We start from the raw sequence: 123,498 nt of genomic DNA, 5'->3' as shown, positions 1-123,498 counted from the left end.
GGATGTTTTTCATCTTTAAGACAATGCAGGCCCCCTCCACATGTCTTGTTGGTGGTCTGTATAATTCTGAGGCTTTCAAAAAAAACACCCTAATAAATATTTCTGCTTAAAGTTATACTTCATTTATGTATGATGTATCAAAATGCACTCTACTGTCATGTATAACTAATTAGGGCAAATAAAAAATATATTTAAAAAATAAATAAAGATCGCTGCTTAAAATGTTTCATGTTTCTTCAGAGCTAAGGAGAAAAATGGGCTGAGTGTTCCACAGTGATCATAGCTTCTAAAGCACCCTGGGATGGTCCCAATTCTATCACTGTGGCCACCACAGAGGATGTGTCCTTTAATGACCGTCCTAAATTCTAAAAGCTCCATGCATTCAGTAGTCACGGCTGGAATGACCATCATGCGCTAACCATTGTGTGACATGCTAAGGAAATGGGGAGCCAAAAAAAAATCCTCCAATGAGCAGCTCCATGGTCTGAAAGGACGGGGAAACAGCCCAATGAGCATCACCGCAGAGGAGCCAATCAGTTGGCAGCTAGAAGTTGCTGGGGCTGCTGTAAGCCAATCATCAGCTGGCAGCTGGAAGTTTGCTGGCAGCTGGAAGTTTTGCTGGGGCCCCTTTGGCTGTGGCTCTCAACACCTAGGCTCACAGGAGGCAGAGCCTAGGGAGCTGGATTTTAAGCATGGAACCACTGCAAGTAGAGGGATGATACGATGAGCTTTGCATTTTAGCTCATCAGTTTGTAGACTAGTAGAGCAGTGTCTGAGGGGGCAATGTTGTAGAGGCATGGGTGGCCCGACTTCTCTTTCTGTTCCCTGAAGGCCTCAGATCCCCCCCCATCACCCACCCTCCCATTCACACCCCACTGGCAGACAGCCCCACGACGGAGCTCTCATTATTGTACCAATTTAAAAATTAATTTTCTGCCTCCTTCCAGGGAAGCAGGACTGGGGTAGAGAAATGTGATCACTGCTTTATAAAGCTGTCACCCTATTAAGTGCCTCATCATTCACTTTCTTTGAGGTTCATGGAAGGAGATGAATAGCGGTTGGGGCTGGGCCACTGGAAAATTGTGCAGTTGGCAGAGTTGGCCTCTGGTACACCATTGTTGCCACTTATTGGGCCCCTGTCCCCCACAAGCTCCTGGTTCCATACCATGCTCTTCCCCCTCCCTTTGATCATCTCTGCTCATGGGAAAGGCTTTGCTAGCTTTCATTTAAGCCCTAACATTCTTGGTGGAGAGAAATTTAACCTCAAGTATCATCTGTAAATGTAATCAAGGAGATTCCCATGAGCACTGCCCTCAGAGCTCAGAAACACACAGCAGCCCTTCCTCTGACCACATCCTCACACATTTCCAGTGCAACCTCCTGGATAATCATTCCCCCTGGAATATAGTTCTGATTTTATAATAGAAATGGTAGAAATAAGATTCATCATTTAGACAATTTCTTGCCATCCAATTATGCCAATACTTGTATATGAACAATGACAAGATTGGTGTATTCTGCCTAAGAATCCTGAAACGAAATCATTCTCCACAAATTTAGTCACTGGTATGACAGCCTAGCCTTGCAATGTTGTGGGTATGCTCAGACCATCATTACCTGTAGGCCAAGTAGGATGCAGAGAACACTAAAGTCAGCAAACTTCTTGAAAAGGCTGGATGGTAAATGTCCTAGGCTTTGTGGGCCTTATGGTTTGAGCTGCAACTACCCCACCCTGCTGTGGTAGTGTGGAAGCAAAGTAAGGCAGAAATGAGTGGGCATGGCCAGAGTTGGCCACAGGCCATGTTGCTGATTCCTGGTCTATACCATGTGACATGCTGAGCCCAGTGTACATGTTTTCACCCCACCTGTGACCTTTCTCCTGCCTATCCCCAACTCCCCCCCACCACACACACACACACACACACACACACACACACACACACACACACACACACACAGGTGTGCTGGAACCTGTGTCTTTAACCACCATGCTTATTGTAAAAATTAAGAAGCCAGACAACTGGTCAACCAGCTTACAAGAGTGAAAGCTAATTCTATTTGTTGTATGAATATTTTAATGTTTGTCTGCAGGGGTTGTGACAAGCCAGAAGGAAGTCTCTGGCAGTATCCCACAGCTTTAGTAAAAGGCGAAAGATTTATACTTTGGGGCTGGGGATGTGGCTCAAGCGGTAGCGCGGTCGCCTGGCATGCGTGCGGCCCAGGTTCGATCCTCAGCACCACATACAAACAAAGATGTTGTGTCCGCCGATAACTAAAAAAATTTTAAAATTTTAAAAAAGTATCCCACAGCTTTAGAGATGCTGGAGGACGGGGGATTAGCTCAGAGGGGGAGTCAGGAGAAGACAATGTCCCTGTCACAGCTTTGTGAGAGAAGACACTCGCCCTCTTACCCTCTAGCTTTCTCACATGTAAACTGGAAATATCTCCACCTCAAAGTGGGAGTTTGAGAGGATCAAATGTGAACCTATCAGCACCTTGTAAAGCCTGGAAACCATACAATTCCAACACAAACCACAAGCTTTCTATGGCCTTAGAGGAAGAAATTTCACAAATGTTGAAACTCCTCAAATGTGTCAAGTTGGTCAGGTGTCCTCAGTGGTCTTTCTTCTCCCACCAACACTTGACCACTCCCATTGCCAAGACTAGGCTGGCCTGACTCTCCAGTGTCCCCACTGAAGCCCAGACCAAGGTGCCTCTCTGCCCACCAAACTTTCCTGCCTTGAGTCTCACTGTCTCATTTCCTGATTCAGGTCTGAAGCTGTTTTAGTGTTTTGTCTCTGTGACCAAATTGACAAGAACAACTTAGAGGAGGAGAAGTTTATTTGGGGCTCCTGGTCAGCCGACTCCATTGCTCTGGGCCTAAGTTGAGGCAGAACATCATGGCAGACGGATATGTTGGAGGAAAGCTGCTCAGCTCATGGCAACTAAGAAGGAGACAGAGGGAGAGAAAGTGGTGGGGGAGGGAAGGAGATGGAGGGCGAGAAGCCAGGAATGAAATATAGTCCCCGAAGGCACAGGACCAGGCCCAGGGACTCATCTCCTCTAGCCATGCCCCACTTACCAGTAGTCCATTCAAATTATCACTCCATCAAGTGGATTAATCCCTCAAGGAGGTTACAGCTCATAATTTAATTTTTTCACTTCTGAACATGCCTGCACCTACCTAACAATGAGTTTTTTGGAGAATATTCCAGATCCAAACTAAACAGAAACGAACCCAAAAAAGTATGACACAGTGGAGAGGGCACAGGATCCAGAGTCAGAAACCTGAACTTGAAGTCTGGCTCTGCCACTGTCTGAAACAAAGTTTGACCAACCTATCTAGCCTATAACATAAGAGAGCAATAGTTTTCAGAACTTTCTCCAATGGCAAAATCCTGGCTCCAAAGCAAAAGGGTCCCCTGTGTCCTTTCTCCTCCCCTCACCCTTTAGCCAAACTGGCAGCCCCTAGGTGCCATCGCAACTGCAATGCTTTGCTGGAGCAGAACTTGAAACCACTTGGCCCAATGGTCCCGAGTTCCTGTTGTGCTGAAAGTGCCCTAATTGTCAGGTAAGTGGAATGAGGACCTATGATCAGTGGTGGGTTCCACGTTAGGAGCTGGGCAGCCATGAGGAAGGATCGGCAATTCGCAGAATTTTAGTTCTGAAATCTGTATACTGACCCAGACTCTTGGGAATTCCAGCTGGATATCTTCAGATTTTTATTTTTATTTATTTTTTTTTTAGAGAGAGTGAGAGAGGAGAGAGAGAGAGATAGAGAGAATTTTTAATATTTATTTTTTTAGTTCTCCGCGGACACAACGTCTTTGTTGGTATGTGGTGCTGAGGATAGAACCCGGGCTGCACGCATGCCAGGCGAGCACGCTACCGCTTGAGCCACATCCCCAGCCCCATATCTTCAGATTTTTAAACATAACTTTTAATGCTCTTTGAGAAAAGCAATTAAGAGCTACGTGAATATGAACTTTAAAAAAAAATACATAGGACTTAATAACTATATGCTACAAAGTTCCTCTTTCTTTTAACCTTTTTAAAAAGTATAACATATGTTCAGAAATGTGCATAAATCACAGTGAACAGCTAGCTCTTCATGAATCATCACAAAGGGAAAGAAACAGCCAACAGCCAGACTCCAGAATCCACTGCCTTGCCCATCTCGGGTGCCGATCTTGAATCCCTTCCTCTCCTCTACTTTTCTTCCCAGCCCTGTCTTAGCAAGGCCTTCTCTGTAGCGCACCATCCCCACCCACCGCCGTCCCCGCCCAGGTCCCCAGGTAGGGCGTGCCTTTCTGAGGCCACAGTGACTGGTACAGTGGAAAGAGGATGCACTTTGGAGCCAGAGTCTCCCCAATCAAGCTCTTAGCTTGGTTGCTCACCAGCTTTGTGAATCTAGGCAGGACATCAACCCGCTCAACCTGCCCAGAGCAGTGTCTGAGGGCCACATATTGTGTGCTTCCCATGGGACCTGGGGCATGATAGGTGTTCCACACCTGTGACTCATGGGCTGCCACTGCAGCTTCACATGTGCACCTCCCAGTGGGGCTTCCTTTTTCAAGCCCTTCAAGGAAGCACCTGCTATTTGCATTTATGGATTGCCACTGTGATGCCCACGGGGATGAAATGACTTGCCCAGTGTCACACAATGGGTCACATCAGAGCAAATGCTGTCCTGGGGCTCTGAGGTTGGCCAGTGTGTGACCTGGAGTTGTAGCCCTCTAAGCCCACAAGGGCGGAGAGCTGAAAGGGAATTCAGATTTGCCCACAATCTGTGATCATCTAGAGGCTGGTTTGGGCCAGGGTGCCTGGCTCTTTAATAGGTTCTCTGTCCTCATGAATACTTCTCTCAGGCTCCCCAGGATATTTCCTAAACAGACACACAAATGCCAATCTTATGACACCTGCTAATAAAAACAAGGATTGGATTCTACTGGTGCCTAATAATAGCCACAGGCACCAATGAATAAATAGCTGACCTGACTGTGGGGAATATGGAGCAGCCAGGGCAGGCAGCAGGGCTTGGGGCTGGCTAACAGGGCCCTGGCAGAAGTGGGAGGGCACTACACCAAAGCCAGGCCCCATTCCTGCCACGTTCACAAGCCTGAACAGTCTATGCTGTCACCTAAAAATATTACTGGACAATTTAGGCCCCGGGTGACATACAGGCATGTGTAGTTTGGGGTTCAGAGGAAAACTCCCAGCCTCTTCCCAAGATGTCCAGGCACTGACTTAGAATAGCTGGTATTCATGCATATGGGGTCTTTCCTGCTAGGAGGAACAGACGGACAATCAAATAACCCTAGGAGAGCAAGCCTAGGGCTGTGTCCAGAGCGAGTATAGAGAATGGGGGGGTGTCAGCACCTCCTGAGGGGCTCTGACCCTCTGACCCCCAGTCCTGGGCCTCCCCACCCGCCCCCCTCACAGCTCCCTGTCTTCTCCGTGCAGACCCTGCTAAGGGCTGTCAGCATGTGAGGACTGTTCCAGGCACTTCCCTCCATTTAGTCTTCATGAACAGGGGAGGTAGGATTATTATTTATTTTTTTTAAAGAGAGAGAGAGAGAGAGAGAGAGAGAGAGAGATGAGAGAGAGGGGGAGAGAGAGAGAGAGAGAGAGAGAGAGAGAGAGAGAGTATTTTAATATATATATATATATATATATATATATATATTTTTTTTTTAGTTTTCGGTAGACAACATCTTTGTTTGTATGTGGTGCTGAGGATCCAACCCAGGCCACACGCATGTCAGGCGAGTGCGCTACCGCTTGAGCCACATTCCCAGCCCATAGATTCTTTTTTTGGCGATGCTGGGAACTGAATTCAGGACTTTGCATGTGTAAAGCAATCACTCTATCACTGAGTTGTGTCCCCAACCCCCGAGGTAGGATTATTATGGTGCCCAGATACACGGGGAAACTGGGGCACAGAAGATCTCGGCACTTGTCCAAGGGGACAGAGCTGGGGAGAGGCGGAGACGGGATCTGACCCAGAATTCACCCTACCTTCGATTCAGGCCCCCTGCAGGGGCCGCTCCCTGTACTCCTGGGCAGTGCTCCAGGCCCGCAGGGTCCCAGGGCAGACAGAGTCTGAGGGATCCCGAGCAGACAAATCATCCTTTCACTGACCTTCGAGGTTCTGTCACCCAGCCAAGCCATGCCCTCCTGGCCAGGCCCGCATAGTCACGTCTGTGCTGGAGACACCTACCTGTCCTCCTCCTGGCCAGGCATTGATTTGGAATAGCTGGTATTCATTCTTATGGGGTCTTTCCTGATAGGAGGTGGAGATGGGATCTGACCCTGAATGTCCACCCGGAGGATGCAGCTGGTGGCCAGTCTCACAGGCCTCCGTCTCCTGAACTTGCTAGTGGCACTCAGTCCCCCAGCGTCCCCAAGGGTTGTCAGGCAAGGAAGTGGGCGTGGCAAAGGGCGTGGGCTCTGGAGTCACACTGAGGGACGGTTTCTAATGCCAACCTGGCGGGTTACCAGTTTTGTCCCTCAGGTAGGCTTCTTGGCATGAACCTTAGATCCTTTATTTGGGAATGAGAACAATGAAAGAGTTGGGCTAGGGGTGAGATTAGGCATGTCAGTTACCTCAAAGGGAGCCAGGTGGTGGAGGTGTTAGGGAGGGATAGTGCTTACCATGACCTCATCTCTTCCAGCCAATCTGGAATCTTTAACTCAGGAATCCCACTCTCTAATGACAACTTCCAGTTTTCTGCTTTTAAAGACCTTCTACTCTCTCTGGCCTACTCTGCTGTATTGGTCCCCCCCACCTCCAGGGCTAAAGTCCATTCTGCCCTCCAGGCTTCTCATCCTTCCCTCCTTTGTGAAGGTCTCCTGGCAGTCTTTAGTGACATCCTCATAATTATTCACAGTTCCTTCATGCTTGGTCTGGTCCTGTTGGAATTACGCTCAGCACATGTAACAGAAAACCCCAAATAACAATTCTTAAAATCATGAGAATTTATCTCCCTCTCAAATAAAAGAAATGCAGAAATAGCCCAGGGACAAGGTGGTAGCCACACATGCAATCAGCGATCCATGCTTCTCCTCCCTTGCTGTTCATCCCTTTAACTTAGCACACTGACTTGTAGTACAAAATGGCTGCTTGGGCTCCAGCCATGAGGTCTACATTCCAGACAGCACAACAGAGACAGGAAGAGGAGAAAAGAGCAAATGGAGAGCCTCATGGAGTCTTCCCACTCAATGCCTGCCTCCCTTATATATCTCACCAGCCAGAACTTAACCACAGAGCCACACCTAGCCCTGCTTGTTTACTGATCCAAATAAAAGGGGGGAAAAACAAAACAAAACAAAACAAAAGAACAAAGGTTGGGCCTACTTCTGTCCCTGCCTGGCCAATCCACAGGCAGTGATGACTTCACCATCCACTTCGGCTTCCAGGCGGTCCCTACTGCTGGAGAAAATCACATAATCACATTGACAGGCAGCTCTGCAGACTTCAAGCCCAACAGAGCCCCCATGTTCCCCTTGGCAACTATTCCATGTGTCCCCTCACTTCTCACTCCTTGCTCTTGACAGACATCCCGCCCCTGTCCTCTTCTCGGGCCTTACACTTCCCTTTCATTTCTCTGCAGCTCCGGTTCCGCCGCCCTCGGTCGAGCCTCCCTGGGAGAGCAGGTCTCCCTCTTCCCTGAAGGATCCTTAGCCCAGAGCCGAGCATAGGAATACACCAGCGGGAGCCAAGAGGCGCAGAACTAAGAGCTTAATCTGCACACTCTGCCCTGGCGAGCCGTTCTAGAACCACAGCCTGCAGTACTTCACCCCCAGGAAAGCACCTGGAGGGAAACCAGAGGCCCCCAGCAGGTTGCCTTGGGTTACTTCAGGGACAGTGCCCCCCACTTGTGCAGCCTTCTAATCCTCTCCCCAGCAGCAAATGGGCCCCAGGACAGACAATGGTACCCCCTGGAGGAAGCTCAGTGCTGGGTGGCTCCATTAGGCCACCCCTCCCCGCTCCCCTGTCAGCTCCAGTCCCTGCAGGCACACGGGCACAGGGCAACCGGGCAGGTGCACTGTCCATCTCACAAAGGGGGAAATGGCTTTGTGAGATGAGAATGTGGGTACTTCCTGAGTGAAGAGGAAAGCGCCATGTTCCCAGGGAGCCTCCCCTTTGCATTCCTGACTGCTGTGCGGTGCCTGGGGCAGAGGCCCCTGGGTTTGGGGACCAATTGAAGCAGGCCACCCCATTCCTCAATACATGGAGGGCTTCCAAGCCCTCCTGGCCCTCCCCCACACAGCCTCTGCTTCCTACTGTGCCTGGAGGCCTCTGGGAGGGAGGCTGGGGGCTGCCCTTCCAGCCCACAGGGTTCTCAAGGCCTGGCACCCCAGCCTCTTCCACTCCCACCTGGGCTAAGGAGGGCTTGGGTCGGAACGGGCAGAGGGGCTAAGGGGTTCCTGCCTAGTGTGAAAAGTCAGGCCTGGAGGGTGCTATAGAAAGGCGTGAAAGTAACAGATGGGTCTTTTTGTCTGTCTTTGTGCTCCCTGTTTCACTTCTCTCTCTCTCTCTCTCTGTCACACACACACACACACGCACGCACGCACGCACGCACGCACGCACGCACGCACGCACGCACACACACACGTCTTGCAAGAGCTACTTATTTTCACATTTTCTTCAGTCACTTCCTCCCTCCAATGTGAATTACTTAAAATAACAACACCTCTCGGGCAGCCTCACAGCCATGGGTGGCAGGCAGCTGCCCCAGGAACAGGACTGAGCCCAAAGGAGGCCTCCCTCAACTCTCAAACCTGCCACCAGCAGCCTGAGGTGCTGCTGATTGAGGAGGCCCGGGGACTCTGCTTGGATGACACTGGACACTCCTGAGGACAAGCTTGGCTAGGAGAGCGAGAGAGAAGAACACGGGCCATCTGGCATGGAGAAAGGACCTGGATATTGTTCAGTATATGCTATTAATGGGCTAGGTGACCATGGGCAAGTTGCTTTCCCTCTCTGGGCCTCAGATTCCTCAACTATAAAATTAAGGTGTGCCAGGGCCCTTCCAGAGCTGCATCCATGCCTAAGCCTCTCCCACATTCATTGCTGCCTCTTAAATCTCTGTCCTCTCCACTCCTCAGCACTTAGGCATGGCAATACTTATGTAATGCCTCATCCAGGAATCTCTGGTCTGATCCTCCAGCCTCGGGGATCATCCCTGAAGTCTGTTCTCCCCTCTGTCCCCAGACCGCTCCTCAATGCTCATCTCCTGAACTGTTGAAATCCCTCGGTCTCTTTCCACTGCATCCCCCTTCTTAGCAGGCATGAAAGAATTATCACCATCTTGCTCCACCTCCCTTTCTATAGCTTCTGACTTCATTCAAGGTTATTGACTAAGCCCCTTCTTTGTGCCAAGCACTATTCTAGGAGCTCTGGACCCGGCAGTGAACTTTGAGGGCTGTTCTATTGTCCCCTCCCCTAAAAACTTCCCCTCATTGCCCTCCCTCATTGCCAGCTGCAGGGCAAGCTCATTGCCTCTTCCTTGCACACAAGCTGCCGTAGCTGCCTGACTGTGAGGGACCTGAGACAGGACCCTCCCCTGCTTCGCTGCCCTACCACCATCTGACACACACCAGAGAAGTCAGGATCTGTTGGTGCCTGCTGAGTGCAATTGTTAATTTTATGTGTCAACTTGGCTGGGCCAGGGCACTTCCAAGTTTGGCCAAACGCTTTTCTAGATCTTTCAGTAAAGGTACTGATTTAGATGAGATGAATATTTGTATCAGTAGACTTTGAATAAAGCAGATTACCTTTCCTAATGTGGGCGGACATCATCTAATCAGTTGAAGGCCTGCAGAGAAAAAAGATTGACATCCCCCAAGGAAGAGAAAACCCTGTCTCCAGACTGTCTTCAGACTTTAGACACCTACCCTGCAGATTTTTGGTGTCCACACACACAAGCAGGAGCATACACTCTTACAACCTATTGGTTCCGTTTCTCAGGAGAGCCTTGATACACTGCATGATTCAATCAGCTTTCTTCACTTTTCTGATTTGGCTAAACAAGGTGTAAGAGAAAGAAGAAAAGAAATGGTTGTATTTGGAATATGCTTATCAGTTATTTTATATCTTCTTTTACGAAGTCCTTGTCCCTTTCGTGATAACATTGTCTTTTATTGTCAATTTGAGTTGTGTGTGTAGGTGGATAGATGATAGATAAATAGATAGACAGACTGACAGACGGATTGGTTCTAGATCCATGTCCTTTACCAGCTCTTATTATTTTTATTCTGAGATAGTGTCTCTCTAAATTGTTGAGGTTGGCCTTGAACTTGCAATCCTGCCTTAGCCTCCCAAGTCACTGGGATTTCAGGCATGTGCCATCACACCTGACTCCTGTGTCCCTTTGACATATCCAATCTACTTGTTCTCTGATTTTAGCACTCATTGTCTAACTCTAAGAGACGTTCCAGGCTCCTGTATTTCCTGCCACCCACCCCACCAAGTCCTAGACTCTCCCATATTTCCAAGGAACCCTGGTTTTTTTGTTTTATTTTGTTGGTTCTGGGGACTGAACTCAGGGCATTCAACCACTGAGTCAAATCCCCAGCCTTATTTTCTATTTTATTTAGAGACAAGGTCTCACTGAGTTGCTTGGCGCCTCACTTCTTGCTGGCTTTGAACTTGTTATCCTCCTGACACAGCCTCCTGAGCCACTGGGATAACAGATGTGTACCAGTGGAACCCTGGTTTTACTGGAGAATGATTTTAGAAACAAAAATCCAGCCACTAAGGTATGATGCTGGTATTGAGAAGTTGCTGTCTAAAATGGCAACCTTTAAACTTTATTTTTTCAATTGTCACTAGCATATAGAAATAGTTTTTTACCATTTATTTTGAATTCTATGGTGTGATTCACTTATTAGTTCTAATAGTTTCTTTATAGAATTCTTTAGGTGTTCTACATAAATGATCCATTATCTATAATATAAAGGCAGTTTCTCCTTTGTAACTCTACAAACTTATTTCTTTTTCTTATACTTGTGGGCTTGCAGAACAGTGAATGGAAATGAGATTATTCAAAAATAGTGGCTATTAGTGCCTTGTTATTAACATTTTAGAGGAAAATGTTCACTATCTTGCCATTGATTATATTACCTGTAGGCTTTTTGCAGGTATGCTTTATCAAGTTGAGGAAATTCCCATCTAGTTCTAGTTTGCTGAGAGTATCAGAAATGGGTGATGATATGGTTTTTGAATGAGTTTTTCAAATGCATTTTCTGACTCTATTTAAATGATTACATGATTTTTGTCCTTTATTCTGTTAATATGAACTTTTCATTTAAGAGGGTCAGGCTTATTGGTATGTAATTAACATACCACAAAATCCATCCTTTTATGTATGTAAATACATATATATAGTTCATGTGCACATATACAATGTAGAGTATATATTTTCTTGAATACAGATGTATATTTTTCAAATAATTTCTTCCAATCTATAACTCATCTTTTCATTTTTTTCAACAAGTTTATTTTAAAAAGAACTTTGTTTCAAAATTTAATGTGTTTGCTAAGCAAAGTAAGCCAATCCCAAAAAACCAAAGGCTGAATGTTTTCCCTGATAAAAGGATGCTAATTCATAATGGGGGGGCCATGGGATGAGTGGAGGAACTTTGAATTGGACAAAGGGGAGAGAAGAGAGGGGAGGGGATATGGGGGTTGGAAAAATAGTGGAATGTGACAGACATCATTATCCTAGGTACATGTATGAGTGTGGGAATGGTGTAACCCTACTTTTTTTTTCACAGAGAAGTGAAAGATTGTGTTCCATTTGTACAATAAATCGAAGAGCATTCTGCTGTCATGTATAACTGATTAGAACAAATAAAAAAATAATTTAACCTGTCTTTTTTTTTTTTTTGGCACCAGGTACTAAACCTAGAGGCATTTAATCACTGAGCCATATTCCCAGCCTTTTTAAATATTGTATTTAGAGACAGGGGCTAGGTGTGGCTCGGTGGTCTCATTGGGTTGCTTAGTACCTTGCTAAGTTGCTGAGGCTGGTTTTGAACTTTCAATCCTCCTGCCTCAGCCTCTAGAGCCACTGAGATTACAGGTGCGCCACAGTGCCTGATCAATGTGTCTTTTTTAAAATGGATGCTTATAGTGCTGATCTAAGAAATCTTTGCAGGACACAAAAGAGTCTAAAGATGTTCTCATCTGTTTTCTTCTACAAGTTTCCCAGTTTTAGGTAACATTTAGTTTAAAATCCATTTTGCTTAACTAGTATTTCCTTAGACTCACATGACTATCGAGAGCTGACATTTTAGTGCAGTTTTCAAGGTGATAAAGTTTAAATTGTTTGCTTGGATACTCTGCCTTTTCTTTGTTTTTTTTTTTAAAATTAATTAATTTATTTATTCTAATTAGGCATATAAAACATCAGAATGCATTTTGATTCATTGTACACAAATGCAGCTCAATTTTTCATTTCTCTGGTTGTACATGATGTAGCATTGCACCACATGTGCGGTCATACATGTACCTAGTGTAATGGTGTCCACCTCACTCCACCATCTTTCCTGCCTCCATGCCCCACCTTTCTTTGTTTAGAGTAGTTTTAGGTTCACAGTAAAATTGAGGAAAAAGTACAGAGTTCCCATATACCTTCTGAGCCCAACACAGGCAAATTCCATTCCTGTCATTGCCCTGCTCCAGAGTGGTACATAGGTTACATTTACTTTGACATATCATATCACCCAAGGTATGGAGTTTACATTAGGGTCCTCTTCATATTATACATTGTAGGGGCTCGGACAACTGTAATGGGCTGTGTCCACCATTATAGTATTGAACAGAATAGCTTCATTTTCCTAAAAATCCTGTGCATTGTCTATTCATTCCTTCCTCCCCACTACCCCCTGGCTATCATTGACCTTTTTACTGTCTCCATAGTTTTGGCTTTTCGAAAATGTCATACAGTTGGAATCACATAATATACAACCTCTTCAGAGTGGCTTCTTTCACTTAGTAATATGCACTTTAGCTTTCTCTATGTCTTTCCATGGCTTGATGGATCATTTCTTTTTTTTTTTTTATCGTCAACGGATCTTCTATTTATTTATATGTGGTGCTGAGGATCAAACCCAGGTCCTCACATATGCCAGGCAAGTGCTTACCACTGAGCCACAACCCCAGCCCCTCATTTCTTTTTAATGTTGAATAATATTCCATTGTCTGGATGTACCACTATTTATTCTCTCATCTACTGAAGAGCATCTTAGTGGCTTTCAAGTTTGGACATGAAAAAAGCTGCTAAGAATATCCATGCACAGGTTTTAATGGGATAATTTTCAGTTCATGAGCAGATAAACAGCAAGGAGCATGATTGCTGGATCATATGGTAAGAGTATGTTCAGTTTTGAAAGAAATTGCCCAACTGTCTTCCGGAGTGGAGGTGCCATTTTGCATTTCCACCAGCAGCAAATGAGAGTTCCCATTGCTCCCCATCCTCTCCAGCATCTTCTCCATATCCACTCCAGCATCCAAGTTCTGGATTTGGGCCATTCTAGTGTGTGTGTGTGTGTGTGTGAGAGAGAGAGAGAGAGAGAGAGAGAGAGAGAGAGAGAGAGAGAGAGAGAGAGAGAGAGATAAAGAGAAAGAAGCAGAAGACATCAGGTAAGAGAATACTACTAAAAGTCAATAGACTGGAGTCTTTACACAGTAAGAAGAAAGATATGTAATGAGTAGTCAGTATGAAAATAGTATTAATTGCAGTTATGAAGAACTGCTTGACATTTCTAGCAAATTATCGTGCAGCATAATAGTAAGTACCCAAGTCAGTAATTTTCAGACCTTTCTTTCAAATTGCAGGTCTCTATGGCAACGCTTTGAGAGACAGGCTCTAGGACCTTTTCTCCTAAGCCACTCCTCCTATTTGTTTCTATTATATGATTTTGTTTGAAAGAAAAAGCATCATCAGAGTTGAAGAAACGAGAACAGGGAATGGGGACAAGGAGGGAAAGAATTGACAGGCCACTGACATGAATGACTAAATCTAAATCAGAGTAAATTTGCTGTGATTTTATTTGATTAAACCTTTGTTTCCAACTCTGAAAAGGGATTGCAGTTAGAGGGAAATAGCTGGACCAAATATTAAAACACATAAATCCAAAATAACTAGCATGGTGCTACTGATACTTAAGTGGGTAGGCTACTAATGGAATAGAAAAGAAGAACCATGCAAACAGATCCAAATACACACAGGAACTTGAGTTAAATAAACAGAGGCTGATGAACACCCACGCTCTCCAAACCCACCACTGAGGCCTCCCAGCTGAAGAATTGTTTTGTGCTCACTCTTAAATTTAATTTGAAGTTTTTCTTTGAACAGTTCTAATCTTTTTTTTTTTTTGACAAAATAAATGGCTTTTCTGGAAAATACAAATTATCAAATTTTATTCGTGGGGGTGGGGAATATAATAAGTCTAAATCGACAAAAATTGTGAAAGAATCTGAAAATGTAACCTCTTGTCTCTGGGCATAACTTCCAGTCAAAGGTTCACTTAAAACAAATGTAAAGAAAAAGAAAGAAGACAAACTGTTGTTCTAAATTATGAAATGATTGTTTACAGGGAGACAAATGAGAAATCTCCCAAAATCTTGGAAGACGGAGGATCTGAATGGGGTCTTTACTTTCTCTCCTTCTACCTATGGTTTTGGTTTTCCCTGAGATGGAATAAGATGTACTTGTATTCAGGTAATTTGGGGCGGCTGGAGAGCAGTCAGAGTTCCTGCTTCTTTTGGCCTCTGTTCCCCACAAAGCTCCAGGACATGCCCTTAGCCTGGTTCTCAGGCCTCAGGCTCTGCATCCCTTTCCCTGTGGCCAGCTGTTCCTGGGCAGAAAGGCAGAACCTTCCCCCAGGTCAAGACTCAGCTGCATATTAAAGCAGAAGCAATGGCAGGAAGTATCCCTGCAGCCCAGCCTGAGCCTGAGGGTTCCTCCACAGTCTCCTCCTCCCCCCAGCAAAGTCAGGGAGGTGCTGTTTTTGAACAGCCATCCACTCCATTCCTGTCTCTTTATGTTAAAAATGCCATTTAGCTGTTCACATTGCCTTGTAAATCATCTGTTATAATTATTTTTTGTAGCCAACTTTGTGATATATCATATTTTTCTACTCATTGTATATAGCTTTTTAAATACTAAACATGATTTATTTAAAATTATAAGAACTTTACACTTATTTTTCTTCATAAGGTCACTTTTTTTTTTAGTTAGCCTTAACATAATAGTTGTCTTAAGTACCCATAATTTGTTTCACTACCCATTATAAAAATAGAATAGACCTCCACTGTTCAATTACATACTTTATAAATCTCAATCTTGCTTAGTAAATAATTTTTGTTAAAAAGTATCACATATGGAGAAGTAGGAATTTATATTTGAATTTCACAAAATTCAGTCTACTAATAGTAAGGTTCCTGATTTGTTCATTCTTCAGTTATCTGCCAATGTACCCTCTGTTTTAGTTGGCTTTTTCGTCATTGTGACCAAAAGACCTTATAAGAACAACGTAGAGAAGGAAAAGTTTATTTTGTCTCACGGTTTCAGAGGCTCAGTCCACGTCAGCCAGCTCCATATCTCTGGGCCCAAAGTGAGACAGAACATCATGGCAGAGGGGTGTAGTAAGAAAGCTGTTCAGAACATGGCAACCAGGAAGCAGAGGGAGAGAGAGAGGCTCCGCTCACCAGGGACAAAATATAACCCCCCCAAATCCCACTCCAGTGACCCACCTCCTCCAGTCATGCCTTACCTGCCCACAATTACCACCCAGTTAATCCATATTTGTGGACTAATCCATTGATCAGGTCACAAATTTTATAATCTAATCGCTTCACTCCTGAATAATCTTGCATTATCTCAGCTTTGGGGTGATTCCTCATTTCTAAACCAGAACACCCTCTGATTCTAAGTGACCCTTAAAGGGTAATAGCTAAATCTGAAGAGTTAGTCTCGGGTTAATGGGAAAGGCTTACAGATCTTCTAAATTCTCCCAGAGCCTGGAAGTCCATTTTAAGATTGTGCCTAAGTGCCAAATTTGTGTAGCTTTATGTTTTCTTTCTCTCTGATGGGATAATGTATGCTTAGGGGCTCCCACGAAAACTTAGACCAGTAAGGGTACAAAAGATTAAGCCAGTAAGTCTTGACTCAGGAGCCATTACCAGAAGTTGAATATATTTAAGTTCCTGGGCCCCTGCAGAAGTCCTAGGAGGACTCCAGGAATGTGTTCTCATGGGCATATGTATACAAACATTTGTGGACAACGAAGTATATTCAATTTTAAATGCACCAGTATCTTTTTTTAAAAAAAGAATGGGAATTGTGAAAAAACAGAATTTATCAGAATTCCTATTTTTAGCGACGAATCTTAGCAATACTACAAATTACATGTTAATGAAGTTGCATAATTTTTGCATCTCTACTACTAGCAATAAACAAATTCATTCACTTTTCTAGAACACTGACTTATCTTTCTGTTCTTTCTGTAGAAAACACAATCAACAATAAAAAAGCAATCAGGTCATAAGCAGTTACGTAGGGAAATGTTTAATAGAGGTTTGCCAAGCAGTCCATTGACAAATTTTTCTCTGTGCCTTGTGGAGTATTTGTCGGGGTGCTTTGAAGGGTTAACTGAACAGGCTCAGGCTGTTCAAGCCCAGCACATTTCAAAGGGAGAAGTGGCCCTTGTCAACTCCTGGGAGATGGCTTCTGAGCCTTAGATCTCCTAGCATGTTTTTGCAGGCCTGAGCCCCTGTATCAGTTTGATCCCTGGCAGGACTGAGACTGGTGGCCAAGGTCAGTCACTGAGATGCCACTTACCTTGATAACTGGTTCTCAACTGTGTGAAATCCTGGACACCGAGGCTCAGGTGAGCTTCCCAGATGGGCTACACTCCACGTGTTGCCACACATCAGAGCTGAGAGAATTCAGTGTTGTCCACGCAATCTGCTGGGAGTCCAGGGAGCCTCACTCACCCTTCCCCCTCGCTGATCTTTGCTTTTGATGCACTCAAACATAATCACAAGCATAACAGCATTTCTGAGCCTGAGGGTGGTCTTGGAGACCCCGGAAATAGCTTTAAAGTTTGTGAATTGCCATGATCTATCCTTCTTTCTTTTCTTTTCCCTCCCTCCCTTCCTTCCTTCCTTCCTTTCTTCTTTCTTTTCTTAGGGGGGTGCCACATCCCCAGCCCTTTATTTTCTCTCCTCCTCCTCCTCCCCCTCCTTCCCCCCTCCTCCCCTCCTCTCCTCCTTCCCCCCCCTTCCTCCTCCTCGGCCTCCCCCCCTCCTCCCAGTTTTGACCTTATGATCCTCCCGCCTCGGCCTCCTGAGCTGCTGGGATTACAGGCACACACCACCACACCTAGCATCTTTCTCATATTTAATACATTTACTAACATACCTAATCTTGTATTCTTGATATTGGATTTCTTAAAAAGAGGCCCCAAAATTACACAACTTCCAAGTTCCTCCCTGTCTTGCACATGTTCTCATGTCTTGAGCCTTCACACATGGTAACACACCTCCACCTGGAATGAGTCTGCAGAGCTAACCCAGAGGCAGTTCTTTTCTTCCCTTGATTCTCTGCCAGGACTCTGCCCTCTCTCCTCCAAGGCAGAGCAGCTCTGTGTTCCCCGCTGCCCATAACACTTGACACAGAACCGTTTTGGCAATTATCTCAGTATAATGCAGTTATCTTACACTACAGATGCATGGCTCTGTCATCAGAATTCCCTCAGGAAGGGAGGGAGGTAGATGAAGGCAACATGGAAGATTAGGAAGAATTTGCTTAGCTGGGTGCAGTGGCACACGCCCATAATCCCAGCAGCTTGGGAGGCTGAGGTAGGAGGATCAAGAGTTCAAAGCCAGCCTCAGCAACTTAGTGAGACCCTAAGCAATTCAATGACACTCTGTCTCCCAATACAATACAAAAAAGGGGATGTGGCTCGGTGGTTAAGCACCCATTGGGTTTAATCCCTGGCACACACAAAAGGAAGAATTTGCTTATCAGAAGATAGAACTGATGAGTCCACCATTCACTAGCTGAGATGTTGGGGCAAGGGTGTGCAGTTTTTTTTGCTGCGAAGTGGTTAACCGCTTGCCTTACAGGATGAGAAAATGTCAGTGGAAAGATCTAGTCACCAGTTTGGGCAGAAGCTGAGAGGCACCCTGAATTTGAATCTCATTTTCCTCAGCTGCTCTTATGTGACCACGGGAAAGTTATTTCAGCTATCTTCTTTAATTTCTCTACTGTGTAATGGAGATGACAGCACCTGACTTCACAGGGCCGTTGTCAGGATTAAATGAACCAACCAGTGCTTGGCCCGCAGTCAATAAATACTAGCTGGCATTAGACATTCAGTGGAGGTTAATTGCTTTGCGGCACATGTAGCCAGCAAGAATCTGTTCATAGACTCAGCCTTCTGTGTTTATTTCCTGGTAAATATCTTTAAATAAATATCTTCCTGCCTGTACCTTTACCCTAGACCCAAAGCCAAAGCAAGCAGAATATTCAGTCTGGCATGGGGGGAGTATCCTTCCCCAACCACCGCACCGAGGAGGAACTGGGGCAGGTCCCAGGTATTGGTCAACAGCTTCAGTGGTCACTCGGGGGTGGAAGTGGGGTTCTGGGAGGCTGTTTAAAATCTACTGCCCTCCTAGGCTTGGAAGACTGTCTTGGTCTGGGTGGGGACAACCATCCCTCTCTCTCAGACTGTACAGGAGCTCCAGCAATAGTCCCTCAAAGGGAATAAAGGTAGGCCTGGGGCAACTGGGAGTGCCAGGGACCTTTCTAACAGTAAGAATTCCTGGGCCTGGCACCCACTCCATGCATGGAGCCAGACTGGGGTGGGAGAGGATGATAAAGGAGGGGGGAGGATAGGAAAAGGGAAGGGAGCGTCAACGTATATTTCTCCTGCTACCCCTATTTTTAACTCAAAGGCTTTCCACTGTGGCTGGGATTCTCTCCCATAGAAGGGAGCCTCTGGAATCAGCGATCCTTTTGGGGCAGCGGTAACTAAGCTGAGACTTCCTCCTGTCCTACAGATTCATTCCTCTACCTGTTCATTCCAGATTATTTATCAAAAGCAAGCATATGGTTCTTAGCCCTGACTGGACCTTGGAACCCCTAGAGGAGCTTTTTAAAAGTGCCCAGGCCTGCGACCTCCTCCTGCAGAAGTAGATTCATTAGCCTGAAGTGTGGCCCAGCCACATATTAATTTCAAAAGCTCCTTGGATGACTGGTATGCAGTCTGCGATGGAAACCACAGGTTACTTAAATGGGTATGGATGACATGGGTGAATGATAGAGGGATCTCCCACTGTCCTGGGAGCCCACCAACTGCCTGTGGGGTCAGCTCTGCAGACTCATTCCAGGTGGAAGTGTGTTACCATGTATGAAGGCTCAAGACGTGAGAACATGTGCAAGATAGGGTGGAACTTGGAAATTATGTAATTTGGGGGTCTCTCTTTAAGAAATCCAATATCAAGAATACAGGATTAGGTATGAAAGTAAATGTGTATTAAATATGAGAAAGATGCTAAGTGTGGTGGTGTGTGCCTCTAATCCCAGCAGCTCAGGAGGCTGAGGCAGGAGAATCATAAAGTCAAAGCCAGCCTCAGCAATACAGCAAGGCCACCTCCCAAGCCTTACATGGTTTGGTTACTGCTCCTCCTGGACACGGCAAGGCCTGATGAGAGACATCTTGGATGGGAAGTTAGTTGGCAACTGTCTGACTTGGTGAACAGTATGTGACTTGTTTTCTCTTTAGAAGGGGGAAGGATCTCTGTCCTATGTTCCTCATGGGCTAATGGGAAATAGCTTTGGGGAAGGAAAAAGTTAGCTAAAAGATTTCTTTCTTTCTTTTTTTGGAGGGGGATATGAGGGATTGAACTCAGAGGCAAAGGTTTTTTCTTAATATCTCTAGTATTCAGCACCCTATTACAAGCAATTTTTGTGTGTGTGTGTGTGTGTGTGGTTCTGGGATCAAACCCAGGGCCTCGTGTGTTGGGTAAGCTCTCTACCACTGAGCCATGTCCCTGGCAGCAACGTGCTCTAACATCTTTAACTCTTTCAGAGCTTATAGCACTTTCCCTCTAAGGTCTGAAGGGTAGAAATTCAAGAAAAAGAAACAGGTGGGGGCATTGTCAAATTATTAAGATCAATTAAAATATGACCTGGTACTAGTTACAAAATTAGTAAAATATAATAAGTTTATTAAATGCAAAATATATCCAATTAGAAAGTATACTAGGGGCTGGGGATGTGGCTCAAGCGGTAGCGCGCTCGCCTGCCATGCGTGCGGCCGGGGTTCGATCCTCAGCACCACATACCAACAAAGATGTTGTGTCCACCGAGAACTAAAAAATAAATATTAAAAATTCTCTCTCTCTCTCTCCCCTCTATCACTCTCTCTTTAAAAAAAAAAAAGAAAGTATACTAATGAGCAGTTTAAAATCAGATTGATTTGAGTCAAACTGAGTGAAATCTGTGAACTCATACCAGTAAACACCTTGACGCCCTTGGTCGAATCATCTTAACATCACCTTTCAATGTTTCGCTACTTAATTTTTTGGGTCTGTGGCATTCACAGTCCTTGTGTAAGGGGGAAAACCGTATTTGGGTTTAATTGGTGGCTTAGCAAATGTGAGCCATGAGACTTAACCATCAGTTAACTTCTGACCATTTCCATAAATTGAAAGGGAGGGGAATAATAGCACTTAATAAATGCTAGTTACTGTTCTGATAGCTTTACATGTATTTTAATCCTAAAAAAAAAAAAAAGAAAGAAAAAGAAAAACCTCAAAGGAAAGTAATCTTATTAACCTCATTTTACACAAGAAGAAACTGGATCATGGCATAATTAAGTAACTTTGCCAAGATCACAGGTGGTGGAGGAGGCAGAATTTTAATCCAGACAGTGTGGCCACCAAATCCACACCTTGACCATGGCCATTCTCTCCTGCCACTCTCTTGCTCAGGGCAACTTAATCTCAACCCAAGTGAAGGGAACATCTGATTCAGCTTTTATTCTGATTCTTCTTTCAGAAACCTTGTCCCTCCCCGCAGAGCACCACTGTCAGCGGCATAGGAGAATACCTGTCTCTAGCTGGTAACAACGTTAACTGATCCTGTTTAACCCTGCTGCAATAACTGGAAGCACCTCACATATAAATCATTCAACAAATAGATTGACATGTGAGTGGAGGCATCAAGGTGCTTATGAGAGGTTCCGACTAGGTGCATAGACAGCTGTCTGTTCTGGGCAGCAGGATATTTGCTGCAGAGGAGAGAAGCACAGGGTGTTAGGAGAGACCCTGGGGGACGGCGACGGATAGATGAGACAGTGTTCCTGGTAGGTGCTCTTACCCCTGACTACATATTAGAAACACTTGGAGAGATTTTTTTTTTGGGGGGGTACCCGGGATTGAACTCAAGGGGACTTGACCACTGAGCCACATCCCCAGCCCTATTTTGTATTTTATTTAGAGACAGGGCCTCACTGAGTTGCTTAATGCCTGGTTTTGGCTGACGCTGGCTTTGAACTTGGGATCCTCCTGCCTCAGCCCCCTGAGCTGCTGGGATTACAGGCATGCGCCATCACACCTGGCAACTTGGAGAGATTTTAAAAGAACACCAAGCCCAGGCCACACATCAGACTAATTAAATTAGAATCTCTTGGACATTTCCTTCAAGCCCCTACAGCAGTGGTCACTACTAGAGCAGTGGGCCCTGAGAAACTTGTGAGAAGGCCCTCCCAGGTATACTAAGTCAGCCACCTAAGAGATTCTGATCAAACTCAAGTTTGCACAATGACTCTCAAATAGGCATCAGAATACTGTGAGGGCTGCAGAAAATACAGCCAGACTGGAATCTGAACGGCAGGAGTTTGCAAGCAGAAGGGTGTGAGGAATGGGTACAAGCCCTTACACAGTAGATGACACTTGAGTGCCAGCTATGTGCCAGGTGCCATTTCAAGTACTAGGGATTCGGGAGGAAGCACAGTGAAGTCCCTCTCGTGGGGGCTGGCCTTCTGTGTGAGGCAGGACGGCACCTCAAGACAGTAAACAAGCAGGCACTGTCTGAGAGTGACATAGACAATGAAGAAAAATAAAGCTATGTGAGACGGAGAGGGGTGTGTGGGGGAGGCCCTTTCAGACAGGGTACTAGCCAGGGAAGGGCTCTCTGAGAAGACAGCCATGGGCAAGATGGATGCTTGTCCCACAGTATCCCTTCTTCCCATCTTACAAGCAGAATGTTAGCAGGGTATATACACAATTCAGAATAAAGACTACATTTCCCAGCCTCACTTGCAGCTATTGAAGTCATTCAGAACAACACCAGGACAAAGGGACATGCCCTGGGAATGGCAGAGCTACAACCAAAAGGAACTTGGGTCCCATGAAACCTTGGTGCAAAGATCGTGTACCAGTCCTGGGTAGCAAAGGTCTGGAGAAATACATGTCTGTGTTATTTAAGTCACTGGTATCTTGGAAAATCTTGATATTTGTAGCTGAATCTAATACTAATTCAATGAGGCTTTTTAGGGGGGGAGGGAGGGGGCATTGTTTGGTACTGAGGATTGAATACCGGGTGTTTTACCACTGAGTTAATCCCCAGCCCTTTTTGAGACAGGGTCTAAAAGTTGCTGCTGAGGCTGACTTTGAACTTGCAAACCTCCTGTATCAGCCTCCAGAATTGCTAGGATTACAGGTATGGGCCACCATGCTTAACTAATTCAGTGACTTTTAATTAAAGCTTTAAAAGGAGGAAGCAAATCACGTAGGAATCTGGAGGCAAAAGCACCCCAACAGGAAAAAATAGCAACGGTGAATGCCCCAGAAGTGGGGTCATGCTCAGAGCATCCGAGGAACAGCAAGGAAGCTGGGGTGACTGGAATGGGAGGAGAATTTGAAGAAAAGGGTGGTACTGTTGGGGAGGGGGCATATTCAGAACATAAAAGTTTTCATTTGAAATTTACTTGTGGTAAAAATAATTTGTATGTACAGAAATGTGTATAAACACATCCATTTTAAAGAATAAGGAAACATCTGTGTACCCGCAGTATCCCTTCTTCCCATTTTACAAGCTCCCTGGGCCTTTGGGCATCCTTTCCCGCCCCACAGGTACTGTTGATTTTTTGATAACCTCTCCCTAGTGTTGTTTTAGGGATGTATCATGTACATATGCTTCCCTGAGTAAGACTGGCTTCTGATTAATTCTCCTATAGTCAAAGTTCCCTTTGGTCCACATTCTCAGCACTTTGAATGGATTGTGTCCTTCAAAATGGTTAAGGTAGTAAATTCTGTGTATTTTATAATCTATACAAAAAGGCAAGTAATGGCATCCAATTATTCCTTTATTCTGTATTGCCCTGAACACCGAGAATAAATACCTTTCCTTTATGGGTCTTTTAGATACCTCTTTTGTGAGTTACCATTCAGTCTTTCACCCATTTAATATTTTGGTTCTTTTGTTGTTGTTCTGGGGATTGAACCCAGGGGTACTATGCCACACAGAGTTACATTCCCAGTCCTTTTAAAGATTGTCTTATTAAGTTGACAAGGTTGGCCTTGAACTTGCGATCTTCTTGCGTTAGCCGCCCCAGTAACTGGTATTACAGACATGTGTCACCACACCTGGATGGTCCGTTTCTTAACTTAAAGGAAAGATTTATATTTTCTTATGTAGTCCTTTGAGTTGCATGAAGTATCTCCTCGGTGTCTTTTCACTCTTTGGGATCATCTGTGGATGGACACTTTTAACTTCAATGTAGACAATTTATATCTTTATTGGGCCAGAGACCCAATAAAGTCCATTTCTAGTTAAACAGATGGTGAGTTTTAAATTTTATCATCTATTGAGATAATGGTAGTGTTACCCTCCTTCACCCTGACAATGGAATGTGAATTCACTCTTTTTCTACTATTAAAACTTTCACTGAATTCCAGGGATTACAGCAAGTCTGCAGGATATAGTTGATAAGAAAATAATGGGTTTTATTTATCAGCATGAACAACTGGGATCTGAAATAAATAGGTAAAAAAAATAATACTTAGGCATAAGTGTAACAAAGTGTGCGACAAGACCTATATAAGAAAAATCACAAGACTCCAATGAAAACAATCAAAGAGGGCTGGGGAAGTGGCTCAAGTGGTAGCATGCTCGCCTGGCATGCGTGTGGCCCAGGTTCGATCCTCAGCACCACATACAAACAAAGATGTTGCATCCGCCGAAAACTAAAAAATATTAAAATTCTCTCTTTGTCTTAAAAAAAGAAAACAATCAAAGAAGAACATGAACGAAGAGATACTCGATGTTCATGGACTGCAAAAGTCCATTTTTGCCAACTTGATCTATAAAATCAACACAACTCTAACCAAAATTCAGGAAGTTATTTTGTGACTATCAACAAACTAACTTTGTGTAAAGGCAGAGACTCAGAATAGTCAATACAAAAATGAAGAAAAAAAAAGTCTAAATTCAACATTTACTATAAAATGACAGTAATCAAAAGAGTATGGTATTGGTAAAAGAACAGACCAAGAGGTCAATCAAATAGAATAGTGGGTCCAGAAATAGTCCAATATAAATGCAATCAACTGATCTTTGACTATGGAACAAAGGCAATATAGCAGAAAATAGACCTTTCAACAAATAGTACTATTACAAGTGGACAGGCCACATGCCAAAAGAAAGAAAAAAGAATCTAGGTATAGATCTTACAACTTTCATAAAAGTTAACTAGAAGTGGATTATATATCAAAATGTAAAATGCTATAAAACTCCTAGAAGACAGGTGAAAATTCAAAGGACTTTCAGTATAGCAATGAATGTTTAGGCCACTGAGGATACAACCCATGAAAGAAATAACTGATGAATTGGACATCATTAAAATTAAAAACTTCTGATAAAAATAATAATAATTAAAAACAATTAAAAACTTCTGCTCTGCAAAGGAGACCATCATGAGTATAAGATGAGCCACAGACCGGGAAAAAAGTATTTGCTAAACACATACCTGATAAAGGACTATGAACAAACATTACCAAGAACTACCGAAACTCAATAAGAAAACAAACTGAAAACAGCAAAAAGATATGAATAGACACCCCAGAGAAGATATACAATTGGAAAATAAGCATATGAACAAATGTTCAACATCATGTCATCACAGAATTGTGAATCAAAACAATAATACCATATGATTCAGGACAGCCAAAACCCAAAACATGAACACCATAAAATAGTGGAGAGGATGTAGAATAGAGAGAGCTCTTTACCATAGGTAGAAATGCTAAATGATATATCCTCTTTGGAAGATGGTTTAGCACTATTACCATATGATAAAGGAAACTTAAATACATACTACTAATTGGAAGAAGCCAATCTGAAAATGCTACATACTGAATGAATCAATACCCTGACATTCTGGAAAAGGCAGAACTATGAAGATAACCAAAAGAACAGAGGTTTCCAGGGGTTCAGGAAGGGAAAGGATGAAAAAGTAGAACACAGGAGTCTTAGGGCAGTGACTCATCTTTGTTGTAATACGGTAATGGGTATATAAGTCTGTGAAATCCACAGAATGTACACCACAAGAGTGAACCCCAATGTTAAACTACAGACTTTAGTAGATAATGTGTCAATGTTGACTCATCAATTATAACAAATATGCTATATTGATACAGTATACTGTCGGTGGGAGAGGATGGCAGGGTTAAATGGGAACATGTGAAAACTCTCTGTGTTCTGTTTAATGTTGCCATGAATTTAAAAGTACTCTAAAAAAATAAAGTCTGCTACTCTTTTTTTTTAAAAAAATCAATTGTATTTTTACAAATCCAAAATGAAAGATACAATTCCATTTACAACAGCATCAAAAATAATAAAATATAAATATATTTCAACAAAAGAAGCATAAACTTACACGGTAAAAACTACAAAATGTCATTAAAAGAAATTAAAGATGTAAATAACTGGGAAAACATCCTATGTTCATAAGAAGAACAACATTGCCAAAGCGAAAGTAGTTCCCAAACTGATCTACACATGCAAAGCAATCTTCATCAGAATACCTACCAGCTTCCTCCTAGACATTTATGATTCTAAAACTCATGTGAAATTATCAGGATCTCTGAATAGCCAAAACAACCTTGAAAAGGAATAAACTTGATTTACACCTTCCAATTTCAAAACATATTACAAAGCAATGGTAATCAAGGCAGTGTGGTGCTGGCATAGGATAAATGCACAAATCAATAGAACAGAATGGAAAGTTATGTGTTTACAGACAACTGATTTTTAACTGGGGTACAGCCAAGGCCATTTGATAGGGATAGAACAGACTTTTCAACAATTAATACTGAGACAACTGGATAGCCACATAGAAAAGATTGAAAATGAATCATTATGCCATTTAAAAAATTTGGATCCAACTCCTAAATATGAACTAAAACTATTAATATTATTGGAAGAAGAAATATGGGTAAATCTTCATGATCTTAGACTTGACAATGGATTCTTAGGTAAAAACAAAATCATAAGCAACACAGGAAAGAAATGAGGCTGCAACAAAATTTAAAATGTTTGTGCTTTAAGGGACATATCAAGAAAGTGAAAAGATAATCCAGAGAAAATATTTGCCAATCATATATCTTCAAAAGGACTTGTATCTTCAAATATAAAAATATTTACAACTCAATAATAAAAAGACAAATAACCTCAATTAAAACATAAGGAAAGAATATAAATAACTGTTATTTCTTCAAAGAAAATATGCAAGTAACCAATAAGCACATAAAAAAGATGGTTAGGATCTATTAATCATCAGATATGCAAATCAAAACCTTTATCAGTTCACATTTCCAACCTATTAAAATGGTTATAGTAAATAACAGTAACAAATATTGATGAGGATTTGAAGAAATTGGAACCCTGACACATTGATGGTACAGCAACCTTGGAAAAGTCTGGAAGTTCCTCAAAATGTTAAATATGGAGTTAGCATATGACCCAGCAGTTCCCATCCTAGGTATATACCTAAAAGAAACCAAAAAATCATGTCCACACAAACACACGCACATGAATGACCACAGTAGCATCATTCAAAACAACCAAAAGACGGGAACCACCCAAATATTTGTGCACTGCTGAATGGATGAACAAAGAATTGTCATATATCCATACCATATCATTATTTGGCCATAAAAAGGAATAAAGGAGGCTCAGCATGGATGAACTTTGAAGCCCCAGGTCAAATGAAAGTAAATGGTGACAAAAACCATATAGGACATGATTCAATGTAATGAAATGCTCGGAAAGGCACAAGTGTAAAGTATATCATGGTTACCTAGAGCTGGGAGGTGCAGATGGGGGAATGGGAAGTGATTGCTAATGGGAGGGGGGTTCTTTTTATGGCGTTATAGTACTTGCTTGTAGTTCATACAATAGCATGTGGGAATGGATTCCAGTGACATCAGGTTAACCAATTCTTGTTTCAGTTACAATGCATCAAATCCAATATTTGGGTCAGGTTACTAGCATCAAGAGATTGAGATAAATACAATTTTTTTGGCGGGGGGGGGGGGGAGGCAGGCACTGGGGATTAAACAGAGGTGCTTGACGACTGAATGACATCCCTACTTCTTTTTTTACTCAAGATAGGGTCTTCCTAAGATGCTGAGACAAGTCTTCAATTTGCAATCCTCCTGCCTCAGCCTTTGGAGTCACTAGGATTATAAGCATGTGCCACCACATTCTGCTTCTGGCTTCAACAATTATACTCTGTAACTGAGCATGGTGTACCTGATGCAGATGAGGTGGTTCTCAATACATAATCTAGACTACATGCAGAATTTTTCCAGCCTTATATACATAGTAGGTTGGGTCCACAAGAGGTCGCCTAAGACTCTCAGGTTTACTAAAACATCTACTTGTACATGAACTGCACTGTGTACCCTGCACTTACTAACTGTTCTTTGCCCCTGTAAGCTGCAACAGCCTAGAAAAGTGAAGGTGCTGCTTCCTTTGACTCTTCAGCACCTCTACTACCTACCCCAAATATGCACCTTCTCTCAAGCTTTCTTGTCTTGGTGAATATCTGCTGCTTGGGTATTCTGTTTTCAACAGATATCAAATTTCCACAGGGAGCATAAGTCAAATGCAAATGGGTATCCATCATTTCTTCATTCACAAATATTTATTGAGCCTCTACTACGCACTATTTACCACATTAGAATCTGGGGTGCAATGAAATATCACCTCTGCCCTCATGGAGCTTACAATCTAATAGAGACAATACATGGTGAACCAATACATAAAATCACAGGTGTGATAAATCCCATACAGTATATAAACAGGGTGATATGATAGAAAATATCTAAGAAACACCTACTTTTAAAATTAATTAAAAGCTGGGGGTATGGCCCAGTGGTAGATTACATGCTTAGCATGTGCAATGCACCAGGTTCAATCCCCATCACTAAAACAACCAACAATAAAATAAAAATAAAATCATTAGGAAGGGCCTGGGAAGGTGGTTAAAACTGGGTCTGAAACCTGACTCCCCACTTAGCAGTTGGCCTTAGACAAATCCTTTACCCTCTTAGAATCTGTTTCCACATTTGTAAACTGGAAATAATTCCAACAAATTCTCATTACTGTTAGCTGTCAGGCAAATTCCAATGCCTTCTGTTGCACAAGATTCTTCACAGGCAGACTACTGACAAAGGCATTTCCACAAGGACAAAGGGCAGCAAACACTAAATGCAGATGTAGCCCACACTGTGAGAGCCACAGGGAAATGAGAGCAAATCTGTCATGGCAAGGCAGTAAAGAGAACGAAAGGAAAGGCTGAGACAGAGCTAAGCAGGGAGGAAGGAGCCAACAGGCAACCGAAAGGGACAAGAGCATGCACAGCCCAGAGGAGAGCGAAGGTGAGATGGAGGACAAGGAAGGGCTGAACTTCTGGAAAGTCTGTACAAAACCCAGGGATGAGCTCCACAGGTGATCTAAGAAACTCATCACTGTCTCCTCTAAAGGACTAACCACAACTGCCTCCCAGCTGGTAAACAGCACTATTATCCTTCAACCTGTAACAGGATAAAAGCATAACAGCCCCATTATCTCCAGGGACTCAGCACTTATTCCTGCAGGTATTCAGTAAATTCTGTAACTTGAGTCCACTTGTTCCTAACTACTTTGGCCAGGATCTGAAAACCAGTTTCGTCTAGATTTCCATGAGTTTCCTAAAAACCATAGCTAATTAATGTCACTTCAGCTTAGTCAAAGGGCTTCTGAGGTAGGTTTGGGCCAGAATCCCAAGCCCACTACTCACTCACTATGATGTTGGTGAACTTACTAAATCTGTTTGTCCATTTGTAAAGTGAAAAGCTATTATAAGGAATGAGACACCCTGTAGTAAAGTTAGCACACAAAACCTAATACTAGGTAAGAATTCTTGTTTTTTAAAAACTAGATAAGCCCTTTGAAGGCTTCAATTAGATCTTTTATAATTACTTTATCCCAGACATAAGAAAAACATTAAACATCTGTTGAATAGTTTGATGAAGGCCAAAATAAGAAACATATTCCATGCTCCTTAATTTAGGATAGTTAAGCTTCTAGAATACAGAATAAAGGAAGCTTTATAAATCATTCAGAAATGAAAAGCAGTTTGGGAAATAATGAATGTACTATGCCAGTTGAGAAAATGCTACTTACACCTCTAACATGAACATAGCAATCTATTTTCTTTCTCCATAGCCACCCTTGAACACCAAGAATAAGATCTGATTGGCAACATAAAAGAATGCAAAGTGAAACGGGCAGAGCTTGGCCCTGTTTAGTTTTAGCCTTACCACTTTTCCAGTTTGGGTTGGACTGCCTTTGTCTCAGCAGATCCTACTGGCTTTAGGGAGATCAGAAAGGCCACAATGGAGCCTACAAGAGGAAAAAGAAAGCTGCTACTAAGGGCTGGCCCTAGGCATAAAATGTTTAAAAAAACAAAGTGTAGTCTAACCAATATTTTTGCTACTGCACAGTGCAAGAAAAACTATGTGAAAAATCAGTTGGATATACATATGGAGATGTTTCTAGAACATGTCAGATAAATTCAGTTAACCTTCCATACCCATAGGACCTGCATCAGTGGATTCAACTACACATTTGGGGGAAGCAGGACTGCATCTGTACTGAGCACATACAGGCTTTTTCTTATTATTATTTAAAAAGAAAGCATAGCTATTTATACAGCTTTTATATTACATTAGATATTATAAATAATCTAGAGATGATTTAAAGTGTATGGGTGGATGTACACAGATTATATTAGTACAATGTCCTCTTATATAAGAGGTAACATCTGTGCTTGTTAGTACTGGGTGGGGCAGCTCTGGAAGCAGTCTTCCCAGATAATTGGGACAACTGTATATTTAAAACTGAGAAATCCTGTGAAAGTATCTTCCAATTATCCTTAGCCCAGTTCACCAGGCTCAGAAGAGCTGAGGATCTGAGTGCAGATGGCTGCATAAAGATAAATGTGTTCTTGGAAAATACACTATGCAGCCCTTCTCACACCTCCTAGTGGAATATAAATGACAACTGTCGGGAAAGGTGGCATGAATCAAGAACCACAAAAATGTTCATATCCTTGACCCAGAAATCACACCTCTAGGAATTTATCCTAAGAAATAATTTATGCACAAATCTAAAATGTCCCATGGGGAAAGAGCCACACAATGGAATATCATGGACTTAATAATGGTTGACAGAGTTTTTAATGACAAGGAAGAATGCCTATAGATTGAGGGAAAAAACAAGGTACAAATTTTATATAAAAATGCAGAAGCAGCAAAGAGTCTGGCAAGAAATATGCAAAAATATTTAATGTGAATCTCTTCTCTCTGGTGATGGACTTAGGGGCAATTTTTGTTGTTCTTTTCTGTACTGTCTACATTTCTACACTGAACATATACCACTGACATAAACAAGAATAAAAAATCAGTAAACCAGACAATCATTGAAGAAGAATGGGCAAATATTTTAATAAAACTTTATTTGTTTTTTCTAGAAATTGCAGTGTGGTTCCTAACCAAAAAAAAAGGGGGGGGGAGTGGGAGTCATACAAACCAGTCATTTATTTGATAGGAGGCATGAGACTCTTAAAAAGCAGAATTCTTAAATTCTTTTCTATAAGTTTCATTGTACCCATTTAGAACTGTAGCAGAACAGATGGGAATTAGGTGGAACCATCAATCACCCATCAAAATGACACTACCAAGCTCTCACATCACATGAACCCAGTGCCACTAAGTCCAATGTCACCCTTAAGTTATAATGGGGTACTACTTTACATTTTCTAAGGTGAAAACAACTAGGAAAAAAATTCATTATTATATTCCAAAGAACTAGAAATAATTGGAAACAATTACTTTTTACCCAATGAAGGCTGGGGAGAAAAGAATACCTGACAACTAAACCAATGCTCTGTAAAAACCTTAATAGTTAAAAGCACAAATGTAACTTTTCTGGCAAAAGAAGAAAGGAGGTTATTAGATGGTGAGTATCTAGGATTGGTTTGAAGGTATATCAAAGTCAAAATAGTTTCTGTTCAACTTTATTTAAAATTCAAAATCTTACCTTTCTTATTTCTTAATACTATCCTAAAGAACCTTGTTTTAAACCAAGAGTTATGGATCAACTGAATTACACTTGCTATCTGCTATCTCTTACCTACATATTGTATTTTTATCCTGGAACATGTTATCAGATAGATGCCACATAACCTGAATTCATCACAACTGTTTTATTTGGCCTTTACATTTATTGTAGAACAGACGCCAAGTATTTATAACTTCAGGGCAGAAATGGAATAAGATCCTAAAATGGATCCCCTAGGGGTGAGAAAGTGGGTGAGTGTAAGTGGCTCTAGGCGAGCAGCTACAGTCAGCACCAGATATTCTGCAGGACGTACCAAAGCAAGAGAAGCCTTTCCTATTTCTAAGTGAAGAAAGGTAAAAATACAAGTTGGTTAAAAGACTATAAAAGTAGTAACTACAACTCCTTTCCTTAAACAAGATACTCCAAATAATGACTGACTGGCTGACATTCTAAGTAACAGCTTTTCATTCCATTATACTTTGTTAAGCAGAATCTGGGTTAGCAAAATACACTGCTATCAGGATCTTTGTAAAAATAATTAAAGTGACCATATTAAATCAAGGGTAATAGCTTAGAAACCATGTTGTTGTCATAGTGCCAAAAGCACACCGAAAAGTATCTTCAAAGACATCTACAAAAGGTAAGCCCAACATTAAAAACTTAAAAAGTATATTTTTAAAAGTGTTAGTTGCCTGAGGTAAAATAAAAATTTATACATAAGTTCAGTGTAAAGCACCAAAAATGAACACTAAAACTGTTCACATAAAACAGTAACAAGGAAACATCACAACTACAAAAGGAGAGGTTATCAGTTACAAGAACCAAGTAAAGTAACTAATTTCTATTAATATTTTCATTACTTTATAAAACTTTGCTGATTCAAATGGGAGAAAAGGAGTCTCCGAGAATCTAAAGGGTCACAAAATGATAACAAATATCCATTATTTCTTTGTTAACAAATTATACCACACAAATCAAAGTTACTTTTTCTGATTACAGAGTTAACAGAAATTGCATCTGTACTTACACAGCAGCAACACGAAATCCTACCAAGAAGTAGTTCTCTGTATCTGGACCACAAATAAGACTGTAGTCTGGACTGAAATCTAACAGTTAAAAGATGAAACTGGCAACTATGGTGCAACTAGTGCTAAGAGTCAGGGCTGACTTTGCTTTTCCATGTCTTTAACATGTAGCCCACACAAAGGGATACTACATTAAATAAGTGGATGATAGAGCCAAAGAAGGTATAATGTGGAAAATCACACACTACAGAACACGAAAAGGGGCAACAAATGCCATGAAAACTTGAGAGAGCATCAAAACCCAAGCAGGGAGCTCCCTGGAGTTAAACCAATTCTGAAGCAAGGTGTCCTCGTTAAACTGCAAGTGGACAGCCCACCTCTGGGCACCTCTGCTTGAGAAGGAGACTCGTCAGACTAGCTATGAAAAGTGAACACAGCCTAGGAGAGAAAGCTCAACATAAGAAAATGCTAGCTTCTGGATAATTTAAGAAGCCAAATGAAATAAAGTATAAAACTTGGATAAAAATGTTTCTCTACAAGGAAAACCCAGTTTATGAGTGGTTTAAAATTAAACAAACGATAGGGGAGTGGTTTGCAAAGTGGACCCAGTAAAGCTAGAGGGGTGGAGTGTTTCTGGGTACCATGGAGTGAGACATGAAGTGGGCTTCATGTCCCTCTCCCAAACCCTTCCTCACTGTTCAGTTTAAACATTTCTCATTTTGTTTCATCTTTTGTGGTTTAAAGAAAGACTGAAAAAAAGGAAAAAGAAATTAATAATGTCCCCTTTCCTTGCTATTGTCTTTTCCTTTTGAAAATCATTCTATGAGATAGAAATTACACTGGCAAAAAATATGACCGAAGACCTAAAACAACTTCTATGTCACTGCCCCTAAAATGTGAACAGTTTCAACAGTGATTTGTGTATTTTTCTATAAAATCAATGAGCAAATTAAATTCTTAGGGAGAGACTAAATTTTGTTCGTTCCACCTTCCCTAAATCTGTCCTTCCACTCCTATCAACATTTCTAGACATTGAAAAGAAAATTCGAACAAACATTCTAGCCACACCTTACCTCAAAAATATTTCATTCAAAGGCTGCATAGAATTTTTTAAGAAGGCAAGCCTTAAATTTATAGAAAACTCTAGAATGAGAATGTACAGTTACCAAAAATAACACATCATGTCAGGGCAGAATCTGCATAGTGTTCTTAGATATAATCACTAATAAAGAGCAGCCAAATCCTAGAACTTCCTCTGCATTCATGAGCAAACAGTATCAAAATGTAAATGACAACCAGGGAAAAAAGAACACCACAAAGGCCATTTTTCTTTGATGGAATCATGAAGAGTGAAAGAATAGTGAAACTCAACTTTGGCCACTTATCAAAATTTCATTACTGCAACAAAAAAATAAATCTCCATGGAAAAGACTTTTAGCAAACATGACTTCTTTCCATATATTTTTTCTTTCACATTGGATTAAACAGAAGTTGCTGTCATTTTAGAATCAGTGATTACATCTTTTTTAATTAGAAAGGTTTAAATATTTACAGAATTTTATTGCTGTTTATTATACCCCCCCCCAAAAAAAACACCTTTAAATTGCCTTGTAGAATCCATCCAGTAATGTATGAAATTGAAATCCACTGCTCAAGAAGACACTGTTATGGCTGAAATGTATCTGATGCTCAACATGAATACGAAAAGTCCTTGTGTGTCATTTGGTTCTTGCTTCAGTCATCTGGGTTCATCTCTCAGAAAGCAAAAGAATCCATTTGACGTTTCAATAAATATCAAATTGCCAAAAAAATAGCATCCATGGACCAGAGATCCAAGAAAGAGCAGTTTTGATGAATGATTCCCAGAATCAAATGAGTCCGCCTTTAGTCCAATGAGATGATGTCAGGAATGTTACTTCCACTGCTGGTTATGACCCCTGTCTCACTTCTGCTGCTGGATGAACTAACATGAGTACTGCTTTCATGGGGGCTGGTGGTGGTGACGGACGTACTGCTTGCTGTTAAGGGTGAGGTGAGACTATCCAAAAACATAGGAGGACAGTACTGCTTGAAACAAACAATGATGTCGATGAGGAAGAGGCTACATTGGTTTTAAATAAAGAGACTAGAAACTGTTAGATATGCACAAGTGATAATCACATATTTAAATTGCCCTTGAATTTAAAGATACCTTTAAACTTCACATCTTTGGGTGGAAGATGGCCTGAATTTAGCTAGTTTACATTCTTCAGTGAATGCATCATATTCTTGATTCTCTCAAATCAAGAACATGTGAAACTTGTTTGTTGACCGAATACAGAGGTAAAAGAACAAGTAATGTCAATAATAACTGAAATCACTTAGTATTAAATATTGGCCCCACAATTATGATTCATTCTTAATTGGTCACTAAGTATATTTAGACAAGGTTTAAACCACAATATAAAAGGCTGATAAGCACTTATTCTTCAAGCAAAAATGCTAATGAAAAGCTTAACCATTTTCCAAAATTCAGTATCAAACAGACCTTTTATGAGTAAGAGTGAATATTAAGAGTGAGCAGCAGAATGATGGGGCTAGACTCCTCTGTACATACACATAGAACACTACTTGTGTAATAAAAATGCCAACATTCATTCTAAAATGGAGACTTCAAGGAATGCTCATGCAGGAAATCATATAATCACAAAACTTTGGAATGCATCTTAATGAAGATCTAATCTAATCTTAAAATGCTTGCTTGACATTCCTCACCAGTGTTCATATTTCAAGTCACCTTACCATACAGGCTGCTAATTACCCCCAAAGACAAATCTAAAGTGTGAAAGTCTATAATACTGACCAAGAGGAATGGAGAGAAACAAGGGATAAATATTTAAATGATCATAGTAGAATATGTTATAAGAGAAACAACCATACTGACTTTAACAAAATAATTAGCAACTCACTGTCCTAAGTGGGTCTGGATACAGACTGAAAAGTTAGTAAGGATATCTGATTGGTATTATATAATCTATATATCATTCAATTCATTCTTAGAACCACTAACTTATGAAATGGTCATTTAAAACTGAAATTGTTTAGACTCCATGATCTTCAAAGCCCATAAATAAAATGGGAATAACAGCACCAAGTTTAGGCTGTCTTTCAACAGAGAAAGTTATTTAATGTTTTGGATGGAAAATTCTTGATATAAAGTGAATGCCACACACAAAGAGATTCAAGGGATGTTATAAGGGGGAGAAAGTAATTTTTAAAAGCTTCTAAGTAGCTCTGAAGATAGTTGAATCATTGGATACTACAAATTCTTCTCTAAAATCAAATCAATTTCTAACTTCTCTAAAAAGTTGTTACTAAAAAGTCAGGGAAAAATCTGGGGGAAAATTCCAGAAACTTATGATTTTATTCTTACTACTTTTCAGGTTGGTTTTTACTACCTGACAATAAAAATACACCCCTCTTCATTTATACAATGAGTGGATGCTATAGTCCCATCCTCCATGTACTCCCTCGCCTTGAATTGTTATATTCCAGTTGTAACCATTTTACTTCTAACCCTTATCTATATATCTACATAAAGACAATAGATATTAAGGGGCAATATGGAACTAAAGCAGGAAAACCTAAGGATTCTATAGTAAATGGAAGGCACAATCTCATTCATCTACCAACTTATGTAATCAGCCTGACACTCACCGAGGCAAACAGAACTATGAAATAATAATCTCAGGCTCTAATATAATTTTTTCTAAAGGACTTCACAAAAATTGGTAACCTTTAAGTCTGAAAAATCCATATCCTAGAAAAATAGATATCCTTGCTATAGAATCTACTAAATCAACTAAAGATGACAAGAAATTCCTCAGTCTGTTCATTATTTGAGGTCCAAGTTCCCAGTGCTGTTTGTGTTCAGATTAATAAATGACAGGAGGCTCGTAACAGACCTGCAGTTAGTTGATGCTGAGCAATCCATGAAGTAGGGGTCTATGGTTCATCCTTTGCCCCACTACTCATTATACCTGCTCTCAAAGTCTCTTTCTGGCTGTTTTCTTTCCCTATTTTTCCTCTGCTAGAGCGCTAAGCATGTGAATGGAGTCCATGCTCACTGCAAAGTCTGAAGGGCTGGAACTCGGAGCTAACAGAAATGCTTATCTTTAAGAGAAAACAGGCACATCACACCTTTTCACTGAGGTATTCCTAATGTCTGATGGTTTTCCTTCAAACAATGGAGAATTAAGTTGGCAAGTCAAGTCTATTTAACGAGCTTTAGCTATTATTTATGTATATAGTAAGTTTCTGTTTTGGGGAACTGGAGACTGAACCCTGGGGCACTTTTACCATTTAGCCACATCCTAGCCTATTTTCTTATTTAAGTTCAGGGTCTAAGTTGCTGAGGCAGACTTTGAACTTGTGATCCTCCTGCCTCAGCCTCCCAAGCCGCTGGGATTACAGGTGTGTGCCACCGCACCAAGATTAAGTTTTTATTGATAAAATTTTACCTTTAAAACCTTAATCCCCAGCCACCTGGCACTGCTTCCACTCAATCTAATCAAATACTGATTAATCTCAATAAAGTATGATTAAAAGCTTAGGTATTAAAGACAAAAAATTATAAATTGAAAAATTGTAACTTTATTTCTCCAAATAAAACTGTGAAATATTTATACAGTACTTTCTTCCCTTCAATGTAAATAACTGATAGTTGACTGTCCTGATTTTATGCAACTGGTCATTTTTAGTTAGTATGGCATAACAATCAAATACAAATTAGTTGCTTAAATTCAGGATACATACCTGGGGATCAACTGGAATAAGGGAAAGAAAATCCAAACCTAAAACAAAAATGCTTTGTTAATAGTTGACTCACATTTTGGAGACTAGAATTATTTTCCAAAATGATTTTGTATTTATCATAAATCACAAAACTACTGGGTTAAATGCTTACCACTTTGCCATAGGAAGTTCTGTACCATATCACTTATCAGTGACACATCAGTGATATTTGATGCATATAAAAACCTGACAAAGTAACTGGAAAAACCACCTCCCAGCGTCTCAAAGGAAGTAGTCCAAAAATTTTCAGAGAAGTAGGACTAATCATACATTTTTCCTTTGTCATTTAACAGAATGAGAGGCAATCAAAACGATGAGATAATGATCTTCAGATTAAAAAGAAAAACATACTTAGGTTCTTAAAGATAATTCACATTTATTTTTCAGAAATACACATTGAGGTTCATCTAAAATATTACTTCTTAAACAGATGTCTCTTTCATTGATACCTCTCTGGCCCTTGCTGCCAATGAAGAGTAGTACACAGTCCCACACTCCGCACAAAGCAAGCAGTTGGTAACTATTGCTCACTAACAAGCAAAAGTTAATACAAGTTTACTAAGCTCTAAACCAATGACCTGGGATTCTCCACTTACGTTTTAGAAATAGGAATGTAGAAAAGGTTGCCCAGGAATATCATTTAAGAGGGTTAAAGTAACAGAATAATAAAACTTCAGATCTGAAAAACCAAGCAATGAACTTCGAAGTCAGTTCCCCTAGACCTCCTTGGGTAACTGAATTCTTTTCAATTATTTCAAAACAAAAAAGGAATCATAGTAGGCCTAGCCATTAAGACAGGTCAGAGTCTATCAATAACATGGCTTTTTATATGCAGGCATTCAATGTCACCCCAAATGCAACTACAGAGTCACCAAAGTATGATGTTATATACACTATTACTCGAAACAGAGACTATCAGTGAGGATTGTTTTTAAAATATTTAATATCCCCTATGAATAATTTTGACTCAAAAATTTTAAAGTGTATTTACTCCCTTATAATCTCATAATCTGCTGTAAGCATATCAAGTGATATAAACTATAGCACCAGTTATCTAAAATGAAACAATTCCTAAAGCATTTTTAAAATGTTGCTATAGTTTTTCATTTCATACACTGGTTACCAGCTATATAATACAGCAGTTTGAGACTATGATGGACAAAGGAAATTACAATGAATCTTTCCAATGACTTCCTCCATTAAACTGAAATCATATTTCTAAGCAGAGAGTTTCTTTTCACATTAATGATATTGTTCAGTAAATTCTGCTTCTGTACAGTAATTCAAATTTAGCCTAAAGTTACATACCTTCTCAGAGCTTTATATAGTAAAATTTCTACTGCTGTCACAAAAAGTTTATTGGAATATAATTGGCCTCATTTTATTAAATTTTTGTTTTGCTTCAAATGGTATAACATTTTTCAAATTTTTTTAAAGTTTCTACGTTTTAATAGTTTTTTAGTTTACATGTTCTATCACTTAATGTTTATTACTCAATCCATTTTAACTTTTTTAAAAATAAAGCTAAAGAAAGTATTGACATCTCTGATGGAATACTGTGTACTGAAACCAAATCACTCAGAAATGTTCATTTTCTAAATGTTCATCTTCTTCCATTTCATAATTTCAACTTACATAAATTCACAGTCTTGATATAATATTCCGCTTTTGCAGCTCTGTTGCCACTAAAGGATGCAGAGATCCAAAGATTCTACCTATTTTCATTATTTCAATATCCAGCTTATCTCTTCGGGGATTTTTTGTGTGCCAATAAATATCAAGTCAATTAGAAAATAGTTAAAAAGATTTACTTGATCTGTATCTTTTGATACTCCATCCAAACATAACTGAAAAATGGTGACATACAATGCCATATTAAAATATCTAGACTTTTTTAAAAAAAAAATTGGGGTGAAACCCTAGATTGTCTTCTAAGCATTACATAGGTGCTGTTAATACAAAATACAATAGGGTTTTAAAGTAAATATTTCTTAATGAAACTGTCTTAAGCACTTAACAGTGAAATGGATAAAATGTGATGTTTTATGTTACTCCTTCTAATAAGAAGTTAAACATCCATCAAAATCTTGCATTTTTTCCAGGTATAGCTGCACACACCTGTAATCCCAGCAACTTAGGAGGTTGAGGCAGAAAGCTCCCAAGTTCGAGGGAAGCTTGGGCAACACAAAGACATAATCTCCAAAAAGAAAAAGAAAAAAGACTGGGGAATGTAGGTCTGAGGTAGAGCACTTAGCACACGCCTAGCATGCATAAAGCCCTGGGTTCAATCCACCACATACCAAGAGTCTTGTATTTTTACATTTTAAGTAGAGTAAAACTCATGAACTAATAGTTTTATCAACAGTGATGAAAATTTTACTACCTTGTTCTATAAATTTAGCAAAATGTTATTCCTTATTTCATCATGTCAATTGTAACATATGATACTGATATATTTTTTGCCCTTCTAAGTATTTCATGGTTGAAAATGATCTATTATTTTAATTAAAAAGTATTATGAAAAATTCTGATACATTCTAAATGTTTCTGCTTTATTAACACTGATAAAATTCTCATTTTTGAACTTTAAATGCTTCACTAAGTGAAACTGACTCATTAGTTTTTTTACCCTCATTGATGACAACACACTTTTCCTTAACTTGCGCCATAAACTTTCACAAAACATGATTGCTACAAGATTAAAAATGTAAAGGTTTAGCACTTTCAAATTTTAATGATACAACTGTTGAGCACCATTCGCACCTGACAATATGGCACTAGCAATAATAAGGCAGTCATTATTTTTTTCTTGTAATAATCAAGCTGTTTTCCATTCCATAAATACAAATTATGTTTAATTTTGTATTCACTGTTGCACAGTATCAGAAGATGTTCCAAGCTGCAGTTCATTATTAATATCATTTCTTCTTTGTATTCCTGCAGATTCAGAAGATTCATATTTATGATGTTTAAAAAGAATGTTAAGAAATGTATTAAAACTTTCTTATCCTTTCATTCTTGGTGTTCTATTTAATATTTTATTATAAAATTATTAAATTTATCAATACCCAAATTCTACATTATGACTAATGACATAAAAATCATACATAAGAATAAAACAAAAGTGACTACTAGTTATAAAGAGCAAGTTAACATAAAAACAAAATTTAAACTATTTGGACATAATAACTACTTCATAACTCACACTCAACAATAAACTAGTCATTCTTCTAAAGGATAATTGAAACTATTCTATTTAGTTTATCAACTGCTAAGAAAGTTTCTCAACCTTTTAGCAACCAGATATTGGTTTTTATTGGTTAAACATCAGTCCCATATATTAGTGTTGTATCCTCAATACCAGCTTGGAATGCATTTTCCCAAATACACAGATTAGACTAATTTTACACTACATTTTTCTCAAAACCACACATTTTTTTAAAGATGTAAAATATCACTTTATAAGATCACATTCTGAAATAATGTAAATTCTCCCAACTTTAAAAAATTCATCCAGACCCACATCATTTGAAAATGACCAGGGCAAGTGATTTATTTGTAAATTGTGTCTATGCTATTGCTAAATAACCTGAGCCACTTCAATAAACTGAAAAGTTCACTATCTTTTCAGGATTAGTTTTTAATTCAAGATCTTAAAGAAACAAATTCTTCAGGGATGATTATTTATAACATCTACTAAGACAATACATGGAAGACTCTTCAACACCGCCAAGGTAAAGCAACATAGACCATTAGGAATTAGAAATATTTGCATTTCCATCTTTGTCATGGTCCATAAACCCTCACCATATCTCAGCATCAGCCTTTATATACAACAAATACTTTTTACCTGGTACAAATATATACCTGCTACAAATTAAATATCCGGTAAACATATTTTAGAAGCAAAAAGTAGTTTTTTTCTTTAAAGCTCCTTTTGATGGGTACTATTTTAATTTATTCTTTACCACTAAATTTTATTCAAATAATCTAATTTCAAGTGGCAAGATTATATTGGGCTAGATAACACAGCTATCAACTGTTTCAATAGCACAAATTTTGACCAACAAAATAAGCATTGTGTCTAAAACAAAGGGCAAAAAGAAAAATAAACCACATCAAAATCAATTTTACAATTCCATAAAAGAAAATTGATAACAGAAGAAGGAAGTATATAGGGCCTTCAGAGAAAAGTGAAGCCATGAATAGAAGAGGCACTGATTCTATCTTGCTTTTAAGTGACAAAAATTTAAGCAAAAACAATGGCTATAAAGAGAAGGAAGAAGAGTAAAGGGAGAAGCCTTTAAATTTTATAATATGCCCTTGATTGCATATTCTAATACTATGGTATAATCTCCAAATATTAAGATCTAGAGAAACACATGATAGATCCTATCCTTTTGGGAGGAAATCCACTGGGTACAGCTAGCAGGCAAAACTGGCCCCCCAACACATCAGTATATTGGAGAGTTCTGATAGGCTACTGAGAAAGAACAGACTACCAAGAAGAATATGAGAAAATACTCTCCCTAAACTGTGAAGCTTCTATGATAAATAAACCAAGAAGTCTAAGCACAAATTCTCTATAAGGGAGATATAGTCTATAAAATTTTCCTTCTATTATCCTATATTCCCTATCATCAGAAATCTATAGATTTCTTAGTAGTTACAATGACAACAACTGAATATGATGCAAAATAGATATTACTTTTACATGAGGACTTCAAATTTCTTTACCACTTTTATTTAAAATTTTAAAATTTATTTGCTCCACTGATTAAGATTTTTTAAAAAATGATAAAATTTGATTAAAAAAAAAAAAAAAGAAAAACAACAAAAACTCTCCACATACCTGGCAAGTCTGATGACATGCTTGATATTGGCGTGTGGTGGAATGGTACTGAGTAGTCTGTTAATGAAGGCGGAATAGCAGCAGGATCAACCGAAGTCACACTGGGCACCCTTACAGAAGATGGCTGATACATGAGAACCCTGTTTTAAATAGCATGGGAAATTACAAACAATCTGGCTGTTAGTTCACAGGAGAGAAGAGCTGAACCACTGGGCATTCTCAGATGTACGTTCACTAAGTCTTAGCACAATTATATGGCTACTACTCACTACACAGTACTCCACACTCTTACTCTCCTCTTTCATAACAGTCTTCATTTTAGAATGAATGTATCCTGGCTCTTAACAGCAGCTATGATGTAAGAGCAAGCTGGCATTAAAAACATGATGCACTGCTGGGGTAAGATATATAACACTTTCATTCCACAAAAAGAAATGTGTTTGACATATGCTTTTATTAATGTAAATGTAACATGCATGTGGCTATTAGTAATTTATCTCTAAAAAATTTAAAAATAAAACAGAGAACTCATAAGATTTGACTTTAATCAGGACACTTTTATGAGCAAAGCAACCCACAGTAGCCCAACCAGAATTTCTTCAATTCTAACTTGTATTAATTTATTCAAATATTATCTGGGAATGCTCCGAGCAAAGCCGATCAACCAGATAGCAGTCAGGATAAGAGGAGCAGTATTCAGGATATAGGATACAATATTCAGAAATAAAAAAGCCGACTATCATGATGTTACCTATTTTTCTATAAGAATTTTTGACTTTTAAAGTAGCTGTTCATGCTACTAAAAATACAACTAAAACACATAAAAATATTTTATAACTTAGTATTATAAATATACACTATATAATTAAAGCTTTGTAATTTCAAGAAACAATATAATTAAAAATTAAACATATTTTTGAAAAAGTTCAGACTTGAAGAAAGATGACTGTACTTTTCTATTTAACCTGCATTTTCTCTTTCTCTTAACCCAGGGTAAACAACTAGAACTGCCTAAGAAAAACATTTTGAATGTTTATGAGAAGCTAAGCAACATTACTGACCCTGTTGGCCATCTCGCCAACAAATAATGAGATACAAGAACGGTGCAAAATATTTAAGGTGAGCATTCCAAAGCACTGCTGGTTAACTTCATGAGTGAGGCTGAAAGAAACCATTAATAAAGATGAATAAAGCACAATCTTCTTAGAAACTAAAAGTAGGACCATGGTGACAAAGCTGGCAGGGATAAAAACTTGGGACCTGTAGATGTCCATTCTCTAGATTAAAATATTTTCTGTTATCATTCAGATTATTAAGTGCTGGTAATGAGAACCACCTATTTGCATGATATTTTTCATACTCTGGTAAATAAATCATGTTAGGAAATAGTTTAACCACTTAAATAATCAGAATCTACTTAGAGTCCTTCTAAGACTGGTTTGTGTTAAACCATAAGGACCTTGTCTAGCTGTTATTCCATATTACTCGTTGAAAACAAAAACTGAAAATGTGGAAAACAAAGTCATTTTGAGAGTACATATATATAGTTGTGTTGGCAACTACATTATTCTCAGAAAAATCAACAAACAAAAGTCGTAGTTCAGAAACTTTAGATTATAAATTGATCGATTCAAGGGGCATATGGAATATAATATGCTTGACATGAAAACATAAGCCTGGTACTTCAAAACACATTTTCTAGAGTTAGAGGGAAGACATTCCAAAGATAATCTGCCTTAGGAAAGAATCAAGAAGTTCCTTAGTCTCCAACAGAACCTGAAGATCTACAGCCACAAACAGGATATGAATGATATTATAAAAGAATCTAGAGGAATAAATGAAAAACTTGGTAATAAATAAGAGAAGAGAAAATAATCAAAAGTGTTTTCATACACAAGCCTACCCACTCCACCACCAGGAGTGCAAATCAGAAGGAAGAACAGAGAAGGTTAAGAAAGAGGAAGAGACCAGATATGCCTTAATGCTGGGGAGGAATCTTTAAAAAACAAACAAACAAAAAAGGTTCTGATTATTATGGTTGCCTCTCAGTATTAATATCTCGATCCTACTTTTTCTCAAAATATAAGAGAGAATACTTTCAATGACCAAAAAAAAAAAAAAAAAAAAAAAAACCAAAAAACTTCCCACATATATAAAAACGTTTCATTTAGTTTAAAAATTCCTACTTAAAGGAACATTGAACCTATTATCTTTTCTCTGCCCCTGAAGGAAACTAAAAGGAGAATTTCAAGGGCTACTACAGTTCTATGGTAAAGCTCCAGCTTAGAATATGCAAGGTTCCGGGTTAAATCCCCAGTAGCACCAAAAAAAAAAAAAAAAAAAAAAAAGAATTTTAGGTTGATAAGAAAAAGATAATGCCTTTCTTCCTACCACTTACCCTTTTCTTCCTTTGAGATGTCACTGGAGATTTTCTTTTGTCTTGATCCTATATTACAGAAATCAGCAACCTAACTCTTTCCTTCCCCAACCACTGATTTTATATCTAAAGAGCAGACAAGTAAGCATCCCTGTGCTCTATCATCACAGGAATACTAATTATTATATCCCGTTTACATAACAAGAAACCTTAAATAATTAAATAACTATTCATGCTTCTGCCATAGCAAAATATTGACTGTCAAACATGAAAATGCAAAATCTAATGGAAGTAAAAACTATTAAATCAACTTCTAAAACCACATGAAAAGTTAAAACATTTTAGTGTTGACTAATTCCTATTACCTGAACTTTGTAAGCATTAACACAAATTCAACTTTATATAAAATGGGTATAAATAGACATTAGGGTATCAAATTAGAGACTGGTAGTACATCTTGCTTTCATCAAATCTTCACCATGACTATAATCAGAAACATAAAATGATTCTAAAACCTATGTGAAAAATACATGTATTTATAGATATTTATAACAGGTTCCATAGAGATATGTAAATGGCTGTTTTTATGAAATTATGGGTATACAAATGTGACACCATGAAGTAAACAGTCTTTAAAATTTGCTATGGTCTAGTATGGGGATTCTTTGGAAAACTTGACCCAGCTATCCCACTCCTCAGTTTATACCCAAAGGACTTAAAACAGCATACTACAGGGACACAGCCATATCAATGTTTATACAGCAGCACAATTCATAATAGCTAAATTGTGGAACCAACCCAGATGCCCTTCAGTAGATGAAGGAAGAGGGAAACTTTAAAATATATACACAATGGAACATTACTCAGCATTAAGAGAGAATAAAACATGGCATTTGCAGGTAAATGGATGGAACTAGAGAATATAATGCAAAGTGAAGTAAGCCAATACCCCAAAACCAAAGGCAGAATGATTTCTTTGATATGAGGATGCTGACTCATAATAGCAATGGGGGGGGGGAGCATGGGAAGAATGGAGGAACTCAGAATAGGGCAAAGGGTAGGGAGGGGAAGGGAGGGAACAAGGGAGTAGGAATGATGGTGAATTTTGAGTTACACATCATTACCCTAAGTACATGTAATGTAGTTATTTGTGTATAATCAGTGACTTGAGAAATTGTGCTCTATGTGTAAAATGAAATAAATTGCATTCTGCCATTGTGTGTGATAAATTAGAATAAATAAGTTTTAAAAAATTTGCTATGGACACTTCTTGGGTAGGCAATGACACATTACGCACAGTATGTATTATGCAAGTGTACATATTCATTTAAAATTTTTAAAACTTTTTCCACAATATCACAACACAAAAGTAAACTGCTAGGCTGCTGTTAGATAGTAAATCCTAGCATTCTGGATCATGTATTACATACATGGAATTCATACCTGTCTCAGACACAGATATCTGAAAATGAGTTTTCTTTTTTTTTTTTTTTTTTTTTGTGTGTGTGTGGGGGTGGTGGTGGTGGTACAGGGTTGAACCCAGGAGTGCTTACCTCTGAGCAACATCCCCAGCCCTTTTTACTTATTTTCAGACAGGGTCTCGCTAAGTTGCAAAGCTTGGCATCAAACTTGGGATACTCCTGCCTATCCTCCCAAGGGCTGGAATTACAGGTATGTACCACCATGCCTGGCTGAGTTGATTTTTATTCATATACCTGAAGCTCACCATGCACTCCCACTTTATGATCATAAAGGAATAAAGATTTAAATTTGCTACCAATTCTTAATACTTCTTAATACACATTTTATTCCTATTATTACATACACATTTGATTCCTATTATTTCCTGTCTCCTTATTAAAACCAAGCCAACTATTCAATTTTGGAGGGACAGGAGCATCAAATGCAAAATATCTCAATATAGAAGAACTTAAGTTTTCTAAATGTTTTATATGGTACCAGTTTCTTCCAACAAGAAATATAAAACTACATTTAAAACTCTGTGGTGGGGTATGCCTGTAATCCCAGCAGCTCGGGAGGCTGAAGCAGGAGAATTGCAAGTTCAAAGCCAGCCTCAGCAACTTAGCAAGGCCCTAAGCAATAAGGTCCTGTCTCAAAAACAAAACAAAACAGGCTGTGGATGAACTTGGTGATTAAATGTCCCTGGGTTCAATCCCTGATAAAAATCAATCAATCAATCAATCTCCATTAGGTAAGCAAAGAAAAGGGCTAGGATGTCAACAAAATGATAACAGAGGTTCTTTTTACATGTCAGACCTTTTACTTTCTTCTCAGTGCTCTATAAAATTGTTTATAAGAATTAATTTTAGGGCTGGGGATGTGGCTCAAGCAGTAGCGCGCTCATCTGGCATGTGTGCGGCCGGGGTTCTATCCTCAGGACCACATACAAACAACGATGTTGTGTCCGGCAATAACTAAAAAATAAATATTAAAAAAAATTCTCTCTCTCTCCCTCTCCTCCTCTATCACTCTCTCTTTAAAAAAAAAAAGAATTAATTTTACTAAAACAATATGCTTTTTAAAAAACAGTTCATATAATTTCTGGACTATAAATCAAAATTAAGTTTTCTGCATCTCTCATCTACTCTTTGATTTGCTTACTGTCATTGGTTATTAGGTTCATTCATTCAAGGATAAACTTTTACAACTGAGGAAAATCACCAAAATTCTCAATGGAGACATAAGAAAAGAATGATGAGAAACAAAACCCCCAAAGCCCAAGAGTAGGAAAGGATTACAGAGAGGATATAACCATAGTATTAAGCCTACACTCTGATATTTTGATAGATGGTGTGCACTCTGTCTTAACACAGAAAAATGTGATGGCACAAAACATCAACTATTTGTGTTCAGAAAGTTCCAATACAAAGTTTTTCCATGCATCTCTCATTTGACCTAAATCCACTGAATGTTATAACAAAGAGTAAAAATTAAGTTAGTGAATAGTTCCCTTTTAAGAACTAGGAGGTGGCTGTAACATAGACTCTTCTCCTGGCTTAACACCTTCATCTACTGTGTTCCAGGTTCCATCACCCACACCTTCCTATTCATCCTGCCTGGCTGCCTTCATTTCTTAATACACTTCTTGATGATCATCTCTAAAATTGTCTTAAACACAGCTGCATAACCTAAAATGGAACAAAACTGCTATAGTACATATTCTGGACACTATTTTTATTAGTGCCATCTAAGAACAAAGAACAAATCAGCTTAAGCAGTAAGTTCTTTAAACCATTAAGTGAATTCTGACATTTAAAAAAAAATAGCATTTACTGAATGCCTTTCAGACATTTTAAGACTATATAGCTGTCCTAATGACAAAATTCACTTTATTATTTCCTAATATTAAAGCACTCCTAGAATAAGCTCTACTTGGTCATAATGGATGTCATTTTAATACATAATTATAAGACTTCCTAAAATTAAGTTCAGAATTTTCACTTATCTTTCCATGTGAACCTATTCTTCTATATGGTGATAACCTAATTTGGGTATTGAGGGTTATGCTGATTTCATGGAAGGAGCTGGGTAGCTGAAATTCACACAAAATTCTTAAAACTAAATTGCCATATGTTGATTTAATCATATACTTTCACCTTACACTAACCAGAGTTAGTTATGACCTTCTTTTCAACTTAGATGAGGGGTCTTAATATTTATCTCTATAGTAGCTGACCACAGGTATAAACTACCTTTATTCCTTTGCATTTTGTGGTCACTTCAGATTTTGCTACCCAATGTATATGTCATTCCTCCAGTGTCATGTCCCTATCAAGTACTGATAAAATGTGGTACAGAATACTCAAAGGATTAAACCCTTGTGGCATGCCACCAGCAACTCTCTACAATCACATTAACTCATGAGCCAGCATCAATGCATATCTTTTAAAATATGCATTTATGCATTCATTCAAGGAATAAATCCAACTTAAACAGTATTTGCAACTCATCTTTCCAGCATATTCTAAATGATATCATGAGAAAGTAATATGTAGAAATACCATATGTAAGCATTCATTTTTTCTGATTCTACACCTCAGTAAACACTTCAAAATTATATTTTCACTTTTTGTCATTCAAATTATAGAAATGCCAAACAAAATCCCTCAAGGGAGCAATAAGTGATCAGCATGGCAGAAGAAATCCAGACCAATTACTTTCATCTTTTTCTATTCCACTAAAAAAAAACATTCTAAAAATACAAGTCCTTAGATATATAAATCATATCTGAAAATTTAAGTATTTTACAAGGAAGAACAAAAGTTTAGTTCTTAAAAGTAACTTTAAAAAGTAGTCAGAATGTAAGTTTTTAAAAAGTTACAAAAAAGAATGCTGTTAAAGTGTATTGAGTGTAATTCCATTTATAAAAAAATATGTCTAAAACAGGTAAATTAGGAGATAAAAATGGTTACCTAATTCTGGAGTGTGTATAGGAATAACCTCCAAAGGAATATGATGTTTTTTGAGTGTTGGAAATATTCTGCAACTGACTTGTGATGATGGTTATAGAACTGTATGAATTTAATAAAAAGGAATGAATTGTGCTATTCTATACTTAGGATGAGTGGACTTTATGGCATGTAAAAAAAAAAAACTAAGAAAAAAATAAACAGACTGAGAAGCCAGCAATGATGAGATTAGCACTTCCAAGTTTGAAAACAATGTGTGATGGAATGGTGAAGATCCATTACACCTTCCAAAATCTCTGAGAAGCATCTATCATTAAACACTCAGACCAAATTGGAATGGTTTCTGCCAGATGAGTCACAGAAAGTGTATGAAAAATGCATTATTTGCCCTCATTTTACCCTGGAGTGGGAGAAAAGGTAAGGGAATCAATTCTCATTGAGTAACTATTATGTGCCTGACAACAAAAGCTAAGTTCTTTCATTATCTCATTGTAACCTGATATCAATCCCATAAAGTAGGCATTATTTCATCCCATTTTACAGAACAGAAAAAGGTGGCTCAACTTAAGGATTTCAACCAAAACCATAGAGCAAAGAAGCAAGTGCCAGAATTGATATTTGTTTTTAGAAGATTTCCAATTCCACACTCTATTACACCAGGCTTCCTCACAATGGCCTGAGACATGAAAAAATGGTTCCTCACAAAAAAGATTTAAGAAATGACTTTCTCAATAGAACCCCTAAAGCTCAGGAAGTAATGTCATGAGTTAACAAGTGGAATGGCATCAAGTTAAAAAACTTATGCACAGTTAAAGAAATAATTAGGAATGTGAAGACAGAACCAACAGAAAGGCAGATAATCTTGCTATTCTTCTGACAGAGCATTATTATCTAGAATATATAAAAAACTCAAAAAAATTTATACACACACACACAAAAAATCAAACAACCCAATTAATAAATAGGCAAATGAACTAAACAGACACTTCTCAAAAAAAAAAAAAAAGAAGAAGAAAGAAACACAAATGGCCAACAAATATAGGAGGAAATGTTCAACATCATTAGCAATTGGGAAAATGCAAATCAAAACTACAGTAGAGATTTCATTTCACACCAGTCAGAATGACAGGTCATCAAGAATACAAATGAATAATCAATAATGAATACCGGAGAGGATGTGGACAAAAGGGAACACTTATCTATGGAGTACCAATATGGAGGTTCCTCAAAAGGCAAAAAATGGAACCATCACAGGATCCAGCTACACCACTCCTCAGCCCTTATCCTAGAGAATTAAAGTCATCATACTATGGTAATACATGCTTACCCATGTTTATAGCTGCACAAGTCACAACAGCCAAACTATGGTATCAATCTAGGTGCCCATTAACGAATGGCCAGATTTAAAAAAAAAAAATGTGGTATATACACATAATGGAGTTTTATTTCTTATTTCATAAAGAAAAACGAAATAAGTTTTTGTAGAAAAATGGATGGAACCCACAACCATTATGTTAAGTGAAAAAAGCCAAAGTGGGAAGGGCATGGGTTGTACGTTTTATCATATGTGGAAGGTCAAGAGGAAAAAGAAAAAGATGAGCATGGGGTGGGGGGCAGTGAACTTATGGAAATCAAAGAGAGATAAGTAGAAGAAAGGGGAAAAAAGGGACCACTGGGTAGGAGGGAGAGAAAGGTGGAGGAAGTGCTGGGGAGTGATACTGTATAAATTATATTGTTATACCAAGTGTGCATGTACGAATATGTAACAATAAAAGCCACCATTACATATAACTATAATGCACCAATTAAAAAAAATGAGAGAAAAAAATTTGTAGTAAAAAAAAATTCAATAAAATAACAAAGGGTATCATATATGAAATAAATACCTCAGTCTCACTTCTCAGATATGTGAATATTTTCTTCAACAAAATTTGCTTTCCTATAAACAATATGTTTTCTTGAAAATAATTCAACCAAACAAAAGCAAATTAAAATTGCCTTCTATGGTTATGCAACTTCCCAAAGAGATATTTACAAATCTATCCTAAGAACAATTAGTGGCAAGGGTAATGAACAATAGTGAACTATAAATTAACAAACCCTTTGGTTGGGCTGCTTTGTGTTTCTGACATAAAGATGCATTTCCTTTTGGCAGGAGGTTCTTCATCTTCATCAGAAGAGCTTTCTATTGTTAGGTCAATAACATCCACTTTCTTCTTGCTTGCCTCACTGGCTACAGTCACTGAACAAGGCTTACTGAGTACACTTGAAGCTGGATGCAGAAAAAGAGAAGGAAAACAAAAACATCAATGGTATAACACAAACTCTATCCGTCACAGTCTTAACTATATAGTAAAGGATGATAACACACAGCCAGGGAAGCTACATACTCTATCCAACTGACGGAGTTCAGTTCCCTAACTCCGGATATCTGTGAAATAACTGCTAACGTGGAGAGGCAACATGAGCATTACTCTTTGACAGAGGTCAAAGAGGTAACTGGACTCTTGCTACTGCTCATGTGGTATTCCCAGGTAAGCAGTCATAGTACAGAGAGACTCAGAGGTTAGGAAACTGTTCAAAGGATAAGAGTATATGTTTCACCAGTTGCATATTCACAGATTCGTGGTCCAGTTAAGTCAGAATCGGGTATTTCCATTCAAGCAATCACGTTCATACTAAACAATTTATAGACTCATCATGAGCCAAAAACTTGATAAAAATTGTCAACTTGATAAACAGAAAAAAATCCCAAACTTGTACGAGTGATTTAGACATTTAAAATTTTCTTATGAATCCTCTATTAATCATCAAGGTTGTTTTGGTCCATTAGGATAGTCTAATACATTATATATCAACTCATTTTAATATAAAAGTATTATTCTTAAACTCTGTTTAGTAAAAAATGAATGTTAGTTTATAAAGGAAAAAGCAGCAGTAACTATCAATTAAATCACTCCCATTCTTCTCAAAGATAAGGGAAACCTTGGCCATTGCAATCTTCCAACTGCAGGGAAATAACTAATATTAGTAAAACTTCTTTAGTTTTTCTTCTCTTTTCACTCTGATGCAATCCCTGAATTCCACCTGAGGTTTTACCTACAGAAACTCTCAAAAGAATTCTAAAAAACTGTATGTCATTTTCTAAGTTTTCATTTTATAGCTAACATTTTATAATTTATTAAAATTATTAGTGACTTTATTTATTTTGCATATGAAAACTACACAATGAAAAGATGGTATTAAACCTTCTGCATATTTCATAAGAAATTACATGTGATAGATGATCAAAAGATAAAACTTAGGGCTGGGTTGTAGCTCAGTAGTAGAACGCTTGCCTGGTATGTATGAGGCACTGGGTTCAATTCTCAGCACTGCATATAAATAAATTAACAAAATAAAGGTATTGTGTCCATCTACAACTAAAATAAATAAATAAATAAATAATAAAAGATAAAACTTAGTGAACTGAAATCCAAAAATAGGTCTAGCAGTCAAGGTTCATTAAAAAGATAATGTTGTACAAATCTCCTGGCTTTGCTCTCTGATGGCATTGTGCACATACTTTCTATTTTTGTACATGGCTGGCTGGAAACTTTCATGGCTTCTTTCTTCGGTCTCATTGGACACCAAGAACCATCTTCTTGGAATTTTATTTCATCCACATCAGAACAGTCATTGAGAATTTCCATAAAAAGCCTGAAAACCAATTAAGAAGTACATACATGTCAATGGCTCTGTTCAAATATTAAGTAAATAGTGTACAAAAGAAGCTCTGCCTATTAAAGATTTTGGATTTATAGTTAAAAATCTTATCAGTAAAACTCACAAACTTCTATCAGATTTATTTAAATTCACTCAACAAGAAAAAGTAATGTTTTCTGACTTTTTATTTTTTTTAATATTTCAATACTTAACACTTCATAGCAACTATATGCCCTCTTCCTCCAAGGACTGATTATTTACTTATTTTTTAAGTATTTGTTTATTAATTCATTTATTTTTATGTTACTGGGGATTCAACCTAGAACCTCATCCTTGCTAGGCAAGTGTTCTACCACTGAGCTAATCATGAGCCAAGTTTTAGGTGTGTAATAGGCAATGAGTATTGCCTAATGATCTAAAATATCAATGATCTAAAATATCAGTGACTAAAACAGAAATAGACATCTCGAGTCTCCTAGCTATAAGTGGCCTTAAAGAACAACCTCAAATATAGATTATAAAACAAACATGAGTAGACAAAGGCTATTATACAATAAAATAATTTATAAGCTTTAATATCAAGAAAAAAGGAAAACAGGTGAGAAGAGGAAGAAAGGCAATAAAGTCTTAATAAATTTCAAATAATTCAAAGCATACATTATTTTCTGTGACTAAAATGGAAATAAAATTGAAGTCAGAATTAGAAAAATATCTGGAAAATTCTCAATATTTATAAACTAAATGCTCTGTAAGATATGAAAAATAAAAATAAAAACTGTAAAGTATTATGAACAGAATGAAAATACAATAAAATTTGTGAATTATAGCTACAACAGTAATAAACAGAAAAGAGCACTTATACCCCCCTTTTTAGAAATGGTCCAAAAACTTTATTTGATAAACAGAAAATTATAGTTAAGCAAAAATAAATATTTCAAAAGGGAAATAAAAAACAGAGATGAAATAAATAAAATAGAAAAAACAATGAAACCAAAGGCTGATTTTCTGAACAGATCAGTAAAACTACAAACTTCTATCAGATTTATTTAAATTCACTCAACAAGAAATAGTAACCTCAGAAGCTCTGCCTATTATAGATTTTAGATTTGTAGTTAAAAATCTTATCACAAAGAAGATTCTAGACACAAAAGTAAGAAGCACAACTATCTTGTAGAAAATCCAATGTAGGGGCTGGGCTTGTGGCTCAGTGGTAGAGTGCTCGTCTAGCATGCACGAGGCACAGGGTTCCATCCTCAGCACCACATAAATGCAAAATAAAGATATTGTATATCCACCTAAAACTTAAGAATAAATATAAAAGAAAGAAAGAAAGAAAGAAAGAAAGAAAGAAAGAAAGAAAGAAAGAAAGAAAGAAAGAAAGAAAGAAAGAGAAAATCCAATGTAAACTTCAATAAAGTTTTTGGAACTACTGAGTTCAAGATATGAAAGCAATATAAAGAAATCAATTATGTTTCTAATATTAGGAATAAATAGAATTAAAAAAAAAACAGAAGCCTGTGTCAACAATATAAAATATTTAGGGATAAATTTGATAAAAGATGTAGAAGATAGACTGAAAACTACATTACTGAAAAATAGATCTATCACGTTCATGTATCAGAAGCCTCAATATTGTTGATCAGGACAATACAAATCAAAATTCCAGTTTTCTGGGAAAAAAAAAAGTTGGAAAATTCATACTACCTAATTTCTAGAGAGTGTAGTACTAATACAAATATAGAAAAATAAATCAACAGAACAGAGTCCAAGATAGATTCACACACATATGATCAACTGATTTTTGGGGAAGACAAAAAAAAAAAAAAAAAAAAAAACCTATGACGGGAGAACAATCATATGGCTATATACCAGAAAGTAGTAATAATAAACCTCGATCGATCTTTTTTTAAATTCATGTAGATAGATCTAAATATAAAAGTTTAAAAATTCTTGAGAAAGCATTAGACAAAATTTTTGGGGCCTTCAGTTAGAGGGAAATGTGATATCAAAAGTATAATCCATAAAAGAAAAACTTGTTAAATTGGCCTTCCTAGAAGTTAAGAACTTCTGCTATTTGATAGATACTGAAAAAACAGGTTAAAAAGATGAAAAAATGGTAGAAAATAGTTGCGAACTCATCAAAACTTAGTAATATGAAAACAAACAATTAAAAAATAGGCAAAATTAAAAAACAGTCACTTCAAGGAAAGTGTCAGATGGAGAATTAATACACAAATAGATCTCAACACAACTAGCAATAGAAAATAAAAATTAAATTCACAATGGGATAGTGGTATATATGGCTATAGGCTACAGCAAAAATCAAAGATTAGTCATACCAATGTTGGTGAGAATGTGAATCAACTACAATTCTCACATAGTGCTAATCAGAATATAAAATATGACAACCATTTTAGAAAAAACAGTTCAGCAGTTTCTTAGACATATGCCTAGAATGCAACCAGGTATTTCATTCCTAAGCATTTATCCAAGATAAATGAAAATATTCATCTACACAAAGACTGGGAATGAATATTCACAGATGCTGTATTTGCCATAACTCAAAACCAGAAACAACTCCAAAACATGTGAAAAGTTAAACTATGATATCCCTATACTACAAGTGAAATGCAATTCAGTGAACTATGTACTAAAGGTGAACTGTTGTCAGGCGTGGTAGTGCATGCTTGTAATCCCAAAGGCTCGGGAGGCTGGGGTAAGAGGACTGAGTTCAAGGCCAGTCTTAGCAACTTAGTGAGGCCCTAAGCAAAAGAGCAAAACCTTTCCTGTAAATAAGATATAAAAAGGGACTGGGGATGTGGATCAGTGGTTAAGTGTCTCTGGGTTCAATTCCTGGTACCCACTCTCCCCAAATATCAACTGTTGGTACACACAGAAAAGTGGATGAATTTCAAATAAGTATGCTGAGTAAAAGAAGCTGAACAAAGGAAACCACTGTACAGAAACAGAAAGTACATAATGTCTGCCAGAGGACTGAATAAAAGGGAAAGATCACAAAGATATATAGTGTGATGGATATATTCATTATCTTAATTGGAGTGAAGAGTTTACATACATATAGGTCAAAATTTAGCAAACTGTATATGTTATATATATGTAGTTCTTATACCTCAATACAGCTGATATAAATGGGGGAGAAAAGAATGCCTCCTTCATGAGCCATTTATTTGCCTTAATCATACTGAACTATAAGAATGGAGTGATGATGCTGATAGTAACTACCACAAAAGTACAAGGAAGAGCTAACTGCTGTTCAATAAATGCCGAAACTATTAACAATGAGTGGCAGGATGGTAGGATACTTAATCCTAATAGCATCACCTACTCTCTACCATAAACTGCACTCTACCATAAGTTTCTTCCCGGCTGGGCACGGTGGCACAAGCCTGTAATCCTAGTGGCTGAGGAGGCTGAAGCAAGAGTATTGCAAGTTCAAAGCCAGCCTCAGCAATGGCAAGGCACTAAGCAATTCAGTGAGACCCTGTTTTTAAATAAAAATACAATAACAGTACCGGGGATGTGACTCACTAGTTGAGTGTCCCTGAGTTCAATCCCTAGTACCCAAAAAAAAAAAAAAAAAAATATCTTCCCCATTCCAATATTCCTGACGCAGTACAGTTCTTTGTCTCCATAGCATTTAATATGCAACATCTACAGATAATAGGTATTTGGTAAATATGCTTAATTCTTGAAGGAATACACAACAAAATGAAGAACTGCATGACTGAAAAACAATCATAAATGTATCTGATGAAAAACAAGTGAATGATTATTTAAAATCTCTAGGACTTCTTAAATGCATGAAGGACAGAAATTCAAAAGGAGGGGCTGGGGATGTGGCTCAAGCGGTAGCGCGCTCGCCTAGCATGCGTGCGGCCCGGGTTCGATCCTCGGCAGCACCACATACCAACAAAGATGTTGTGTCCGCCGAGAACTAAGAAAAAATAAATAAATGTTAAAATTCTCTCTCTCTCTGTCCCCCTCTCTCACTCTCTCTTTAAAAAAAAAAAAAAAAAAAAAGAAATTCAAAAGGAACATCCTTGATGAAACAAAAATGTGAAACTTCTAAATGAAAAATAATTATAATAAGTACAATTAAAAGGTAAACAGACTAGGAAAACACATTTGGCACATATAAACAATGAAATACTCTTCCTATATAATGACCACTTACAAATCAGTAAGAAAAAAGATGAACAGTCCTAGAAAAGAAAGGAAACCCTAGCAGGTTATTCACAAAAGATATTATAATGATCAACATATGGAATAAAAATAGGTAGCTAATAATTCTAATAATACAAGATGTAGAAATCAAAACATGAGACATAATTTTCAATCAGGAAATTGGGAGGCATTTTAAAAATAAGATTTAATATGTAAGACTGATAAGAGGGACTAAGAAGTAGGCGATATATCTGCTGGCAAGAGACTAAAATGATTTTACTACTAGTGTAAACAGCTTACTATGAGAGGCATCATAATAATGCTGTCTTAAAGCCATTCACTTTTTGAATCAAGTTTTCTGTTTCAGAAATCTTAAGAACTCCATAAACATACAGAAAATGTCACCTTCCAAAATGATTATATCACAAGGCAATTTAAAACAGAAAAGTAGAAACAAATAATATCCTAAAATATTAAAGTGCGAAAAGACAGGAACATGAGAAACTCAGATGGTTCAAAACAAATCTATAAATAGTAATAATTCTTTCTGTGTATACCCATTCATGCAACACACCAAAAATGTATATACATACATATATATATATGAACGGAATGTGAAGAAACAATTGCGGCAGAAGGTTAACAACTGATGCATCTGGGTCAAATCTGATACTGAGGTTGCACTACTGTTTCCACTTCTTTACTATTATCTTAAATTCTTTCAAAATAAGCTGAAATTATCACAAAAATATCCAGCAAAAAGGAAGTTTAGAGGGAAGGGTGAAAATCACTTTCTCTCACAAGTGCCCCATTATTCTCGAAAGTAAAACATTCTGAAAAGTTTTCACTATATACTGAGTGAAAATCATGTAAGTAAAGTAGGATTTAACTATTTCAATATAAATTACAAAGTCAACACCACAGGATGAGATTACTGGTTATTTTAATAACTTCATTAACTGTATTTTCTAAATCTTACAGTGGTACATAGATGATGTATTAATTTTTTAAAAAGGTCATTCAAAAAAAAAAGAATACCTCACTTATTCAAATTATTTCCTAGAATTTTCCATATTCTGACATGCAATATAAGAAATAATGTTTAGAATTTGGGCTCCAGAATCAGAATAACCTGAGTGTGAATTCCAGTATGAATCTACCACCTCTGTGACTATCTATCCTGCCACTCTATGGTTTATTTCAAAGACCCTAATTGCTATTATAAGAGATTTTAGGTAAACAAAATGATTTCACTGAAGCAGATTTCCCTCTTACCTACAGGCTTTTATAAAAAGATCTTGGGAGGCAAAAACAAAAGGAAACTGTATACCTACTTTCCCCAATACAAATTATATTACAGGTTTGGCATCCCTGATCAAAACTCTGAAACTATTCTGAGGACTAAAAGGACAATCAAAAACTTTCAGTTTTTGGAGCATTTTCTATTTGGGATATTTAGATTAGGGGTGCTCAACTGGAAAAATCTATCCAAGTATTCCAAAATCTGAAATACTCTAAACTGTAAAATGCTTTGGTCTCAAGCATTTCAGTTAGTGGATACTCAACCTGTAAAAGGAAAACATAAAGAGAGGGGGCTTAGGGGTAGGAAAGATGGTGGAATGAGAGGGACATCATTACCCTAAGAACATGTATGAAGACACAAATGGTGTGAGTCTACTTTGTGTACAACCAGACACATGAAAAATTGTGCTGTATATATGTACTATGAATTGAAATGCATTTTGCTGTCATGTTTAACAAACTAGAACAAATAAATTAATCAAAAAAACATAAAGCACCAATAACTAGCTTAAAAGGAAGCTATGTGTACTTAAATGTAAAATAGAAAATGCACAAACATCTGAATTTTATGCTAGAGTAGAATTTATAAGGCCATACTAAAGGAAGCCACAGCCAACAGCTATTAAAAGAGATACAGTGAGCTGGGGGATATAGATCAGTGGTAGAGCTTATGCATAGCATTCAAGAGGCCATAGGTTGGATCCCTAAGCGCCAAAAAAGGGAGTACCAGCCAGGCCACAATGGCTTACACCTATAATCCCAGCAGCTTGGGAGGCTGAAGCAGGATTGTGAGGTCCTAAGCAACCTGGTGAGACTCTGACTCTAAATAAAAATATAAAATAGGGCTGGAGATATGGCTCAGTGGCTGAGTGTCCCTGAATTCAATCGCCAGTGCCCTCTAAAATGGGAGAGCATATACTTACCCATCTAGTATTAGACTTTCATAGGCAGCTTTTTTGTCACACACAGGACAAATCCAGGTGGGCTTCTTCTCATTCATTTGTAGATAAAGGGCAGCATCAAAGCACTGTAGATGTGTACAAGTCACTGCACGGCATGGGATTGTCAGCCTCATTTTTCCTAACTATAGGACAGGGGATACAACATGGAAAGTAGTTCAAAAACGAGGACAAAACCTCAAAGGGAACAGAGAAAAAAGTCTCAAGAACCATCAAAATGAAATACAAACCTAAATTTATTACTATTAAATTATTATTTTTTTTAAATTCACAAACTGCTTTGTGGTTTTTGAAAAACCATTTTACTTTTTAAAATAAGCAATGTATAAATGCACTGGTAGAAAAAGATACAATGAAAACAATACTTCTCAACTGGTCCTCAGTTTTCCTATTTAAGGAAACCACTGTATCCATTTCTTACATGTTTTTTCATAGATGTCCTATGGATATTTAAGGAAAGTATTTTTCCACAAATGGTGGCATATTTTACACCCACTTTTGCAACTTACCCTGTTCACATAATTTGGTGACTATTATACACAAGTCAGTATATATAAAACTACCATTACACAAAGGCATAATTTATTTAATAAGTACACTAGTGATGGACACTTAAATTGTTTCCAATCTTTGTAGTGAGAAAAGCTAAGTACCTAGGAATTAAATTTTGAGGTCAAAGGGAAAGGAAAGGACTGGGGATACAGCTCAGTTGATAGAGTGCTTCCCTCACATGCACAAAGGCCCTGGGTTCAATCCTCTGCACAACCGAAAAAAAAGGGGGGGGGGAGAACATGTATGATCTCAGTCCCAATGACAAACCACCTTCCACAGAGATACCTACTCACTTATGCACACATTAAATGTTGTTGGTTCCATGTAACCTTGCCAATACAGTGTTTTGTAATTCTTTGATTTTTATGAAATAAGAAATATTCCAAGAGTGTAAACTGCATTTCTGTTAATTATAAGACATTGTAGAGCCTCCTCTTCTACTTCTAAGAGTCACCTGTGTTTCTAATAACTATTTATTCATATAAAACCTTTCCTCATTTTTCATTTGGTCATTAATGTTGATCATATATTTGTAGAATTTATTTACATGAGACAGATCAGCCTTGTATGTTTGATATAAGCTAAGCATACTTTTTATAATCATGTCAATTTTCAATGTACTTTTCTAAATTACATTTTGTTCAAATGCTATTGCAATTGGTTTAGCTCTACTGCACCAACATATATATAATACTCAGATGAGATCAGATTATATTTTTCTATGTAACTCTTAATCTCCCCATATATTTTATTTACCAAAAGTATCTCCATTTTTAGTGAGCTCTAGTAATTTGAGTCAAAGTGTTTCTCCCACAATAGAGCTCTCACAAGGCCAAGGCCTACATCTGTTGCCCACTGTAATTTCACTGTCCAAGCACAATACTACCTCATAGTAAGTGCTCAGTATTTGCTTATCAGGTAGTAGAATGAATAATTGGAAAGTGGCAAAGAGATATTAAAAAAAAGAAAAAACTTCTTTATACGCACTACAAAATTTGAAAAAAATTCAGAAACAAAATCAGAACATTCTTAATATTGCTTGGGTGGTAGAATTTTTAGAATATTCCCTCCTTTCTACTTCATCTATAATTATGTAAGTGTTCATAATTTTGTAATTTAAAAATGAAACAATTAGCTAAATCAACATGGCAATAACTAATGCTTACAGAACTTGCCTATGTGCAAGTTACTTTTCACTAATTCCAATAACACTTTTACTTACTATCATTTATTTATGTACTGGGGATTGAATCCAGGGCTTCACACATGCTAGGGAACTCGACCACAGAGCTACACCCACAATGCTTCTTTCTTCCCTTCAGTTTTATTTTGAGACAGGATCTAAGTTGCTTAGGTTGGCCTTGAATGTGCAATCCCCCTGCTTCTGTGTAGTTGTTTACAAGTGTGCGCCACTGCATCCAGCCATACTTTTACATTTAAACAATCATACCTTTTACATCTTTAAATATAAAACATTCCATTTTATTAATGAGAAAAAACAAAGGCACAAGGAATCAATTTAATATTACATGAAGTTAGAAATAAGGCAGAGCTAAGATCTGGGCTTGTTACAAGACATCCTTGTTACTGTGCTATATTGCCTCTAGCTATTCATCTAACTAGAATTCTAAAAGGAATCTTAGAAGTTAAATGTTTAAGCAAGCATTCAGTACACTATAACTCATCATTGAGAAAAGAAAACAGAATAAAACCTGAGGAAACTTCTCCTCTTACTCTACATACTTCCATATTTTTTCTTCTTTTAAAACAGATTATTCCTTAAGTTACCTAGAATCTTACAATATGCTAAGAGTTTTTATAGAAACCTCCTATAATCCTCATAATCCTATGACCCAGAGAAGTTGGCATCTCTATATTTAATTTGTGTCGAAGATGCAGATGCTCAAGAAGTAAAATAACTTACCCACTGAGAACAGCTAATATTACAACACAAATCCTAATGCTCCTCACTGCCTTGAGATGTCCCTAGCTTTATAACATTACACATGTTTGGGGGTTTAACCATCAATTTTTCCTATTTTGCTAAGCTTTTGATATATTAGGAATAGATGCTAACTATCTGACATTCTATGAGATGATCATGGGCTTTTAAAAAAATTCCTTTCAATTATAAGATGAATAGTTTTAACAGATTTTTCTAAACCAAAACTATCTCTGCATTCCTAGTAGACATCCTTTTGTTATCACTTATTATTTAAATAGTATTAGCATAAATATTTTATTTCTGAATTTTCAATCATTTCTTAAATAAAATATTTAGGAATCAATATAAGCAAATAGTCACCAGAACAGGTTGAATAAGTTACACTTACCCCATTCAACAAAATGCCTATAATGATCTATACATACTAACGTATTTAGGATATACTATTAATTTTAAAATAGCTCAATTGGTAGAGTACTTATCTTCCATGCACAAGGCCCTGGGTTCAATCCCCAGCAACACCACCACCACCAAAAAAAAAAAAAAAAAGACAAGCTGCACAGTATATATAAAACATTTTTTTTCTAACATGCATATGATTATGAACACAAGAGCTAAATCTAGAAAAAAAAATCACATTCCATGAGTAATATTACTTCAAATAGTAGACCTTGACCATTTGAATTTTTCATTTCTTTACTCTTCCTGTCCCAATTAAATAATTCTATAATTTAAAAATCTCAAGAGGTAAAAAAATCAAATCCATCTTCCTTATCCCCCAGCGACCCAGCACACCTACTCTGCAGGACACACTGAATATCACTAGCTGATATCACAAGGTAAAACTCCTATATAAAAGTCACATATTATTGGGCTGGGGATGTGGCTCAAGTGGTAGCGCGCTCGCCTGGCATGCGTGCGACCCGGATTTGATCCTCAGCACCATATACAAACAAAGATGTTGTGCCCGCCGAGAACTAAAAAATAAATATTATATAATTCTCTCTCTCTCTCTCTCTCTCTCACTCTCTCTTTAAAAAAAAAAAAGTCACATATTATTTCCACAAATAAAATTATACATGCTTAATCAGATCCCTCTTCAATAATACTGTGAAACTACCTCCTGCAGGTCCCTAGGACAGAGGTCTTGAGACTTGTTCCCATTTCCCAGACTCACATCTACTCTAAATAATTTCACAAGCTTCTTATGAAATAAAACAAACATTTCTTCCATCACTCTGAGCTATCATTTTCTCTTGTTTTGTTCCCAAATAAACCCAGGGTTCACTCTTTATCCTTCTAAGTAACTAAGACCTTTTTTTTCCTTCTTTATTTCCCATTATTGTACCAAATCCCATGTTATTTCCATAGTTTGCTGGCTGGGACTCCATTCTGCTTTCTCTAACTGATGCTAGAACTGCTTCTTCATCAAAAACTACTTTAATCTGCTAACATCTGTCAGTTAACTACCCATTAAATCTTACCAAGACATCTGCATTAGATTTTGATTTATACCATATATTACAGTTTAACTACCCAATCTATTTTAATATCACTATGGTCTAAAGAGTACTATCTACTCTTATAAAGCTCTTGAGAACATCAAGAAAGATAAATTCTGAGGAAATGTAGCTCAGAAATAGACCTGTTGTCACTTATAAACAGAGAAAAGGAAACATTTTATTTTTATTTTTAATTTTTTTTTAAGAGAGAGAAAGAATTTTTAATATTTATTTTTTAGTTTTCAGCGGGCACAACATCTTTGTTGGTATGTGGTGCTGAGGATCGAACCCGGGCCGCACGCATGCCAGGCGAGCGCGCTACCGCTTGAGCCACATCCCCAGCCCAAAAGGAAACATTTAATGAATACAGGATGGGGCCATGGGTGTATGTAGGTCAGAGTACATGCTTACCATGAGTGAAGGCTTGTGTTCAATCTCCAGCACCACAAAAATAAATAAAATGCTATATGATTTGACTTCTTCAAATAATTGAAAAGTTAATTTTCTTAAAATTGTCAACTTTATTTAAAATGAACTGCTCCCTATTTTTATATAAAAAGAATACTAAAGTCTGAGAATCCTTCAGTATGTTTGCCATTGTGTTTTGGTTGTTCTCATGTAGAATGGGCAGTCTGTTTAAAGGAGGGTTAAGGTTCTAAGAAAATAAGACTTATTAGAGAAAATAGCATTGTAACACTGTAGAACTCCTTTGGGAAACTGTATAGCAGTACTTACTTTCTGGTAAAATAGCTTGATAAACTAAAACATATAGGTTATATATGAGTTCCCTCTCCATACCATGACTAAACTCCTAGAGAGTCTGCAATTAATGCCTGCTAAATATAGTGGGGTCATTAAAAACCATTTAAAAATCTGTCAAAATGCAACTATTTTTAACCAAAAAACAGTAATTTCATTTGTTTTAATCTGGTATCAATTTTAATATTACAAGGAACAAAAAGGTAATGTGGAGATTCTCAAACCCATGTCAGAAGCTTGTGTCAAGCTTATAAAAAGAGGAAGTTAGGGTCCAAGCCACTATCCACTAGAACCTCTGCCACTACCTCAGGTATCATCCTCCTTTGCTGGGAGTGCACAACTTCTGAGTTTGATAGCCACAGAGGGTACCAATTTCTCATCAATCCCCATTTCACTAAATTCTACATTTTTTCAATAAAAGGAATTTTTTTTTTAAGAGAGTGTGAGAGAGGAGGGAGAGAGAGAGAGAATTTTTTTTTAATATTTATTTTTTAGTTCTTGGCTGACACAACATCTTTGTTGGTATGTGGTGCTGAGGATCAAACCCGGGCCACTCGCATGCCAGGCGAGCGTGCTACCGCTGAGCCACATCCCCAGCCCAATAAAAGGAAATTATTTTAAATTAATAACAAAATTTCAGGAAAGAAGACAACTGCAAATATCATTTTCCAGGTTAACAGAAGGTACATTTATAATTAGGACATGTATATTTTAGCCCAATTTGGCAGCAGTTATTGGGAAAAAAAACTAGAATAACATTCAAAATTTTTATTTTTGTTCTACTACTAAATGTGTGATTTGGGTTGACCAGCCTGTATCTGTCTTGGTTTTCTCATCTACAAAATCACTGAAACTGAGTTGGGGATGTAGCTCAGTGGCAGAGTGCTTGCTTAGCATGTGTGAGGCCTTGGGTTCAATTTCCCCACCACCACATACACACACACACACACACACACACACAAAGTCAGGACAACTATTCAATATAGGCTTGCTAAGACAGTTAAATAAGAAGCACCAAGTAGGATCTCACTTCTGACACAACTTAATGTCCATTAAAAAAAACAGACAAAAACACACACTTTTCTCACAATGGTGGGGAGTCATCCAATGTCCCCAAAACTACATTATAGATTCCTTATTCTATAAATTTTATCCTAAAATCTTATTAAAAGGTTTTTCTTCCACTAATTTTATAGAGAAATCTTCATCCACCATCCCCGTCCTTTCCCATCTCCTCATATCTGATAAATACAATCTGATGTTTTATCACTGGAGTTGGTTTTATCTCTCAAACTAGTATTAACTTTCCAACAACTCATGGCAAGTCCTCAGCACTTTCATGCTGAATTAGTTCAGTTGGAAACTCATCGGAGGATCTTGGGATCGTTGAGTGATTTCTCAACTAAATTTCTACATAAGGATACACAAAATTATGTAATTCAAAGTACCTTACAAAGATATCCTAACTTAATAATCCAAGATCATCAATTAGCATTTATTAGGCCATTGTTATTTTATTAGTATTTTTTCAATACCACGTGTATTCTCACAAAAGGAGCCACCTTTTACGACATGTTTTTTTGTTGTTTGTTGTAGTTTTAGATAGATACCATCCCTTTATTTTATTTTGCTTATTTTGTTAGGTGGTGCTAAGGATCAAGCGTAGTACCTCACATGTAAATGCTCTGCCACTGAGTCCCAGCCCTACTATAAGTTTTTTAGCAGCTATGGATTGTCTACAGTATTAACCATGACAGATTATTCTGAGTCTAATGTTATCTTTCTTCTTTGATATAATGGCCTTTAAATTTCTCCTCTATCACTACCTGAAGACTACAAAGAATTATAATACTTAATCATGTAGATTTCCAAATGGTAAAAAACGGAAGTTCAGACTTCTATCAAATTACATCATTAATTCTCACAATTATTTTATAAGAAAATTAATCATTTCTACAAAGTAAAATTACCTAGAATGTTTTGCCAGTTTACTTACAGGGCACATTAAGGATACCCGAAGACTAGTTGTAGCAATTTCACTATCTGGATCTGCAGTAAGTTTTTCTTTAACTAAAAAAAAAAAAAAAAAAAAAAAATGAAAAAGAAGAGTGAAATACAATGAAAAGTTTCTAAATAATAGTGAAAATGAGCTAAAATATAAAAATATTTTACTTAAATAATTTCCCAAGCACTTCAAATAGGTCAAGAAACACAAAATGTTAAATATTAATGTATTAAATATATAGCCAGACTTGTGGTATTAGGTTAAAGAATTACAAACATGCAAACTTTAAATCAAATGTTTAAGTGAGGTTTTAAGATTTCTTTTTAAAACTAAGACTGATGGTAAAGAAGAGTTACAAAATAGAAAGTTGTTTTTTAAGACTTAAGAACAAAACAATAACTAGCAGAGGAACCTCAAATGTAGCAATACCCTGAGCGTCAATGCTTTTCTAACAAATTTTTTAAATTTCTTTCTAACAAATTTGTATTAAGCTACGCTGATTATTTCTAACAATTACTAAATTTGTAAAGACATAAAGAGTCTTATATCTTCTTGTTGAAAAACCTCTACAATGAAAACTAAAGAACACTGAAGAAAGAAACTGAAATAGACCTCAGAAGATGAAAAGACCTCCCATGTTCATTGATAGGCAGAGTTAATAGTTGGCCCTACTACCAAAAGCAGTGTAGAGATTCAATGCAATCCCCATCAAACTACCAATAAAATGCTTCACAGTGCTAGAAAAAACAGTTCTAAAATTTGGAATAAAATCCAGAATAACAAAGCAACTCTAAGCCAAAAAAGCAATGCTGGAATCATCCCAATACCTATTTCAAATTATTCTACAGAGCTATAATAACAAAAACTGCATGGGACTGGCATAAAAACAGACACAGACTCCCAACTGTACAGAATAAAAGACAGAGACAAACACACCCATTTACAGTCAACTGATCCTTGACAAAAGTGCCAAAATATACAGTGGGGGTTGGGAGAAACAAATGATGCTCAGAAAACTAGTTCTATCCATATGCAGAAGAATAAAGATAGACCCTTATCTCTTACCCTACACAAAAGTCAACTCAAAAGGAAACAAAGACCTAAGAAACCAGAAATTATGCAGCTTCTAGAAGAAAATGTAGGGTCAACATGCCAGCTTTTAGGCATAAGCAATGACTTTCTCAATAGGATCTGTAAAGCTCAGGAAATAATGCTAAGAGTTAACAAACGGGATGACATCAAATTAAAAAGCTTCTGCACAGCCACATTATAGGTGCACGCCTATAATCCCTGTAGCTTAGAAGGCTGAGGGAGGAGATTTCAAGTTCAAAGCCAGCCTCAGCAAAAGCTGAGGTGCTAAGCAACTCAGAGAGACCCTGTTTCTAAATAAAATACAAAGTAGGTCTGGGGATGTGGTTCAGTGGTTGAGTGCCCCCCGAGTTCAACAACCCCTAGCACATAAAACACCCAATGAAAAAGCTTCTGCATAGCAAAGGAAACAATTAGGAAGAGAGAACCTACAGAATGAGAGAAAATCTTGCCACTCTTCTGAGAGAGCATTAACAGCTAGAAAATATAAAGAATAACCTCAAAATCAAATAACCCAATTAAATAATGGGCTAATGAGTAGACACTTCTCAAAAGAGATACAAATGGTCAACAAATGTATGAAATGTTCAACATCATTAGTAATTAGGGAAATGCAAATAAAAACTACAGAGGTTCAATCTCACACCAGTCAGAATGGCAGTCATCAAGAATACAAATAATGGGGCTGGGGATGTGGCTCAAGCGGTAGCGTGCTCGCCTGGCATACATGCGGCCCGGGTTCGATCCTCAGCACCAAATACAAACAAAGATGTTGTGTACGCCGAGAACTAAAAAATAAATATTAAAAATTCTCTCTCTCTCTCTCTCTCTCTCTCCTCTCTCTTTAAAAAAAAGAATACAAATAATAATAAATGCTGGAGAAGATGTGGAGATAAAGAAAGACTTTATACTGTTGGTGGGTCTGTAAATTGGTACAACCACTATAAAGCACCAGTTCCTCAAAAGGCTAAGAATGGAACCACCATAGGACCCAGCTATACCATTTCTCAGCGTTTATCCTGAAGAATTAAAGTCATCACACTATAGTGATACAAGATTATTCATGTTTATAGCTGCACAAGTCACAACAGTCAAACTATGGAACCAGCCTAGGTGGCCATCAATGAATGGACACATAAAGAAAATGTGGTATATACACATAACAAAGTTTTATTCAGCCATAAAGAAAAATGAAATATGTCATTTACAGGAAAAAGGACAGAACTTGAGACAATTGTACTATGCAAAACAAGTCAAAATCAGAAGGTCAAGGGTCATTATGTTTTCTCCTATGTGGAAGCTACAGAAAAAAGGAAAAGGTGGCAGGGATTCTCAAAAAATCCGAGGGAGATGAGTAGAGGAAAAGGACTAGAGTGTGGGAGAATGGGTGGGAAGAGGGCAGTGCTAGGGAGGGCCAAATTGTTATATTGTGTGCATGTATGAATATGTATCAACATATCCCATTATTATGTACAACTATTATGTTCCAATATTAAATATGGAAAAAACTATCTCATCTGACAACTGAAAATTATTATCTGAGGTAACATGTTTGATTTCTTCCATGAGGTAATATATACAATTTACCATATATAAGCTAATAAATACACAAATATTATAAATATAGATGCATATGTGAGTTTATTGTTTTTAATCACATTACAGTATCTCATATGCTTGGTCTTTCACAAGCATTACTTACTTAGTGCTCTGGAATGATCAGGGTTTCTAATACCTTTCATTTTTAATCTCTGTAGTAACATGGCTGATGTAAGCTGTCGTACAAGATACACGGACATGGAGTAATTCTACAAAGAAAGATAATCTGTATTACGGACTAGAGATGATATTCTCTTTATTTACATAAAATGCTTATCTAAGAAACTCTGATTTCTAAAAATAACACTCAAAATAACTTCTAAAAAAAAAAAGCCAGTTACTGGGAAGAGGGCAAAATCAACAAGGCTACTTGAGGGAAAATAATGGCTCACTCATTCTAAATATATTTCTCTTATCATTTTATCATATCCGTGGGTTGGTATGGTATGGTAAATAGCTTCAATTTAGTGGTTACAAACTGTTTACAGAGACCACTATGCAAATGTACCTTCCCATAATTACTTACAATTAGAATCCTTTTGTTTTCATCTACTTATACAATGAGGTTCTCATATTTTCATTTAAAAATGCAGAAGCAAAGTTCAAATAGAGGTATGAATTAACACTTCACACCCAAAGTTCCAAAGTTTTATTTCTAACAAGAGAAACCACTGGTCAAATGGCCTTGAGCACAGCCCTCAGATAAAGTTAGTATTGGCTTTCTTCTGAGAAAAGCAGTCATTTACAAAAGACACATGAAAAAATAATGAAATTCAAAAGATGAGGCCAGAAAATAATAATATAAATCTGTCACAAAGCAACTTTCTCAATTATCTATACAGCTTTGAAAGATGACATATAATTTTACCAAATGTTCAAAAATTCTACTTTAATATTTTAACACATACACACATGTTCATTCATTCCACAATAAACAAAATACTTTTGATAGTTGTCAAACCAAATATTTTAAATACATTTAGTGTTCTTTTAAATATCTAATACTATGCAAATTTTAGGTCCTTGTATCATTTTAACTACAAAGAACGAATATCAATCCCATTATATGGCAAATCTATAGTCTTCAATGTCAATAATAATTTATTCAAAATCCTAAAGTTATTTCCAGTTCTGCAACTACTCTAGTAGTGAAGTAAAATTCCTGCTATAAACATGCCTCAACTTTTTCATCCACAACAAAATGTTACACTTTATTTCCATGAAACAGGAACTAAAGTTGATACTCAGATATTAAATCTTTTTCCATTATTTGTTAACAAGTGCTTCTAAAATGTATATTCCCTGTTGTATTAGTCAGTATCTTATTGATATAATTCACTTTGAGACAAAATCAGCAGAAAGCCAGGTTCATCAACCTGAAGGTGTAGAGAAAATAATTTTATGGTTTGTTATCTGAACAATTAGCTGTTTATGTAAAGGCAGGAACAGATTATTTCTGATCACATGAGTACATTCAACTGTTTCCTCCAAAGACTGATAACATTCTGTCCTTTGCTCCTCTTCATAGATACTAATCATCCAAAACTTCCAGGTTTTTAAGATACACTACAAACACAAACACACACACACACACACTCAAACACAGTGTTTAAATCATTACCTTAAGGAATATAAACATATACATTTCTTACCCAGAAAACAGACATGATACTTAAGAAACCTCAGAGTTAAAGGTATTAACCTTCAAAATATCTATACTTACAACCCTTGAATTGAAAAGGGGTGGAGCCAGTTTAGCCTAAGAAAAAACTAAAAACACCAACTTCCAGTGGACAAGAGAATATTTACCTTTCCAATTTCAGATGCCCAAGAAATAGAAATCTGGTTTGGCACAGCTGAAGACAACCTAACTAAAGATGTAATATTCAAGGGGCGTCCAGGGCGCTTCTGCTCAATCCCATTTTTCGGTGGTGGTGCGTACCCCTGTAACCATAAGAAATTTTTCTTAAATTCTCTGTAAGACATTAAACATTTTACCCAAAATAGATGCAGGATACTGTCTAATTTCAGTTACAATCACATGATCCAGAAAAATACAAGAAATAATAAAAATCAATGTTTCCTCATTAACATTAAAGAGGCTAACATCTTGCTATTTTGGCTATGAATCTTCTTCCCCTTTACAAGAAACCAAATTTTACGGATGAAATCCCAACTCTTCAAAATGAGTCACTTAGGAGACCCCATTCAAAATATTTTAACATACTGGGGTGGAAAACAGGGAGAACAAACTTTGGAAACTTAAATCAGGTCAAGTGCACACCTGTGATCCCAGCTACTTGAGAGGCTGAGGCAGGAAGATCATCAAGTTGTCGCCCTGTGTGAGCGACTTTAACCCATCTCAAAAATAAAAAGGGCTGGACATGTAAATCAGTAGTATGGCAAACATAAGGCCCTGGGTTGAATCCCCAGCACTACAAAATCAAAAACGGAGGAAAAAAGGAAGAAGAAAACAAAAAAACATCAAGCCAATGAAAAACATTCATCACTATTTCAGTTGGCATTAGATTTTCTTTTAAATAGTAAATATACTCATTTTTCTTGTGCTTTAATGGCAATAGAAGCTGAACCTAGGGGTGCTCTATCACTAAGTTATATCCCCTGAGGTGTTAGCAACATGAAAAACAGTATTAAGAGATTGCTTTATCTCTATAGCTCTTGTTCACATATAAGAATATCATTTGGAAAAACTTTTAATTTTGGAATAGGGTCTAAGTTTTGGAGGCTGGCCTCAAACTTGTGATCCTCCTGCCTCAGCCTCCTGAGTAGCTAGATATAGAGGCATGCACCACCATGTCTGGTAACATAATCACCTTTTTTAACCTTTATTTATTTATTTATTTCTATGTGGTGCTGAGGATTGAACTCACTGCCTCACATTTGCTAGGCAAGTGCTCTACCACTGATCCATAACCCTAGCCCCACATAATCACTTTTGATTAACAGTATACTCAATTTTTAATTACCAAAAGAATTCAAAGGTTATGATTTTCAGGTTATATACTTTCAAATACATATTAAAGAAAATCAAAATTTCTTAGCTTCAGTAACATCTGTGTATTGAAAAGCAGGCATTATATTTCACTAATGGTCTGATATCTTTCATGTAATTTAATTATCTAATATTGAGAAGGAAAAAACACTAAGTTAGTGTATCACTTATTTTTGTACACATAGAAGAAAATATAAGCAAAATTAATTGACTAATATTATTTTAGGATACAGGTGAATCTTCTGATTCATATTTCTTTTTAATATTTTTTAGTTGCAGATGGACACAATACCTTTCTTTTTTTGGTACTGGGGATTGAACTCAGGGATACTCAACCACTGAGCCACATCCCCAGGGATTTTAATTTGTATTTGTTTAGAGACAGGGTCTCACTGAGTTGTTTAGCACCTCCCTGTTGCTGAGGCTGGCTTTGAACTTGCGAGCCTCCTGCCTCAGCCTCTTGAGCCTCTGGGATAATAGGCATACACCACTACATCCGGCTATTAATTTTGTATGTGATGCTGAGGATTGAATCCAGTGCCTCATCCATGCTACGCAAGTGCTCTATCACTTAGCCACAAGCCCAGCCCCCCTGCTCAATTTTCAAAGTCATCAATGCATGTTTTTCCAAATGATATTCTTATATGGGAACAAGAGCTGTAGAGATAAAGCAATCTCTTAATACTGTTTTTCATGTTGCTAACACCTCAGATTTTCTTGCAAGTCAATCATATCATTAACTACATGAGTCAATACTAATGCAATATGGATCTTATGAGAATGGTGATGAAAGGTTTTCAGACAACAGCCAGAATTCACTCTCCTTTATAAAATGTCCTTAAAGTACCTGTTGATTGAAAAGCTAAGGGCATGCAGCTAATCAATCATACTAGAGAAATACTATCAAAGTTGTAAAAGTAAAGGCAACAACAAAAACGTCTCAGCTGCCACATCAGCAACCATAAAACATTTGTTATTTCAGCAACATTGAATTATATACCTTACAAGGAATTCTATACTGGTGATATTATAGAGCAGAACTAAGGAACACATCCAAGTTGTCTACTACAACTTAGGAACATCCTTCCCCATTGTCTCATAAGAGGAAGAATAGTTATTATGAAGTGGGAAGGAATCTACATGCTAAGTCTTCAACTTGCAACCAAATTCTGAAAATCATTAAAACTGATTGAGTGAGTAGTTGGGCACAGTTGGCTCACAACTGTGATCACAGTGATTCAAGAGGCTAAGGTAGGAGGATTATAAGTTCAAGGCCAGATTCAGCAACTTTCCAAAGTCCTACCTCAAAATTAAAAAATGAAAAGGGCTGGAATGTGGCTCTGTGGGTAAGAGCCCCAAAATTCAATCCCCAGTTGAATTTTTTAAACAAAAACAAAAACTGAGGAACAGAGTAAAAAGGCAAAGAAAAAAACTTATGTGTGAGTGTGCGTGTATAGGAGGGGTGCACACATCTAAATTTGCTCATGTGAAATACAACAGAAAAAAGCTTATTAAAAAGTCCTCTTACAAGCCAGGCACAGTGGTGAATGCCTGTAATCCCAGAGACTCAGGAGACTGAGACAGGAGGATGGAGAGTTTAAAGCCAGTCTTAGCATCAGGGAGGCGCTAAGCAACTCAGTGAGACCCTGTCTCTAAATAATACAAAATAGGGCTGGGGATGTGGCTCAGTGATTGAGTGCCCCTGAGTTCAATCCCCAGAACCAAAAAAAAAAGTCCTCTTACAATATGTCAAAATACATCTACTGTCAAGTGTAACTAATAATCAGAATTTTTAAAAATAAATTTTAAAAAGTCCTCTTGTAAAAATTCTAAGAATAGACAAACACAAGGAATATCAATATCAGTATTTAGGCAATTATAAATGCAAACTTTTGTCTTGCCTATTTTGGGCATGGTGGTGCACACCTGTAATCCCACTAGCTCAGGAGGCTGAGGCAGGAGGATTGGGAATTCAAAGCCAGCCTCAGCAACTTAGCAAGGCACTAAGCAATTCAGTGAGACCCTGTCTCTAAATAAAATATAAAAATGGGCTGGGGATGTCACTCAGTAGTTAAGTGTTCCTGTGTTCAATCCCAGATACAAAACAACAACAACAAAAAAAAAAAAAACAGAAAGAGGGAAATCCATAAACTCAGAATTTATTAGGAAAAGGAGGTTAGTACTGCACTAAGAGGAACTGGAGATTTTTGCCAACTGAGTTAAAGCACGTATCTTCTCCATTCTTTGGAATCTCTCTAAGAAATACTCCTCCCTGTCAGTCTTTCCCCATTCAACCTTCCAGTTCCACAGGTTTCATAGAAATTTCTTATAATTTCTTTAAAACTAATAATAAGTCAACTACTCAAAATAACTCCCTAAGCCTTTTTCTGCCCACCCCCACCCTGCAAGAAAACAAAATAAAACAAAAAAATAGACTTGATCTAGCTCTCAGTCTGCACACCAGCAGTCCTTGGAGTCAAAGATGGGGGCAGTGTCTAAGGCAACTTTTTATCTTTGCAAGCTGCAGGCCATCACCGTGCAAGCCTCACTATGAGCTGCATACTTCTTCCCTGCATCAAGAGAATCTTCTCCTTCGGATTATCCAAATTATATTTCCCATTCCATTTACTGTGCATATGCAATATAGTGGCCAATGCCATGGGTTTATAATAACCAGACATTATAATAAGGTGATTCAGCATACGACAAATATGTTTGGCGCTCTTGTGGGAAATTCCATGACCATGTCAACCTTATCCCTCTGGGATCTGTTATTAAACAAACCAGGGGCAGGGGCAGGGACTACATACATGTTAAGCTTCTTTGTGGCTTGCTCATGGTTCTTACAATTGGAAAAGGGTCCCTGAGACTCAAAAGTTCAATGTCACTGCTATACATTCCTTGTAGCTTTCTTCTTCTGAGGCTGCAGCATATTCACATAATTCTCATAAACCTCACAATCTTGTTTTGTGTTCTTAATGAATTTCATTACCTTAATGAATAGCATGTGTGGATTAAGAAGTAATTTTAAGACGTTTTCCATCAATTGCATGTGAATTTATGTCAGTTGTTCCACGGGAGTTCATGGGTCTATGGCAAAAAGCCTTTTCAGGAAAAGGCTGGAATAGGATTTTCTTTGGCATGGCCCTAGCTGGGTCAAGCAGGGCTTCCCCACTCCCTTTAAATTTTAAAAATGTCTCTGCCATTCTCCCATTGCTCTATTTCTTCTTCTTCACAAGTACCCCTAACTCCCAGGATAAGTACCAAATTCATCAGACAAAGGGTGCTTTAAAGAGTAGTCAATGTATTCACAAATAGCCTAGGATAAGCACTCAAGGGTTAATTGGTGCTTTGGGGCAGAAGTCAGCAATAACTAACAATGTAAAGAGGAAATAATCAGCTGCCTAATATTCTCTCTCTCAAAAGGACTGTAAGAGTGACAAATTCAGAGCTTCAGTGGTGAAGATCTCAGCCATGAGGATTATCATCCTCATATATGTTATTGACTAGTCTATCTGGAAATTTTATGGACTTGTGTGTATACACATATGCAGCCTCCATATTTTCTAAAGCAATGCCAAAGAGTTTAAACAAATCATCACATATTTCAGACACAGCATCACTGGCACGTCCAACCTGGCTTTGAATATATATGGGACCATGTAAGCAATCGTTCCTGAGCATATCTATTCATCCTCTTTCCCCCCTTTTTACCCCCATAGGACTATCCCAACTGATTTCAGTCTTACAGGCATCTTCACAAAGAGTCTGTGATGCAGTGGTCTTCAAGCTCTGTAAAACTCCTGGAACAAGTATTTCTCAAGTTTTCTAAATCCACTGTCTATGAATGACACACATTCCTAACAAGAAAAGTCAGATTCCTTTAGCTACTGGGGTCAACCTGAGCCATGGACTATCTTAAGTTGGGAGCTCAATTTTAAGGGCTTAGCTGCTCATAGGTATTATTCATATACTTACTCCAGAGCCAAGTCTCATGCTCAGCAGGAATGCTAAACAGCTTCCCATTCATTCCTCAAGAGCTGCAATGGTGTCTGATCTGTTGAAATGGCACCTCAGCAAAATGGGGAGGGGGGAGGGGGTCTGTTCTCAGAATACTTCAGTTAGAGCAAACACTTGGTAGGGCTTAACAAAGAGATCATACTTTTTTTTTTAATGCTTTTGTTGGCCTTCTGTACAACTGACAAATTTAATAATATACTTCAGGCCTCAGTGCAAAATACAAAACAGTTCACCAATTTAAATATTATTTTTAAGACTTGATTAAGGATTTGAAGATTCCAAAACTATCTATTAGGTCAGGAACAGGATGCATACATTTTACAATGTATATATTCCAGCTAAGTCCATATGCTGCTTCCCTGTTAAACAACAGGTTGTCAAATATCATTGCATTCCCCTAACCCTCTGGTGTGTACATCAAGTTCCAGGCTTGGAACTCTATATCTCTTGGGCTAGCCGCTCTCAAAAAGACCCTGCATCCCACCACACGTCCACTGGTTAGTCTCAGCTAATCCATATAGCCACCATAACACGCTGTCCTATATATTTAAGTGCCCAAGTCCTGTTGTTTAATATGATCCCAAGAGTCTTTCAGAGCTTCCTAAAATTCTAAAATAACAAGTTCCAGGCTCATTTTTTTTTCCATCCCTCCAAGAGTCATTTATTTCTCTAAGGAGCTATGGATCCCTCAAAGACAAAACAATATTTAATCTAGATGCTAGAACTAACTATTAATTGGTACGTAGCTATCACTGTTTCTAGACCTTGTCAGTGTTTACATTAAATTTACATGAAAATCTTATGAATAAAAAGCAACTTACAGGCAAAGGAAACAGCTTCCCATTTACTTTTATACATAGACTATTGGGATAGTTGTCTTCTTGAGGACAACTTGTCTCTGCCAGGCAAAGTCTGCATTTAAAAAAAAAAGAAGAAGAAGAAACCTCTCATAAATAATGAATCTGAACATGTTTATATGTTTTAAAATTTAGGGTCACATATACAAAGGTAACAAGTGTAAACTTATAGTTAGAAAATTTCAAACTCACCTCAGCTGAACTTGGACTGTATAATCTCTCCTACCACCTGGCAAAAAATCCCTGTTGGAAAGAGAAATAGAATAGGTTAAGAATATAGAATAAGATTCCACAGGAACACTATCACGGGGGGGGGGGGGGGGGTGTAATTATTCATTTTTATTCTTACTTGTTAAAACATGAAATCTAGCCTGCCAACCGTATAAACCTTAATTAAAACACTCTGATGATAATGTTCATTGACTTTTAGTCATGTCTTTTCAGCAATTTTAAGGTATTTTCAATTCATAGGAACTCACAATACAGTATTTACTTCAATAGACAACAAATTTGTTAACATGAAAAGAAATATGCTAGGTTCTGAAAAAAATTAACAAATTTCTGTACTTAGCAGTTTTCCACTCTAAGATTCTAATCACTTGAAGATCTTGCTTGTTTAACATAAAAGTCCATTCACTAGATATTCTAACGATTTGAGTATAGTCTCTCATTACATTTTACAGCTATCCAAGTTATTCTAATATAGAACTAATGCTTGCAGTATCAACTTCTCTATACAATAGCAACTTCATAATTAGTATTCAAATTAATACACATAACCTCTTGCACTTTCTAGATGAGAAACAGAGTTCTATATAAAACACCTCTGGCACCGAACCCTCTAAACCCTTGCCATTCAAAATGGAGTCCACAGCAAAGTAGCACTAGTATCTTTAGGAGCTTGTTAGAAATGCAGACTCTCTGTCCCTATCCCAGATGTATGGAATTTGAATCTGCATTTTAACAAGATCACCTGAAGATATACCTTGTAGTTAACAAGGTATCCTTAGCCATTATCCTAAATCTTGCACTTTGTCAGAGAAAAGATCATTAACAGTAGTACCTAAAGTAGTACATTTTACCCTCACTTTATTCTGAGATAGTCTGTTCATTGTTTCCAACTCTGTACCTTGATGGAAGGCAGTAAAGCACAGCATGAGCTTTATGGTCCTAAGCTAAAGGACCTTGAGTAATTACTTAACCTTTCTGTGTTTTGGTTTCTGTATTTGTTAAAGACAGAAAACTACTGCTTCTACCACATTAAATTGTTGTGATGATTAAACATGTTAACACAAGAGCTGTGCTCAATAAGTGTGAGCAGCTGGGTACCAGTGTTTCCTCTCCTCCCACTGTCTTCCTTGCCACTAAAAGGCTCCACTGTTTTCAAGTGTCTCTTCAAAACACTCCCATATCCTAGACAATACTGACCTCTTCTGAGCAACTCATATTATTCCACTCATTCAAATCAAGAAACATTTCAGTCTGGGCACTGGGGGCGTCAGAGATAAATAAAACACAGTATTTGCTTCAAAGGACTCATGACAGTAGTATACATATACATAACAAAACAATATATACATATACATATATATACATATATACATATATACACACACACACACACACATAACAAAACAAAAGTGTGATAAGTGCTATAGCAATGTGGAAACTTAATTTTTGTCTTGAAAGTTCAAGGCAGTTATCAGAAGACCAATCAAATAGGGTTTATACAACAGTGGTTCTGCCTATTTCTATTTAGTGACCCCACTTGTGTTGTGATTCTCAATAGAAAAGTGAGGATCAATTAGAAATGCCTTAAGTATCTTGTTAGGTTGGGGAACATAATCTGAAAAAAAGAGAAATGACAGGAGATGAGCCTAGAAAAGTAGAAAACCTATTCAGAATATAAGTTGCTAGAGAAAACTAATGGAAGATAAGATGATTAAAAAAAAAAAAAAAAAGTTGGGCAGAGCAAAATGTAAAGAGCTGCCAGGCAATGAAGTGTGGACTTGATGAAGCAGCACTACCAGGTTTTTGAGTACCAAAGAGAAAAAAACAGAACAGGCTTTAGAAAGATCACATGATCAGCTAGGAACCAAAGTTAGGAGACCATTTCAATTGTATAGGCAAAAGAAGAGAACTTGAAAGCTAATTAAACACAAATACTGCTAAGAGATACTTCAGCATAAAGTATTCAGTAGACCTCAAAGCCTGACTAAACACAGGAAGTAAATGAGAGAAGAGGCATTTTTGGGTGGGTGCTCAGGTTTTGGAATAGTGCAATGGGATAGTTGTTGATGCTACTCATTGGGATAAGGAGAAGTAGAGCAAGTTATAGCACCCCTCTTCAAAAGACCCACTGAGGTGGTGAGGTTACTCCAGTTTTACATATTGGATAGATAAGAATGAATGAGGTTTAGTCACTAGTCCAGCAGCATATAGACCTAGGTGGTTAAGCCAAAATTCACTTTTTTGTTGTTACTGGAGACTAAACCCAATGATACTTTACCACCGAGCTTTACCCCCAGACGGGTGTGTGTGTGTGTGTGTGTGTGTGTGTGTGTGTGTGTGAGAGAGAGAGAGAGAGAGAGAGAGAGAGAGACTGACTCTTATTAAGTTGCCCAGGGCCGTGCTAAATTGCTGAGGCTGGCTTTGAACTTGTGATCCTCCTGACTCAGGCTCCTAAATCAGGGATTACAGGCATGCACCAGTACATTGGGCCAAGATTCACTTTCTAGTTGGTATTACTCTAAAAATTCTACTAGCTTCTTCAAAAGTAGAGTTCCGTGGTTAAGTTATAACTCTGGAAAGTGATGGAGAAGAATCAATACAGTGTTATCAAAATAATGGGAGATGGTCTATGAACAGTGGGATAATACCAAGAGGCCTTGTGTCCTGACAGATCCCAATGCTATCAATGAATGGGGACTACAGCAGGAAATACATCAAAGAAAAATGTCCTTGCAGCCAATTTATTTTTCAAGTTTGTCACTGATATATGGAGTACAATCTGGACTACAGCAGAAAGTCAATAAATGTGCTGCATTAAAGGAACAAAAGACAAGCAAGTCTGAAAAGTAGGCAAGTTTAATTTTAGATGTGCTGTGTTTGATGTGCTTGTGAATCATTAAAGTAGGCTCAATGAGAAAGGACACTGGAGAGAGAGAGCGGTGATTTTCAACTTCCAATATAAAAATAACAAAAGCACATACAAAGAAACTGACAGAGTATCAAGAAGAGAATCACAAATTGATTTCTGAGAATGAGCAGGAAAAGTCAACGGGAAGACCTAAGGAAGAATGATTAGAAATGTGGTAGTACCAAATGGAAGTCCTGAAGTCAAGAAGAGAGCTGAGGCCACTCACTGATGGATCTTTACATGATATAAAACAAAGGGAGGAGGGGAAGAGGGAAAAAAGGGAGGGAGGCAAGAAGGGAGGGAGACAAGGAAGGAGGCAGGGAGGGAGGGAGGGAGGGAGGGAGGGAGGGAGGGAGGGAGGAAGGAAGGAAGGAAGGAAGGAAGGAAGGAAGGAAGGAAGGAAGGAAGGAAGGAAGGAAGGAAGCTAGCTAGCTGAACCTGAATATATTCACATCTTTATACTAGACCTTATTATCTCTACAGGCAAACGGGAAGAGTCAGACACACAGCAGTGGTTTTCAAATTTGCTCACAGGAAACGCCCAGAGAGCTTTAACGATCCCTGTTTTGGGGATATAGGTATAATTCAATAATAAAGCACATATACAGTATGCATGTGTATGGGTTTGATCTCCAGCACCACAAAAACCACTGTCTATCCTAGGAGATTCTAATTTAACTGATATGGGATGAATCCTGGGTATCTGGCATGGATTGGATTTTCTTAAAGCTCCCCAGTTGACTCTAATATGCAGCAAGTTTGAGAACCATAGGGATAGGCATGGTTAAATGTTACCACTAGAAGCAAGAATGCAAATGAAACTTTTTTGTTGTTGTTGTTTGAAAAGCAGAAACTGTGATAATTATAATTATGAGGGGAACCACGGCTGTGGAGAAGTGATCAATTCCCAATTCCATGGGGAACACAAAACCAGAAGATAAGCCTGGAGTATCTTGGATATCAGAAAGTATAAAGGTGCTTAAAAGTGGATCTGGGAGGGAGAGGAACATTAAAAGGGCATTAAAGCCAATTTGAAAGAACTACCAACAGCCAAAGATAGAACAATTGAACCACAATATAAATCCCTATGGCACTGAGTTAAACCCATGGAACACCTATGAAACCACACTGATATGAATTCCTACATACATAAATAAGGGAGAAGGGACAGTTCTTTCCTACAAAAGAAAAGCTCCAATGTAGAAAAGAACAAGGATAATAGAAAATCATCACTGAAACACACGACTATTTTGCTGAAGACAAGATTCACAAATGAATAATGAACTAGAGCAAATGTCTGAGGAGCAACAATATATGCCTACTCTGAAAGTATCTCCCCCAAGGTAGTTATTAATAAGAAACTCAATAACTACAGTGCAAAAATCTGGTACATAGTACCTTAACCAAACAAACCAAAGTTAGTATCACCAAAAATAAAACAGATCAATATTATGTAGTCCCTGGTATGAAACACCAAGAAGGGAATATAACTTGAGATATTATCAAAAATGCAAAAATTTCAGCAGTAACAAAATAAAAGACATACCGAAACTGAGGGCAGTCAACAAAATGCCTGACCAGTACTCTTCAAAAGTATCAGAAGTCAAAAAGACAAGGAAAAACTAAGAAACTTACTAAGTAAAAAAAGAAATTAAGGGCTGGGGATGTGGCTAAAGCGGTAGCGCGCTTGCCTGGCATGCGTGCGGCCCGGGTTCAATCCTCAGCACCACATACAAACAAAGATGTTGTGTCCACCGAAAACTAAAAAAAAAAAATTCTCTCTCTCTTAAAAAAAAAAAAGAAAAGAAATTAAGATGATATCACAATTAAATGTAATTTAAAATGAGATTTAGAAACAGAGTTCATTAGTTAAAAAATTAGCAAAATCTGCAGTCTACAGTTTGGTTAATATTATTGTATCAACATTAAATTCAAAAGTAATATATGAACCTTGTTTGAAAACTAAAACAATTGAGCAAATATGAATATGGACTGGGTATTATCTGTATTAAGGAATTATTAATTTCAGTGATTATGTTCAAAATTAGAGCTGAATCTTGAAATATTTTTGGATTAAATTATATAATGCCTGTGATCTGCTTTAAATGCTTCAGGAAAAAAAGGAAGGAGGGAGGTCAGATATAGACAGCCAAAACATTGATAATTATTAAAGCTTGGTAATAGGCAGCAAACTTTCACTTCCATTTATTATACGGATTTTTTTTTTTTTTTTTTTTTGCAGTGGGAGTTGGAAACTGGAGATTTATCCCAGGGGGCAATTTAACACTGAGCTACGTCCCAAAGACTTTATTTTTTCTATTTTGAGACAGTTTCACTAAGTTACTGAGGCTGGCCTTGAACTTGCAATCCTCCTGCCTCAGCCTTCAGAATCCTGAAATTATAGGCAGCACTAAGGGGATTTTTACCAATTTACTATGTAGCTCTGAAAAGGTTAGGCTTTGTAATTTACATGTGATGCATGTGGTCTTTATCTTTTGAGGGGGGATTATAAACAGCCACTACTTTAAAAAAAATTTTATATTAGGGTTAAATATACAATAAAAAAATAATTTTTCCATTATAATCATTCTTTTTTTTTTCTTTCTTTTTTTTTTTTTTATTGTTGGTCGTTCAAAACATTACACAGTTCTTAATACATCATCTTTCACAGTTTGATTCAAGTGGGTTATGAACTCCCAACTTTACCCCGTATACAGATTGCTGTTTCACATCAGTTACCCTTCCATTGATTGACATATTGCCTTTCTAGTGTCTGATGTATTCTGCTGTCTGTCCTATTCTCTACTATCCCCCCTCCCCTCCCCTCCCCTCCCCTCCCCTTTTCTCATCCCTGCATTATAATCATTCTTAAGAGTGCAGGTCTGGTGGGCTAGGGTTGTGGCTCAGCCACAGAGTGTTCGCCTAGCACATGCAGGGCCCTGGGTTCAAACCTCAGCATCACATATAAATAAATAAAAGGTGTTGTGTCCAACTACAACTAAAAAATTTAAAAAAAAAAGTGCAGGTCTGTGGCAGTAAGTACATTCATATCGGGCAACTATCACCACCATCTATCTACAGAACATGATTAATACTTTCAGTTTAAAATTCATGGGTTGAGGTTGTGGCTCTGTGGTAGGATGCTCACCTAGCATGTGCAAGGCCCTGGGTTCGATCCTCAGCCACCACATAAGAATAAATAAATAAAATAAAGGTATTGTGTCCAACTACAACTAAAAAATAAGTATTAAAAAAAAACAAAATTAGTCATCCATTTCTTATTAGTTAACATATTCACATAATCCAAACACCAAATGTATTAAAGAAAGATATAAAGAGTCCCCATAATTCTGCTCCCAGCTATCTAGTTCCCTTCTCCAGAAGCAGCTAGAGTTTTAAGTGATATGTTTACTTACATATTTATGTACTTAAAGCAAATTCTCCCACACATTTAGAATAGCACAGTTTGCAAGTGTTCCTCACTTCATTTGCTTAAAAAATTTCCTTGAAGTATGAACCTCTAAATCTCTTACTCTAATCTCCTTTATTCAAAGCCAACCAACATCTTAGTCAAGTTTTCCCAGACTGTTACTACAGGTAACAGTTATCTTCTCCCTCCTATAAATCAGCTCATCTGTCATTACTAAACAGGTTCTTTTCATATGACACCTTGCATCAAACACTTTATGAAAATGAGCTGATTTCCTCTTACAATTTGCACTAAACTTGGTAGAAAAGGATCATGTCATATAAAACATCTTATACCTAATGAACACTTAACAAACACTGCTCCTAAGTAAGAGCTTATCAAAAGAAAACAAAACTAAGAACTAATGATATAAAATATGATTTTTGTCTATTTTGTTAGTTGATTTCTTAAATGTCCCCTAAGATCCCTACAAGTTACCCTTTCTATGTGTGCACTACTCTTTGGGACCTCAAACTTTCCAGGGACAGATTATAAAATCATTGAGAATTTTGTTGAGACACATAATTTTAATAAAATTTAATAAAAATGATATAATTAGTCAAAGAATCTAAAGTTGTGTCCCAGAGTCTTCTACATAACAACAGTCCATTTTCAAGATACTTCATATTTAAGAGTTTAAGGTCCATAAATCTGAATCCACCACCTAGGGAGACTTAATATGCAGCTTACAGATTAAAGATGGCAACATTCGGCTATAAAAAAACTTATAAAATTATGTTAAATATAGACTTTCCCCCCAAAGTTAGTAAACTATAGCACCTTATATAAAGAAGTTATTATTAACACACACACACACACACACACACACACACAAAAAAAAAAAAAAAATATATATATATATATTCATTTTAGCAGCTTGAAAATTGTAAAAGATAACTTTAGACTTCTCTCCTGTATCTTCAATTGTTTTTTCCTTATATTTGCCCTTTTCCTTTCCTATTTAGCAAGATTTGACCTTCCATTTCAGGATCTTTTTGCGGTCTTTGTCCAGTTTTAGTCTGGTGATAATGACCATTCTGGGGTGAATGCTCACATGGACAGCTCTTGTGCCATTAGCCTTTTCCCATCGCCACATTCAATGCACATGACAAGTTTGTTCCTATAAATCCAAACTACTTTGCCAATCTGCTAGCCTTTACAGTGTCCTCACACAACCTGAACTTCATTATCCCTTTGATTGCACACAGATCAAAAGTTGTGCTTGTGCACAACTTTTGCCTCTGCTCTCAGGAAGGAGGGAAGAACATAATCATCCAGTGAACATGGGAAGAGGCATTAAGACACCTTTGAACAAAGGGTTGAACTTCATTTTGGCCGCTTCTACTTCAGCAATGGCTACAAATAAGAATGGCTACACATGGCTTCCAGTTTTCAAGATGATTAAGTTTAATTTGAAAAGTTTACCCTACAAATTACCTTCTCTTTCCTTTTACTTCTCTTAATTCATTTACTCTTTACAAATGTGTACTTTTAAGATTCTATTTTCCAAAATAGGCAAGGGTTAACAGTACTTTTCTAATTGCTTTTAGATTTCAAGTAATTTTTTGGTCAGTATTTTTTTTTTAGCTTACTTTGCTCTAAACTTTAAGATTTTTGTTCTTATTGAAAAATAAATATTAATTATGCTCACTTTACTTTAAAAAATGCTTCAGTTTGATATTATGAAGTTGATGGTCATCCTACCTTTGGGCTTTTATCACAAAATTTTTTTTTTAAATATTTATTTATTTATTAGTTATTGGCGGACACAACATCTTTGTTTGTATGTGGTGCTGGAGGATCGAACCCGGGCCGCACGCATGCCAGGCGAGCGCACTACCGCTTGAGCCACATTCCCAGCCCTTATCACAAATTTTTATGTTTAATATTTGGAAAATATTTTTCATTTAAAAAATTGCTGTGCGATTTTGTGTAGTTTAGTGGTGAGATGCTTGCCTATATGTAAAAGGCACTGTGTCTGATTCCCAGCACTGACAAAACAGGAAAAACATGTGTTGCCAAATGTGACTTAAACAATTTAAAAGATAGTGAGGTTTCAATTCAAAAGTTAAAATTGTTTCTAATATGGAGTATTTATTAAATATTTGACTAATTTTCAAAGTATACTCCCCTTGTTTAAAAGAGAAAAAGTCCAACAGTTATGAACTGGACAGTATACCCACAAAATTGTCATGCTGAAGCCCTACCAATGTGAGCATTTGAAGACAAGATTTTTCAAAAGAGGCAATTAGGGTTAAATGAAGTCTTAAGGGTGGGTCCCTAAACAGAGCTGGTATTAAAAGGAAGACTCCAGGCATATACCTGGTACAAAGAAAAGGTCATGTAAGGAGATACAGCAAAATGGGTAAGCTAAAATGAAAGGCCTTAGAAGAAATTTGAACAGAAGCCTCCAGAATTTTGAGAAACAAATTTCTGCTATTTAAGCCAACCTCTCTGTGCAGCCCTTTGTTATGGTAGCCCTAAAAGACCAATATACAACATTAAAGGAGAAACATACTCCAAGCATTCCTCTTACCTTGATATGCATATCTCTCTAACTTGTTGAGGTGTCAAAGCAAAAATAAAAAACTTCTCTTGAAATCGCTGAATACTGCTTTGAACTGGGGAAAAAGAAAGAATATTTCAATAACAAATCAAAGGATGTCAGCACCTGTAATAACCTGCAAATTTCTGAAATGTTTGAAATGAAAATTATAAGTAATCAAGAATTTAGTGACCAAGAAATTACTAAACTGTACTGATCTTAGAATTTTGAGTGAAGTCACTTCAACTTGGTTTTAATTATTTTAAGCACTTAATCTTTATTCTAAAACACAAATTGTAATATACTATTAAAAATAACAAAATCCTTTAAGATTATATTTCATCCTTCCAATAGTACCATCTAATAAAAGTCTCAGGAAGTAAACTGTCCCCTGGGGGAACTCTATCTAAGTGTATTTTGTATTTCTTTGTTATGCTTTGTATTCAGTGCTTTATATTTAGTATCTCTGAAAAATTTAAATCTCACAACTTCAAAGTTATGTAATAATTATGTATTAATTATTTGCTTACAATTTACTTACTGAATTCATTCTTCTTAATTCTAATATGAAAAGCTGAAGTGTATTTATGACTTCACAAAGTTCTGCAACAGATTTTTTAAATGTTTTACTGGTACATTATAATTATACATACTAGTTGGATTCATGACATTTTTGTGTAACAGATTAATAGTGATGAATTATCCATTGATATTCTAGTACCTATTAAAACAAAACAAATTTAAAAAGCTATTATAGAAATTTTAAGTCTTCTGCTTCCCAACAAGTATTGATTACAGTACAACCTAAAAATGGGCAAAGAGCCCCTTGTGTATATCTGACCAAAATTTTCCTAGAACATGAGAATAAATAAGATGCAATTGAATATTCAACGTCAGAGGGCTTAACTATAAGTGATATTAACCTAAGAAAAATATAAACTGAGACAAAGCATAAGCAATATGCTATAGCAATTATGCTCCCTAGATATCATCATAAAGTGATTGGTGTTTTCTCAGATTACTCTTTTAAAAAGTGGGGGAAAACGGATGCTATTTATGTTGAAGGCCTAAAAATGAAACAATTTTAGGCTATCTCACAATTATGGGGCATAAAACTCAAAGACACAAGCACAATCATTTAAGTCTCTTCATTTCTTAAATTCTTACTTCATCCTTTCTTTCTTGTATGAATCCCAACTTTTCATTCTTACTCTTGGCTAAGATGACCAATGACCTCTTTTAGTTGTGAAATTCAATAACTTATTTTGAAGACTACAAGTGAGCATACACTGCATTTCCTATCTTAGTTAATGGCCTGAGCACCCAGTCTCTCCAGCCAGAAACCTCAAAAGAACTACACACAAATAAAACATTTAGAAAGCAAAAATGGAAGACTGAACAACAAACAAAACACTTGGAGAATTAAAGAATAATTCATAATTTTGAAGGAGGAAAATGACTTGATTTCAAATCAAACCCCAAGCAAAATAATAAAAACAAAACTACCTAGTCACATCACAAAAATCAAACTACTAAAAATCAATGACCATAAAATCTTAAAAACAGGCAAAGAACAAGAACATTCCATAAATAACAGCTATTTCTCATCAGAAAGAATGCAAGATACAAGACATCTCCAAAGTGGTGAAAAGAGCCTGGCGTGGTGGCCCACGTCTGAAATCCCAACAGCTCAGGAGGCTGAGGCAGGAGGATCCCCAAGTTCATGGCCAGACTGCACAACTGAGCGAGGCCCTAAATAATTTAGCAAGACCTTATCTTAAAGTAAAAATAAAAAGAGCTGGGAATGTAGCTCAATGATCCCTCTGGGTTTAATCCCCAGTTCCCCAAAAAACTAAAACAAAGTGGTAAAAGGAAACAACAAAAATTCAGTATCTTTCCAAAACAGAGTGAAATAACTTGTAAGGTAAACAAAAGCTATAAGAATTTGTTGTTAGCTGGGCGCATTGGCCCACCTCTGTAATCCCAACGGCTTGGTAGGCTCAGACAGGAGAATAAGGAGGCACTAGGCAACTCAGTGAGACCCTGTCTCTAAATAAAACACAAAATAGGGCTGGGGATGTGGCTCAGCAGTTGAGAGCTCTGGAGTTCAATTCCTGGTATAACCCCTCTAAAAATTAAAAAAGATATTGTAACTATTTAAAGCAAAAGTAATGGCATTATAGACATAAAGATATAACAATTGCAAAAAAAAAAAAAAAAAAAAAAGTACCTATCTACACCTGCAAAGCTGGGCACAGCACAACATCCTCAGTGAATTCCCCATGATATATGCCAGTAGTTGAGGCCCCATCTGGATAACTACAGTTAACCTACCCAGAAAAATTCCCACAAATCAAGAAACTTAACATTTGAAATCATAATGTTTTCAGTCAGCATAATGTGAATAGTTTATATCAGAACAGACATTATCTTTATTGTGCCTTTCAATAAAATATGCATTTTATCTACCATTTTTATCTTATTTTTTATCTATCCTTTCTTTGCTACCAAATTTTCAATCCAGATTATTACCTCATGGTCTATGAAAAAAATGGATCTATTTCTTCACTATACATCTATCATAACTGGACTCCAGGAATTTACAACAACAAAAAATAGTGCATGTGAATAAAATCTGATTTGTATTGATGCTGACAATTTTTAGATTTCATGACAAAATAGCAGCCAAAAGCATGCTAAACTTACCATAAGGTAAATCTATGAACTGAATTGTAATTGTAATACAGATCATGAAAAGAAAAGCAGAATATAAAGTAGAGTATGCATGATATACAATTCTATTTATTTTCTAAACTTTGAGATCAGGAAAATCAATTCTGTAAGATCCCATGAATGGTTTTATTTTTTTTCTCACATTTTTAATTTGTTCTTTTTAGATATACATGACAGTACAGTTATAACAGTACAGTTATTTTGACATATTGTACATACATGGAGTATAACTTCCCATTCTTGTGGTTGTACGTGATGTGGTGTTATACTGATTGTATATTTATAAACAAACATAGGAAAATTATGTCCAATTCATTCTACTGTCTTTCCTATTCTCATTCCCTGTCCCTTCCCTTCATTCCTCTCTGTTTAATCCAATGAACTTCTTGAATGCTTTTAATTAAAAACAGAGGGATCCCAGCAGCTTCTGAGGCTGAGGCTCAGGAGGATTGCAAGTTCAAAGCCAGCCTCAGCAATTTACAGAGGCCCTAAGCAACCCAGAGAGACCCTGTTTATAAATAAAATACAAAAAAGGGCTGGCGCTGAAGCTCAGTGGTTAAGCACCACTGGGTTCAATCCCCAGTACCAAAACCAAACCAAAACAAAAAAAACCCACAGAGGGAAAAACCATCATAACTCAAGGATGCAAATTAAATATAGCTTATTCAAATCCTTTCCTTTTTCAATAACCTGTCATAATGTAGATTTTATTTTCCTAATATAGCCACAACAATATTTCCCGTAACGCAGCCCTTAAACCTTTTCTTCCAATTTAACAGGTTTTAAATCTGTTCTTTGTCTAGATAATATATACCTAAACTTAAAAAGGATTCATATTAAATTATCTTTAAAAATTAAAATTGAAGAGAAAAAGACTGCCTCTGAGAGCAAATGAGAAATAGCTACTTAAGGGAGAAAAACAGAGAAAAGATTTTTGTTAGTTTGCTTTGATTAGAAAATTAAACATTTCTCTTTTTTAAATATATTTTTTAGTTGTAGTTGGACACAATACCTTCATTTTATTTATTTATTTTTATGTAGTGCTGAGGATCAAACCCAGTGCCTTGCATGTGCTAAGCGAGCACTCTGCCAATGAGCCACAACCCCAGCCCCTTAAACATTTCTTAATAGCAAAACTGGCTACAAAAAACTTTAATATACTAGACATCCATGTTTTCTAGATACCACAATTCATCATTTTAAATGCCAGGTTATTTAATTTTACTATTTTGAACATATATCACTCCAAACTGCAAAACTATATAATAATGTATATTCTTAAAGAGAATATACTCGTATTTTGTTGTTGTTGCCATTTTATTTTTTTAAGACAGGGTCTTGCTAAGTTGGCTACTGATAAGCACAGCACCTTGATTGATATACCAAAACAATAACAAAAACAAAGATGGCACAGTAGTGCACGTCTGTAATTCCAGCAACTTGAGAGCCTAAAGCAGGAGGATTGTAAGTTTGAGGCCAGTCTGGGAAGCTTAGCTTACCCCATCTCAAAAAAAATTAAAAAAATAAAAAGGGTTGGGGATATGGCTCAATGTAGAGCACTGTGCAGCATGCATGAGCCCTGTGCTCAACTCCTGGTACCACAAAACAACAAAATCCTAGTAAGGAACTAATTCTCTGTGTATAAATCAAGTCTGTACAGCCTGGCCTGAGAATGTCAAGAATACAAGCTTTCTGCAGGAGGCCCTGGGATCAACAACCAGCACTGCAAAAGAAGGAGTATGTGATTTGAAACGTGCACCTGAGAATCTTTCTTGACTTGATTCTCATTCCCAAATGTCAACAAGTCATTTCATACCAACATTTAAATATTTTCATAAGTATTTTCAAAACTACAAAACCAAACTATTAAAAATTAAGGAAACTTCTGAATTTACGTTAATTGCTGCAGAAATTATAACACCACTAAAAATATTAAATTAAATGTTATTAGAAACATTAGAAAAATTTTCAATTTTTCTTTGGCAAATTATGAATCCGTTTCATGTTATTATAATGAAATACCTGAAATTAACTTACAAAGAAAAAATATTTATCCTGGCTCAGTTTTGAAGGCTCTAGTCCACAAATCATAAGCCCTGTTGTTTTGGGCCTGGGGGTTGGGGGGAGACTGGAAGTGAGAGTAAAAGTACTCACCTCATGGCCAGAAAAGAAAACAGGAAGAGGATGGCATGAGTCTTGGAATCCCCTTCTGGGGCATGACCCACTATGACCTAAGGACCCAGCTTCCAAAGGTCCATAATACCATCTTGAGGAACAATCCTTCAGCACATGAACACTACCAAGGATGAGGGGGTGGGGGGTGGGGGGGTGTTTGCTGCCCATATTCAAACCATGACACAAACCACATGGTATTTTACTGACATTTTAACTGTCTACCTCAAAGTCTAAATAATAATTTCTTTAAACCCTTGAGACAGGGTCTCACCATATTGCCCAGGCTGGTCTGGAACTCATGTTCAGGTGATCCTCCCACGTACCTGGGATCATAGGTGTGCACCACCAAACCCAACTTAAGAGAAAATTGCTCATTTTTTTTTAATCAATCTGACATAGATATACTATAATTAAGAGAATCCCTTCAATGTCTCTTTCGGGAAAATAAGGTAAGAAAATAATGCTGGGTAGGAATTATAAAAAAACATACAGGTTTTGGTTTTGGGGGGCAGGAGGTTGTGTATGTGCATTTCTTGCATCCTTAGTTTAACTATAAGCAAAATGTACTCTTAGCCACTCTTCAACACAAAATATCTCCAGCCATTGTTTTACATAAGCCAAACAAAAAAGTTATCTATATGCCCCAAATGCATGTTTTATTAAATTTATACAGTCTACTACTTTCCTTTAACCTTACTGAGGTTAATTAAAGAGAAATTCTATAATATAAGAAATTATTTTAAATTCCTATTTCTATTTCTGAACAATGCCAAAAAATAAAGAAAAGCATGAGGTCTTTCCAGAGTTCACCTCTTAGAACACCATTACTGCTATTAGAGAAAAAGACACTGCTGCATCTTCTTTTATCCCCCAGTCTTCTTTCCAGACAATCATATATGTTTCTAAAATACCTTCTATTGTAACCACTACCAAGAAACCCTGTATACTACTACTAAAAGGGGAAAAAGCACATTGACAGATTTAAGTTTTCAAATGATTTAAAACTAAAAAGTTATCTCAGGATAGAAAACAATCTTCCACATTAATCATAAAATGCTTTTTCCCAGTTTATGTCATCAATAAGTCCAATGACTACATAAATAATTTCATTATGCACTAAAATTATGCTCTGGAAACATAGAAGTCAATAAGCTGGAAAAATTGTTAGTCATGTGTAGCAACTTTCACAACTATGATAAAATTCCTCAAATTTTCTGAGCAGTTATTGACATTAGACTTGTGTCAAACTCCGTGTGTTACTTTGAGAAAAAATTAATTATGAAAAAGGTATTTTAGGAAAGCAGCTTAAAACTAAAAACTTGGTTTTCTGTAAACATATCAAAACATAAAATCACAGACATGAGATCTACATCTGTTCTCATTTACACAGAACAATGACTCCTAAGCTATAAGAAGAATGTATGAGGAAATTCTAGCCAGAGAAATTAGGCAAGAAAAAGAAATGAAAGGCATACAATTTGGAAAGAAGCAAAATGATCTCTGTTCACTGATATTATCCTTTATTTAGTAAACCCTCACACATTTTTAAAAAGCTACAAGAATAAATAAATACAGAAAAGTAGCAATATACAAAGTCGACACACAAATCAGTTACATTGCTATATTCTAACAATGAGCAATATGAAAGGAAAGTTATGAAAAAAAATCATTTATATTTGCATTAGAAAAAATACTTCATAATACTACAGAGGTGAAAGACTTACATGACAAAAAGCACAAACCATGCTGAAACTAAAGGTAATATACACAAATGAAAACACATTCCACATTCATGGACTGGAACACAATATCATAAAGATTCCAATACCACCCAACACAATTCAAATGCAATCTATCTCAAAATCTCAGTGAGATTTTTCCATAAAAAGAAAAACCTGTTCTAAAATGCTTTCAGCATATCAAGAAACCCTGAATACTCAAAGCAATCTTGAAAGAGCACAAAGTTAGAGAACTCACACTTCATGATTTCAAAACTTACTGTAAAGCTGTAGTAATACAAACAGTTTAGTATTGACATGAAGACAGACACTTGGACCAACGGAATACAAAACCCAGAAATAAAACATCTGATGCCAAGCCTGGTGGCACACACCTGTAATCCCAGCAACTTGGGAGGCTGAGTGAGAAAGATTACAAATTCAAAGCCAGACTGAGCAATTTAGTGAGAGCCCATTTAAAAAAAAAACAACAACATAAAAAGGGTTGGGGATGTAGCTCAGTGATGAAGCCTCTCTGGGTTTAACACCTGGTACAACTAAAATATAAATAAATAAAAATAAAGCTTTTTTACATTAGGTCAAAAATTTTGACAAGTCTGTCAAGTTCATTGAGAGGGAAGAAGGTAGTCTCTTAAACAAATTATTTTGGGAAAACTGAATATACACACACAGAAGAAAGTAAGTGGACCTTACCTAATATTACATATAAAAATTAACTCAAAATGAATCAGCCCAGTAAAACCTAAAGGTATAAAACTTCAGAGAAAAACATAAGGCAAAATCTTCAAGACATGAGATTTGGCAATGATTTCTTGGATCTGACATCAAAGGCATAGGCAACAAAATAAAAAGTAGATGAATTCAACATCATGAAAATGCTTTAAATTTTGCATCAAAGACAAAAAACAGTAATCCACAGAATGTGATAAAATATTTGCAAATCATTTATCTAATATCTGTATATATCCAGAATACAAACAGAACTCCTAAAACTCAAAAACAAACAACAACCTAGTTCAAAATGAGCAAAGGACCTGAAAAGATATTTCTCCAAAAAACTACAAATGGTAAATAAGCATATGAAGAAGCTTGACATCATAATCATTACAAAAATGCAAATAAATGTAAGATGCCAGCTTAAGATGGCAACTATTTAAAAAAAAAAAGGAAAAAGAAATGTTAACAAGGATGTAGACTAAACCCCTGTGCATTGGTGGTAGAAATATAAAATGGTGCAGCTGCTGTGAAAAATAGCGTGGCAATTTCCTCAAAAAATTAAAGAATTATCATGTGATATAGCAATTCTATTTTTGCGTATATAACCAGACAATTCAAAGGAATGTCTCAAAGAGATTTTTATTTTTGTAAATTCACATTCATAGAAGCATTATTCATAATAGTTCAAAATTACAAGCAACTGAAGTATCCATTAGTGGATAATCAAAATGTGGTAATGGAAGTGAACACTACAACATCAACTAAAGTAGTCGTCTCAAAGCAGTAAGACTGAGTGGCAGGTAATGAAGTGGGGCATTTAAAAAGTTATAGTACTGTAGCCAGTTGTGGTAGTGTGCACCTATAATCCCTATAATCTAGAGGCTGAAGCAGGAGGATACCAAGTTTGAGATCAACCTCACAGCAATTTAGTGAAGTCCTAGGCCATTTAGAACTGTCTCAAAATAAAAAATAAATAGGAGCCAGGTACCGTAGTTTCCAGTGGCTTGGGAAACTGAGACAGGAGGATCTCGAGTTCAAAGCCAGCCTCAGCGATGGCAAAAGTGACACAGCTCAGTGAGATGCCATCTCTAAATAAAATACAAAATAGGGCTGGGGATTTGGCTCGGTGGTTAGTGCCCCGTGTTCAATCCCTGGTACCCACCACCCACCAAGAAAAGGACTGGGGACTAGGAATGTGGCTCAGTGGTTAAGTGCCCCAGGGTTCAATTCTCTGTATCAAAAAAATACAAAATAAAAGTTATAGTATTAGCCTTTAAAAGGAAGAAAATTCTGACATACACTACAACATGGAAGAACCCAGAGGACACATTAAATGAAATAAGTTAGTTACAGGAAGACAAATATTGCAGGATCCATTTATATAAAGTGACCAGTCAAAATCAGAGATAAAGTAGAATGGCTGGGGTTCAGGGTATAGCTTACTGGTAAAGCATGTACTTAGCCAGCATAAGGCTCTGGTTCAATCCCCCAACCCCCCCACCCCCCCCCAAAAAAAAACAGAAAAAAGCAGAATGGTGGCTGCCAAGAGCTGGGGAAAAGAGGAATGGTGAGTTATTATTTAATGAGTACAGTTTTATGTTTTACAAACTGAAGCGTACTGAATATGGTTGCTGGTGATAGCTGCACAAGATTACTATTGTACTTAATACAACTAAACTGTACATTTACAAATGGTCAAGACTGTAGATTTTATATGTAGTTTATCACAATAAAAAAAAATTGGGAAACAAGAACACTAAAATAATAGTTATGTCAGATTTCAGTTATAGTTACCATATATTTTGTAATCATACGATGTTACCATATTTTTTTTACCCATACATTTAAACGTTTGACATTAATGTCTCAATTTTGTAATATTAACAACAAACCACTAATTAATAGTTGAAGGCCTCTTGTTTTGTTTACTTTCTTGTCCAGAAAGACACTTACCTAAACTTGTGGGCTTGATGAGAACATCAAGGACATCATAAAAGGGCAGGTTTTTTAACTGCACATCAGGATGGACAGGAGGAATCGGAGGAGATGGTTGCTGCATCTCAAATGTGGGCTTAGTATCTTGAAGCAGCACAGAACCAACAGGAGAGGACGGTGAGTGAGGTGTAACTGAAGTGGAAGGCAATGAGTGGATTCCAGCCACAGCCAAGTCAGGTTCTACAGGTGATGAGCTACCATCCAAATTAAAAACCGATGATTTGATTGTGGATAAATCAGAAAGTCCTTCAAGAGTCCGAGGATATCGACGTCTATACAATTCTCGGATTTTAATCTGAACCGCAGGGCTGCAGCCACTCTTCAATAAATGCAGCGCCCTCATTAGGAGGTCATGTTTGCGTCCACTTTTATTCCGTCCAGCAAAGCCTAGTAACACTTGTAGTTCAGAAACCCTAAAACTAGAAACCATATTCTAAAAAGAAAGAGAAAAAAGATAAGCCAATAGTCATCTCCAAACATAAAAATCCCACCTAAAATATTCTATAAAATCTGATTTTTTCCTCTATCAATTGACACATGCTAGTAATCAGCATTTTTCACATACCAACTTAGAATCACTAATATTCATAAAACCATCTCCCATAAAAATGATTCAAATTACTTCATTAAATTATACCTTGTTAAACTCTTAATTCTGGTAATCTAATCTACTAGTGTCTATTAACCTCTTCATTATTTGATTATGCACTAATTAAATCCACATTTGCTTTATTATGAATTCTATAACCAATGGAAATGTTCTTTTACAAAAGTAAGCCTAATATTTGTGTTGTTACAAAGTTATCACTAATTAACCTAGCCAAAAATTAGATGTGGTTACTTAGTAAATTTATAAAATCAAGTCATATAATTGTGATCCAAAACCCAATGAATTTTTATTTTACCCCAACTCAAATATTAGGGAACAGACAATATAATAAGAAACTGATTTTAAAATATTAAAGCTAAAAATTATATCCATTTTATTTAGCAATCAAACTTTCAAAATTATTAAAAATCCTAGCTGGATATTGAAATGAGAAAAATACTTTTGAAAATGGAGAGTCAACTAAAGGACAAGATTACCCTCCACCTTTTTGGGTATAAAATAAAGGCAGTTCCTGTTTTACATCTCACCTTCTATTTATTCAACAAAATCTAATGAATACTTTTAACCACCTGCTGCCTCATGAATTCTGCTATTGTGATTTTTTAGTTGATTCTAAATTTAAAGGTAAACCACATGGGTCAGATTTACCAAAATCACACATCCACCATCTAGCGAGAGAGAGGAAGACCTGGAGCTGACCAAAATCCTTTCAGAAACCTACTCACAGAAGACCCTTTTCTTACTGTGACTTGAGGTTTCTCCACGCATCCTAATCAGTGAGGCTCAAACCTAAGCAGCCTGGTATTCGTTTTCTGGACAACTTGGGGTCTTATCCCCTCAAATAATTGGAGATTACATACACAAAGGAAAAGATTTATAATGTCACATGATTCTGAACAGCAGATGAAAAGTCTCTGCATTTACAAAATGCTGCAAAGATAAAGTAATGCCAAAAACACAATCAAAGATAATGGTTTTGATGTGGCTGGGGATGTGGCTCAAGCGGTAGCGCGCTCGCCTGGCATGCGTGCGGCCCGGGTTCGATCCTCAGCACCATATACAAACAAAGATGTTGTGTCCGCTAAGAACTTAAATAAATAAATAAATAAATAAGTTCTCTCTCCCCCCCCCCTCCTCTCTCTTTAAAAAATAAGACTTTGGGAAAGACATTTCATTTCTCTGGTCTTCAATTTCCATTTAATTACAACAGCATATACCTGTAATCCTCGCTACTTGGGAGGCTAAAGCAGAAGGAACTCAAGTTTGTCAAGGCCATTTAGCTATTTAACAAGACCATGTCTCAAAAATAAAAAGGTCTGGGGATGTAGCTGAGTGGTAGAATACTTGCCTGTCGTGCAAGATCTTGGGTTCAATCCCTATTGCAACCAAATTAACTAAAGCAACAATAAAAACCTCCTCTCCTTTATTTAGCACTTACATAATCTCTGAACCAAGCTTCAAATTCTTCCTCCAGTGAATGGGTATGCTTAGTAGGAAGGATCATTAAAAACCATAGAGGGGTGAAATTAACCTGCTATGAATACTACCAAGAACTGATTTCAGCTACTATTCTCTACTAATCTCTGATGTCTACTAACTTTAATCTATTTTTTTAAGTGAATTTTTTCTACTACACTCTGCCATCTCTCAAATGTTCTCAAAGTATGATTTCCAATACTTCAGTAACAACTTCTATGTACTCTACAGAGGAATATGGCATGAGACACAGGGCTGGGGTGTAGTTCAATGGCATTGTGCTTGGGGCTGGGGATGTGGCTCAAGCGGTAGCGCGCTCGCCTGGTTTGCGTGCAGCCTGGGTTCGATCTTCAACACCACATACAAACAAAGATGTTGTGTCCGCCGAAAAACTAAAAAATATTTTAAAATTTAAAAAAAAATGGCATTGTGCCTGCTTAGCACGCAAGAAGCTCAGTGTTCAATCACCAGAATGTGTGTACACACACGATACATTATCTGAATTCTAAATAAAAAACTAATGTAAATTAAGACTAAAACTTATAATAATAATCAACCCTGTTTCTTTACCATATTTTATAAACACAAAATTACAAAAATGTTAAAACTGGAACATTATGTGATTGAAACATTACATTCATGAAGGCATATTCACATACAAAATAACCCACATTAAGCAGGAAAATAGAATAATTACATGTCATCAATGAATAAAAATATTTCCCTGACACTACTCTTCAACTTTAAACATGAGTTAGAAAAAACAAAAAAACAGTCTGAAATAAGTTAGAAACAGTGGTAAAATCAATACAACTATTTTGCAAATATCCCATCTGCAGTGATGTATAATATGGGCACCAGAGAGGCTACCAAGGGAAACTGAAAAAAATCATATTATTATTACATATTTTAGCTATGTTAAAATAGTACATTTTTATATATAAGAAAAAATAAAGACAAGACTAACATAGTCAACATGTCAAATGAGTGACCACGCAAAAGTCATCAAATGATATGGCAATTTTTAATCACTAGCCATTTCAGAGAATGTGGGAGGTCCAATTCTTGGTTTTTATTACTGGTAAAATCATATTTTCCGTATAATCAAATTCCCTTTTACTTGAGGATCCTTAAATCAGTCTCTTTGTTACAATGATTACAGTAGCTTCCAGTGTAACAAAATCAAAACCAAAATTTAGCTATTAAAAGAAACAATAAAGAACATACTACTTTTCAAAAATCTATAAACCTTGGAGAACATCTCCTAAATGCTTCTTTTACTATACAATAAAGATTTAACACGTGTACTCCTGGCAGCTCCGGAGGTGGAGGCAGGAGGATTACAAGTTCAAAGCCAGTCTCAGCAACTTAGCAAGGCCCTAAGCAACTCAATGAGACCCTTTCTCTAAATAACATATTTTAAAAGGGCTGAGGATGTGGCTCAGTGTTAGTTAAGTGCCCCGGGTTCAATCCCAGGTACCAAAAAGACAAAAAAATAACAGTCAAGAAAACAAATAACCAAAAAGAAAACAAACCACAAAAGAATTAAATAAAGCAAAAAATATGAATGAGAAAACAAAATGCAGTCTATAAAAAAAAAAAAAAAATCAGGCCCCCAAAAGGGAAAGCTAACAAATGCAGACTTCAAAATAAGAAAAGGCTCATAAAGATCACAAATACTATGAAAATTTCTTTAAGAGAACTTTATGCAACTATGTTCTAACAACTTAAAGCCATAGCCAAAAGCAATTTCCTAGAGAACTATAAAAACTATAAATTACTCCATCCAAGTCAAAAAGATGTAGTAGTATCTGCCCCCCCCCCACGATACACATTCAATCACATCTACCAAACAAGGCAGTTTAGTGAATGAATTCTATCAGTTTCCAAGAAAATTATGAAATTGTTTCCTAAACTGCCCAACAGAATTCAAGTCTAAGAGTCAAAATACAAAATACTTGTTAGAAGACAAAACGAAAAACATTGAACACCAAATTTTAAAAACATGCAAACTGATGATATTAAAATTTCATCAGTGGTGTTTACCTCATCCAACCAAAATTTCAGGCAAAGCCTGATGAAACAATGGACCTAATGCACTATTCTTTCTCATTTCCCAAAATAGACCATAAAGTGTCCACTTATTAGGTTTGGATTTTTTTTTTTTTTGGGGGGGAGAGAGAGAGAGAGAGAGAGAGAGAGAGAGAGAGAGAGAAAACCTCTAATATATATATATATTTTTTAGTTTTCGGCGAATACAACATCTTTGTTTGTATGTGGTGCTGAGGATCGAACCCGAGCCGCACGCATGCCAGGAGAGCACGCTACCGCTTGAGCCAGCCCGGGTTTGGATCTTAAATGTCGCCCACAGGCCATGTATTGAGGCTGGTCACTAGCATGTGAGAGGTGATGAAACCTTTAAGAGGTGGTACTTAGTAGAAAGAAATTAGGTCACTGGGAGCAGGCCCCCAAAGGGGATAAAGGAACCCTGGCCCCTTCCTCTCTAAGCTCCCAGTCTGCCATATATAAAACAACTCTGTTCCACAATGTACCCTCCCCCTATAATGTTCCGCCTAATCAAGAACCCAAAGTAATAGGGCCAAGTGAATATGGACTGAAACCTCAGAAACTGTGAACCAAAATAAATATTTTCTCCTTATAAACTGATTATCCCACGTATTTTATCACAGCAAGGGAAAGTTAACTAACACACTGCTATAATATGGGGGGAGGGGGAACTATTGAGGAAAGGTGATAAATCATACAACTACTGCTTATTCTATTACAAGAGTAAAACAATAAACACCTTCATTTATGAATATGGTATAATTTATAAACCAATATTAACACATCAACAATGTTTTCTGAAGTATACCAATTCAGTATATCCGAAAAATATATGAACAATTTAACATAAATTGAGTAAAGTACTTGGTTTAGATGGTCTCTACCCAGAGCAGGAGGTTTAAGTCAGTTGCAGAGAACTTGCCTTGCAAGAGCAAACTGGACAGGGTAAAATTCCTATCCTTAAAGTCAAGTAGTATAAAATATCAGATTTTCTTTTGACTAATTTGTAGAAAGTAAGTAGGTAAACACCTACATGAAAAAAAGAGGAATTGATCACTATTGAAGTTCAGTGTTGAGTACATGAGGAATTGTCTCTGGAAATGTAAGAATGTAACCATAATCAAAAGTTTGCTTAAACAGGGGAAACTAGGTACCTGTCATATAGTGACTCTCTCTGTACTACATTCCAGGCTTTTCTATAAATCTCAAAGTAGTCTAGACTTAAATTTAAAAAATGACAGTTTGTTTAAAGCTGGTGAGTGGTGTGGGAAGATTGTGGTTTAAGTAGCATTTCCCATTAAAGGAACCCCGGCTCCTTAGGGGAAATGCTGGATTAGAGATGTGGGGTAGGAAATGCATACATATCAACCTAAACCATTTTATCACACCAGAAAAAAAGAAATTTATCCAAGACTACCGGGATCTCATCAGAACAACAAAGAAAACATCTAGAATGAGATCCCACTAGCCCAAGATTTGAAAAAAGCATCAAAAACAAACAAGTATAACAACAAAAAACAATAACAACATTGGATTCAAACATTAAATATATAATAAACTTTGCTCATAACAGTACTTTTTAAAGCTCACTGATCATCCTTAGACAATGTTAGGGAAACAAACAAAAAGATGCATTGATTCAAGAAAGAGTCAGAATTATTTAGATAAATGTTAGAAGGGTATTTTAAAAAATTTTATTCATTCCTAATAAACCTCTCAAACAGCTATAGTAGGAAACTGTTAACATGATAAATGGTATCAATCAACAGCAAATATCCAATTAAAAATGAAACGTTAAGATGGGTATGATGGCACATGCCTGTAATCTCTGCAGCTTGGGAAGCTGAGGCAGGAGGATCACGAATTCAAAGCCAACCTCAGCAATTTAGCAAGGCTCCAAGAAACTTGGTGAGACCCTGTCTCTAAATAAAATACAAAAAGGACTGGGGAAGTGGCTCAGTGGTTAAGCGTCCCAGGGTTCAATCCCAGGTACAAAAAAGAAAAAAAAAAGATACATTTAGCTGGGCATGGTGGCAAATGCCTATAATCCCAGAGACTCTAGGCTCAGGTAGGAGGATTATGAGTTCAAGCCCAGTCTCAGCAATTTAGCAAGGTCTTGTCTCAAAATAAAAAATTAAAAAGGGCTGGGGGGATGTGGCTGAGTGGTTAAGTGCCCCTGGTTCAATCCCTCCCTGCCAAAGAATCACTGTCATAAAGTCAAGGCCTTTAAAATGTGCATTGTTTTGTCACTCAACATTATTCCAAAAATCCTAAATAATACAACAAATCAATAAAAAGTTTATAAACTCACATTTACAAACAATAGGACTCTTTACATTGGAAATACAAAGAATCCACTGAAAATTAGAATCATTAGCATTAAACCAACAAAATTCTTCTGTTAAATACTGTCTCAGGTTTCATATTATTTTAAAATCAGTTTTATGGCCAGGCATGGTGGTGTATGCCTATAATCCCAGAGACTTGGGAGACTAAGGCAGGAGGATTGCAAATTTGAGTCCAGTCTCAGCAATTTAGCAGGCCCTAAACAATTTATCGACACCCTATCTCAAAATAGAATATAAAATGGACTGCAGATGTAGCTCAATGGCAAAACACCTCTGGGTTCATCCCCAGTACAAAAACAAAATCAGTAAAATTTCAATGAATGACTTAGTAGTTGGAGGGCATAATAGACCAAACTTAGAATAATTATATACATATATATATATATAATTATGTATATAAGTATTCTAAGTTTGGTCTTATATACATATACATAAAATTATTTATATATACATATTTATAAAATAGAGCAAGTGGTGATGAGTGAATAAAGCAGGGGAAGCAAAAGAGAAAGAATTTGCAATTTAACAGGAAAAAGATCACAGTGAAAAGGTAATTGAGTAAACAGAGAGTTAACAAAATGCCCATGGAATACCTGAGGGAAAACATTCCAAAGCACAGGACAGAGCTGATGCAAAAGTTCCCAGGAGAAAAGCACACCTAACACACAGCAGGTAAAACAAAAAGCCCACCATTGCTGAACCAGAATAAGCAAGAAAAATGCATACTAAGATAACAGAATGATGGGGAAGTAAATATAGCTCAGCAGGAAACATCTACCAAGCATGTCTAAGGCCCTGAGAAGTGAAGATTAGGGCAGGTACAGAAGGGGAAAGGTCCATGAAGAGCAAAGAAAATGACAACCTGGGAGAGCGTTTAGCCTAAACAAGTATTGTATAAAATAGAATACAATGAGGTTGCAGAAAGACCGAAAATTGGGCTGGGGATGTGGCTCAAGCGGCAGCGCGCTTGCCTGGCATGCGTGCGGCCCGGGTTCACATACCAACAAAGATGTTGTGTCCGCCGAGAACTAAAAAAAATAAATAAATATTAAAAATTCTCTCTCTCTCTCCCTCCTCTCTCACTCTCTCTTTAAAAAAGAAAAGAAAGACCGAAAATTCTGGGAAACAATGTAAACTGGTAGGGTGGTAAACAGTTTCTATATGTGAGAAAAGAAAATTTTAGACTGACATACATCAAAATTTTAAGGGAAGTGAGGTGTGGTGGTACATGCCTGTAATCTCAGAGGCTGGGGATGCTGGGGCAGGAGGATCACAAGTTCAGAGCCAGCCTCAGCAACTTAAGAGCCCTAAGCACTTAGCAAGACCCGCATTCTAAATAAAATATAAAAAGGGCTGGGAATGTGGCTAAGTGCCCCCTGAGTTCATTTCCCAGTATCTCCCCCTACCAAAAAAAAAAAAAAAAAAAATTAAGAGAAATTTCAAGACAACATCAAGAAGCTGTGGGAAAGCAAAAACATAATTTCACCACTAGTAAAGCAGGAAAAGCAAGGCAATGAGGAAAGAAAAGAAAAACAACAATACATGTGAAAACAAAGACAAAACACAAAGTAAGATAGCACAAAATAAAATGAATGAGTAAAAGTAAATGCATAAGTTAATAACCCCAACAAATCAAAAGAAATAGACTGTCTAATAAAAGAACAAGATTAGGAATATCTACAGAAAAGCAAACATCAAAAAGATAATACAGGGGGCTGGGGTCATGGCTTAGTGGTAGAGCGCTCAGCTAGCACATGTGAGGTGCTGGGTTCAATCCTCAGCACCATATAAAAATAAATAAGTAAAATAAAGGTATTGTGTCCAACTACAACTAAAAATAAATAAATAAATAAAAAGATAATACAGGAATATGAAGAACAACTCCATACCCATTTAAATGGACAATACAGATAAAATGAACCAATTCCCTGAAAACCACAAACTACCAAAACACTCAGTTTTTAAAACAGATCTTTTAAATACACTTCTAACTTGTAATTAAGGAAATTTAATTCACAATTCTAAAACCCCTATGAGAAATTCCCATCCCCAAGTGATTGTACGAATTCTATCAAAGAAAGAATGAACCCTAGTTCTACATAATATCTATAAATAATACAAAAAAAGAGCTGAAGAACACTTCCAAATTCATTTTGTGAATCTAGTATTACCCTAAGACCAAAGCAAGAAAACAGTACAAAAAAATAAAACTATACATCAATATCCCTCATAAATACAGATGCTTAAACCCTTAACAAAATATTAGTAAATAAAATTCAGCAATGTTTAAAAAGAATTATTCATGTGACCTAGAAGGGTTTATTCCAGGGATGAAAAGGCTTGCTCACTGTTTGAAATCAACAAAGTACATGATATTAACAGCTAAAAAAGAGAAGTTCTATGATCAAATCAATCAATGCAAAAAAAGCAGTTGACAAATTCAGCAACTACTCACTATCAAAAACTCTCAGAAAAATAGAAGTGGGAAGGGAACTTCCTCAACTTCATCAACAGTATTAACCCCAAAACAATACAATACAAAAACCCCAAACCTAGCTCTCCTACCAGTTAATGGTGAAATTAACTGCTTTCCCCCCATAATTAATGTTGGGAATGAGGCACTTATTCAATATAGTGCTAAAAGTTCTAGTAAAATAAGAAAAGGAAATAAAAGGTTCAACAAGTTGGAAAGGAAAAAAGTAAAACTATTTACAGATGGTATGACTGCCTATGTAGAAAATCCCATCAAATCTACAAAATGACTCCTAGAACTAATAAGTGAGTTCAGCAAGGTGACAGAACACAAAACAAACACCAACCACATCATTACATCTTTATAAATAAACAGTGAACATGAGTAAAAAACAAGTTAAAAACATAACCCTATTTATAATCACTCCAAAGAAAATAAAATACATAATGTAAAAATCTAACAAATATGTATCGAACTTGTAAGCTAAAAACTACAAAACACTGGTGAAAGAAATCTAAGAACCAAAAACATGAATTCTTCATCTTGGACTGGTTAAGTGGCCCTCAGTTCATTCCCCAGTACCTCCCCCTAAACCCCCCAAAAATTTTATTTAAGAAAAATTTCAAGACAATATCAAGAGGCTGTGGGAAAGCAAAAACATAATTTCATGATTAGTTAAAACAGTTAAGATATCAGTCCTCCCCAAATTGATACACAGGTTTAACATAGTACCTATCCAAACCCCAGTAAGAATTGGGTATGGTGGTGAACACTGGCAATCCCAGTGACTTAGGAGACTGAGGCAGAAGGACCACAAGTTTGAGACCAACCTCAGCAACTTAGTGAGGCCCCCAAAGACTTGACAAGACCCTGTCTCAAAATTTAAAAAAGTACTGGTGAGGGGCTAGGATTATGGTTCGGTGGTAGAGCACTTGCTTAGCAAGTGTGAGGCACTAGGTTCAATTCTCAGCACCACATACAAATAAAAGTCCATCAACAACTAATATTTAAAAAAAAAAGTGCTAGTGATTGGCTCAGTGGTAGCGGGCACAAGGCACTGGGCTTAAACCCCAAGACCCAGTGGGGAGACCAGTCCATGTATTATTTTGTAATTTAACTACAGTAATCAGGCTGTGTAATATTAAGGAAAAGACAGATACATAGCTCAGTGGAACAAAATAGAAAGTCCAGAAATAGAACTACTCAGATATGCCTAAATAATTTTGACAAAGGTATCAAATGTATAAAAATGGCTTTTAACAAATGATACTAAAAACAACATCTATAGACTTAAAACAAACTACCATCTAAGTCTCCTAACTTCTACAAAAATTAACTCTAAGTGGATTGCAGACAAAAGTAAAAATAAAACTACAAAAAAACTTTTAATGGGAAATCTTTAAGATGTAGGTCTATGCAAAGAGTTCTTCGACTTGACACTATGATTAATAACAGGGAAAAAAGATATATTGGGCTGTATCAAAATTAAAACTTGTTCTCTGCAAAAGACCCCTTTAAAAGAATAAAAAGGCAGTCAAGAGGCTCAGAAGACATTTGCAAGCTACATACTTGACAAAGACTAGTATCTACAATATATTGATATTCTCAGAATACAATAGAAAAAAAATTTTTTTAAATATTTTAAAAGGACAAAAGACATGCAGAGACATTTCATCAATGGGGATATAGAGATGGCAAATATGCACAATAAAAAATGTTTAACATCATTAGCCTTTAGGGAAATGCAAATTAAAACCTCACTAAGTTATCACTTAGATACCTACCAGAATGGCTAAAATGAAAAACAGTGATAACACCAAATGCTGGCAAGGATGTAGAGAAACTGGATCACTCCATATATTGCTGGTAGGGATGAAAATGGTACAGCAACTCTGGAAAACATTTAGCAAGTTCTTTAAAATCTACACATAAAACAATCAGAAGATGCAGTAATTGCACTCGTAGGCATTTATCCCAGAGAAATTAAAGTTTAAAAAAAAAATTAGAAAACCCTATGAACAAAACTTTTATTGATAACTAAGCAAAAAACTATAAATTCAGATGTCTTTCAACAACAGATGGATAGTAGTAAATTCATACCACTGAATACAACTCAGCAATAAAAAGGGACAACCTTTTACACATAACAGCCCAGAAGAATTTCCAGAGAATTCTGCTGAATGAAGAGTGAAATCAAAAAGGCTAAATACTGTATGATTCAATTTATGAAAATTCTTTTTGTTTGTTTTGGTCCAGATATTGAGCTCAAGGGCACTTAACCAGTAAGCCACATCCCTAGCTCTTTTTTGGATTTTTATTTAGAGACAGGATCTCACCGAATTGCTTAACACCTCAGCTTTTGCTGAGGCTGGCTTTGAACTCGTGATCCTCCTGCCTCAGCCTCTCAAGTCACTGGGGTTACAGGCATGGGCCACCATACCCAGCCTATGTAACATTCTTGAAAAGACAAAAATCACCGAAGTGAACAGATTGATTCATGTTTCCCAGAAAGTAAGGGTTTGTAGCTAAATTATACTATGAGGGATTCTTAAGCAGTTAAAAAATAGTATCTTCATCCTGTCAGTGCCAATATCCTGATTTTAACACTGAACTGCAGTTTTGTAAGATGTCACCAACCAGGGACACTGGATAAAGAGTACATAGGATGCCTCTACTATTTCTTGAAACTGTAAGTGAACTGACAATTATCTTCATAAAATAATTTAAAATTACAAAGACCAAGAGTATCTGGACAGTAAATTTTTTTAATTCAATAGCATGATATTCACAAGACATATAATCAAAATAAAAGAACACAAATGTACAGAGAGAGAATTTTCAAAATCAGACAAAATTAACTGCCCAAAAGACATATAATCTAGATATATTAATTAATAACACCAGTATTTAAATCAAAACCATTCCTGGGTACATATTTAGTATATAGAGTAAAAGTTTCAGGCTGGGCATAGGGACACATACACTCATAATTCCAGCAGCTTGGGAGGCTGAGGCAGTAGGATCCTGAATTCAAAGCCAGCCTCATCAACTCAGTAAGGCCCTAAGAAACTCAGATCCTGTCTCTAAATAAAATACTAAAAAGAGCTGGGGATGTGGCTCAGCAGTTAAGCACCCTGGGTTCAATCTCGAGTAACAACAACAACAAAAATGTTTCAATTCAGCAGGAAAATAGAATAGATTTAAACTTTCATGTTCTAATAACAAAACATTTTTATCTGTTGCTAGAACTATAAGACAAAACTGAGTAAAACAATTAATAGAAAATGAACATAACTCTAAAAAAACAATGACATAAGGTTTTAGCGACATAATTAAAATACTAACAAAAATTATATAAATTAGCCAGGCACAGAGGAGCATGCCTATAATCCCAGCAACTAAGGAGGCTGAGGCAGGAAGATCATGCCTGAGTTCAAAGCCAGCCTCAGCAACTTAGCAAAGCACTAAAAGTAACTCAGGGAGACCCTGTCTTTAAATAAAATACAAAAATGGGCTGGGGATGTAACTCAATGGTTGAGTGTCCGAGTTCAATCCAGGTATCAAAAAAAACAAACAAAAAAAATTGTAAAAATTAACCACATCGTCTCAACAGATTTCAAAGAAATGGGATCATATAGAGCATGCTGCCTGGCCACAATGCTGTGTGCATAAATCAATAACAATTCACTAGAGGAACTCCCTATGCCTGGAAATTAAATTTTTAAAAAAGAATTCATAGGGAAAAAATAAAAAAGTGCAAGGGAAAGTACTACACATCAAAACTTGGGTGATGCAGAGAAAGCAATATTAAAACATCTTTGGTCTTAAAAATCCATACCAAGGGGATATAGCTCAGTTGGTAGAGTGCTTCACTCCCACACACAAGGCCATGGGTTCAATCCTCAGCACCATAAAAAAAAAAAAAAAAAGTCAGTCTATACTAAAATGCTGAAGCTAATAAAAGGCATTGAACTTATTAGGAAATAAGAATCATAAAAAAATAAAGAGAAACCAATGAAATGGGAAAAGGATACACTAAAGAGTATAATCAAAGCAAATTATTCTTCAAAGTGTTCAAAATTTGCAAAGTTTTAGCTTAAAATAAGAAGGCATTAAAAAAAGATAAAGGGAATATTACTAACACAGTATTACAAAATTAACAACTTAATACCATAAATTCAAGAATGTATATGAAGGGGCTAGGGTTTTGGCTCAGTAACAGTGCTTGCCTACCATGTGTGAGGCACTGTGTTCGACCCTCAGCACCACATAGAAATAAATAAACATTAAAAAAAAAAGAATGTGTATGAAATGAACAAATTCTTATAACCTACCAAAACAGGTTTGAAAATTGAAAACATAAACAATATAATCAAAATGACTATATCAGTAGTTAAGAAGCATCTCTCAAAGAAACCACTAGAGGTTAGGAACATAGCTCAGTGGTAGAGTGCTTACATGGCACACAGGAGGCCTAGTAACAATTGGGGAGTGGAGGGGGCATGGTACTGGGGCCCAGGGTTGCTTTATCACTGAGCTAATCCCCAACCCATTTTATTTTGAGACAGGGTCTTACTAAATTGCTTAAGGCCTCATTAAATTGCTGAAACGGGCCTTGAACTTGCAATCCTCCTGCCTTAGCCTCCCAAGTCATGGATTACAGGCAGGTGCACCACAAAGCCCAGCATTACTAACAATTTTATAAGAAAGTTCTATCAGACATTTCAAAAATACATCATTCTAATGTCATATAAACATTTCCAGAAGAGAAAAGATATGTTTTAAAAATTATAGGCAAGCGTTACTTATTATTTTAAATAAAAATCCTAATCCTAAATTAAGTATCTTCAAATTTAATTCAATAATGAAAAAAGAAACAGATCAGCATTTAATTTATATTTGAAACAGAAGGTTTGTTTAAGTAAGTTAAAAAATTAACCAATATTGGGCTGGGGATATAGCTCAGTTGGTAGAGTGCTTGCCTTGCACTCACAAGGCCCTAGGTTCAATCCCTATGACCACAAAAAATAGATAAATAAATAATGAATGTACTTCACTCTACTAACAGATTATAGAAGAAAATAGTCTCAAAAGATAAAGAAAAAGCTTTTGTGATTGAAAAAAAGTCAGCAAACCAAGGGAGCAAAATCTTCAGCCCACAAAGATTCTCTACAATTAGTAAGCATCATACTTAACTGTGAAACTTTTAAAGTATTTAAAATCAAGACCAAGAGCAGGATGCCTGCATCACAGCTTCTATTCAACACTGTACTGAAGATCCTAGCCAGCACATTAAAAAGAAAAAGAATTTACAAAAAAAAAAAAAAAAAGCACAAGAATCAGAAAAAACAAAGATGTCATTATTCACAAATAGGACTATCTCTAGAAAAATCCAAAGAAAATTTATAGATAATTTACCACAACTAGAAATGCAGCAAGGTTGTTATACAAAGTCCAGTTGTACTTCTAAACATCAGTAGTGTAGAAAATATAATTATAAAAAGACAATATTTATGATTTATTCTAAAGTATCTAGAAATAAAATCTAAAAAAATACTTGCAACAGCTTAATTGAAAATTATAGAACTTTACAAAAAGCTATAATAGATGTAAATAAATGGAGAGTATAATATTCATGGTTTAAAAATAACTAATTTACAGATTCAATGCATTTCTCAAACACGAAAATCCAAATGAGATGGGGTGGGGGAAACAAACAGATAAACAGATACAGAGACAGATAAAGAAACTCGAAAATATGATTCTCAAATTGTAGAATGAACCAATAAGCCAAAAAGTTCCTTAAAGAACAACTATAAGACCCACTGCTTCTGTCTCTTCTCAGTGACTCACTAGACTATTTCAGAACAACTGTCCCTGTGAGAATTTAACAGAGCATAATATTAAAAAAAGCATTTGTTTGAAGGCATAAAGTGTTACAAGGGAGTCAAGGACTCACTCTCCACCGGGCCCCCCTGGAACTCTCCGGGAACTCCACGAGAACTCAATGGGTTAAATTGAAGGTGGTTAAGATGCCTTCACTGCGGAGGAAAGATTGCATCATCCGAAGCCTAGTTAATCTTAAAAGCATTACTTAAAAACAAAACAAAAAAAAACCCCATGAAAATGGAAAGATAATAGGATAAAAGCAATTTGGAGAAAGAAGATTAGAAATTTGAAGTGGGAAACTTTGAAAACAGAAGTACAGGAAGGTGAAGAAAAGATAGAGAAGATGTAGAAAGATAAGAATTTTAAACCCACAAAATAGGAAGCAAAAGAAAACTAGGAGGAAAAAAAGCAACTAAGGGTGAATGTACAAACATTAGAAGAAAACGAGAAGATAGAAACAAGATAGAAAATGGTTGAAAATGTCAAGTAAAGGTATTTCAGATAGAAAATGCAAGAAGCTAAGACAACTATAGGATACAGACATTCAAAATAGAAAAAGGGGGGCTGGGGATGTGGCTCAAGCGGTAGCCCGCTCGCCTGGCATGTGTGCGGCCCGGGTTCAATCCTCAGCACCACATACCAACAAGGATGTTGTGTCTGCCAAAAACTAAAAAATAAATAAATATTAAAATCCTCTCTCTCTCTCTCTTAAAAAAAAAAAAAAATAGAAAAAGGTAGAAGAGAGAAGTTTGAAGTCAGTCTCATCCGGGACAGAAAAGATCCATTCTTTATAGGACATATCAGGGCACATACTGGATTGCCTGGAGCCCTTAGTTTGGGCAACGATTTAGCAGATAAAACTACACAGGACTGCTGAGGGCCATTGCCAAGTAGGAATGACGTATCGAAATTTCCTTGCCAGCGTACCCCATGTTAAATGGACTTGCCTTGGAAATTCGCTGTGACATTGTGTGTTTGAGAAAGGTGACCCTGCTCAAGGACCAGGGTGGATCCAGGTTTAGGGTGTATCCTGCAGGTTTTAGGAAGTATCTCGCTCCTTGGGTTTAGGGCGTTCCGGGTTTAAGACAATTTGGGTTTAAGGCATTCCTGGTTTAAGACAATTTGGGTTTAAGGAGTTCCCAGTTTAAGAGAATCTGGGTTTAGGGCAGTTCCAGGTTGAAGGTTATTGCTGCTGGGAATAGGGCGTATCTTGCTGCCTGAGTTCCCGTTGAGTTCTCCTGCAATTGAGAAAGTATTTGGGAACTGTGCCTGTGCAGCAGCAGAACTTGGATTTTCCCAGAACGTGTTTGTAGAGGGCCGGTGTGAGTTCGGGAATAAAGAATTGCTGTTTCAATCTACAAAGCTGTGAGTGGCTCGTGATCTTGTGCCAGCCAGACTGCAGCACACGACATACATATTTTTTCTACGCTAGAAGAAGCTACAAGTTTTCATAAATCCTTCCATGTCAATGCAAATACTTTAAAAAAGCATTTTAAAATAACTAAGGAACAAGCTGGACAAATAATAAAACAATGTCAAAACTGTGTGACCTTTTTACCACAAGTTAGTCTTGGAGTCAATCCTAGAGGACTGATACCTAACCATATTTGGCAGATGGACGTCACACACTTGCCAGAATTTGGAAAATTAAAATATTTGCATGTTACAGTTGATACTTCTGGATTGTTGATGGGCTCTCTTCATGCTGGGGAAAGAACTAAAGATGTTATAGCTCATTGCTTACAAAATTTTGCCACTGTGGGCGTTCCAAAACAGTTAAAAACAGATAATAGCCCTGGCTATACTTCTACCTCTTTTAAGCAATTTTGTTCATCATTTGGCATTACTCATATAACAGGAATTTCATGCAATCCACAGGGACAAGGCATTGTTGAAAGAGCTCATCAAACTATTAAAACGTACTTATTAAAGCAAAAAGAGGGAATTGGGAAGGGGTATATATCCCCCAAAGATAAACTTAAAATATACCCTTTTTACTCTAAACTTTTAAAATTTGGATTCATCAGGGCTTAGTGCTGCGGAAAGGCACATGTGTCCAAAAAATGTACATAAGCCCAAGGTACTTTGGAAGGATATTCTAACTGGACAATGGAAAGGTCCTGACCCAGTGATTGTCTAGAGGCGGGAGTCTGTTTGTGTGTTTCCACAGGGAGAACAGCCGATTTGGATTCCAGAGAGACTAACTAAAGCGATTTCTACAGACCAAAAATGCCGCAGCCCGGCTGGCTGGGCAAAATAACCGGGGGGTGAAAACTTGTGTACGTTGATACAGCAGGAGTGGAAGCCCTTTATTGTAGGACAACAGAGGTATTTATACATTTTGCACAGCTTATCTTAATTAGCATAAACTAGATACATCAGTCAACCAATAAGGAATTTCCACACTTAATGACTCGCTTTTGTTACTTCTCAAACCACTCTGGTATTTTGCCAGGCACCATCCAGACTTGTTTACAAACTCTAACATTCCCCTGGCAAAATACCAGGTGTTATTTTGACTTGTTTACAGACCTTAACACAAAAAGAAGATGATTTGGCTCAAATCCATAACAGCTAATATCCAGAAGTCCAGTTTGGCTATCCTTACATCTACGACAGTGGTTCTCCCACACCTGGAGGCTAATGAAACCAGGATGCTTTTTTCAATATCTATTTTATTATTGCCCTTTCCCACATCATGAAGTTCTATTTTATTTTTTGAGCTCATACAGACCTAGGTTAATGTTTTTCTGATCAGTTCTATTTTTTGACTGTGGAGTTCTTAAACATTGCAAAGGAGATTTCACCTATGAAACGCTACAAGGCCTTTACTATTATGTTATGTGTTGTATGTATTGTATTATGTGTGCACACTTGTGTTTTGTGTTGAATGTCTGTATGTGCGTATGTCCATATATCATATATGAGGAGTGCTCATGAAAAAATGGATCCAAATTTTTTTTTATTATTCACGTGACTTAAATGGTCTAATTTAAATTGGGTAAACAGCTGTTGAGGATTTTTTTTAAATGTTAACAAAAAAGGAGGTTAACAGATCTGTTTGTTTACTTTCACCTTTCCTTTTCATTATATTTAATAATTCTGTTCAGGATAATGTAAATTGTTCAGAAAATTGTTTCCTTAGTGCCTGCTGGTATGCTACATAATTTTTCTTTTTTTTTGGCCATCATTGCCAGAATTCCTATCTTCATCCCAGTGCCGGTGAAGACAAAGATAAAACCAAACTACAGCTTCTTTGATAGCTATCACCACAAACTGTATAAACTGATGCATCAATGAATAATGTAACTCAACAAGTGATGCTCAGTCAAGAAGTCGATTTGCTTTGGGAGCAAATGGACATATTGTTGGATTCCTCTGCTTTGAACTGCTTGCAGAACTTGCCTGGACTATGTATCACTTGTATGATTCTGAACTATCTGTTGGTGCAGCAACTTGTGGTAGTGCCTGGGTATTTTTGCTGATGGTGGTATCCTCCTCCCTTCTGCTTGTGATGGTCATTCAGCTAAAATTTGGGGGCCAACAGAGGTGAGGTAAAGAACCTCACCCCCCCACACTGGTGCAAAGGCCTATCCACAAGTATGGCTGTATGCTGGGCAAGTAGTCAATGACGGGTAAGATCCAATTGCAATGGTACCAACCTAAGACAGGAAGCTGACGCCTTGAGGTCAGCTCATTTGATGACGGGTAAGGACCATATGTAGTATTGGACAACCTAAGACAGGCCCGGTCCCTAAGCCACATGCTTGTTATTTAATTAAACAGAAGGGGGGAGATGTTGAGAGCCACAGTCTGGATGATGCCTGGCATTTTTGCCAGAAGGAGTGGTTAAGAGATGATGCCAGGGAGCCATTAAGATGATGATAATTAAGTTAAGCTGTGTATAATTGCTGTGACTGGATGATGCTAGATTGAAATAGGCTGTGTATTCAGTTGTATATTAGACCCCTGCTGTCCAGCAATAGGGCTGGTGATGTGGCTCAGTGGTTAAGCACCTTTGTGTTGAATCCCTGGTATGAAAAAAACATAAAGCCAGACAAGAATGATGAATCTGAAATTCAGCATAGTGGCTACCCTCAAATTAGTGAAGGCAGACATGGTTATGGTGGATGTGATCAGAGAAGGGCACCCTACTATAACTTCTGTAATAACTGTTAAGGGGTGATGAATACACATATGTACTTTTACTTACATCTTACTTGTTATAATCTTTGGCACCTACCAATTATTTGATTATTACAGTGTCATACTTAAATACATAAACCACTATTACAATTAAAATTAAGAACTTTGAAGAAATTAGCATCCTCAGACAAATTCAAAGTATTTTCCCCATAAATCCAAAATGAGTTGCCATTTCATAAAACACACACACACACACACGCAAAAAAAAAAGGTAGAGCTCTTATAAATAAAAAATATAATTATCAAAATAAATTCCACAGAAAACTTCAAAGTCAAGGAAATCTCCCAGGATATAAACAAAATGTCAACATTCCAATATTGAGTTATCCAATATTCACCTATCAGGAGTCTCACAGAAGGACTTAAAAGTGTAGCTCAGTGGTAGAGTGCCAGTTTAGCATATGTCACAGCCCTGGGTTCAATCCTCAGAACACACTCGCATGCACACATCTCCCAAAAACACAAAAAAAGAGGGGAAATATTATCAAATTATAAGGTAATTCTCTAGTACTGAAGATTCTTAGAACTGAAAAACATTCCTGGAGGAGTGAAAACAGGCCCACCACTAGACACTGTGTTAACACCAAAAAAAGGAAGTCATCATAAAGATTGTAAATGAGGTCACCACAGAGGAATAACCATCAGATCTGCAAAAAATCTCTCATTAACAACACTGAGTGTTTTAAATTCCTGAAGCAAAGTTTTTCAGTGTCTGAAGAGAGAGAAACTGTTATTATACAATTATACAGACATGCTCCACATAAGAACACTACAATCAACAATGAACTGAATATACAACAATGGTCCCATAAGATTACAAAGGGGATGAAAAATCCCCATTGTCTGGTGACTTCAAAACATCATAACAAATCAGCACAATGTATTATTATGTTTGCATTGATGCTGGTATGAACAAACCTACTGCACTATCAGGCCATCAGCTGTATAAAAGTATATAGCACATACAATTGTATGCACTACATACTACTGTTTATGTACTTAACTATTCATCATGATGAGAAGTTCTTAATCTTACTCTAGTTGAGTTTATCAGTCTTTAATGTGCTTCTGAATCTTGAAATTTTTCAGAATAGCTGAAGATATTTTCATTATTTTATAAAAGTCGCAGGGTCTTTTTTACCTTTTTCATCTAATGTTTTAATCCACCTAGAACCAATTTTTTACAGTGTAAGGATCCAAATGCGTGTTTTTGTCAAAAATAATAAACCCATCATCTTTTAAACAAATACTTCTTAATCACTACTTTAGATACACTTCTACTTATTAAAAAAAAAAAAAGTACCACAAACAATATACTGTATTATGCCAGCAGCAGCTCTCCATACACATCTCTTGCTTCTCCCTCTCTTGACTGCACTTTCTACTGTGCTTGATTTAACCACATGTTCTGTTCATGGTGGACCTAAAAGTAACCAGGTATTCCATATGTATGTATAAACACAATATAGCCTAGATATATAGTAAACTGTTAAAGCACATTCTACAATGTTTACACAAAGATGAACCACCTATGGATGCATTTCTCAGAATGTATCCCAAAGACTAATCCTGTATCTAAGACTTAAATGAGGAACCAAGGCAAGCCATTTTCAAACATTCAAGAACTCAGGAAATTTATCACTTAGCCTATCTTCCTGAAACGACTACTCAAGACTACATTTTGGTAAAATAAAGAAGATGTGTAATAAAAAGACACAAGATCCAAAAGAGAACACTCTTTATCCAGAAGTACAATATAAAGTAATCCCAGGGGCTGGGGATGTGGCTCAAGCGGTAGCGCGCTCGCCTGGCATGCGTGCGGCCTGGGTTCGATCCTCAGCACCACATACAAACAAAGATGTTGTCTGCTGAAAACTAAAAAATAAATATTAAAATGAAAAAAATTTAAAAAAAAAATAAAATAAAGTAATCCCAGGATGACGGCTCAAAAGAGGTTTGGAAAGCAAGCTTCCCAATTAAAAAATAAAGGCCAGAAAGTCTACAAAGAAAGGTGGAGTGATATCACATTATAATAATAATTTTTAAAATTTAAACAATTTCAGTGAGCTCTCTCACTCAAGCTTGTTGAGACCACAAGCTTTATAGCATAGATGTAAAGTTCCTTTATGAATCCACAATACCTGGTTCTATAGGGACTAATACTTATGTCAACATACATACTTAAAAGACAATTATTAGTACCCAAGTTCTAGAATCTTCCTGTAGACACAAAAAAGCAGAGTGGGAAGATGCATAAAGGGAGAAGAAATGATAGGAAATGGATGGGTGTTATATCTTTCCCAGAAAGACTGAAAACTGAAGAGCTATCAAATTCATAGGTTAAAAAACAGATAATTAAACTATTATAAAAAGTTAGAAATAACTCGTAAAAAGATTAAAAACAAAAATATAACTAATAAAAATCAAAGTGGTAGGACAGGTGGAAAATTACCTAAATTTCTTATTCAAAAGTGCTTAGAATTTTTTAAAAAATCAGAATATGAAAAGATACTTTTTTTTAACTTTTGAAATTTATCAGGGAAAAAAGAATTAAAAGCAGTTACAGAGGAAGTACAGTTAATGGGAAAGGAATTTCTTTCCATACTATCTGCACAGATACACAGATGAGGAAAAGAATTAAAAATAAGGGGCTGGGGATGTGGCTCAAGCGGTAGCGTGCTCACCTGGCATGTGTGCGGCCCGGGTTCGATCCTCAGCACCACATACCAACAAAAGATGTTGTGTCCGCCGAGAACTAAAAAATAAATATTAAAAATTCTCTCTCTCCTCTCTCTCTCTCCTCTCTCACTCTCTCTTTAAAAAAAAAAAAAGAATTAAAAATAAAATCTTTTTTCCAGATTAGAGTCAACTGATTTGTCCATGTTGACACAACTGATAATCATCAATTCTTTTTTTTTTTTTGGTGGTGGTACTAGGGATTGAACTCAGGGTCTTGTGCATGTGACACAAGCACTCTATCAACTGATCTATATTGCCAGCTCTCATAATCATCAATTCTTGATGCTGATAACAAAAAAGGTATCTGATGTAATCAAGATCAGTAATCTGATCTATATAAAGCCAAATGGAGTGCTCTGAATGTTTATGGTAGGTTTATATTACTTTCTGCAAAGTCACAAAGATCTTATTTGTAAAAATATGTATTTAAACATTTTTTCAGAAAGTCTAGGAAAAAGCTATGTTACTAGTGGATTCAAAATGAACATTAATACAGAAGAGTTTGGATTATGACACAAATTGATTTCACTCATTATTTTTACTCAATTGTCCGATTTCATAAAATACAGTACAAGATAGGCATGGTACACGTATAATACCAGAGACCCTGTCTCAAAATTAAAAATAAAAACAACTGGGGATGTTGCTCAGTGATAAAAGTTGCTCCTGGGTTCAATCCTCAATACCAAAAAGACCCAACTCTGATATTGAAATTATGGCACAACAGCAAACTTACCTACTTTGGTAAACTGGTTTACCCACAGCTATGAAGAAAGTCATAATCATTTGCTCTTTCATCAACACAAATACACACTCAGACTCTGGCATATATCTTTATACTCATTTTCCAAAGCACACATACAGAATAAGCTCTCAATCTGTGAAAGGAACAAGATAAATAATAAGGAGATCCTTTCAGGGAAAAAAAAAAAAGTCACTAATAGATCTCCCTCCCCAATGTTGAGTAGAAAGAGGCAGGGAGAGTGAACTGACCAGGTTAAATACAAGGACCTTTGTAAGAATGACTGCTACCAGTAACCCACAGTATTGAAATTATGCCAACAGGAGGAGAAAAACAAGTATAGAAAAAAGTTGCTCGGGCTGGGGATGTGGCTCAAAGCGGTAGCGCGCTCGCCTGGCATGCGTGCGACCCGGGTTCGATGCTCAGCACCACATACAAACAAAGATGTTGTGTCCGCCAAGAACTACAAAATAAATATTAAAAAAAAAAAAATTCTCTCTCTCCTCTCACTCTCTCTTAAAAAAAAAAAAAGTTGCTCTCTCTGGGGGTTGGGGTTATGGCTCAGCACTCACCTAGCACATATGAGGCCCTGGTTCGATCCTCAGCACCACATAAAAACAAACAAATAAAGATTTGTGTCCAACTACAACTAAAAAAAAAAAAAGAAAGAAAAAACTTGCTCTGGCTGAAGAGGTATATGGTTCCAAAAACCCAACTGTTCTGCCTCTTCACCACTTCAAGGCTTGGCTCCTCTATACTATTTTGAGGGGAGGAAGCAAGGCAGCAATGACAGAAATGCAGACTATCAAATCTTGTGCCACATTAATGCAGAACTAGATAATTCACAAACTAGCTAACCTTCACTTCAAGACCTAACACCATAAGAGCTATAAACAAGTAGCTGGCGAACTGAAGAATTTTTTTCTCTTGCATTTTTTTTTTCTTTCTTTCTTTCTTTTTTTTTTTTTCAGTACTGGGGTTTGGATCCAGTGCTTTACACTTGCTGGAATGTGTTCTACCACTGAGTTACACTCACAGCCCCTTTTAAAATTTTTATTTTTATTTTTATTTTTTTCAGAGTAGAAATTAGAAATTTATTAAAGGACAGAAGAAAAGACTTCTCCCGGAGGAAGAAGGGGACCCAGAAGGTGGAATCCCCCTTTTTAAAATTTTTAGACAGGGTCTCACTAAATTGCCCAAGTTAGCCTCGAACTGAAATCTTCCTGCCTCAGTCTCCTGCATAGCAAGAGTATCCCACTGCAATCCAGCTCCTCTGGCACCTTGAAAATCTCTAACACATGACACAGTATTATAATCATCTTTGATTTCATATGCCAGAACTTTTTTTCTCAGAGAACTGCCTCCTCCTTTCCCTTAACCCATCAGGATCATTTCCTAAGTCAGGTTTGTATGCTATGACTATTAACCCCCTAGCTATAGATTAGAACAGAAGTGGATCGTCATCCAAACTCTGCAGTTCAGATTCTCTCTCCCAGAATAGGAAGAGAGGTGGACTGGTACTCTACTGAACACTGAGCAGTGTAGGGTTGCCATATTCTACTGTTACCAGACAATATCTCTAATACTGGGTCACACAGGAATCTCAAAAACAGGGAATGTCTCATCAAATAAACCTCCCAAGCCTAAAAAGTAAAGCTACTAAAACACACTGAATAAACTTTCCCCAAATTCCCAACCTCCACTACAGATTCAGCATGAGTTCCAATTATTCCAGTTCTTTACTGATTTGTAGGGAGTGACCCTGAAGGGTAACAAAAATACTCCCAGCAGCAATATCAGCAGCATCCAGATATGTGGCATCCAGATCAGCTGACCATTTCCTGCCCACAAAATAGCTGAAAAATTATTGCTCATAATTCTTCGGGTTCTATAAATTACTTGTGTACACTCTGACCATCAGACTATATTCTGAACCTCCTGAGACCATCATTTTGAAGTCCCAGATACTTCTTCCCCTTCTCTTCCTAAGTATTTTAGTCAGCTTTCCTTCTGTCCTATAAGAAGTGTGTGATTATCATTTAATTTAATCCATAAATTTCAAGAAGATGGCTAGGATTTCTAGCTAGACCTAAAGGAACCTAAACAAACAATATAGCAGGGGCTTTAAAGAGCAAAGGACACTAAAGCTAAATGACTGAGGTTAAAAATCCCAGTATTTCCAGGCCAACCTGTGAGCTTCTAAGATTATTTACTCTCTGTGCCTAATTTCTTTATAGAATTGTGAGAATAGAATGTACACATGAAGTACCTAAACCAAAGCCAAGCATTATATCATAATGGATATAAGCCATCATCATCATCACTGTTTACAGTGGGAAAAGATGGGATACAGTTAATCTTTTTTTTTTTAATAAACTCAATGAGTTTTTCCCTTTTTTTTTAGAGAAAGAGAACTTTAATATTTATTTATTTATTTTTGTTTTCGGCGGACACAACATCTTTGTTTGTATGTGGTGCTGAGGATCGAACCTGAACCGCATGCATGCCAGGTGAGTGCGCTACAGCTTGAGCCACATCCCCAGGCCCATGATACAGTTAATCTTTAAGTACAGTTACATCAGTCTACCCTGAGAAGCTATCACAAAGAGGAGTAGATAATACTTTCTGCCTCTTAGCCAGTACCCTCTCCTCTCTCTGAAAACTCTCCCAAATCTGTTGTTTGCCTTGATGCTGAACTTGGGGAACTCTGACTCATAACAGAAACAAAATTCAGTCACAGAAGTTTAAATATATAAGCACAGCCCTCACTGGGGCCACCACTTTGAAAAGAAATGATAGCTCACAAGAGAAAGTGACAGATTGGCTCCCTGAAACAAGAGAAAGGAGCTAGCTTTATAGCCTGCTTGCAATGGTGGAGTTTAGATATGTTCATGGGCTTTAGGTGTGCTTCGACCTGTGCGGGCAACCTATGAGTTAAGTCAGGACCTGATTATTGATATGCCTGGCACTGTTTCAGGATTGATAAATGAAGCACATTTGGTATAGGCAGTTAGAGAGACTTCAGGTTAGAGGGCTGTCAGGCTGTGAACCATGGCCCAGGAGTGCATTTGCCCTTTGTCCCTAACTAGCTCACCCTGATGTGAACTAAAAAAGGGACCACCTTGGATCAAATACAGCTGATGTACAGGAAAAGAATCTGAAGTTAATCCACAGAGCAAATGAGAAAAAGACAGTAAGGGAGGCACAAAGAGAAAAAAAAAAGTTGTCTTTGGTGTCCGCCACTTGATAGTTCCTGGATTTACTATGATCTAAGCACTGACTGCCCTTTCTGCCATAAACAGATTAAGTTAATTCTCTGCTTCATATTAAGTTTTGACCAAAAACATCTATAAAAGTCAAATACAACTAGGCCTGGTGGCAAACACCTGTAATCCCAGTGGCTTCAGAGACTGAGGCAGGAAGATCACAAGTTCAGCAACTTAGTGAGACCCTGTCTTAAAGTAAAAAGGGGTGGGGACATGGCTCAGTGGTTAAGCACCCCTGGATTCAATTCCGGGGACCAAAAAAAATTAAATACAAATCCTGAAAAGTGTTCACCATCCCTCTGCCCCCCCACTTAAAAAAAAAAAGTTGGAGGAAAAGTTACATCCATCTGTTACTATTACTACACAAAAGTTAAGACAATAATGCAGATAAAAATAAATTTAACTTCAAAATTCAGTCTTCTCAACCCATCCAAAGCTAGCATGTTTACAGAGGTGAGGTGATGCCTGCCACAGGTGTTTAAAGTGCCACAGCTGAAGCACTGAGCAACTAAAACCCTTAGACTTATGAACTAGGAACATCCTTTATCATGTTGAAATTATGTGGGTCATAACATACACTAACATACTTTTCCCTTCAATGGAAAACAATTCTTTTTGAAACAGGAGGGAAAATGATATTGTACTTTGCTGACGTTCCACTAAACTACCAGGTAACCAGACCACATCTTTCCCTGACTCCATCCCCAAAATAATAAACATACAAAAGTGAATCTTGTCCGGATTCGTAACCAGACTACATCTTTTCCCCACGGCACCCCCCAAACAATAATAAACATACAAGTGAATCTTGCCGATTTTGATAAAGTAACTCTGATATCACACGTATGTTTCATGCAAACTGGGTCGCAGTTCATCTTAGTTCACACTCATCTTTATTTAGAAATCTTGATTTTTAATAAATGTAGTTCAATCTGCAAACATCCCATATATTGCCAATAATTCAGGGATCCATTCAGTTTTGTTTCAGTTACAGATTCTCTAAAGGTTATCAATCTGGTGGGGAAAAAAAAAAATCAACTTTTTCCATTTAACCCCAAACAACTCCATTTCAAACCCTTACTATACAGAGGTATCAACAATAAACTTATGACTTTATTCTAGGGCTAAGAAAAATTATTTCTTTTCAAGAGCAGAAGGAGTGCATAGACCAAACAAATGGACTTCGCAGATTTCTTAACCACCGCACTAATATCAAGGTTTAAGGTCAATCACGAATGCAGTGTTCCCAAAAGACCACGCTTCTCTCCAATACATGGGAAGCACGGGTGGGAGGAAGAGGCCTTTTCTCGTGACAGATCTGACTAATCGGTAGCTTCAATCATAAAAGCAGGAGAGAAAAATTCCTAAGCGCCAACTTCACGTCGCAGAAAACGGTCCTCCAACAACTGAGTATCAAGTATGAGGGCTTCTGAATCGCCACAGACACCTTCAGCTCTTGCCAAGGCGGTGACCAAAAGCTGCGGCCCTACAGGCTCAGGGGTCAGTCCACGTGCCTCCCGAGGGTACCCGGCCCCCGAGCCAGGTGTGCGGTCCTCCGCCCTCGGCCCAGGCCAGCCGCCCGCGTCCTCCGCCCGCTCGCTCCCCTCCCCCGCGCGCTCGGGCCCGTTCGGTCGCCGGTCGCAGGGCTCCGCCAACCGGCCCCCCAGCGAAACAAGTAGGCGGCGGCCGTCGACGCTGCGGCTTCCCCGCTTCCCTCCCCACCCTCTGCCGCGGCCTCCGGTCCCCGCTCCCGCGCCCCCGCTCACCCTCAACTCTTCGAAATCCGCCATTTTATACCACCCGTGGGCGCCGCTGCCGCCACCGCTCCCCCTCCCGCTGCCGCCAACAACGCCGCCGCCGCCACCACGGCCGCCGCCGCCTCCAGCACCATCCTGCACTGGGCGCCACTGAAGACGCCGCGGCCGCCGCCGCCGCCGCCGCTGCCGCCGCCGGGCCGTCACGTGACCGGCGCGGGAGCCCCGCCCCCTGTGCGCCGGCTGCGCCCTCCCGCTCGCGCCCCGTACGCTTCCGGCGTCGGGGCTGCGGCCTGGTCCCGCTCGGCCGCGTGTCGCCGGACTACCGTGGAGACGCCCGCGGGCTCTCAAGACTCTGTCGCGTCTGCGGTGTTACCTGCGGGCCCAGAGGAGGGCCTGGTTTGGAGACGTGGCCGGGACGTGTGATAATAACATTCGGGAAGATTGTAACGGTCCCCTTCCCTCGGTGGCTGTGCGCTGAGGAGACAGTTGCAAATAAAACCATCCACAGAGTAGTCGGGGCGGAACAGTTGAAGTGGGGTGTTGGGAAAGCCACTGTTCCGACTAAAGGTGCAGGATGGGTGAGACCTCGTTAAATTGCTAATGTCCTTCAAGTATTCACTTGGCTGGTTTTTCCTGGCCTTGAAGGGCGCCTGAATGTCAGAGACTCCAAAGTTGAGGGTCGAGGGGTGGGACTGGGCCAAGTGAAATAA

General features: G+C 37.2%; 1 protein-coding gene across 11 annotated transcripts; it reads right to left on the bottom strand.

The window, feature by feature from the left end:
• Positions 1-23,373: 23,373 nt before the first annotated feature.
• Pias2 (protein inhibitor of activated STAT 2) lies at positions 23,374-123,006 on the bottom strand. Of its 11 annotated transcripts, none has more exons than XR_013429578.1 (16): positions 122,798-123,005; positions 105,974-106,081; positions 95,174-95,648; positions 85,848-85,932; positions 76,896-76,946; positions 76,668-76,758; positions 70,623-70,757; positions 68,917-69,022; positions 66,117-66,190; positions 59,327-59,487; positions 52,777-52,910; positions 51,312-51,483; positions 42,405-42,544; positions 37,514-37,551; positions 29,894-29,975; positions 23,374-27,074 (listed from the first exon to the last, which is right to left on the bottom strand). XR_013429578.1 is itself a non-coding variant. In XM_078030081.1 (15 exons), exons 1-15 carry the CDS (start codon positions 122,819-122,821, stop codon positions 29,955-29,957), a joined length of 1,815 nt encoding a protein of 604 aa, XP_077886207.1. In that variant the 5' UTR covers positions 122,822-123,005; the 3' UTR covers positions 28,215-29,954. The 11 variants fall into 11 exon arrangements, 8 of the variants coding, with proteins under 8 accessions (XP_077886207.1, XP_077886210.1, XP_077886206.1 ...); XR_013429577.1 differs by lacking the exon at positions 23,374-27,074 and adding an exon at positions 40,316-40,489 and having other exon boundaries at positions 28,215-29,975; XR_013429579.1 differs by lacking the exon at positions 42,405-42,544 and having other exon boundaries at positions 122,798-123,006.
• Positions 123,007-123,498: the final 492 nt, after the last annotated feature.

The sequence above is a fragment of the Ictidomys tridecemlineatus genome, chromosome 13 (genome assembly GCF_052094955.1).
Source record: "Ictidomys tridecemlineatus isolate mIctTri1 chromosome 13, mIctTri1.hap1, whole genome shotgun sequence".
NCBI lineage: Eukaryota > Metazoa > Chordata > Mammalia > Rodentia > Sciuridae > Ictidomys > Ictidomys tridecemlineatus.
The sequence above is the reverse complement of the archived record's forward strand: the minus strand, read 5'-3'. Positions and strand labels throughout refer to the sequence as shown.

What these genes read in the sequence shown, in the direction of transcription:
- Pias2 (XM_078030077.1), bottom strand. Translation starts at nt 122,821, where the DNA reads ATGGCGGATTTCGAAGAGTTGAGG. An exon ending in GGGCATCTGAAATTGGAAAG is followed by an intron (nt 69,023 to 70,622) that starts GTAAATATTCTC and finishes CTTTCTTTGTAG; the next exon opens with AATTACTCCATGTCCGTGTA. An exon ending in TTATTCCAGTTGATCCCCAG is followed by an intron (nt 34,787 to 37,513) that starts GTATGTATCCTG and finishes GTTTGTTTCAAG; the next exon opens with CAGTACTGTCCTCCTATGTT.